The following is a 144,179-nucleotide window of genomic DNA, read 5'->3' as shown; positions in this document are numbered from 1 at the left end:
GGCATATGTGTGGCACTGTAGGGGCATATCTGTGGCACTGTGGGGGCATATTTGGCACTGTGTGGGGCATATATGGCACTGTAGGGGCATATGTGTGGCACTGTGAAGGCATATCTGTGGCACTGTGTGGGGGCATATTTGGCACTGTGGGGGCATATTTGGCACTGTGGGGGCATATTTTGCACTGTGGGGGCATATATGTGGGGGCATATCTGTGGCACTGTAGGGGCATATCTGTGGCACTGTGGGGGCATATTTGGCACTGTGTGGGGCATATGTGTGGCACTGTGAAGGCATATCTGTGGCACTGTAGGGACATATTTTGCACTGTGGGGGCATATATGTGGCACTGTGGGGGCATATCTGGCACTGTAGGGGCATATGGCAGCGGCGCGGGACTGGAGGGGGAGACCCAGGGCCAGAGACAGTGAGTTGTGCTGCTTGTGGCACTGTGGGGGCATATGTGTGGCACTGTGGGGGCATATATGTATGGCACTGTGGGGGCATATCTGGCACTGTGGGGGCATATTAGTAAACGGTATCAGTTGTACGGCAGCGGCGCCTGGGGCATAATGTGTAATAGGCATTCGTGTGGGGAGTATTGTGTAATTGCCATCACAGTGTGGGTGTAATGGGCATCACAGTGTGGGGTCTAATGGGCATCATGGTGTGCGACATAATGTGTAATTGTCATCATGGTGTGCGACATAATGTGTCATTGTCATCATGGTGTGCGGCGTAATATGTAATTGTCATCACGTAACGTAATGCGGCGTAATGTGTAATTGGCATCACGGATAAAAAGTGTATAATGATTTAAGTAGCCTGTCATTGTTTGGCCTTGATCTGTGAGGCGTACTAGGTCACTGTGTGGGCCTTTATATTTTTATGTCACTGTGTGGCCTTCAGCCGGCCAACTTAAATGCGGGAGGACAATGACAATTCTTGCGGTAACCAATGTCTGGACATGCAGGTTGCAAAAGTGAGATGTAAGGTACTTGTTTTCCTGCTAGACCACGCCCTTATATTAAGCCACACCCCCTATAAAATAAACCACGCCCCTATTTCGCAGCGCGCGCCGAAGGCGCGCGCAATTTCTTATGTGTATTTGGGGGGGTGGGGGCGCATTTTTTATTTCTTTGCCCTGGGAGCTAAATTGTCTAGAAACGGCCCTGAGCACATATATTCTATATAATCCATCCTGTGACACCTGAGCGTCACACCATCAGCACATTTATGCTATATAACCATCATGTGACACCTGAGTGTCACACCAACAGCACATTTATGCTACTGTATATAATCCATCTTGTGACACCTGAGCATCACACCATCGGCACATTTATGCTATATAACCATCTTGTGACACCTGAGCGTCACACCATCAATTTGCATGTGCACTGCACTCGTACTGCGAATGTCAGTGATGGAGAATGGGCAATAGTGTTGTTGGCACCCATTAAGTATTGCCTATTTCAAGCACAAATTCCTTGAGTTTAGCCATGTAAACCTGATAAATTTATGAATACTGCTGGGCTTTGAGTACATTACTTCTGACCACCTGAGACCCCCTGGCCACATCCTGAATTTATTATGGACAATATTTTGATTGGCAATATGCATACTGTGATTACAGAAAATGTGAGAGGATCAATATAATGCAAAAAATGCGTCCGGAAATGAAACGTTAAAGTTGGGCTCCTGCAACTTCCCTATGTATACTGGACAATATTATATGGCCAACAATGGTGGTTATTAGCATTGCACATGTAAATAAACTTGCACATATGAAACAGACCTTTGACACTTATCTGTGATCAATATAATCAACTTTGCCGTCCACGTCCCTGACCTGCTCGAAGCCCTCTGGCAGGGGTAACTCTCCGGAGCGGGTTATATCCCCCATAAAGTCCCCCAGAGGCAGCGCTGAGGAGTCCGTGTGGCCTGCGGAGAGGGGGCAGATGAGCCGGGACCGCCCTACACGCTGCACTCGGGTGCATCAACAAGTGTGCGGCGGCGGGGGAGCGGGAGGGCTGCATATCCCAGGGTGCCCAGCTGTCCATCACCGGCCCCGGGGGCCAAGCACTGCCTCCAGCCAGCAGGTGTCACCACCGGCAGGCTTCTGGGCCGATGCCTTCAAGGGGACGCACTGTCACGCACAGAGCAGCCTCTGCCCCGTGATCTCCTGGTGCTCACTGTCCCCCCCCCTCCACTGCTGCGACATGTCAGGGCTGAGGGGGGAGTGTCCACACGCTGCCGCGCTAGCAGCTTACACTGTCAGCGGGAGGAGACTTCTAGCGCGGCAGCGGCTATTAACTATGCAGGGCGGGCAGAAACAGGCAGGGCGCAGCGCCCCGTGAAATAAGCCTAGCGGGAACACTACTACCCTGTATAGCACCGACTTGCTGACACATTACATGTATCTATAGCAGCCTACCCTGTATAGCACGTCTTACTGACACATAGGGCGGGATGTACTAACGTGTATCGCCGCGGCTGACGAATTTAACCTCCGCGCTTCTGTGTTCTCATATGCTCAGAAGTTGCGGTTTTTTTTTTTTCTTCCCACACTAGCCCGTCGGGAAGTATCGCGGGACTCCCGCGACGAGACTTCCTGGCCATTGAGTGCTGAGGAGAATTAGCGCGGCTGAGATGTTCTAACAGCCTCGCCGCTTTCTCAAAGTATTTTCAGTAGTGTTTATTGCCGCTGCTGATACCTGGCGAATAAGTGAATTTTGTAATTCTGTTTTACTGTATTCTTGTGTCTTCTTATTTTTAAAGGTAAATATAATGTACTAGTCAAAGTTCATTACCCATTGTTTCTTATGTTCTATATTGTATATATTTGTGTTGTTTTTTTTAATGCTTTGAATAAATTTATTTGCTAAGTATATTTTTTTTAATTAATGGCAATTTTTTGTTATAAAGCATTTTAAAAAATATGTGTGTATATCTATCTATATATATATATATATATTTTTTTTTTTTTCTTACTATCTCTAAATATATATTTATATATATTTATATATATATATATATATATATATATCTATTGAATATTGGGTGCCTGTATAAATATATGTATATATGCTATGTATATATATATATATATATATATATATATATATATATATATATATATATATATAAATATTTACAAACAAAATATGTCCATTCGGAACTCGAAGTAAGTAATTGAAATGTAATGGCCAGGTGCCCTGTCGTCCACATTTCAGCAATGTACAGCAGTAGTCTGGTCCGGCAAGCATGGGACTTTGCAATTTGATAATGATAGACAGGGTGGTCTACACAGTGATGTTTTGTATTGTCCAACCATTTTCAAGTGCTTTGAAATGACTGTTAAAACTGCATCGTTGCTTTGTTTGCTATTATCTAATTTCAAAGTCCCATGACTGCCAGACCAGACTGTTTTTAAATATATAAATATATATATATCTAGTGGCACCGGAACAGAGGGGGGGGGGGGGGCAATGGGCAGCTTGCCCCCCCCAAAATTCCAGAGGCGCTCCGGACCTCGAGTCAGGGAAGCCAGGGGAAGGAGACGTGACGTCTCCTTCCCCTGACTAGTGAGTGTCCTATCGTGGCTCACGTGGGCGGGGGCTGACGATGCGGCCAGCGCGCGCCCAGCCCGTCTGCCCTCTTGCCCGGCCCAGCCCGGCCGTCCTCCCTGTTGCCCGGCCGCCCTCCCTTCCGCCCGGCGCTGCCCTCCTTCCCGTCCCGCGCTGCCCGGCCGCCCTCCCTCCCACAGAATCAAGGAGTCGCCCAATCACCCACCAAAGAGGTGAGCCAAATTAAGGATCTATGCAGCCTTCTTTGGCCCTGTATTAACAGCATTGTCCCTGTATTCATTCCAGGGACAATGCTGCCAACTCAGGGACAATGCTGGCAGTACAGGGACAATGCTGGCCTGTATTGTGAGCATTGACCCTGAATTGGCAGCATTGTCCCTGTATTGTCAGCATTGTCCCTGTATTGCCTGCAGTGTCCCCGTATTGCCAGCATTGTGCCCGTTTTGTCAGCATTGTGCCTGTATTGCCCGTATTGCCAGTCTGTCCTGTTGTCTCTGGCCACATGTATATGCCGCTGTCCGGTGTGTAATGTCCATGTATATATGCCGCTGCCCCGTGTATAATGCCCATGCGTAAATGCCGCTGCCTTGTGTATAATGCCCACGCATATATGCCGCTGCCTTGTGTATAATGCCTACGCATATATGCCGCTGCCCTGTGTATAATGCCCATGCATTTATGCCGCTGCCCTGTGTATAATGCCCACGTGTATATGCCGATGTCAGTGTGTATAGTGCCCGGGTGTAACATATATCAATTTAGGGGGCGTCAAAATGAGATTATATCTGGCCCCCCCCCCCAACCTAAAAACGCTCCAGCGCCCCTATATAAATATATATGTATATATATATATATATATATATATATATTTATCTATATTTATCTATATTTATTTATATATTTAAATATATATCATTATTGTGTATTTATTTATTAACAGTTTCTGATATATCGCACACAGATTCCACATGGCTTTGCAGAATATAGTTCAACATTCACATCATTCCTTGCTCCAGTGGAGCTTAAAATCTATATTCCCTACCACATGTACACGCACACACAGACATACATCCGAGCGTTAATTTGGTAGTAGCAACTACCGGTATATTCTTGGATTGTTGTCGGAAACCGGAGTAAACACACACAAGGCAGGGGAGTATATACAAACTCCGCACATTTAGAGCCATGGTGGAAATCGAAACCATGGCCTTAGTGCTGTAAGGCAGTAAAGCTAACCATTACACCATACGTACTGCCCAATTATGTGTGTATATATATATATATATACACACACAAAACAAAAGTACCCAAAGAACCGCGCCTAATCAAGAGTAGCAGCAACTCTGAGAGTCCCCCGTTAGCTGAGACCCAAAACAAATAGAAATACAAGACAGGAACAGAGTGCGCTCAAGGGTGCAAGTACACAACTTTTTACACAATATAAAAATTTAATAAAAGCCAACAGCACGGCTCGTAAAAAAATACAGTGATGATACAGTCATATATTGGAATCAATTTTGACAGAATGTGTGTTAATTCAGTATAACAGCAGGCCCAACGCGTTTCGTCACCCACGTGACTTCCTCAGGGGCAATCGATGACTTGATTATCAAGGCTGTAATTGTTCTAAAAATAACAATATAGTGTATCAGAAACAACACACACAGAAAAAGATATGTATATCTCATTTAAGCTGGAGAAAAGTTTGAAAGGAAGAGGAGGACAAATGGAGAAGAAAGAAATTGAAAACCAATATAGCAATACTGCCTAAAAGAATATATATATATCATCATCAATGCCATATTACATTAGCATCATAGGGAATGTATCACCCTTTTTCATAAAAAATTCTACATAATTAATTCATAGGGTCAATTTAAATTTATAATAATATTCAATTTGCACCCAATAAAAAAGAGAATACTGCATCAAAACATAAAATTGACATCCGGACAGAATGAAATTTCACTTACAGCCAAAACAACAAAAAACAATACCTTATTGCCGTATCTCAAATTGATTGTACACAGATAATTAAAGTGGATAATGATCTAAATGAAGAAATGCATACAGTCGAAAAATTAGATTTAATTCTCCTTCTCGATTACTGTAACCTTCACCAGCACCATATATATGTGGGTCAAGTGTCAAATGAAAAAGATTAACACTTACAATATACCAAAATGACAGAGCTCTTGTCAATAATTGTGGTGCACTTTTCCAATATCTCACTCTATTATGGATGCCAGCAGCACAATTCTTTCAAAAATCCACTTAAAAGGCAAATATAAGTGTCCAGTCAGAAGTAAATACATACACAAACACTATATAGGGCAATGACTATGAGCAGGAGCTTTCTAAAATAAACCATTCCAAAAGAAAATACTCACATATAACAGGGTCACCGGAAACAAGCTACACTGTATCCAACTGCCGAATGACAGCTTGTACTAACAGGCAGCTTTATATAGGACTAGGCTAATTACGTCACTTCCTGTCTATGAAAAAAGTGGAGGATGCCCAAAACGGGGACATAGCCACCTCCTAAGTTATAACTAATCAAAGTTTGCAGTGTACATGCCTTTACATAACCTCCTTAGTGAAACAAATACCCAGACAAGTCTTTTTTATCCTTGGAACGGGCGGAAGAACCGCCGTGCGTTCCAAACGGGCGCCATTTTACCCAGGTGGAACGCATATGCGTCGCCTAGGCACTAGTATTAAACGTCATAGGGAACTTGCTTGAAGTCGGACGTACGCGCTGGCGCCGTGCGTTCCATGTCTGCGCCATCTTTTCTCAAGGTGGAACGCATATGCGTCGCCTTGGCGCTACTATAAAACATCACTATGTTCTTTCTTAGAGTCGGACGGACGGCGCTAAGCGCCGTGCGTTCCACATCAGCGCCATTTTAGCTAGGGTGACACGCATAAAAAAACCCGTGGCTTTTAATTCATTAACCCTCTGGTGTGATCTACTAATATTATATATTATTCACCCCCGTTTTCACTGGCACTTTTTTGAGTTTTTTATGTGACATGTATAAGTGCTACCTCTGAGATTTAATATAGTAATCTGATGGTAAATCTACTAATATTTTAATTCATCTCCTACAATCTTACAAAATAACAATATTAATAAAAATTTATAAAGAATAATATTAAATTAAAAGGAAAACTACATATTTTATTATTTTATTATATTAATAAACAAAAATCTAATGTGTTCCTTAACTATCCCATATCAGGGGATCTTGGTGCGCATATATCAGAAGTGAAATGCGATATACTAATTAAATTTATGTGCCTTGAAATATTACATCAGGTACTGTGCTACTATAAAAAGGGGACTGTGTTTATTATCAATGAGTGTGATATACTAATTAAATTTATGTGCCTTAAAGTATTACATCAGGCACTGTGCTACTATAGAAAGGGGACTGTGTTTATTAATAGTGCAATTAGACTTAAGATGGACCTCTATGAGTCCATTGAAATGATATGAACAAATTTGGAATGACCTATGGTTTATTTAAACACCCATAATTTATTTGCTTAATATTTTGACATGTGTATAACAATTAATTGTCTAACTTTTACTCTTAAATGTAAATATTATATTATATAGAAAAATAATAACCTAATATTGATACTCTAAATTTTATATCACACCATAACGTTTTTCATAGTGGATCTAAACGTTTTTTTAAAACTAAATTAACTAAAATAAATGAAAAAAATAAAAATATATAAGAATGGGGAGGGGCCTACCAAAATGAAAAAAAAAAAAAAAAAAAAACATATATATATCGCTCCTGCCCATATATCACCGTCCTATTTCCATCGAAATTGTTACAACCTACTTTCATATAACATAGTTACAACAATGTATTCATGTATATATAAATAAAAAAAAAGGGGAAAAGAGGTTGGACAGAGAAACACAAAGAAAAAAGAGTAGAGAACTACAAGAAGGCCACTATATCCACGCCCTCATTGAGTCCCTTGGGGGTTAACGAATTTAAAGAATAAATCCAGAAACTCTCTTTTCTGATTAATTCTCGGCCCCTGTCTCCACCTCTGGGATTTAATGGGACGTGTTCTAGAACAGTAAATTTAAAATTCTCTTTTGAAACCAAAGAATTGTGTTTCTCCAGGAAATGCCTGGGTAAGCTGTGTACTTTGACTTTGTTCCTGATGTTGCGCATATGTTCTTGTATTCTCAGCTTGACCTGTCTTATGGTCTTCCCGACATAAGTCAAATTGCAGCTACAGGTGATTTTGTAGACGACATGATCAGAGTTGCAAGTTACCGCATCTTTGATTTTATACTCCTTGCCATTTTCCATAGTGTGGTGAAAGGGGGCTTTCTCCAGAAACGGGCAACAAATGCATTTGTTGCAAGGCAACATCCCAGGTTTTTTATTTAAAAAATGAACCGCTTTTGGAGTGGGGGGAAGTAGTGGTTTCATTCTACTTGGCGCCAGAATTGATTTTAAATTTTTCGCCCGTCGATAAACCAAATTAGGTCTCACGGGTAAATGTGGACCAAGTACCGGATCACGTAGGAGGATAGACCAGTGCTTTTCCAGCGCCCTTTTAATTTGGTGATTCTCGCAATTGAATTGCGTCACGAAAGGTCTACTTGCAAATTCTTTTTGAGGTTTACTGGTTTTAGATAGTAACTCATCTCTCTGATGAGTAAAAGCTTTTGTTCTCGCCTCTTCAATGAACTCCACTTTATACCCTCTTTCTACAAAACGGTCAAAAAGTAATTGTGATTGTGACAAAAGCTCACTGTCATCATTACAGTTACGCCTGATCCTCAGAAACTGTGCGTATGGCACACTATTCTTCCAGGCTGGGAAATGGCAACTAGTTGCAGGAATGAAACTATTGGCATCGACAGATTTAAAATGTGTGCGGGTGGAAATTTCCTTGCCAGGTACTCCTTCCAATTCCAAATCAAGATATTCAATTTTCGTTGGATTTGTTTTGAACGTAAATTTGAGGTTGAAGTCGTTGTTGTGTATATGTGACATAAAATCCTCAATACTAGACTCATCTCCATGCCAGATCAGCAATAGATCGTCTATGTATCTTTTGTACAAGATTATATTCGCTTCAAAACGTGATCCATAGACGAACTGTTCTTCCCAGGCCCGCATATGGAGATTCGCATACGCCGGAGCGAACTTCGTCCCCATAGCTGTGCCTTGCTGTTGAATATAATATTCATTATTAAACTCAAACAGATTGTGGGTTAAGATGAACTTCATGCTGTTGACTAGAAAAGATATTTCCGAATCTGTATTTTTTGGGTCACTTCTTAAGATTTTTTCAACGGACTCCACACCTTTGTTGTGAGGAATTGATGAGTAGAGGCCTTGCACATCTATGGTAAGCCAACAATAGTCCATTGACCAAATCTTTCCTTTAAGCAACTGTAAAACAGAAGAGCTATCTTTCAGATGAGAAATGTTCTGCATCACATACGGTTGTAATTTCAAGTCGAGAAAGTGAGACAGGTTCGCAGTTAGCGAATTTACCCCAGCTATTATGGGGCGTCCAGGAGGCCGATCTTTATCTTTATGGACCTTGGGGATATGATAGAAAATAGGGAGTACTGGAAATTTTACATTGATATAATCAAATTCCTCCTTACATAGAACCCCTTTTTGTAGGCCTGAAAAAAGGAGTGTCTCCAATTCTCCCTGGAAAACCATAGACGGATTATCAGGTATTTTCTTGTAGGTGGATTCGTCGCTTAAGATTTTTTCGGCCTCAGTGAGATAATCGGATCTATCCTAAAGAACGACGGCTCCACCTTTATCCGCACTCTTAATGACTGTATTTTCATCACTCTTCAATGTTTTCAAAGCCTTACTTTCTTGAGGATTAAGATTTTTAGGCAGATGTTTATTCGGTTTAATGGTCCTGAATTCTTCACTGACAGCTTCGTAGAAGATATTCAGATGACTCCCTCGAGACTCCACCGGATAGAAATGGGAAGTAGGGGCAACTAAGGGTTTGTCTTCAGTGGTTTTGTTGGCTTTGATAACATTGGATTGATTCTTTAAAAAGTGACGTTGAACTGTGAGGTTTCTGATATATTTGTTCAGATCAATAAACAAGTTAAAATGATTGACATGGCCATCTGGCGCAAATTTGAGGCCTTTATTTAGTAGCGTGCTCTCTTCAACAGATAGTTCTTTCGTTGAGTTATTGATGACTCCGGTCCTGGCGGTGGTACAACTGGACCTCTTTTCTTCTTTGGGGAGCCGCTTACCCCCTCTGCACCCTCTGGGTCTCCATTTAATCTGCGCTTGAGGCCATGTGGGGATTCTAGACGGGTATATAATTCTTCCCTCACGGTACGGTGGGGAGGGCCCGAATCTTGTTCTACATCTAAAAAATGTTTCTGATTCCGGTGAGGTGAGGGGGATCTAAACCTATCATTTCGCTGTTGTTGATAGGAATCCTGATAGGATGGTATTCTATCCCTAAACCTCCTTCTTTGATGATAATCATCCCTCTGATCACGATACTCGTGTCTTCTGGGTCTTTCATTGAACTTTTCGGTCTGTCTCTGACCTTGATAGTTGTTATAATAATGATTTGAAGGTCGATGCATGTTTTCTTCTCTATCCCAGAATGGACCCCGTCTGGGTCTCTCCCAATTAGAATTATTCACAGGTCGAAATCTTCTAGATGGGATATCAGGGACCCTATTTTCATTAGGCCAAATATGTATATGGCCATTAATGTAGTCCCTTTTATCCCTTAAGTACTTTTTCTGTTTCCGCTGGATAATTTCTTTTTCCAGGGTATCAAGTTTCGACTGTAGATCTGATATATCCCTTTTAAATTCCTCACTTGAGTCAAATTTTTCCAAAAGGCCTTCAATTCTGCCCATCTCACTTTCCAATGTTACTAACTCGACTTTTCTTTCATTAATCAAAGCTGTCATTAGTTTCGCTGAACACTCATCTAAAATGGCATTCCAGGATTTGAGGAAAGTTGGGTTATCAATGCCATACGTAGGTGTTTTCTGAAGTCGCAAGCCTCTCGGGATTCTATTCACCTCGAGGTACTTTTCCAGTGTTGCAATATCATACCACCCTTTGAGTTCTTTAATGGCTAACTTCTCCAGGGCATTTAAATGCCCGAAATAGTCCTCTCCTTCGTCCTCCATATCCAACTCAAACTCCTCTTCATCAAAAATGCTCTTCATATTATAACTCCTTTTAGTTCTATCCTTGAACAGTGGCATATTGTCACGGCAGCGGTTTTGGGTGGCTAACAGAAGATAGACACACACAAAACAAAAGTACCCAAAGAACCGCGCCTAATCAAGAGTAGCAGCAACTCTGAGAGTCCCCCGTTAGCTGAGACCCAAAACAAATAGAAATACAAGACAGGAACAGAGTGCGCTCAAGGGTGCAAGTACACAACTTTTTACACAATATAAAAATGTAATAAAAGCCAACAGCACGGCTCGTAAAAAAATACAGTGATGATACAGTCATATATTGGAATCAATTTTGACAGAATGTGTGGTAATTCAGTATAACAGCAGGCCCAACGCGTTTCGTCACCCACGTGACTTCCTCAGGGGCAATCGATGACTTGATTATCAAGGCTGTAATTGTTCTTTTAATTAGTTACTTTGTGAGTAACTACTGACATATTGTGTGTAAGTTTAGCAGCTCACCCTGTAATTAGAGATGTGCGGCGGCCACTTTTCGGGTTTTGGTTTTGGATCTGGATCTCCCTTCGGGTTTTGGATCTGGATTGGTTTTGGCAAAACCACCCTTGTGGGTTTTGGATATGGATTTTTATGAAAAAATGCCCCTAAAGTATTATTAACCTCAATAACATTAGTTTCCACTCATTTCTAGTCAATTTTGATCACTTCACAGCTTACAAAATTGTTTTCATTTACTGTAGTTGGGCCAAAAGGGTATACCGAGGTAGCTGGATGACTAAGCTAAGCGACAGCAGTCGGCATCACATACATGTGGACCTTACACTTCCAACCTGGCAGAGTGGCACTACAGGGGCAGACAGGGTGGCAGTTTAATAAACTATCCCAAAAAAAGAGAAATGCTCCAAAGAGCAAATACAACAAGGTATCGGCCTTGTCATGACTGGTGGTAGCAGCTTCAGCACTTCTATCAGGTTGCTGATCTCCCACTATTTCCTCCTCCATCATCCTCCAAAAATGTGTTTTTATTTTATTTATTACTTTTATTTATTTTTCTTACTTTACACTGGACACAGCCTGTCACACTGGACACAACCCCTTGGACACTGGACACTGCCCCTGGACACAGCCCCTGGACACTGCCCCTGGACACAGCCCATCACCCTGGACACAGCCCCTGGACAATGGACACAGCCCCTGGACACTGCCCCTGGACACAGCCCGTCACACTGGACACAGCCCCTGGACAATGGACACAGCCGTCACACTGGACACAGCCTCTGGACACCGCCCCGGGACACAGCTCCTGTACACTGGACACAGCCGTCATACTGGACACTGCCCCTGGACACAGCTCCTGGACACAGCTCCTGTATACTGGACATAACCCCTGTACACTGGACACAACCCCTGTACACAGCCCCTGTACACTGGACACAGCCCCTGTACACTGGACACAGCCCCTGTCACACTGGACACTGGATATATATAGTCACACTGGACAATGGATATATGTCACACTGGACTCTGGATATATGTCGTCACACTGGACAATGGATATATGTCACACTGGACACAGGATATATGCCGTCACACAATGGTTACATGTCACAGTGGACACAGGATATATGTCGTCACACTGGACAATGGATATATGTCACACTGGACACAGGATATATGTCGTCAGACTGGACAATGGATATATGTCACGCTGGACACTGGATATATGCCGTCACACAATGGTTACATGTCACACTGAACACTGGATATATGTTGTCACACTGGACAATGGATATATGTCACACTGGACACTGCATATATGTCGTCACACTGGACACAGGATATATGTCACACTGGACACAGGATATATGTCACACTGGACACTGGATATATGTCATCACACTGGACACTGGATATATGTCGTCACACTAGACACTGGATATATGTAGTCACACTGGATACAGGATATATGTCGTCACACTGGACACAGGATATATGTCACACTGGACACTGGATATATGTTGTCACACTGGACACTGGATATATGTAGTCACACTGGACACTGGATATATATAGTCACACTGGACACAGGATATATGTCGTCACACTGGACAATGGATATATGTCACACTGGACACTGGATATATGTCGTCACACTGGACAATGGATATATGTCACGCTGGACACAGGATATATGTCGTCACACTGGACAATGGATATATATCACGCTGGACACTGGATATATGACGTCACACAATGGTTAGATGTCACACTGGGCACTGGATATATGTCGTCACACTGGACACAGGATATATGTCACACTGGACACTGGATATATGTCATCACACTGGACACTGGATATATGTCGTCACACTGGACACTGGATATATGTAGTCACACTGGATACAGGATATATGTCGTCACACTGGACACAGGATATATGTCACACTGGACACTGGATTTATGTCGTCACACTGGACACTGGATATATGTAGTCACACTGGACACTGGATATATATAGTCACACTGGACACAGGATATATGTCGTCACACTGGACAATGGATATATGTCACACTGGACACTGGATATATGTCGTCACACTGGACAATGGATATATGTCATGCTGGACACAGGATATATGTCGTCACACTGGACAATGGATATATATCACGCTGGACACTGGATATATGCCGTCACACAATGGTTAGATGTCACACTGGACACCGGATATTTGTCGTCACACTGGACACAGGATATATGTCGTCACACTGGACAATGGATATATCTGTCACACTGGACACTGGATATATGTCGTCACACTGGACACAGGATGTATGTCGTCACACTGGACACAGGATATATGTCGTCACACTGGACACAGGATATATGTCGTGACTCGTGACACTGGACAATGGATATAGGCCGTCACACTGGACACAGCCCCTTGTATTACTGCAGCCCCTGTACTCAGTGTACTACTCAGCAGCACTGCAGCCCCTGCGTGTGAGCACTGCAGCACTGAGTTAGTTAGTTAAATCACACAACACAGGACTCAGGGCTAAATAAATCACAACACAGGGCTTAGGGCTAAATAAATCACAACAGGGCACGGGCCACAGGACAGCCCCTGGACAGTGGACACTGCAGCCCCTGCGTGTGAGCACTGCAGCACCTAGTTATTTAAATCACACTACAGGGCTCAGGGCAGTGACGGCACAGGGCAGGTCATGTAGCACAGCACAGCATGGCACGGAGAACAGCACAGGGTCCGGAATTGAGGCGGGAACTCCCGAGCCGCCTCGGAGCCCGACCCGGATCCCGAGATTCGGATCTGACGGATCTCGGGGATCCTGACCCGCTCATCTCTACCTGGAATAGCACTAGCTTACTGACACATTGCGTGTAACTATAGTAGCCTACTCTATAGTATGAAAGTAATATAAAGGTGTTCAAATCGTGCTTAGAATGCATCTTGGTGGATGAAGACACAGGGATGGTGTCCCCACACCTTATAAACACATGAAAGAAAAAGACATATGCAAGACCATATGAAATCGTGTCTCGTTCATCAGCGCTATCAATAGATAATACATCCCTATGAAGGTATATTAGTCTCCTCTTCTCCGCCTCAAACTGGTTTATACAGTAGAGATGACCGCAGTATTGAAAGGGATTCTTGTTATATATGGATACCCATCACCGAAGATGCCTGCCTGAGTGGGGAGAAAATACCATACATCCCTATATTATTAATTTATTTCTTAGCAGTTTCTTATATAGCGCACACAGATTCCGCTGCACTTTACAGAGAATATTTGAACATTCACATCAGTCCCTGCCCCAGTGGAGCGTACAATCCATATTTCCTACCACATGTGGATTGGGCGTCTCCTCTTCTCCGTTTGTATGAAATAAAGTGTGGCCAAAATCGATAATCATCTGACTATACCACTCTCCAGTGGTGTGTACATAAGGAGAGAGATAAGTGTGTCACGTGTGCTGTTCATCAAGGCTTGTCGGTCTTTTTGTATGCTGTACACTGTATTGTCAGGACATAATTACCCATTTCCTTGTCTGCACCAAATAAGCGCTGGACTTGAAGTGTTCGGAAGAAGCCTGCTGTGTCTGTAAGGAGGATATTTATCAAAGATTGGAGAGAGCTAAGGTACCAACCAATCAGCTCTTAGCTGACATTTTTGAAACACAGGCCGTAACATGGTAGTTAGAAGCTGGTTGGCTGTTTTTATCTCTTTCCAACCTTTTTCACTTGGATAACTTGTTATAATTTATTATCCACGTGGCCTACAATTGGTAATGGTAAAGTATGGCGAGGGAGGCACCATACGAGGGTACTTGGTACACTAATTGAGGGTCTATGTCGACTGTTGTTGACCTAGGCACTAAAAATCTTAAAGAGTCATGTCGACCTTTTGCTTGACTCAAATTTTAGTCCATGTCAACCATAGTGCATGTAGACCTTTTCACTGTCGACCAATAGTGGTTGACCTAATGACCGTTGACCTAGTTATCGTCGACCTACTAATACACTTTTTGACAGACAGCAATGCTAATATTGCATTGTGTGTATTATTTTAGCACAAACTTGTTAGGAAGATGCAAAATATCAGTCACTGTGAACGAGGGGCCTCACTGCAGCGCTTTGTGAAGTGGCCATTTTGTTTCCTGAGGTAACATTTTGAATGTGCCGCAACCTACTGTATGAACTCCCCAGGCATTTGTAACATTACTGAAATTACAGGATTGTAATGGCTGTTTTAAATACTGCAAGGACCAAAGCAAGGAACCCTCTGAGATGTGTGTAAACAGGAGAATGATGGGGTCTCCTCCTAGACCAAGGGGTCTCCTCCTAGACCAAGGAACCCTCTGAGATGTCCTGTATGTAGACACAATAATGATGAGGTAATGGCTGCATCTCCTCATAGACCAAGGAACCCATCTGAGTTGTGTGTAGACAGGAGAATGATGGGGTAATGGCTATGTCTCCTCACAGATCAAGAAACCCTTTGAGATGTCTGTAGATAGGAGAAAGGAACCAAGGAACCCTCTGAGATGTATGTAGATAGAAGAATCATGGGTAATGGCTATGTCTCCTCATAGACCAAGGAACCCTCTGAGATGTGTGTAGACAGGAGAATGATGGGTAATGGCTAGGTCCTTCTCATAGACCAAGGAGCCCTCTGAGATGTGTGCAGACAGAATTATCGGGTAATGGCTAGGTCTTCTCATAGACCAAGGAACCCTCTGAGATGTGTGTAGACATATTTAAAAAAGTAAATGTACACATGTTTTATTTGACATATTCTGACACTGTAGCCGCCAAGCATGGAGACGCTCCAAATGAGGAAATAACCACAGATATACAGTATTATTCACCACTCATTTTATTACCCAAATTGTTGTTGGAAATAACACATGATGGGGTATAAGATGGGAATTCAGTTGAAGATGGGATGTTGCCCATAACAACCAATCAGATTCTATCTAGTATCTCCTAGACAATACTAAATAAATAATGTGTCTATTATCTAGACTACTCATTTATTTAGTATCGTATAGGAGATAATAGATACAGTCTGATTGGTTGTTATGTGCAATATTCCATATTTAACAGAAGTTGAAATGTAGTGGGACGCCTCTACATTGGGAGTGCATGCCACTCCGTGATGGTGACAGGGGTGCATACCACTCCTTGGATGGTATAGGGGGTGCATGCCACTCCAGTGACAGGGACGCTTGCCACTCCGTAAATGGTGACGGGGGCGCATGCCACTCCGTGGATGGCGGCGGGGGTGCATACCACTCCGTGGATGGTGACGGGGGCGTATACCACTCTGTGGGTGGTGACGGGGGGCCACTCCATAGATGTTTCCTGGGTCTCTTGCCGCTCCGTGTAGGTTTCCTGGGACTCTTGCCACACCATGGATGCTTCCTGGGACTCTTGCCACACCGTGGATGCTTCCTGGGACTCTTGCCACTCCGTGGATGCTTCCTGAGACTCTTGCCACTCCGTGGATGTTTCCGGGATCTCGGAATACCAGTCCATTGAGAATGGGTTCTCATGCCACTCCGTGGATTGGAACGGGGGCTCTTGCCTCTCCATGGATGGTGATGGGGGCGCATACCATTCTGTTGATCGTGACGGTGGCTCTTGCCACACCGTGGATATTGACGGGGGCGAATTCCTCAATGGTGAGGAAGCCTGTCTCTCCCTTGGTGCCGATGGAGCCTGTCTCTCCCTTGGTGCCGGTGGGGCCTGTCTCTCCCTTGGTGTCGGTGGGGCCTGTCTCTCCCTCGGTGCCGGTGGGGCCTGTCTCTCCCTCGGTACCGGTGGGGCCTTTCTCTCGCAGGGAGGCGGTGGGGCCTTTCTCTCGCAGGGAGGCGGTGGGGCCTTTCTCTCGCGGGGAGGCGGTGGTGCCTTTCTCTCACGGGGAGGCGGTGGTGCCTTTTTCTCGCGGGGAGGCGGTGGGGCCTGTCTTACCCGCGGTGCCGGGGGCATCTGCCTCTCCCGGGGTTCTTGTTTGGTTTGGCTCTCTGATGGCAATTGGGCCATTTCCCCTCTTGTAGCAAGTTTGACTCACTGCGTCACCTTAATTAAAGATAAAATAGAAATATTAAATAACAAATAAGCTATACACAAATATCCCTTCTAGTCATAATGGACGGAAACACAACGAACAGAGGAAAAATCATTCGATGCGGGTGCTTACGCGTGAATGTGTAAGCGTACGCGTTGCAGCATAGTGCGGGTATTTGTGTGGCGGGGTGGGCGTGCCTTTGGCGGGATGGAGTTTACCTGCTTGATAGGCAGCGGAAATAGGCAGCCAAGCGAGCCCTTTACGCTACTCTACGCGACCTCTCTGGGCGCCATGAAAAGCAAAAAGTGAATATGGTCCCTGATCTCCTGTCACAATGTTATAATTCATTTCATATTCATACGATTATAATCCGGAATCACAATGCTCCACTAGTAGGATCAGTATAAATATGTGTTACACAACTGACCACAGATATGCAGGTATCAGCGAATACAATACCATAATGGAGTAATGGAGTAATGGGGGAAATAAAGGGCTTTATTATTTTAAGCCCATTTATCAGCAACCTCATTTGCAGTGAAATGTGGGCATAATATCGGTGCCCATTGTAACATGCAAATTGTGATTATTTAACCACCAACAAAAAGAAAGGGTTTAAACCAAAATAAAAAAGTGTTTGTGTGTGGGACACACACAAACCCACTGGAATCGAATAACCATTTTAGCTCATATTGAACGCCAAAAATATTAAGGGTCATTGGGAACCGGCAGTGATATAAATAATAAATAACCCCTCAGGTTTGGGCAAAGACCCCCTGAAACACCCACTAAATTGGGACATAACCGCCTTCTATGCTATGACACGCCCACTTTCAGGTGAGCCTCGCCCCTTAAGAAATCCATGAAGAACCCCAATTGCTCAAACAAAAAAGAATGAATAGAAATAAGAGCGCACTTACCTTGCTACTATAGAACGGGACGCAGCGCAGGGCTGCTCCCGTTTGTCTCCTCCTTCCTCCTCTCTCTCCTCTCTCTCCTTGCTCCTCTCCAAACACAATATATGAACTGAAAATGCTGAATAATCAGACACGTTCAAAAGCTCTGACTGCACAAGTCGGGACCAGGCAACAGAATGAATCCTAGTGTTCCGTCCTGGCTCACCAGGCATTGTGACATCATAGAATCACTGTTATGTCATCACAGGGCCATTGTGATGTCATCACACAGGTATTAGCAGCAGCCATACAGGCAAATATATGTATACAAATAAAGTGGGGCCCATACACTATAAGATTTATCTTCAGATCTGGCTGGTTGGAACAAAAACATGGTTATGGATGAGTGACAGTTTGTCTGTTTTCCAACATTTCCAAGCAAATGGTCAACTGTCATTTGCTCTCATCCATAACCATTTTTTTGTTTCAAGCAGCCAGATCTAAAGATAAATCTGCGTGTGTATGGCCACCTTTAGACTATGTGTATGTATAAGCAAGGGCAGAATAGCATATCTCCTACCTGCCTCAATTTACAACCCTGAAAGGGGCAAATATATTACCAAAGTGGGAGGCGCTTTGCAGATTGGGGCAGGGTTTTTTATACCAATATAACATGTCTTAATGCTGTCAAGTGTATCAGGCCTTGCCAAGTACCATACTAAAGTTTGGGTAGGGGTCTGTCAGTGCTGCTTCAGCCTCTGTGCTCTCAGAAGGTCTGTTCTGGCACCGCTACTGGTCATGTGTAACCCTGATAAAGCCATTAAAGTGAAATGCGCATTGGCGGAACACCTGTGTTGTTATGGTAACAGTGATAGGTTACTGTGTGTGGCCTAGACAGAAGGGCTCAATAGTGGAGTTACCTGTAAGCCATAGGATAGATAGCTGCGGAAGGCTGATTGGATATACTGAATCACCTCTATGCAATATTGTTAGCAAACGAGATATTGATAAAGATATTGCTTCACCTGGTGGGTGAACGATCTAGGTCTTAAACACTGAATGATACCATTAACGATTTATAAACGGAATGTTAGGAGTGAATCACTGCTCAGTGTGACATCTACCTACCCTGTATATCACTGGCTTACTGACACATTGTGTAACTATACACGCCTACCCTGTACAGTATATCACGTTTTACTGACAAATTGTGTGTAACTATAGTAGCCTACTGTACCTAGTGTTCACTCTAGAAATTTTTTAGGGCAGGGTGCTGATCATGGGAACGGCACATTTTTCAATCGCGAGGGCACATTTTTCAATCGCGAGGGCACATTTTTCATTCGCGAGGGCACATTTTTCATTTAAAAGGTCAAAATGGTGACACCTGATCTTCAAACCATCAGCACGTTATTGCTAAAGTATATAATCCACCTTGTGACACCCGAGCGTCACACCATCAGCACATTTATGCTATATAACCGTCTTGTGACACCGGAGCGTCACACCATCAGCACATACAGGGCCGTTTCTAGAGGCGGACAAGCCGTGCAGCAGCCCGGGACGCCGCACGGCTTGTCAGCCTCTGTAAACAGCCAGGGCGCGCGGCAGCTCCCCCCCCCCAACCCCGACGCACACGCTGCCGCCGCCTGCCGCACTTCCTTTCCCCTCTCCCCGGCCGCCACAGCACAGCCCCAGGATGATTTCCCTGGGGAGGGGAGGAGAGCGGAGCGCATCGCCCGTCTCTCCTTCCCCTCGGTCACTGGGCTGTCAGCCAATCAGAGCTCGCCTCGCGGGCCGGCAGCCAATCAGGAGCCAGCCCGCGAGGTATGAATGGCTGACTGCTCAGGTTGTGAGTGGTACACACAGTGAAGGGGAAGGGAAGGAGAGACGCTCCGCTCCCCTCCCCTCCCCAGGAAAGAAGAAGAAGCAGCAGCAGCACCACCAGCAGCAGCGATGGCAGGGGACTTGAGGGGGAGACCCATGGCCACAGTGAGTTGTGCTGCTTCTGGCACTTTGGGGGCATATGTGTGGCACTTTGGGGGCATATGTGTGGCACTGTAGGGGCATATCTGTGGCACTGTGGGGGCATATCTGTGGCACTGTGTGGGGCATATGTGTGGCACTGTAGGGGCATATCTGTGGCACTGTGGGGGCATATTTGGCACTGTGTGGGGCATATATGGCACTGTAGGGGCATATGTGTGGCACTGTGAAGGCATATCTGTGGCACTGTGTGGGGGCATATTTGGCACTGTGGGGGCATATTTGGCACTGTGGGGGCATATTTTGCACTGTGGGGGCATATATGTGGGGGCATATCTGTGGCACTGTAGGGGCATATCTGTGGCACTGTGGGGGCATATTTGGCACTGTGTGGGGCATATGTGTGGCACTGTGAAGGCATATCTGTGGCACTGTAGGGACATATTTTGCACTGTGGGGGCATATATGTGGCACTGTGGGGGCATATCTGGCACTGTAGGGGCATATGGCAGCGGCGCGGGACTGGAGGGGGAGACCCAGGGCCAGAGACAGTGAGTTGTGCTGCTTGTGGCACTGTGGGGGCATATGTGTGGCACTGTGGGGGCATATATGTATGGCACTGTGGGGGCATATCTGGCACTGTGGGGGCATATTAGTAAACGGTATCAGTTGTACGGCAGCGGCGCCTGGGGCATAATGTGTAATAGGCATTCGTGTGGGGAGTATTGTGTAATTGCCATCACAGTGTGGGTGTAATGGGCATCACAGTGTGGGGTCTAATGGGCATCATGGTGTGCGACATAATGTGTAATTGTCATCATGGTGTGCAACATAATGTGTCATTGTCATCATGGTGTGCGGCGTAATATGTAATTGTCATCACGTAACGTAATGCGGCGTAATGTGTAATTGGCATCACGGATAAAAAGTGTATAATGATTTAAGTAGCCTGTCATTGTTTGGCCTTGATCTGTGAGGCGTACTAGGTCACTGTGTGGGCCTTTATATTTTTATGTCACTGTGTGGCCTTCAGCCGGCCAACTTAAATGCGGGAGGACAATGACAATTCTTGCGGTAACCAATGTCTGGACATGCAGGTTGCAAAAGTGAGATGTAAGGTACTTGTTTTCCTGCTAGACCACGCCCTTATATTAAGCCACACCCCCTATAAAAATAAACCACGCCCCTATTTCGCAGCGCGCGCCGAAGGCGCGCGCAATTTCTTATGTGTATTTGGGGTGGTGGGGGCGCATTTTTTATTTCTTTGCCCTGGGAGCTAAATTGTCTAGAAACGGCCCTGAGCACATATATTCTATATAATCCATCCTGTGACACCTGAGCGTCACACCATCAGCACATTTATGCTATATAACCATCTTGTGACACCTGAGTGTCACACCAACAGCACATTTATGCTACTGTATATAATCCATCTTGTGACACCTGAGCATCACACCATCGGCACATTTATGCTATATAACCATCTTGTGACACCTGAGCGTCACACCATCAATTTGCATGTGCACTGCACTCGTACTGCGAATGTCAGTGATGGAGAATGGGCAATAGTGTTGTTGGCACCCATTAAGTATTGCCTATTTCAAGCACAAATTCCTTGAGTTTAGCCATGTAAACCTGATAAATTTATGAATACTGCTGGGCTTTGAGTACATTACTTCTGACCACCTGAGACCCCCTGGCCACATCCTGAATTTATTATGGACAATATTTTGATTGGCAATATGCATACTGTGATTACAGAAAATGTGAGAGGATCAATATAATGCAAAAAATGCGTCCGGAAATGAAACGTTAAAGTTGGGCTCCTGCAACTTCCCTATGTATACTGGACAATATTATATGGCCAACAATGGTGGTTATTAGCATTGCACATGTAAATAAACTTGCACATATGAAACAGACCTTTGACACTTATCTGTGATCAATATAATCAACTTTGCCATCCACGTCCCTGACCTGCTCGAAGCCCTCTGGCAGGGGTAACTCTCCGGAGCGGGTTATATCCCCCATAAAGTCCCCCAGAGGCAGCGCTGAGGAGTCCGTGTGGCCTGCGGAGAGGGGGCAGATGAGCCGGGACCGCCCTACACGCTGCACTCGGGTGCATCAACAAGTGTGCGGCGGCGGGGGAGCGGGAGGGCTGCATATCCCAGGGTGCCCAGCTGTCCATCACCGGCCCCGGTAGCCAAGCACTGCCTCCAGCCAGCAGGTGTCACCACCGGCAGGCTTCTGGGCCGATGCCTTCAAGGGGACGCACTGTCACGCACAGAGCAGCCTCTGCCCCGTGATCTCCTGGTGCTCACTGTCCCCCCCCCTCCGCTGCTGCGACATGTCAGGGCTGAGGGGGGAGTGTCCACACGCTGCCGCGCTAGCAGCTTACACTGTCAGCGGGAGGAGACTTCTAGCGCGGCAGCGGCTATTAACTATGCAGGGCGGGCAGAAACAGGCAGGGCGCAGCGCCCCGTGAAATAAGCCTAGCGGGAACACTACTACCCTGTATAGCACCGACTTGCTGACACATTACATGTATCTATATGTGATAGTCACCAGCATGGGATGAATGTGCCCCATAGTGTAGCAATGTATATATGCATATGTTATTGGCAGACATAGAATGTGGTACTGTTTATGCCTCATGGAGGCTACTGAATAAGTTATATATGGGCAATCCCCATAGGGGACATCGAAGATTGTTCAATAAATGTATAAATGCCTCCACAGAAGGCATAGAGAACTCCCATAGAGAGCGAGGCAGGTACTATTTCATTTATACATGGAGCCCCCTCCCGGAGGGAAAATGGACTGACCCACCCAGGGAAAGGAGCCAGGGTGCCAATTCAAATACCCTATCCAGAGGGGTTAACGTACTTTCATGAACAAACTGGTTAATAAAGTTTGAGGGCACGAGAGCAGAGCGGGAAAACTGTGCCCAGCGCGAGAGAAAGCTTATAAAACAGACAGCCGGTAACGGCTGTGGCGCAGTCTCCCTGAGAAGTGAATAGTTAATGCAGAGCAGCGCAGCATAGCTGTGACAGACAGCGGTGCTGGAAAAGGAATAATGGATACCTGAGGCTCCGGTGCTCCCCTCGGGTCTCTCCTCCACCAACGCTGGACGTGATCGACAGGCGGCTGCAGCTCCGGTGGTCTGAAGTGTTCGGAGTCCGGCGGCAAGTGACAGGAGATGGACGGCGCCATTGGGAGGCGGTGTTGAAGTGACGCGACGGCTGAGAGAGATCCCGGGCGGTGACTGACAGCCAGGGAAGGCCGCATCATAGCTGCGTCAGTGAGGAGGCGGCATCAGAGGGAGTGTTCTGGGCGGCAGCTAAGGGAGCAAGGACCAGACAAGGGGAGTGGTGAGTGCTCAATCCCGCCCCAGTCCAGCCGGAGATTGCCCAAGCCAGCCCCTATGGGATATTACCTCGCCTCAGTACCTCCCATTACCATATACAGAGACACTAGTTCCTAAGCACTGAGACTACAGGGGCAGCATTAACCTTACTGTCTGGAGCCAGCCAACCTGCGGTTAGGGTTCACTGTGATCCACATGAAAAAACATTTGTGCGGAAGTTTGAGCTTCCTGACCCCGCACACACTAAAGGCTTAGTGGACAGCCCGTTATCTTTAGTTAAATTGAAAAGACCGGGGAATACAGCCAGCTGCAGAGGAGGGTACTGAGTGAATAAACCCTAGAGAAGCACTTACATTGTACTCCGTCTGTTACTAAAACACAAGTGGTAACTAACCAAAGTCTATGCATAGTGAAAGCAATTAGCAAGTGAAGGGAAACAGAGTATTGCAGGAACATTTCCGAAGAATTGTAATAAATCAGTTATAGCAATATTGTGACAGGAGAATTACAGTCATAGTGTGCAGAATATTAAACTACTCGTTTTCCTAATTCCCAGGAGCCAATAAGTCATATAGCTGTTACTAGGGGAGACTTCACGTTTCATTGAAATTGTCCAACATCTCCCCTACTTTGTAAAACATTTCTCCAGTTGAGGACTACTTCTATAAGTTTAGGACAGAGACTTGGGAAAGGTATTTAACCTATATAAACTAGAGACAGTGCAATTGCCTACTGAAGGGTTTTAATCCACACTGCAGTTAGGATAATACTTAATGCATTAAGTAACCTCAGGTGATTGTTGAGGTCGTTACTATAAATTGTTGATTTGTATCTGTGCTGTGATTGTTCTGTTGCATTCATTGAATTCTTTACATGCAAATAACCTTTATTCTCTATAGAAGAAAAGAAGCAGTGTTCCTGCAAAATAAAATATCTGTTATTTATTTATTGTGTGAATTACTGTCTTAAACTGTAAATGTCATTGTGAGTTGAAGTAGCTGGAAAGGAAAAGAACCGAGGAAGAAATACTTACCGGTAGGTCACACAAGATTTGGCGTCCCACGAACAGGATAAGAACAAGAAAAGAAAGATGTCAAGCGAGGATACAGCATCATCATCAGGAACGGGTGTATCAACATCCACACCCGCACCCGCACAACCGGCTATGGCAGGCAACCCCATAACACTACCATATTACTTCGGAGTACCATGGATTCCGATGTACTCTGGAGAAGGCGGGAAAGACTCCAGTTCATTAAAGACATTCAAGAAAAAATTGGAATCAATATATAAACTGTATCCAGTGACCATTCAGCAGCAAGTAGAGATACTGTTAGGCCAATTGAAAGGCTCTGCTTTGCGCGAGGTGTATTCCTGGCCAGAGACCGAGAGAGAAACAGCAGACCACATATTCAAGCGGTTGGCCGCTACCTTTGACGTTGATACACTGTCCGAACTCAAGTCACGTTTTTATGCTCGAAAGCAAGGCTCTGAGGAGACGCTAAGAGACTTTGCGATAAGCCTTCAGGAAATGTACAAGGACATACAAGAGTTAGACCCGGAAGAACACGACGTAGACGAGATGAATCAAACCTTGGTTAATCGGTTGATCGAGGGGGTCTACAACGACAGCATAAAGACACAACTCAAACTCCTCAGATTACAAAAGGCGAAGGATTCTTTCCTCGACTTTAAAGACATCGCAATTAAAATAATCGGGCCCAAACGGACTCCAGAAGTAAAGTTCCCCGAGTATCCAGGATACCAAGATAACATGGTAACGGACTCAGAGGGCCAGTCAGAGGCGACAAAGGAGGTGAAGACGCAACAAATGGCTGCCCAAGGAGCCCAATCGTCCTCGCAAGATTTGTCATATGTGTTAAAGGGACAGATTGAAGACCTGGTATCCAGCATGGCCAATATGCAGAGAGAGATCCAACGCCTGGCTAGTCGCCAATCGCACGAGCAGAGTGAACCAAACTGGAGGTCCAGAAATCGCTATCCTCGTGCTGAATGGAGGGGCAATAGTCAAAGGAGGGGCCAGAGACCCACAGATGAGTTCGACAGTCAGGGGCGCCCTATCTGTCGAAGATGTGGACGCAGCGGTCATGTGGAGCGTGCTTGCCGAGAAGGAGATACAAGTCCTTTAAACGTCAAGACCCCGGGGACAGAGGGCGATCCCCGGGGGAGTTACCAAGAATAAGTCCTACCCCTGAAGAGTGGTGCCCGCGGTACGTTGGAGAATGCCCTGTACTGCCGGTGCACATAGATGACGTTTCCGTGTTGGCCACTTTAGATACTGGCTCCCAAGTGACTACCATTGACTATAAAATTTTCCGTCAACTGTGGGATCAGAAGAATCCTATTCCTCCCCCGCCTACCTGGCTGAGGCTGCTGGCCAGCAACGGTCTAGATATTTCCTGTGAAGGCTACTGTGAATTCGATATTAAGATCGGGAAGGCCCTGTTGAGACAGCAAGGATGCATTATCACCCACACAGAAGCTGATACCATTCCATCCATCATAATTGGGATGAACATCCTACGAAACTGCCCTGAAGAACTCTTGACAGCCTTGACGTATGAGTTTCCTGGAGTGTCGCAAAATTGCCAGAAGGCATTAGGCAAAGTGGCCCGAGTACTCCAAACCCAGCAGCGATTCGTAACTGAAACCGGAGAAGTTGGGAAAGTTAAATTCGTAGACCGAAAAGCTGTAGTATTACGCCCTAACACAGAGACCATCCTGTGGTGCAAGGCCAGATGTGGCCCATCAGGAATGCCCTATGATGCCATCCTCGAACCCTGTAGGGTGCCCTCCCGAACTGACTTTGTTGTCGCCCGAACGTTAGTCACAGTGAAGAATGGACGGGTCCCGGTACGAGTATGTAACCCACATGACTATTCCATCCGGTTGACTAAGAATCATGTCTTGGGCAAGTTGACGTGGGTCACCTTCGAGGATGTATACACGACGGTGGATGTAAACGTGAATAGTACTACACAAGAGGAGAACCCGACTGAGGGATGCCCGTGGTGGATGGAGGTTCACGTAGGGGAGCCGGACACTCCTGAAGAATTGAGGGACGGAATCTTAAAAGTCGTTCAAGAGAATGAAAAGTCCTTTAGCAAACATCCAGCTGACTTCGGCAAAGCTGAGAAGATCCGACATTACATCTCCACTGGAAATGCCCCTCCAATTAAGGAAAAATACCGACCCCTTGCCCCAGCTTTGTACCAACCTGTAAAAAAAATGCTGGAAGAGATGAAAGCGAGTGGAGTTATCCATGAAAGTTTCAGCCCCTGGGCTGCCCCTATAGTAATCGTAAAAAAAAAAGATGGCAGCTTACGTTTCTGCATTGATTATAGGAAGCTCAATCAGATCACCCATCGAGATGCCTATCCTCTGCCCAGGATCGAGGAATCTCTGGCCGCGTTAAAGTCAGCTTCCTATTTCTCCACCCTTGACTTAACGAGTGGTTACTGGCAAATTCAGATGTCTGACGAAGATCGCGAGAAGACTGCATTCACCACGCCTATGGGATTATATGAATTTGATCGAATGCCTTTCGGCTTGTGTAATGCCCCTGGAACATTTCAAAGACTAATGGAGCACTGCTTGGGGTATAGAAATTTTGAAATTGTCTTATTATACTTAGATGACATTATCATTTATTCTGAAACATACCACGACCATGTTCAACACCTCCACGAAGTCTTCAAAAGATTGGCCGAATATGGACTCAAACTTAAGCCCTCCAAGTGTTTCCTGTTGAAAAGTAGTGTGGCCTATTTGGGACACATTGTCAGTGCTCAGGGAGTCACTCCAGACCCGGACAAAATCTCTGCCGTAAAAGACTGGCCCGTTCCGAGAACTGTCCGAGATGTAAGGAGCTTTCTCGGCTTCATTGGATACTACCGGAGATTCATAAAAGATTTCGCGCAGGTTGCTAGCCCCTTACATGAGCTGTTGAGAGGGATAAATCGGAGTCAACAGAACAAACGTATGTTCGTGAAGTGGGAGGAACCCCAACAAGCTGCGTTTGATCACTTAAAGCAACTCCTGACGGAAGCCCCCATCTTAGCGTACCCCGACTACACTCGCCCTTTTAATCTGTATACTGATGCCAGTTTCAGAGGCTTAGGGGCCGTACTCTCCCAAGAACAGAACGGGAAAGAGAGAGTCATTGCTTTCGCCAGCAGAAACTTAAAAAAGACTGAAAGGAACGACGCTAACTATAGTGCGTTTAAGTTAGAACTGTTGGCCCTGGTATGTGCAGTCACAGAAAAATTTCGGAATTATCTGTTCTCAACCCCCTTCACCGCCTTTACGGACAATAATCCATTGGCTCATCTCAATACGGCTCAACTTGGAGCCCTGGAACAGAGGTGGTATTCGAGACTGTCCAATTTCACCTTCACTGTCAAATATCGGGCTGGCAAGAGTAATACCAATGCAGATGCCCTGTCACGTATCCCTCAGGAACAGTTTGCAGCTGACCCAGGAGATGAATGGGAAGAGGTGGAGATGCCCGCATTCTATGGCATGCTCACGCTGCAAAAGTCTGTATCTACCAGGGTGCAGTCTGCGAATAAGGTCCAGCATCCGCCAGAGATACCCGCTGTGGAGTCACCCAATGAATGGTCACAAATCCAGAACGCCAGCCCAGCATTGTCCAAAGTGAAAGCTCTGCTCCTGTCCAAGGAAACATTACGCAAAGAAGAAGTCCAGTCTGAGGGCAAAGAGTTCCTACAGCTATGGAGGCAGAGAGATCGACTTCGAGTTCAGAAAGATCTGATTGTCCGTAGGAGTGTCAACCCGAAGACACATGAACAAGTGACGCAAATCCTTGTGCCCAGACAGCAAATCAGCAGAATATTACATGCATATCACGACCAGTCAGGCCACCTTGGAATCGAGAAGTTAGAAACTACTATCCGACAGCGTTTCTTCTGGATCAACCTGAGAAAGGATGTAGAGGCATGGTGCCAGAACTGTAGTAATTGTGCCTTAAAGAAAAGACCCACCTCCACACAAAAGGCACCGCTACACCCAATCCGCAGTCATCATCCTCTGGAGTTGCTCCTGATAGATCACGTAAAGTTAGAAACAAGCAAAAGTGGCCACCAGTACGCCATAACGATGGTTGATCATTACTCAAAATTTGCTGTCATTCTTCCAGTAAGGGATATCACCGCACGCACCACTGCTGAAATTCTTTGGAGAGCGTTCATCAGACCCTATGGGTATCCTGACAAAATTCTGACCGACCAGGGATCTGCGTTCGAGTCAAGGTTATTCCACGAACTCTGTGCCTTGTACAAATGTAAAAAAGTCCACACCACTGCCTATCACCCCCAATGCAATGGGGCATGTGAGAGATTAAATCAGACTCTAATTAACATCCTAAAAGCCCTACCCGAAGAAGAGAGAAAGGATTGGCCAGTTCGGCTGCCCGAGATAACCTTCGTGTATAACAACACCGAGCATGCTACTACCGGTTTCACCCCCTACTTCCTTTTGTTTGGAAGGAATGGAAAGTTACCCGCTGACATACAATTGGATGTACCCTCCGACCTGGATCCAGATATCGACATTAGCACAGAGTGGGTTCAAGCACATCGAGACAGATTAAAAGACGCTTACCAACTTGTTGAGCAGAGAAGAGACCAGTGTCAGCAAATACAGAAAGATAACTATGATGAAAAAGCCATGGCCGAACCCTTACAAGTTGGTGACGTGGTGTGGAAGCAACGGCATAACCGCCACAGCAAACTTGATCCACATTGGGAAAACGTACCTTACGTGATTCGAAGCATACCTAAACCTGGCCAAGATGTTTATCAAATCGCCAAAGTCGGAAAAGATGTTACGATGGTAGTGCACCGGAACCAGTTAAAAAAATGCCATAGTCCACCGCCAGAATTGACTGTACCGGTTACACATGGGATAAGAGACTCTGATTCAATGGAAGGTACAGATCCCAATGCCACCTTCCAAGACATGTTGAGAATGTTCTGGCCGGGAGTGAATACTTGCATGTATCCTTGCACTGTGATTGCCGGTGGACCATCCAATGTAGATGAGGTTCATGATCCATTGTTATTGCCATTTGACTGTAATGATGCTCTTGGATTGTCGGATGACCTAACCTGTAGTACCTCAGAGTTAAGACGCTCCAGCAGGAGTACCAAAGGCGTCTTACCTCTCAGGTACCGAATTTAAAAATAGAAGTTTGTAAGTATTATTGACTAAGTCATATATAATACTGTTTATTTATTTCTCCTCATGGAGCTTCTTTATAAGAATAAGAATGCTTATTTTCTTTGAGTTATTGCATGGGGACATGCAAATTTCAGTGGGGAAGTGTGTGATAGTCACCAGCATGGGATGAATGTGCCCCATAGTGTAGCAATGTATATATGCATATGTTATTGGCAGACATAGAATGTGGTACTGTTTATGCCTCATGGAGGCTACTGAATAAGTTATATATGGGCAATCCCCATAGGGGACATCGAAGATTGTTCAATAAATGTATAAATGCCTCCACAGAAGGCATAGAGGACTCCCATAGAGAGCGAGGCAGGTACTATTTCATTTATACATGGAGCCCCCTCCCGGAGGGAAAATGGACTGACCCACCCAGGGAAAGGAGCCAGGGTGCCAATTCAAATACCCTATCCAGAGGGGTTAACGTACTTTCATGAACAAACTGGTTAATAAAGTTTGAGGGCACGAGAGCAGAGCGGGAAAACTGTGCCCAGCGCGAGAGAAAGCTTATAAAACAGACAGCCGGTAACGGCTGTGGCGCAGTCTCCCTGAGAAGTGAATAGTTAATGCAGAGCAGCGCAGCATAGCTGTGACAGACAGCGGTGCTGGAAAAGGAATAATGGATACCTGAGGCTCCGGTGCTCCCCTCGGGTCTCTCCTCCACCAACGCTGGACGTGATCGACAGGCGGCTGCAGCTCCGGTGGTCTGAAGTGTTCGGAGTCCGGCGGCAAGTGACAGGAGATGGACGGCGCCATTGGGAGGCGGTGTTGAAGTGACGCGACGGCTGAGAGAGATCCCGGGCGGTGACTGACAGCCAGGGAAGGCCGCATCATAGCTGCGTCAGTGAGGAGGCGGCATCAGAGGGAGTGTTCTGGGCGGCAGCTAAGGGAGCAAGGACCAGACAAGGGGAGTGGTGAGTGCTCAATCCCGCCCCAGTCCAGCCGGAGATTGCCCAAGCCAGCCCCTATGGGATATTACCTCGCCTCAGTACCTCCCATTACCATATACAGAGACACTAGTTCCTAAGCACTGAGACTACAGGGGCAGCATTACCCTTACTGTCTGGAGCCAGCCAACCTGCGGTTAGGGTTCACTGTGATCCACATGAAAAAACATTTGTGCGGAAGTTTGAGCTTCCTGACCCCGCACACACTAAAGGCTTAGTGGACAGCCCGTTATCTTTAGTTAAATTGAAAAGACCAAGGAATACAGCCAGCTGCAGAGGAGGGTACTGAGTGAATAAACCCTAGAGAAGCACTTACATTGTACTCCGTCTGTTACTAAAACACAAGTGGTAACTAACCAAAGTCTATGCATAGTGAAAGCAATTAGCAAGTGAAGGGAAACAGAGTATTGCAGGAACATTTCCGAAGAATTGTAATAAATCAGTTATAGCAATATTGTGACAGGAGAATTACAGTCATAGTGTGCAGAATATTAAACTACTCGTTTTCCTAATTCCCAGGAGCCAATAAGTCATATAGCTGTTACTAGGGGAGACTTCACGTTTCATTGAAATTGTCCAACATCTCCCCTACTTTGTAAAACATTTCTCCAGTTGAGGACTACTTCTATAAGTTTAGGACAGAGACTTGGGAAAGGTATTTAACCTATATAAACTAGAGACAGTGCAATTGCCTACTGAAGGGTTTTAATCCACACTGCAGTTAGGATAATACTTAATGCATTAAGTAACCTCAGGTGATTGTTGAGGTCGTTACTATAAATTGTTGATTTGTATCTGTGCTGTGATTGTTCTGTTGCATTCATTGAATTCTTTACATGCAAATAACCTTTATTCTCTATAGAAGAAAAGAAGCAGTGTTCCTGCAAAATAAAATATCTGTTATTTATTTATTGTGTGAATTACTGTCTTAAACTGTAAATGTCATTGGCCCTTATTCAGATTCGAGCGGTACGGCCCGCGTGCGGCCGTACCGCCGATGTTTTCCGTCTGCACATGCGCAGAGGTCAATCTGCGCATGTGCAGGCGAATTCGCCGCACATAAATTTACTACGCCGCAAAGGGGGCGTATAGGGGAGTGAGGGGCTTCATGCCCTCATTTCCCTATGTATACGCCCCGCGTTTCATGGGCGTTCCCATGCAAACGCGGGGCGTACGCATGCTAATGAGGGCATGACGCAACTCATGGGGGCGGAAAGCTGACGTCGCCGGATGTCAGCTTTCAGCCCCCATACAAGCTACCACACGGACGATTGTCCGTGTGGTCTCAGCTTGCGGGAGCTGCCGCGGCGTGCGGACCTGCCTTCGATGGTCGACGACCATCGAATGCAGGGGGCAGCTCCCACCATGGTGGAGGCGTAGCCTCCACCATTTTTATGCGGATCGCCAGCCGTCCGTGTACGGACGGCCGTGGCGATCCGTAGGGTGGGCGGGGATTCGTCTGGTGCGGTCGGAGCCGCATATGCGGCTCGACCGCACCAACCAGAATAAGGGCCATTGTGAGTTGAAGTAGCTGGAAAGGAAAAGAACCGAGGAAGAAATACTTACCGGTAGGTCACATATAGCAGCCTACCCTGTATAGCACGTCTTACTGACACATAGTGTGTATCTACTGGGTCACCTAAGTGTCCATCTCCGTGCTTTGCTCCACCCCTCTGGAAACCCCCTTCTGAAAATCCTGCGTTTCCCACTGCTATGGCAGTTCACCCTGTATAGCACTGGCTTGCTGACGCATTGTGTGTAACTGTAGTAGCCTACTCTGTATAGCACTGGTTTACTGACACATTTAATGTAAATTTAGCAGCTCACCCTGTAATAACACTGACTTACTGACACATCGTGTGTATCTATGGCAGCCTATCTGTATGGCACTGGCTTACTGACTCTTTGTGAGTAACTACTGACATATTGTGTGTAAGTTTAGCAGCTCACCCTGTAATTAGAGATGTGCGGCGGCCACTTTTCGGGTTTTGGTTTTGGATCTGGATCTCCCTTCGTGTTTTGGATCTGGATTGGTTTTGGCAAAACCACCCTTGTGGGTTTTGGATATGGATTTTTATGAAAAAATGCCCCTAAAGTATTATTAACCTCAATAACATTAGTTTCCACTCATTTCTAGTCAATTTTGATCACTTCACAGCTTACAAAATTGTTTTCATTTACTGTAGTTGGGCCAAAAGGGTATACCGAGGTAGCTGGATGACTAAGCTAAGCGACAGCAGTCGGCATCACATACATGTGGACCTTACACTTCCAACCTGGCAGAGTGGCACTACAGGGGCAGACAGGGTGGCAGTTTAATAAACTATCCCAAAAAAAGAGAAATGCTCCAAAGAGCAAATACAACAAGGTATCGGCCTTGTCATGACTGGTGGTAGCAGCTTCAGCACTTCTATCAGGTTGCTGATCTCCCACTATTTCCTCCTCCATCATCCTACAAAAATGTGTTTTTATTTTATTTATTACTTTTATTTATTTTTCTTACTTTACACTGGACACAGCCTGTCACACTGGACACAACCCTTTGGACACTGGACACTGCCCCTGGACACAGCCCCTGGACACTGCCCCTGGACACAGCCCATCACCCTGGACACAGCCCCTGGACAATGGACACAGCCCCTGGACACTGCCCCTGGACACAGCCCGTCACACTGGACACAGCCCCTGGACAATGGACACAGCCGTCACACTGGACACAGCCTCTGGACACCGCCCCTGGACACAGCTCCTGTACACTGGAAATAGCCTTCACACTGGACACTGCCCCTGGACACTGGACACAGCCCGTCACCCTGGACACAGCCCCTGGACAATGGACACAGCCCGTCACACTGGACACAGCCCCTGGACAATGGACACAGCCATCACACTGGACACAGCCTCTGGACACAGCCCCTGGACACAGTTCCTGTACACTGGACACAGCCTTCACACTGGACACTGCCCCTGGACACTGGACACAGCCCGTCACCCTGGACACAGCCCCTGGACAATGGACACAGCCCGTTACCCTGGACACAGCCCCTGGACAATGGACACAGCTTCTGGACACCGCCCCGGGACACAGCTCCTGTACACTGGACACAGCCGTCATACTGGACACTGCCCCTGGACACAGCTCCTGGACACAGCTCCTGTATACTGGACACAACCCCTGTACACTGGACACAACCCCTGTACACAGCCCCTGTACACTGGACACAGCCCCTGTACACTGGACACAGCCCCTGTCACACTGGACACTGGATATATATAGTCACACTGGACAATGGATATATGTCACACTGGACTCTGGATATATGTCGTCACACTGGACAATGGATATATGTCACACTGGACACAGGATATATGCCGTCACACAATGGTTACATGTCACAGTGGACACAGGATATATGTCGTCACACTGGACAATGGATATATGTCACACTGGACACAGGATATATGTCGTCAGACTGGACAATGGATATATGTCACGCTGGACACTGGATATATGCCGTCACACAATGGTTACATGTCACACTGAACACTGGATATATGTTGTCACACTGGACAATGGATATATGTCACACTGGACACTGCATATATGTCGTCACACTGGACACAGGATATATGTCACACTGGACACTGGATATATGTCGTCACACTGGACACTGGATATATGTCGTCACACTGGACACTGGATATATGTAGTCACACTGGATACAGGATATATGTCGTCACACTGGACACAGGATATATGTCACACTGGACACTGGATATATGTTGTCACACTGGACACTGGATATATGTAGTCACACTGGACACTGGATATAAATAGTCACACTGGACACAGGATATATGTCGTCACACTGGACAATGGATATATGTCACACTGGACACTGGATATATGTCGTCACACTGGGCAATGGATATATGTCACGCTGGACACAGGATATATGTCGTCACACTGGACAATGGATATATATCACGCTGGACACTGGATATATGACGTCACACAATGGTTAGATGTCACACTGGGCACTGGATATATGTCGTCACACTGGACACAGGATATATGTCACACTGGACACTGGATATATGTCATCACACTGGACACTGGATATATGTCGTCACACTGGACACTGGATATATGTAGTCACACTGGATACAGGATATATGTCGTCACACTGGACACAGGATATATGTCACACTGGACACTGGATATATGTCGTCACACTGGACACTGGATATATGTAGTCACACTGGACACTGGATATATATAGTCACACTGGACACAGGATATATGTCGTCACACTGGACAATGGATATATGTCACACTGGACACGTGCCCCGTGATCTCCTGGTGCTCACTGTCCCCCCCCCCTCCGCTGCTGCGACATGTCAGGGCTGAGGGGGGAGTGTCCACACGCTGCCGCGCTAGCAGCTTACACTGTCAGCGGGAGGAGACTTCTAGCGCGGCAGCGGCTATTAACTATGCAGGGCGGGCAGAAACAGGCAGGGCGCAGCGCCCCGTGAAATAAGCCTAGCGGGAACACTACTACCCTGTATAGCACCGACTTGCTGACACATTACATGTATCTATAGCAGCCTACCCTGTATAGCACGTCTTACTGACACATAGTGTGTATCTACTGGGTCACCTAAGTGTCCATCTCCGTGCTTTGCTCCACCCCTCTGGAAACCCCCTTCTGAAAATCCTGCGTTTCCCACTGCTATGGCAGTTCACCCTGTATAGCACTGGCTTGCTGACGCATTGTGTGTAACTGTAGTAGCCTACTCTGTATAGCACTGGTTTACTGACACATTTAATGTAAATTTAGCAGCTCACCCTGTAATAACACTGACTTACTGACACATCGTGTGTATCTATGGCAGCCTATCTGTATGGCACTGGCTTACTGACTCTTTGTGAGTAACTACTGACATATTGGTCCTTATTCTGATCGGAGCGGCCAAACGTGCGTACGTTCACAATTACCGCACGCTAGCCGTACGCGGCCGTTAGGGTTAAGTCCGCCCACAAATCGGCCGCTTGCGTACGGGCAGAAATAACGTAGAAGGGGAGTGGTGTACAAATGAGCGTACGGCAACGTACGCGGCCGGCCCAGCCCTTACACTCCGTCGACTAGCGTACGACTGAGCGTACGGCGCCGTCTACGGCCGTCTTTCCTCCGTCTCCCCACCGCCTTCTTGCGGCGATCTGAGCGTACGCCAGCTTGCACGGACGGGTCCCTATTGTTTTCAATGGAAAACTCAGCTTATGTCACCGCTCGTGAGAGTGAGCGTACGTCCGTGCACGCTGGCATACCCTTCACATATATGGACCTGCAAATCTTGCCTCTCAACTACTAATCTGACAATTGATTAATTAATCTATTTGTTATTCACTTATTGTTTTCTATTAACTCAATTGTCTACCTTAATAAAGACCTAATAAAACTACATTTTAAACCACATTACATGTATATTTGTTATGTTCTAATGTGGCATTTTAATCACTATCTATGTGTCCCCATATTGCTGTTACTTTTAAATCAAGTTATGTTGGTGTTTCTGTATATGTACTAAATTATGTCCATAATTAGTTTGTCCAAAATGTGTAACATGTATACCTACCCTGATGTTATGTGTGATGTTTTAATCGAAAAACATTAAACATTCATGCATTTTCACTATGTGTTATTTTACTCCAAAACACACACATTTACACATCAATCATTACCCCTCACCTCAAATTACTAATATAACTTACATTACACATCTGTATGTACCTACCCTTACAAGCCCTCTAACATATTTATTATTAAAAACACAGGCAATTTATAATACAATATCAACTTTTATTTATTACAAACATAATAAGGGGGGGGGGATAAAAAAAAATTAAATGCGGGCCTCCAGTAGGCCAAAAAGAAGTTGAAAATAAAAAAGGGTCAGGAAGATCTCCCGAATAAGGGCTGCCACCTCCTCCTGCTGCTGTTCAGTGTCTGTAGTGAAGGGATAAAAAAAAAAATTAATATATAACATAAACAAATGTTTGTTGTATTTGTACATAATAAAAAGTTGTGAGTTATGTGTGAAGGGCACATACATTTTTAAACTACATTGAAGATGGGTCTGCTGTAAACACAGTACTAAAAAAAAATATGTTAACACACACATACTGTACATAGTAAATAACATTAATTCAATTACTCCTTCATAAATGAATGTATGCTGTATCCCAAATGGTACTTTGTTTTTGGGGGACTGTCCTCTAACCTCACAATTAGCCTGTGCTATTTAAGGGTTATGACATTGTTGTGGCTTAAGCACTCCTTACTATTTTAAATTTAGGACATTGCTGTACAAATTATAGGCCTAAAGCTATGTTTGTAAAGCATGCATCCGCATGGCCTCACACACTATTACCAAAACAATCTCGACATTTAAGTTGCACCAGTGGCAGATTAAGCCTTTGGGGGGCCCGGGGTACTTTAGAGCGGGGGGCCCCCTTGCACTTGTCATTACTGGCCGCACACTGCATGGCCGAATATTATACTGTCAAAACATAGAGTAAAGGCAGAATAAACTTGGTCAATGGTTACCTGCAGGGGATATATATATATATATATATATATATATATATATATATATATATATATATATATATATATATATATATATATATATATATATATATATATAGAGACAGGGGGTTGGCGGCACTCGGAATAATAATAGACACCATATATATATATATACACACACCACATGAAAAGCCTGTGTTTGTCCCTCTGCCCCTTACTCTGGAGGAGACCTCACAGTCCTAGTGCTGCCTCTGATTAAAAACCCTCCTATGACTAAGCTGCTGCTGCTGTTCTCCATGGACCTGAGAAGTATGTAATGAGCTCCACCAATCAGAGCTCAGCACAAACTTCTCAGCCTCTGTCCTCTGGTGCAAAGTGTCATGGGACTTAGTCAACTCCCAGAAAAGCACTGCACACTTGTGCAATCAGTGTGCCTTGCCTCCCGATGTTCAGCACCATAAATCATTGTCACATTGGCAGATAGGTGAAGCTGCAGCACTACCCCACCCATGCACAAAACATTTAGCAAAAAAAAAAAAACATAACTTAAACATTGTCTTTTAAAAAAAAAAAATGACAACCACAGGGGGCCCATAGCTAGAGGGGGTCCCAGGGGCACTGACCCCTTGCGCCTCCATTATAATCTGGCCCTGTGTTGCACATCATGCTGGGAACTGGAGTTACCCAACACCTGGAGCCACATAACTACCACACCACTAATGTCGGATATCTCATTGGATGTACTGTTATGTCAATTATTCAAGGGGTGAGGCATGGCCACACTCAAAAAAACCACCAAGGGGACCCTTGTTCCTGGAGAAGGACAGGACACACCTCATGGTCGCCCTGCAGTGATATGTTGCAACTAATGTTGATGTTGGATACACATATGTGGTTGTTGTGATTGTTTATGTGTAGAAATGTGTAGGTCAACATTAGACACATTATTTACTTACGGCTACTTGAGCCATCCTGGGCGCCGCTGGTTGGCTGTGGAGTGGTTGGGGAAGGCAGGAGCAAGGAGGATGGTCCTGGTCTTTGGCCCGAGGTACTGGGTGTTACTGGGGAGTGGAGAGGTTTGGGGGTGGGTGGTGGAGAGGTGTAGGGGGGTTGGAAATGGGGTGGGGAGGGGGGGGGGTGTGGGTTGTGGAGGGGGTGTGGGTTGTGGAGGGGGGGGGGGGTTGTGGAGGGGGGGGGGGGGGGGGGGTTGTGGAGGGGGTGGGGGTTGTGGAGGGGGTGGGGGATGGGGAAATTGTGTGGGTGAAAACTGCACCCTGGGTCTCCTCTTCTTCCTCCTCCTCTTCTTCCTCCTCCTCCTCTTCCTCCTCCTCTTTCTTCTCCTCCTCCTCCTCCTCCTCCTCCTCTTCCTCTTCTTCCTCCTCCTCTTCCTCCTCCTCCTCTTCCTCCTCCTCCTCCTCGGCTGCCTGGTCCCGGGCTGCCTGGTCCCGGGCTGCAATGCGTGCCCTTGCCCGTGCTGAAATGTTCATGTTGATGGCATAGAAATCGAAGATTGGGTTTCATAAAAAAGGGGGAAAGAAAAATTCACATTAGTCATGCTCATAACCTTCAAAATTATCATTGCTGTGAAATTTCAGACATTTATCATGCAAACTATTTGATATCCTACACCCAAAAACTGATCAACTACTTAACCCCCCCTATACACCCCCATATACACCCATATACACCCCCTATACACCCATATACACCCCCATATACACCCCCTATACACCCATATACACCCCCATATACACCCATATACACCCCCTATACACCCATATACACCCATATACACCCCCTATACACCCATATACACCCCCATATACACCCATATACACCCCCATATACACCCATATACACCCCCATATACACCCATATACACCCCCTATACACCCATATACACCCCCATATACACCCATATACACCCCCTATACACCCATATACACCCCATATACACCCCCTATACACCCATATACACCCCCATATACACCCATATACACCCCCTATACACCCATATACACCCCCATATACACCCATATACACCCCCTATACACCCATATACACCCCCATATACACCCCCTATACACCCATATACACCCCCATATACACCCATATACACCCCCTATACACCCATATACACCCCCATATACACCCATATACACCCCCTATACACCCATATACACCCCCATATACACCCCCTATACACCCATATACACCCCCATATACACCCATATACACCCCCATATACACCCATATACACCCCATATACACCCCCATACTCAGGAACATATTTATAAAAAGTACACCAAACATTGCTAAAAAACGCTGACATACTAGTAATCAAAACTTACATCGGGCAATATGGCGGCGAAGGCTGCTGAGTAGAACCGGCTGCCGCCGGCGCAGGTCGGACCAGCGCCGCTCAACCTGGCCCAGGCTTCTGCGGACGCCGGTTGTTGAAAATATCAGGCGGCGGGCAGCATTATACGCCCGCCGCTTGTCCGCATTAGATACATATGGGCCCCTGGGCCCCAGGTGACGATCCATCACTTCCACCAGGGCCAAAAGCTCACATGTAGAAAAGGGCCTGGCTCTTGTAGAAGTCATATTGGCAATGGCGCAGTTATTAATTGCAGGTACATATATCACTTTTGGTGCTTGCTGATTGGTCGAAAAAATTGTTTGTTTGGTATTAACTTTATTAATCCCTCTTATATTAACAAACTGGATGCGAATAGAAACTTACGCGGACCGTTCCGATATACACACCACAACCAACAGCATGCATTCAATGAAGAGAGAAGTACTGTATTTACAGTGTGCGGAAAATAATACACGCACCCCGTCTACTTATAACTACGCTGCTTAAAGGGGGCACGATACAGCGATATGCATGGGGAGGAGTACTGTATATACAGTAGGCGGAAAATGATACACGCAACACTCTACTTATAACTACGCTGCCTAAAGGGCCACAATGCAACATGTTGCTGTATGACAATTTCATACACATTACATATGTAAGGAAAGCATTATAACGTGATGTTTTGAAATGTGACTCACAAAGCATACACGAACTCCAACAGATACCAGCTGACAACACTCATCATTGGAATGACAGGTGCACACATTTCACGATGTAGCCCACAATGCTCCACAACCTGTGTAGATACATATACGGGTGATTGATCAGGTGCATTGAGACCTGCGTAATTTAAGCGGCAATTATCGGCGGGAAATATCGGCGTAAATTTGCATCTACCTTGCGGGGAAAAATATACGCCCCCTTGTTCGTGGCGGGAGATTAACATATAAATATTCAGTCAGATGCAGGCCACAATTGCTGCAAACATGTCTGACTCTGACGATTCAGCAGCAGAGGACGCTCTGCAGAGAGCACAAGCCGAATCCATGCTTCAAGCATTACAGAAGAGGGAAGAGGAGCGGAGAAGGAGGGCCCAAGAGAGGAGTCGCCTGCAAGATCAAGCGGGCCCCTCAGTAACAGGCCCTGGTGAACCTCCACCAGCTCCACAAGGGCCAAGCAGCCAGCCAGAACAAGAGGTTGCATCTCTCCAAACAGGTGTGACCCAGCAGGTGCATGGTGAGAGAGCTGGGGCCACCAGAAAACGTGCTGCAACATCTAGGGTGATGACTGAGCAGGATACCACCACCAGAAGGAGAAACCCTGCATTTGTAGAGGCCGAAATGCGAATTCTCGTGCCCAGGGCACGCGAATGGATTGAATTGGCAACCAGGAAGCCAGGTGCCAGTGCAAGGAGAAACCTTTGGGACAAGATCACAGAGGAAGTGAACCAGGTGTCACCAGTGGTCAGAACTTGGGACGCGGTGAAGAAAAGGTTAGTGTGTTTGTCAGGGCAATTTGTTCAGCAGTCTCCAGCAGGAACTGAGGCCCTTATTCTAGTTCACTCTTTCTGGCCAAATATTTCTTAGATGGACAAAACCATGTGCACTGCAGGTGAGGCAGGTGTTACTTGTGCAGAGATAATCAGATTTGGGTGGGGTTTTACACCTGCCTCACCTGCAGTGCACATGGTTTGGTCCATCAAAGAAATATTTGGCCACACATGGCACAAAAGATCACCCACACTAGGAAATGTCACGTAGCTAGGGGTACCACCTAGTCCCTTTAATTCCGGACACATATTAAATACACAGGTTCTGTGGCTGGCTGACTTCAAGACTCCACTTCACCTAATTTTAAACTGCCACAGAACCTGTGTAAGTAACATGTGTCCAGAATTAAAGGGACTAGGTGGTAACCCTACACGTAGCACAGTGGTGCACATATCTCATGGTGATATTTGTATTTTTAAACTTGTAGGTGGACTGACTTCAAAAGTGCCCTGAAGAGGAAGATGACTGACCGGTACAACCACAGCATGTCCACCGGGAGCGGTCCTATGCCTGACCATTTGGAGTTTACCCCCCTGGAGCTGGACTCCTGTGACGTGATCGATGTGGGGGAGATCAGGGGGATCTCCAATATGGACAGTGAGCTCCCGGTGGAGGTCTTTGCTGCTGCTTTTGATGGTAAGTCACAGTAATGCATTGTATTTAGAAAGATATTTTTTATTGCGTATGTGATGGTGACATTGTTTTCAATTCTTATCCTAGCAGAAGCAGAAAGTCAGGATGTACCGGCAGCATCGGCCTCTGCAGAGCCACAGGTGGAGCAGGTGGTCCAGCCTCCAGCAAGACGTCGCCCCCAGCCCCAGCCACAGGAGACATTGAGTGAGAGCCTGTTGGTGACGCTGGACAGGATCGAGCAGCAAGGGGTGGATGCTGCGATCCGTCAGCAGCAGGTGGCGGATTTTCTGGCGGAGTGGAAGGCCACAAACCAGCTGCAGGTTGAGGCGTTGAACCGCATTAATGAAACTCTGGCGGCTGGCATGCTAAGCATTGGCCAACACCTCAGCCGCCAGAATGAACTTATTGCGGAGCAGCTGTCCACCGCCAGGTCCCTAAGGGACAATCCCCCATCTGCTGCCCCACCCCAAGCTGCTCCCCAACCTTCCACCGCGGCTGACCCTCCTGTGGCGACTAGGGGAAGACGCCGAAAGCCAGCTGACCCAAAGGCCCCTGTCCCCAAGGCCCCATCTAAAAGGGGCAAAAAAGGGCCCAAATGAGACCTGGGTCACTTCCTCTGTGGTTGGAGGCCAAAGGTTTAAATTGCACTGGACATCCGCTTCCTGAGTTGCCCATCGTATTTTGACCTCTACAAATGCAGGTTTTTTTTTTTGGTGGTGTGTATCTTGCTTAGTAGTCACCCTGGTTGTTGCAGTACGTATTCTGGTGTCCCCATTTCTTTCACCATTGCATTTGCAGGGTAACACATGTTTGGAGATATGCAACCTCTTGTTCTGGCTGTTTTATTATTTGTGTGTATATTTTTTTTTTTTTTTTTTTATTTCTCACATTAAAGTGTCAAGCTGTGATGCTGAACAGCAAATAAATTAATTTTACAAATTAAATCTAAATGGTGGTATGTGTCATTTCTTGTGTGAAACAAATACTAGATTTATGTGTACTTACTGACCAGGGTATTTTTGAACATTTGTTGAAGTGTGGTGGAAGTTTCCCATGTGTAACCCTCTCCATGGCCATTCCCATGTTCCTATCCAACTTTTCCCTGCTAATTAGTTTGTGTCAGCACATGTGCAGAGCAACTTAATAGGTGAGAAAGCAGTTTGTGTGCAGGTGAGGTAGCTCCTACAGTAGTAGGTAAAAGCAGGTCCAGAACAATGCTTTCCTCATGGAGTGGGTGAGGCAGACAAACAAGGGTGAAAAGGTACATTTGTGTAGGAATTCATATGTGTCCTCCCTAAAAAAAGATGTGTGAATGGGCCAAACATGATAAATTAGCTTGTGAACAAACATGCATAACTTTTAAAATATATATGATTTGACAGTGTCATAAGCAGATGTAGGAATCCTTTGTTAGAGAGATGAGAGTGCAATAATGTGATTGGTGGCATCTTACATCCAGAGTGTAGTGAAATCCAAATCATAGCAGATGAGATAGTGGTACAGGTCATAATTTGGGGTACTATACAAAGATTGTGTTGAAAATAGTGGTCATGTGCTTCAAACATTGCAGAAACATCGTTTGTAGGTGTTAGATGTGGTTTATGTTATTGTATCCTAAATACAAAACCTATGTTAGTATTAGAGTGAACACATTGACACATGTCGACTTGTGTAGATTGAGTGTGCTACTGCGTAAAGTCTATGAAAGCAGGTAGTGAATGTGTCTGTTTATCAAATACCTACCTTAGCGTATAAAAAGATTCTTACCTTAAATTAAACAAACCTTTAAATGTGGAGAAGTATAGAAACATAAGCTTCCAATGTGTTTGCGTGCTGCATGTGTGGCTTGCAGGCAGTGAAATCATGGTTTGGAGTTAATAGACTGCAGCATTGCTTATTACATTCAGGTGTATGTGTTTGAGTACTAATCAGCGTTAATTAGCCAACTCAGGCGCACGCTGGCAAGCGGTATCTGTAGGAGTGGTTTTAGCTGTCGGTTGGCGGCCGCCTGTTTGGTGTCCGAAACGAACGGTGCCTTAGTCGATCGTGCGGTAGTAGCACCGCTCATTTCTGGTGCACACCCCCGTGTACGCCCATATTTACGCCCATTTTCCCTCATTATTTCGGCCGCTCCCATCAACACGCCCCTATGCCGCCCCATTACCCGTACGCTCGCGTACAGGTTTTTTCGCACGTTGAGACACCGGCCGTAAGCGTTGTGGAGTGCTCGCGCCGGCGCATTAGCGTATCTGCACATGCGCAGATCGTAAAAAAACCCGGGACGTACGCGTACGGCCCGGACGCTCCAACCAGAATAAGGCCCATTGTGTGTAAGTTTAGCAGCTCACCCTGTAATTAGAGATGTGCGGCGGCCACTTTTCGGGTTTTGGTTTTGGATCTGGATCTCCCTTCGTGTTTTGGATCTGGATTGGTTTTGGCAAAACCACCCTTGTGGGTTTTGGATATGGATTTTTATGAAAAAATGCCCCTAAAGTATTATTAACCTCAATAACATTAGTTTCCACTCATTTTTAGTCAATTTTGATCACTTCACAGCTTACAAAATTGTTTTCATTTACTGTAGTTGGGCCAAAAGGGTATACCGAGGTAGCTGGATGACTAAGCTAAGCGACAGCAGTCGGCATCACATACATGTGGACCTTACACTTCCAACCTGGCAGAGTGGCACTACAGGGGCAGACAGGGTGGCAGTTTAATAAACTATCCCAAAAAAAGAGAAATGCTCCAAAGAGCAAATACAACAAGGTATCGGCCTTGTCATGACTGGTGGTAGCAGCTTCAGCACTTCTATCAGGTTGCTGATCTCCCACTATTTCCTCCTCCATCATCCTACAAAAATGTGTTTTTATTTTATTTATTACTTTTATTTATTTTTCTTACTTTACACTGGACACAGCCTGTCACACTGGACACAACCCTTTGGACACTGGACACTGCCCCTGGACACAGCCCCTGGACACTGCCCCTGGACACAGCCCATCACCCTGGACACAGCCCCTGGACAATGGACACAGCCCCTGGACACTGCCCCTGGACACAGCCCGTCACACTGGACACAGCCCCTGGACAATGGACACAGCCGTCACACTGGACACAGCCTCTGGACACCGCCCCTGGACACAGCTCCTGTACACTGGAAATAGCCTTCACACTGGACACTGCCCCTGGACACTGGACACAGCCCGTCACCCTGGACACAGCCCCTGGACAATGGACACAGCCCGTCACACTGGACACAGCCCCTGGACAATGGACACAGCGGTCACACTGGACACAGCCTCTGGACACAGCCCCTGGACACAGTTCCTGTACACTGGACACAGCCTTCACACTGGACACTGCCCCTGGACACTGGACACAGCCAGTCACCCTGGACACAGCCCCTGGACAATGGACACAGCCCGTTACCCTGGACACAGCCCCTGGACAATGGACACAGCTTCTGAACACCGCCCCGGGACACAGCTCCTGTACACTGGACACAGCCGTCATACTGGACACTGCCCCTGGACACAGCTCCTGGACACAGCTCCTGTATACTGGACACAACCCCTGTACACTGGACACAACCCCTGTACACAGCCCCTGTACACTGGACACAGCCCCTGTACACTGGACACAGCCCCTGTCACACTGGACACTGGATATATATAGTCACACTGGACAATGGATATATGTCACACTGGACTCTGGATATATGTCGTCACACTGGACAATGGATATATGTCACACTGGACACAGGATATATGCCGTCACACAATGGTTACATGTCACAGTGGACACAGGATATATGTCGTCACACTGGACAATGGATATATGTCACACTGGACACAGGATATATGTCGTCAGACTGGACAATGGATATATGTCACGCTGGACACTGGATATATGCCGTCACACAATGGTTACATGTCACACTGAACACTGGATATATGTTGTCACACTGGACAATGGATATATGTCACACTGGACACTGCATATATGTCGTCACACTGGACACAGGATATATGTCACACTGGACACTGGATATATGTCGTCACACTGGACACTGGATATATGTCGTCACACTGGACACTGGATATATGTAGTCACACTGGATACAGGATATATGTCGTCACACTGGACACAGGATATATGTCACACTGGACACTGGATATATGTTGTCACACTGGACACTGGATATATGTAGTCACACTGGACACTGGATATATATAGTCACACTGGACACAGGATATATGTCGTCACACTGGACAATGGATATATGTCACACTGGACACTGGATATATGTCGTCACACTGGGCAATGGATATATGTCACGCTGGACACAGGATATATGTCGTCACACTGGACAATGGATATATATCACGCTGGACACTGGATATATGACGTCACACAATGGTTAGATGTCACACTGGGCACTGGATATATGTCGTCACACTGGACACAGGATATATGTCACACTGGACACTGGATATATGTCATCACACTGGACACTGGATATATGTCGTCACACTGGACACTGGATATATGTAGTCACACTGGATACAGGATATATGTCGTCACACTGGACACAGGATATATGTCGTCACACTGGACAATGGATATATGTCACACTGGACACGTGCCCCGTGATCTCCTGGTGCTCACTGTCCCCCCCCCTCCGCTGCTGCGACATGTCAGGGCTGAGGGGGGAGTGTCCACACGCTGCCGCGCTAGCAGCTTACACTGTCAGCGGGAGGAGACTTCTAGCGCGGCAGCGGCTATTAACTATGCAGGGCGGGCAGAAACAGGCAGGGCGCAGCGCCCCGTGAAATAAGCCTAGCGGGAACACTACTACCCTGTATAGCACCGACTTGCTGACACATTACATGTATCTATAGCAGCCTACCCTGTATAGCACGTCTTACTGACACATAGTGTGTATCTACTGGGTCACCTAAGTGTCCATCTCCGTGCTTTGCTCCACCCCTCTGGAAACCCCCTTCTGAAAATCCTGCGTTTCCCACTGCTATGGCAGTTCACCCTGTATAGCACTGGCTTGCTGACGCATTGTGTGTAACTGTAGTAGCCTACTCTGTATAGCACTGGTTTACTGACACATTTAATGTAAATTTAGCAGCTCACCCTGTAATAACACTGACTTACTGACACATCGTGTGTATCTATGGCAGCCTATCTGTATGGCACTGGCTTACTGACTCTTTGTGAGTAACTACTGACATATTGTGTGTAAGTTTAGCAGCTCACCCTGTAATTAGAGATGTGCGGCGGCCACTTTTCGGGTTTTGGTTTTGGATCTGGATCTCCCTTCGTGTTTTGGATCTGGATTGGTTTTGGCAAAACCACCCTTGTGGGTTTTGGATATGGATTTTTATGAAAAAATGCCCCTAAAGTATTATTAACCTCAATAACATTAGTTTCCACTCATTTCTAGTCAATTTTGATCACTTCACAGCTTACAAAATTGTTTTCATTTACTGTAGTTGGGCCAAAAGGGTATACCGAGGTAGCTGGATGACTAAGCTAAGCGACAGCAGTCGGCATCACATACATGTGTACCTTACACTTCCAACCTGGCAGAGTGGCACTACAGGGGCAGACAGGGTGGCAGTTTAATAAACTATCCCAAAAAAAGAGAAATGCTCCAAAGAGCAAATACAACAAGGTATCGGCCTTGTCATGACTGGTGGTAGCAGCTTCAGCACTTCTATCAGGTTGCTGATCTCCCACTATTTCCTCCTCCATCATCCTACAAAAATGTGTTTTTATTTTATTTATTACTTTTATTTATTTTTCTTACTTTACACTGGACACAGCCTGTCACACTGGACACAACCCTTTGGACACTGGACACTGCCCCTGGACACAGCCCCTGGACACTGCCCCTGGACACAGCCCATCACCCTGGACACAGCCCCTGGACAATGGACACAGCCCCTGGACACTGCCCCTGGACACAGCCCGTCACACTGGACACAGCCCCTGGACAATGGACACAGCCGTCACACTGGACACAGCCTCTGGACACCGCCCCTGGACACAGCTCCTGTACACTGGAAATAGCCTTCACACTGGACACTGCCCCTGGACACTGGACACAGCCCGTCACCCTGGACACAGCCCCTGGACAATGGACACAGCCCGTCACACTGGACACAGCCCCTGGACAATGGACACAGCCCGTTACCCTGGACACAGCCCCTGGACAATGGACACAGCTTCTGGACACCGCCCCGGGACACAGCTCCTGTACACTGGACACAGCCGTCATACTGGACACTGCCCCTGGACACAGCTCCTGGACACAGCTCCTGTATACTGGACACAACCCCTGTACACTGGACACAACCCCTGTACACAGCCCCTGTACACTGGACACAGCCCCTGTACACTGGACACAGCCCCTGTCACACTGGACACTGGATATATATAGTCACACTGGACAATGGATATATGTCACACTGGACTCTGGATATATGTCGTCACACTGGACAATGGATATATGTCACACTGGACACAGGATATATGCCGTCACACAATGGTTACATGTCACAGTGGACACAGGATATATGTCGTCACACTGGACAATGGATATATGTCACACTGGACACAGGATATATGTCGTCAGACTGGACAATGGATATATGTCACGCTGGACACTGGATATATGCCGTCACACAATGGTTACATGTCACACTGAACACTGGATATTTGTTGTCACACTGGACAATGGATATATGTCACACTGGACACTGCATATATGTCGTCACACTGGACACAGGATATATGTCACACTGGACACTGGATATATGTCGTCACACTGGACACTGGATATATGTCGTCACACTGGACACTGGATATATGTAGTCACACTGGATACAGGATATATGTCGTCACACTGGACACAGGATATATGTCACACTGGACACTGGATATATGTTGTCACACTGGACACTGGATATATGTAGTCACACTGGACACTGGATATATATAGTCACACTGGACACAGGATATATGTCGTCACACTGGACAATGGATATATGTCACACTGGACACTGGATATATGTCGTCACACTGGGCAATGGATAAATGTCACGCTGGACACAGGATATATGTCGTCACACTGGACAATGGATATATATCACGCTGGACACTGGATATATGACGTCACACAATGGTTAGATGTCACACTGGGCACTGGATATATGTCGTCACACTGGACACAGGATATATGTCACACTGGACACTGGATATATGTCATCACACTGGACACTGGATATATGTCGTCACACTGGACACTGGATATATGTAGTCACACTGGATACAGGATATATGTCGTCACACTGGACACAGGATATATGTCACACTGGACACTGGATATATGTCGTCACACTGGACACTGGATATATGTAGTCACACTGGACACTGGATATATATAGTCACACTGGACACAGGATATATGTCGTCACACTGGACAATGGATATATGTCACACTGGACACTGGATATATGTCGTCACACTGGACAATGGATATATGTCATGCTGGACACAGGATATATGTCGTCACACTGGACAATGGATATATATCACGCTGGACACTGGATATATGCCGTCACACAATGGTTAGATGTCACACTGGACACCGGATATTTGTCGTCACACTGGACACAGGATATATGTCGTCACACTGGACAATGGATATATCTGTCACACTGGACACTGGATATATGTCGTCACACTGGACACAGGATGTATGTCGTCACACTGGACACAGGATATATGTCGTCACACTGGACACAGGATATATGTCGTGACTCGTGACACTGGACAATGGATATAGGCCGTCACACTGGACACAGCCCCTTGTATTACTGCAGCCCCTGTACTCAGTGTACTACTCAGCAGCACTGCAGCCCCTGCGTGTGAGCACTGCAGCACTGAGTTAGTTAGTTAAATCACACAACACAGGGCTCAGGGCTAAATAAATCACAACACAGGGCTTAGGGCTAAATAAATCACAACAGGGCACGGGCCACAGGACAGCCCCTGGACAGTGGACACTGCAGCCCCTGCGTGTGAGCACTGCAGCACCTAGTTATTTAAATCACACTACAGGGCTCAGGGCAGTGAGGGCACAGGGCAGGTCACAGCATGGCACGGAGAACAGCACAGGGTCCGGAATTGAGGCGGGAACTCCCGAGCCGCCTCGGAGCCCGACCCGGATCCCGAGATTCGGATCTGACGGATCTCGGGGATCCTGACCCGCTCATCTCTACCTGGAATAGCACTAGCTTACTGACACATTGCGTGTAACTATAGTAGCCTACTCTATAGTATGAAAGTAATATAAAGGTGTTCAAATCGTGCTTAGAATGCATCTTGGTGGATGAAGACACAGGGATGGTGTCCCCACACCTTATAAACACATGAAAGAAAAAGACATATGCAAGACCATATGAAATCGTGTCTCGTTCATCAGCGCTATCAATAGATAATACATCCCTATGAAGGTATATTAGTCTCCTCTTCTCCGCCTCAAACTGGTTTATACAGTAGAGATGACCGCAGTATTGAAAGGGATTCTTGTTATATATGGATACCCATCACCGAAGATGCCTGCCTGAGTGGGGAGAAAATACCATACATCCCTATATTATTAATTTATTTCTTAGCAGTTTCTTATATAGCGCACACAGATTCCGCTGCACTTTACAGAGAATATTTGAACATTCACATCAGTCCCTGCCCCAGTGGAGCGTACAATCCATATTTCCTACCACATGTGGATTGGGCGTCTCCTCTTCTCCGTTTGTATGAAATAAAGTGTGGCCAAAATCGATAATCATCTGACTATACCACTCTCCAGTGGTGTGTACATAAGGAGAGAGATAAGTGTGTCACGTGTGCTGTTCATCAAGGCTTGTCGGTCTTTTTGTATGCTGTACACTGTATTGTCAGGACATAATTACCCATTTCCTTGTCTGCACCAAATAAGCGCTGGACTTGAAGTGTTCGGAAGAAGCCTGCTGTGTCTGTAAGGAGGATATTTATCAAAGATTGGAGAGAGCTAAGGTACCAACCAATCAGCTCTTAGCTGACATTTTTGAAACACAGGCCGTAACATGGCAGTTAGAAGCTGGTTGGCTGTTTTTATCTCTTTCCAACCTTTTTCACTTGGATAACTTGTTATAATTTATTATCCACGTGGCCTACAATTGGTAATGGTAAAGTATGGCGAGGGAGGCACCATACGAGGGTACTTGGTACACTATTTGAGGGTCTATGTCGACTGTTGTTGACCTAGGCACTAAAAATCTTAAAGAGTCATGTCGACCTTTTGCTTGACTCAAATTTTAGTCCATGTCAACCATAGTGCATGTAGACCTTTTCACTGTCGACCAATAGTGGTTGACCTAATGACCGTTGACCTAGTTATCGTCGACCTACTAATACACTTTTTGACAGACAGCAATGCTAATATTGCATTGTGTGTGTTATTTTAGCACAAACTTGTTAGGAAGATGCAAAATATCAGTCACTGTGAACGAGGGGCCTCACTGCAGCGCTTTGTGAAGTGGCCATTTTGTTTCCTGAGGTAACATTTTGAATGTGCCGCAACCTACTGTATGAACTCCCCAGGCATTTGTAACATTACTGAAATTACAGGATTGTAATGGCTGTTTTAAATACTGCAAGGACCAAAGCAAGGAACCCTCTGAGATGTGTGTAAACAGGAGAATGATGGGGTCTCCTCCTAGACCAAGGGGTCTCCTCCTAGACCAAGGAACCCTCTGAGATGTCCTGTATGTAGACACAATAATGATGAGGTAATGGCTGCATCTCCTCATAGACCAAGGAACCCATCTGAGTTGTGTGTAGACAGGAGAATGATGGGGTAATGGCTATGTCTCCTCACAGATCAAGAAACCCTTTGAGATGTCTGTAGATAGGAGAAAGGAACCAAGGAACCCTCTGAGATGTATGTAGATAGAAGAATCATGGGTAATGGCTATGTCTCCTCATAGACCAAGGAACCCTCTGAGATGTGTGTAGACAGGAGAATGATGGGTAATGGCTAGGTCCTTCTCATAGACCAAGGAGCCCTCTGAGATGTGTGCAGACAGAATTATCGGGTAATGGCTAGGTCTTCTCATAGACCAAGGAACCCTCTGAGATGTGTGTAGACATATTTAAAAAAGTAAATGTACACATGTTTTATTTGACATATTCTGACACTGTAGCCGCCAAGCATGGAGACGCTCCAAATGAGGAAATAACCACAGATATACAGTATTATTCACCACTCATTTTATTACCCAAATTGTTGTTGGAAATAACACATGATGGGGTATAAGATGGGAATTCAGTTGAAGATGGGATGTTGCCCATAACAACCAATCAGATTCTATCTAGTATCTCCTAGACAATACTAAATAAATAATGTGTCTATTATCTAGACTACTCATTTATTTAGTATCGTATAGGAGATAATAGATACAGTCTGATTGGTTGTTATGTGCAATATTCCATATTTAACAGAAGTTGAAATGTAGTGGGACGCCTCTACATTGGGAGTGCATGCCACTCCGTGATGGTGACAGGGGTGCATACCACTCCTTGGATGGTATAGGGGGTGCATGCCACTCCAGTGACAGGGACGCTTGCCACTCCGTAAATGGTGACGGGGGCGCATGCCACTCCGTGGATGGCGGCGGGGGTGCATACCACTCCGTGGATGGTGACGGGGGCGTATACCACTCTGTGGGTGGTGACGGGGGGCCACTCCATAGATGTTTCCTGGGTCTCTTGCCGCTCCGTGTAGGTTTCCTGGGACTCTTGCCACACCATGGATGCTTCCTGGGACTCTTGCCACACCGTGGATGCTTCCTGGGACTCTTGCCACTCCGTGGATGCTTCCTGAGACTCTTGCCACTCCGTGGATGTTTCCGGGATCTCGGAATACCAGTCCATTGAGAATGGGTTCTCATGCCACTCCGTGGATTGGAACGGGGGCTCTTGCCTCTCCATGGATGGTGATGGGGGCGCATACCATTCTGTTGATCGTGACGGTGGCTCTTGCCACACCGTGGATATTGACGGGGGCAAATTCCTCAATGGTGAGGAAGCCTGTCTCTCCCTTGGTGCCGGTGGGGCCTGTCTCTCCCTTGGTGCCGGTGGGGCCTGTCTCTCCCTTGGTGCCGGTGGGGCCTGTCTCTCCCTTGGTGCCGATGGAGCCTGTCTCTCCCTTGGTGCCGGTGGGGCCTGTCTCTCCCTTGGTGTCGGTGGGGCCTGTCTCTCCCTCGGTGCCGGTGGGGCCTGTCTCTCCCTCGGTACCGGTGGGGCCTTTCTCTCGCAGGGAGGCGGTGGGGCCTTTCTCTCGCAGGGAGGCGGTGGGGCCTTTCTCTCGCGGGGAGGCGGTGGTGCCTTTCTCTCGCGGGGAGGCGGTGGTGCCTTTTTCTCGCGGGGAGGCGGTGGGGCCTGTCTTACCCGCGGTGCCGGGGGCATCTGCCTCTCCCGGGGTTCTTGTTTGGTTTGGCTCTCTGATGGCAATTGGGCCATTTCCCCTCTTGTAGCAAGTTTGACTCACTGCGTCACCTTAATTAAAGATAAAATAGAAATATTAAATAACAAATAAGCTATACACAAATATCCCTTCTAGTCATAATGGACGGAAACACAACGAACAGAGGAAAAATCATTCGATGCGGGTGCTTACGCGTGAATGTGTAAGCGTACGCGTTGCAGCATAGTGCGGGTATTTGTGTGGCGGGGTGGGCGTGCCTTTGGCGGGATGGAGTTTACCTGCTTGATAGGCAGCGGAAATAGGCAGCCAAGCGAGCCCTTTACGCTACTCTACGCGACCTCTCTGGGCGCCATGAAAAGCAAAAAGTGAATATGGTCCCCGATCTCCTGTCACAATGTTATAATTCATTTCATATTCATACGATTATAATCCGGAATCACAATGCTCCACTAGTAGGATCAGTATAAATATGTGTTACACAACTGACCACAGATATGCAGGTATCAGCGAATACAATACCATAATGGAGTAATGGAGTAATGGGGGAAATAAAGGGCTTTATTATTTTAAGCCCATTTATCAGCAACCTCATTTGCAGTGAAATGTGGGCATAATATCGGTGCCCATTGTAACATGCAAATTGTGATTATTTAACCACCAACAAAAAGAAAGGGTTTAAACCAAAATAAAAAAGTGTTTGTGTGTGGGACACACACAAACCCACTGGAATCGAATAACCATTTTAGCTCATATTGAACGCCAAAAATATTAAGGGTCATTGGGAACCGGCAGTGATATAAATAATAAATAACCCCTCAGGTTTGGGCAAAGACCCCCTGAAACACCCACTAAATTGGGACATAACCGCCTTCTATGCTATGACACGCCCACTTTCAGGTGAGCCTCGCCCCTTAAGAAATCCATGAAGAACCCCAATTGCTCAAACAAAAAAGAATGAATAGAAATAAGAGCGCACTTACCTTGCTACTATAGAACGGGACGCAGCGCAGGGCTGCTCCCGTTTGTCTCCTCCTTCCTCCTCTCTCTCCTCTCTCTCCTTGCTCCTCTCCAAACACAATATATGAACTGAAAATGCTGAATAATCAGACACGTTCAAAAGCTCTGACTGCACAAGTCGGGACCAGGCAACAGAATGAATCCTAGTGTTCCGTCCTGGCTCACCAGGCATTGTGACATCATAGAATCACTGTTATGTCATCACAGGGCCATTGTGATGTCATCACACAGGTATTAGCAGCAGCCATACAGGCAAATATATGTATACAAATAAAGTGGGGCCCATACACTATAAGATTTATCTTCAGATCTGGCTGGTTGGAACAAAAACATGGCTATGGATGAGTGACAGTTTGTCTGTTTTCCAACATTTCCAAGCAAATGGTCAACTGTCATTTGCTCTCATCCATAACCATTTTTTTGTTTCAAGCAGCCAGATCTAAAGATAAATCTGCGTGTGTATGGCCACCTTTAGACTATGTGTATGTATAAGCAAGGGCAGAATAGCATATCTCCTACCTGCCTCAATTTACAACCCTGAAAGGGGCAAATATATTACCAAAGTGGGAGGCGCTTTGCAGATTGGGGCAGGGTTTTTTATACCAATATAACATGTCTTAATGCTGTCAAGTGTATCAGGCCTTGCCAAGTACCATACTAAAGTTTGGGTAGGGGTCTGTCAGTGCTGCTTCAGCCTCTGTGCTCTCAGAAGGTCTGTTCTGGCACCGCTACTGGTCATGTGTAACCCTGATAAAGCCATTAAAGTGAAATGCGCATTGGCGGAACACCTGTGTTGTTATGGTAACAGTGATAGGTTACTGTGTGTGGCCTAGACAGAAGGGCTCAATAGTGGAGTTACCTGTAAGCCATAGGATAGATAGCTGCGGAAGGCTGATTGGATATACTGAATCACCTCTATGCAATATTGGGGCAGATGTATTAAGCCTTAAAAAGAGATAAATGCAAGGGTGATGAAGAGAGATTAACGTCCAGCCAATCACCTGCCAACTGCCATGTTACAGCCTGTGTTTGAAAAAAGTCAGGAAGGAGCTGATTGGCTGGACGTTTATCTCTCCTTATCACCCTTGCATTTATCTCTTGTTAAGGCTTAATACATCTGCCCCATTGTTAGCAAACGAGATATTGATAAAGATATTGCTTCACCTGGTGGGTGAACGATCTAGGTCTTAAACACTGAATGATACCATTAACGATTTATAAACGGAATGTTAGGAGTGAATCACTGCTCAGTGGCCCTTATTCTGATCGGTGCGGATATTCCCGAATTCTTTCGGTGCGGCCCGCACGCATCGCTGTGCGGCAGCGTGCGGCCATCGTCCGTAGAAACGCCCACGTGTCCTCCGCATTCGGACGGACTCACTCTGTAAGAACAGGGCGTGTGTACGGACGACATATAAACCATGCGTGTGCGGGGGAAACACTCAGATTCTACACGGTCTGTCCGCGTATGCACGGCCTTCCCGCGTCAGAACGGACGCGAACCGGCCACTACGCACACATGCGGTGTACATCCGCATACAACAAGACTACTGTTATCAAAGTTCCCACATAGATCACATGACACACTTATGCAATTAGCAAACCACTTTGAGAACAGATTGTTGCTCCTGGTCATCTGTTATTTAGCTAATTGATCCTTAAACACTTACAAGCACTATACATTAACCCTAACATTCCCTATGGGGATAAAAATGTGATCTACCCTTTTGCTGTGTACATATCTAAACATCCACATGTTTGTGTGTTAAAAGCTTTTTATACTTTTAATGTTAAAGACTAAAATAACACACAGACAACTTCTTAAACAAGTGCAAACTTTTATTCAAAAATGCAAATTATTAAATAAAACAAAAAAAAAAGGACCCCTATCACTGGTCCAGCAGCAGGACACAGAGGTCCTCCACATGGGCCGTCATGCGCCTCAGGTCCTCTCTCAACCTCATGAGAGCCCCTCTCACTCCCTGGGGTGGCTCCTGGTAATCTGTGTGCATGAGAAAGGGGGTACAGCATTAATTATGCTACTCACGTACACCTTGTACAGTCAATCCTAAGTACCTACACCACAGGTCTTCAACCTGTGGCCCTCCAGATGTTGTGGAACTACATGTCCCAGCATGCCCTGAGGTTTTTTGACATGCTCTTATAGGAACAAATGTGGCAATGCATGTTGGAACATGTAGTTTCACAACATCTGGAGGGCCAAAGGTTGAAGACCCATGACCTACACCATGGGTCCTCAAACTGCGGCCCTCCAGATGTGGTGAAACTACAATTCCCAGCATGCCTTGCCACAGTTTTCCTATAAGGGAGTGTTAAAACTGTGGCAAGGCATGCTGGGAATTGTAGTTTCACCACATCTGGAGGGCCGCAGTTTGAGGACCCATGACCTACACCATGCAAAATCATACATACAAAAAAAACCTTATCCACTCTTGTATGTTATGTCATGAAATATATGATCATGATGCTGCCACCACACCCACACACTTGTGTGACATATACATTTCACAATCTCTATATCAGAAACACAACCACACTTGAGGATCACTCACACTTGTCCTGGCCAAAGACTCCTCACTCAACTCAAAACATACACCCGCTACAACATGCCACATTGACCCATACATATATACCTGCATGTTACTGCTTAATAGCTAAACTGCATGATAGCTAGATAGATAGCTAGATAGAATAGATAGAATAGATAGAATAGATAGAATAGATACCACGGGAAAATGCTCGGCTACTTCCTCTGCCCATTACTTCATGATTCCTTGTCACATTTGACACATAGGTGAAAGGGCAGAACTAATCCGCTTCCATCCAACTATCAATTTCTAAGCTCAATACATCATACATAATACCTTACAAAAATACATGACAACAACACGGGCACACTGTCTAGAGGGGGGCCCATGCAAACTGTCCACATGGGACTCCAGTATAAATCAGGCCTGCCCATATTCCATAGAAGTGTTTTTGTTGCTTCTATACAAAGAGCATCCATAAATTAACACTCATCACCTACATGAGCATCCAGATTGCACGTTAGCAGCATGGGCCTATAACACCAAAGTGTGTCTGTTGTTTTCCATTTTTTGGGACTACTCTTTACTATATTATAGGAAAATTGAATCAGCTGTGCGACATAACAACCTGTACCTAACTCACTAATGAAGCATTATGTCTACTTACCCCTGGCAGGCAGCTCGACCAGGTCATCCTCCTCCACATTGGGAGGTGGTGGAACATCCTCCAGGGGTAGGGGCACCTCCTCCTCCTCCACTTCCACCTCCTGCCCGACCTCCTGTGCCTCCTCTGTGTCCTCCTCTGTGACATAGCTCAGGTCCTGTGACTCGTCGTCAATGGCCCGCGCTTGTCTGGCCTCCTCAATGGCCATCTCCTCATTGGCCACCTCCTCTGTGGCCTCCGCACTGGCCACCTCCTCTGTGGCCTCCGCACTGGCCACCTCCTGGGCCTCCTGACGGGCCTGTCTTGCTCTCTCCCGTGCTGTGGGTTAAACATACAAAATGGGTGAGTGTCATTTCACATTGAAATAACTCTAACAAGTACATCTCATAACCACAATATATATGTGTTATATATCACACATATAGTATATGGCTTTTCTATGTCATAAACTCCCAATTGACATCATGTAATATTAATATTTAATAATGTTAAAATGCAAACACTCAATGGCCTAGATGCACTAGCCTTCAAAAGTGATACAATGTAGAGTGATAAACACGCAGCCAATCAGATCCTTCCTGTCATGTCACAGACTGTAGTTGTAAAAGGCAAGGTAGGAGCTGATTGGCTGCCTGTTTGTTACTCTCCATTTTAAAAATTGTGAACCAGACCGAATCCTGCCCTCTGTCAATTATATGTATTTGCCCAAAATACTTACAGCGTTGCAGACGCCGCCTCAGAGCCTGCAGACGCTCCGGCTCCCGCCTCCGCAGGTCGGACCATCGCCTCTCCAGTTGGGCGATGGTCCTCCGCACATGTGTGCGGGCGAATATGCGGCGCCGGGCCGCAACATATGCCCGGCGCTTGTCCCTATTAGTTATGAAGGGGCCTGCCTGCCCCAGTCTCCTCTCCATCACTCCTACCAGCGCCAGTAGCTCCGCAGTGGAGAAGGGTTCTGCACGCTGGTAGGAAGCCATTTTAGGAGTGGCACTAATCAAACTATCATGTGCTGTCATTGGTTGGTTAGAGTGATATTTGGTATTAACTTTATTGTTCATTTTTACACTAACAGCGTGTATGCGCCCGAACATACGGCTAACCCATTGCATCGCACCCCCATCCTAAACACACAGTCTAAACTAAGATGTAAACACATTATATATAATCTATAACATTCCCCAAACATGGGTATAAGCACCAGGTGAAATAGTCTGCATCACTAGACACTAACACCTTGAGACAAGGTAGTAAACAGGTATTTTATAATGAAAGCTATGCAACAGAAACATAGCAAATAGTGGCCGACCTTTTCTAAAAATTTGCCCATGCTGCCATGTGTACACTTACCTTCTACTGGCCCCTAATACAGAGGTGGAATGAAAAGTAGCTAGCATACAGCCTGAATTTGGAGTGCTTTCACATGTGATTTGGATGCTAGCACTGATTACTTGTGGCTAAGTGGTGGACTGGATTGACATATGGAATGGGTAGTGTCAGTTGTACTACATAGCAAACAAGTGCACAGTACAGAAGTACATTCAAATATACATGTCATGTCTGACCTCAGTTGTATTTGGTCATTGGTGTTGGAATCTGCATTTAGCAAATAAATCAGACTTACTGAGTTTGCCAGGTTTTTTGGGAATAATTTTCCACACCAAGAGGCGGCCCGTATGCGCCGCACGGTTGACGCTGGCGTACGGGACGCGGCCGTACGGAACGCAGCTTGCAGCTGATTAACGCCAATTACAGAAATAGTATTTAAAGTGGTCCTAGAAAGGCAAACACTTGTTGCAAACATGGCAGGGTCAGACTCAGAGGAAGAGCAGGTGGTGCATAATCTGTTGGCCCGCATGGAGGCCAACACCACCTATGTACCCCTCAACCCAGAGGACCGAGCTGGCCCGTCAACAGCAGGCCAATCAGCAGCTGGGCCATCCTCAGCAGAATCATTGGGAACACAGCAGGTGGCTTCCCAACAGAGTAGCCAGCCCAGCACTTCAGGTACAGCAACCGGTGGGCGTGGCCGTGGCAGTGGCAGTGCCCGTGCCAGTGCCCGTGGCCGCAGTGGGGCAACACGGGAACCCACAACAAGAAACATGGCATATGAACCGCGGGAGCTTGACATCCTGGTGACCCGGGCACGTGATTTAATTGAGTGTCCAGCGGTGAAGTTGACACACACAAGGAGATGGAAGATCTGGGAGGAGATAACGGCGGAGATTAATGCAGTGGCTCCACAAGTTCGACAGGCAGAGCATGTTAAGAAGAGGCAAGTACATGTGTGTTACATTACAGTAGTACAAGTCCAGTAATGTTTACATTCAATATTAGATCTAGTTGGGCAATGGGTGTTCACGTTGCTTGGACGCACAGACATGTAGGCCATGACATTGAATTGATAGTTATTGGAGGGTGACTGTTTTTGTATCTTCTAAGGATTGGTTTGAAAAAAGAATATAATGTAAGTTTGGTGTCAGTAGCCACATGTTGTATTATGTTTCAGATTGCAATGGGTGCTACAGCAAACATGAGGAGTTACATGTATTAATATGTACACTTTGATTGCAGGTGGCACGACTTCAAAGGCAACCTCAAGAAGAAATTGACCGACCGGTGGCAACACAGCCAGACCTCTGGGGCTGGCCCCATGCCATCCAAGCTGAAGCTCACCCCCCTGGAAGAGATGGCCCAGTGCTGTATAGCAGTGGAGGAGGTCCGGGGGGTGAGCACTATAGACAGCGAGTCCCCAGCGGAAGTGATGGCTTCTACTCTAGAAGGTAATTATTTGCAAGGCCATAAGTAGATGTTTAACATTTTGCATGGAATGTGTGGTAATTTCAATTTTCTTGTTCAACAGCATCGCCACCGCTTGGTCAAGATTCTCTTGAGGAGGTTGTGGAGTCTGTGCCACCTGGCCCCAGTAGCAGGCCCGTGCAGCAGCTGCCAGGATTGTCTGCGGCTGAATTGTCCATGTGGGGCCGTGTGCTGGATAGTATTGTGCAGCAGGGAGAGTCGGCATTCGAGCGGGTGCGTAGGGCCGAGGAGGTGCTGCAGGGTTTGACCACCAGCCAGCAGAGTATTGCTGAGAGCCTGCAGGCTATGAGTGCCAGCCAGCAAGCTATGGCTGGCAGCCAACAAGCTATTGCTGGTAGCCTGCAGGTGCTGGCTGATCAAGCCCTGCGGCAAAACGACCTCCTCCTCCGCCATAATGAACTTATGGTGGAGCTAGTTACCAGCAATAGGGCCCTAATGTCACCCGCTTCGGGTGCATTACCATCCTCATCACTCCCTGCTGCCAGAGGGGGAAGAAGATCCACCCCCTCACCAGCATGCGCTCCACATGAGCCACCATCAGCCTCTGGCCGTGGACGAGGCACAAGAGCTGCTGCACGTGGCAAGGAGCCTGCCAGGGCCAAACGTGCTCGCAAATGAACTTGTGTCCCCATTAATCTCCACCGTTATGTCTTCCCAAATCTTCCATTGAGCTGTGTGTGTCAGCAGCCTGTGTCCAAATCCGTGCCCAGGGTCACCACTTTTGCCCGCGGTTCAAATGTCATGTTTGGTTCCTCTGTTGCCCTGTTTCAGTGTGCTGTACTTGAAGTGTTGGTGCTGTACTTTTGTTGTGAAGCCACCTGATGTGTTCCCAATGATTCTGCTGTGGCTATTTATTCTTTATTATTTTATTTGGTCCTGGTATGGTACCATTTGTTTTGTTATGTATTTTAATTTAATAAATGTTATTTTGGCCCCACAAATGTCTGTATTAATTTAGACATGCAGAAGTGGCATGTGTATTAGTATTAATATTATTAAGTTGTGTGCATTATTTGCAATGTTAAAGTGTGTGACAAGTGCAGCATGTAATGTTCCCTTTAAGCTGCAATGCTTCCAATTGTAGCAGTGAGAAGCGTGTAATTAACAAGTAATGGGTAAAGTATGTGATTGTATTGGGTTCAGGTGACATTGGTTGAGGTGCGTCCGTCCTGATTAGGCGTTCCGATTGCCTAGCGCATGACCGAGTGGTGTCCGCAAAGCAAGAGTAACCTTTTGGACACCGCACATTTCTTCCCTTTTTGTTCGCGTGCATTCGGCGTGCTGTCCGAATGCACGCCTACCAATATATGTGTACTCCCCCGTGTCCGCCCATGTTTCCGCCCAGTTTAGCCCACTTTGAAACTACGCCCCTGTGTCATTCCGCATGACGCCCATAACACACCCCTATTGGCCGAATGTATGCGGTGCACAGTTCTGTACGGGATTAGTGAGAACAAGTACGGAGACCATGCGTGGCACATGCGCGTCGCGTTCTCCACGCATGCGCAGACGGCTAAAAAACGCCATCCGAAAGAATGCGGAAAAGTCCGCACCGATCAGAATAAGGGCCAGTGTGACATCTACCTACCCTGTATATCACTGGCTTACTGACACATTGTGTAACTATACACGCCTACCCTGTACAGTATATCACGTTTTACTGACAAATTGTGTGTAACTATAGTAGCCTACTGTACCTAGTGTTCACTCTAGAAATTTTTTAGGGCAGGGTGCTGATCATGGGAACGGCACATTTTTCAATCGCGAGGGCACATTTTTCAATCGCGAGGGCACATTTTTCATTCGCGAGGGCACATTTTTCATTCGCGAGGGCACATTTTCATTTAAAAGGTCAAAATGGTGACACCTGATCTTCAAACCATCAGCACGTTATTGCTAAAGTATATAATCCACCTTGTGACACCCGAGCGTCACACCATCAGCACATTTATGCTATATAACCGTCTTGTGACACCGGAGCGTCACACCATCAGCACATACAGGGCCGTTTCTAGAGGCGGACAAGCCGTGCAGCAGCCCGGGGCGCCGCACGGCTTGTCAGCCTCTGTAAACAGCCAGGGCGCGCGGCAGCTCCCCCCCCCAACCCCGACGCACACGCTGCCGCCGCCTGCCGCACTTCCTTTCCCCTCTCCCCGGCCGCCACAGCACAGCCCCAGGATGATTTCCCTGGGGAGGGGAGGAGAGCGGAGCGCATCGCCCGTCTCTCCTTCCCCTCGGTCACTGGGCTGTCAGCCAATCAGAGCTCGCCTCGCGGGCCGGCAGCCAATCAGGAGCCAGCCCGCGAGGTATGAATGGCTGACTGCTCAGGTTGTGAGTGGTACACACAGTGAAGGGGAAGGGAAGGAGAGACGCTCCGCTCCCCTCCCCTCCCCAGGAAAGAAGAAGAAGCAGCAGCAGCACCACCAGCAGCAGCGATGGCAGGGGACTTGAGGGGGAGACCCATGGCCACAGTGAGTTGTGCTGCTTCTGGCACTTTGGGGGCATATGTGTGGCACTTTGGGGGCATATGTGTGGCACTGTAGGGGCATATCTGTGGCACTGTGGGGGCATATCTGTGGCACTGTGTGGGGCATATGTGTGGCACTGTAGGGGCATATCTGTGGCACTGTGGGGGCATATTTGGCACTGTGTGGGGCATATATGGCACTGTAGGGGCATATGTGTGGCACTGTGAAGGCATATCTGTGGCACTGTGTGGGGGCATATTTGGCACTGTGGGGGCATATTTGGCACTGTGGGGGCATATTTTGCACTGTGGGGGCATATATGTGGGGGCATATCTGTGGCACTGTAGGGGCATATCTGTGGCACTGTGGGGGCATATTTGGCACTGTGTGGGGCATATGTGTGGCACTGTGAAGGCATATCTGTGGCACTGTAGGGACATATTTTGCACTGTGGGGGCATATATGTGGCACTGTGGGGGCATATCTGGCACTGTAGGGGCATATGGCAGCGGCGCGGGACTGGAGGGGGAGACCCAGGGCCAGAGACAGTGAGTTGTGCTGCTTGTGGCACTGTGGGGGCATATGTGTGGCACTGTGGGGGCATATATGTATGGCACTGTGGGGGCATATCTGGCACTGTGGGGGCATATTAGTAAACGGTATCAGTTGTACGGCAGCGGCGCCTGGGGCATAATGTGTAATAGGCATTCGTGTGGGGAGTATTGTGTAATTGCCATCACAGTGTGGGTGTAATGGGCATCACAGTGTGGGGTCTAATGGGCATCATGGTGTGCGACATAATGTGTAATTGTCATCATGGTGTGCGACATAATGTGTCATTGTCATCATGGTGTGCGGCGTAATATGTAATTGTCATCACGTAACGTAATGCGGCGTAATGTGTAATTGGCATCACGGATAAAAAGTGTATAATGATTTAAGTAGCCTGTCATTGTTTGGCCTTGATCTGTGAGGCGTACTAGGTCACTGTGTGGGCCTTTATATTTTTATGTCACTGTGTGGCCTTCAGCCGGCCAACTTAAATGCGGGAGGACAATGACAATTCTTGCGGTAACCGATGTCTGGACATGCAGGTTGCAAAAGTGAGATGTAAGGTACTTGTTTTCCTGCTAGACCACGCCCTTATATTAAGCCACACCCCCTATAAAAATAAACCACGCCACTATTTCGCAGCGGCGCGCGCAATTTCTTATGTGTATTTGGGGGGGTGGGGGCGCATTTTTTATTTCTTTGCCCTGGGAGCTAAATTGTCTAGAAACGGCCCTGAGCACATATATGCTATATAATCCATCCTGTGACACCTGAGCGTCACACCATCAGCACATTTATGCTATATAACCATCTTGTGACACCTGAGTGTCACACCAACAGCACATTTATGCTACTGTATATAATCCATCTTGTGACACCTGAGCATCACACCATCGGCACATTTATGCTATATAACCATCTTGTGACACCTGAGCGTCACACTATCAATTTGCATGTGCACTGCACTCGTACTGCGAATGTCAGTGATGGAGAATGGGCAATAGTGTTGTTGGCACCCATTAAGTATTGCCTATTTCAAGCACAAATTCCTTGAGTTTAGCCATGTAAACCTGATAAATTTATGAATACTGCTGGGCTTTGAGTACATTACTTCTGACCACCTGAGACCCCCTGGCCACATCCTGAATTTATTATGGACAATATTTTGATTGGCAATATGCATACTGTGATTACAGAAAATGTGAGAGGATCAATATAATGCAAAAAATGCGTCCGGAAATGAAACGTTAAAGTTGGGCTCCTGCAACTTCCCTATGTATACTGGACAATATTATATGGCCAACAATGGTGGTTATTAGCATTGCACATGTAAATAAACTTGCACATATGAAACAGACCTTTGACACTTATCTGTGATCAATATAATCAACTTTGCCGTCCACGTCCCTGACCTGCTCGAAGCCCTCTGGCAGGGGTAACTCTCCGGAGCGGGTTATATCCCCCATAAAGTCCCCCAGAGGCTGCGCTGAGGAGTCCGTGTGGCCTGCGGAGAGGGGGCAGATGAGCCGGGACCGCCCTACACGCTGCACTCGGGTGCATCAACAAGTGTGCGGCGGCGGGGGAGCGGGAGGGCTGCATATCCCAGGGTGCCCAGCTGTCCATCACCGGCCCCGGTAGCCAAGCACTGCCTCCAGCCAGCAGGTGTCACCACCGGCAGGCTTCTGGGCCGATGCCTTCAAGGGGACGCACTGTCACGCACAGAGCAGCCTCTGCCCCGTGATCTCCTGGTGCTCACTGTCCCCCCCCCTCCGCTGCTGCGACATGTCAGGGCTGAGGGGGGAGTGTCCACACGCTGCCGCGCTAGCAGCTTACACTGTCAGCGGGAGGAGACTTCTAGCGCGGCAGTGGCTATTAACTATGCAGGGCGGGCAGAAACAGGCAGGGCGCAGCGCCCCGTGAAATAAGCCTAGCGGGAACACTACTACCCTGTATAGCACCGACTTGCTGACACATTACATGTATCTATAGCAGCCTACCCTGTATAGCACGTCTTACTGTTACATAGTGTGTATCTACTGGGTCACCTAAGTGTCCATCTCCGTGCTTTGCTCCACCCCTCTGGAAACCCCCTTCTGAAAATCCTGCGTTTCCCACTGCTATGGCAGTTCACCCTGTATAGCACTGGCTTGCTGACGCATTGTGTGTAACTGTAGTAGCCTACTCTGTATAGCACTGGTTTACTGACACATTTAATGTAAATTTAGCAGCTCACCCTGTAATAGCACTGACTTACTGACACATCGTGTGTATCTATGGCAGCCTATCTGTATGGCACTGGCTTACTGACTCTTTGTGAGTAACTACTGACATATTAGGGGAAATTTACCAATATGAAAAACCTAGTTTTTCGTATTGGTATTTTCCCTACGACTGCATACGACTGTTTAAGTCGTATGCAAAGTCGTGTTCCGGAGGGGGATTTACAAAGCAGTCATATACGACTGCTTTGTAACCCACCGATGTCGTAGGAATTCGTATTAGCGGCCGTATATACGGCCGCTAATACGAATTATTTCTAGCAGTCTGCACGGATCAGTCAGATCCGTGCAGGCTGCAATGTGTAAAAAAAAATAGAAAAATAAATAAATAAAAAAAAAACCGGCGTGGGGTCCCCCCCACAGCCGAAACCAGCACCAGGCTGACAGAGCCTGGAGCCGGTAATTAAAAATCAGGGAACCCGACAAATAGGGGTTCCCTGATTTTTAACAACCAGCCCCAGGCTCCTGCTCTGGGGCTGGTTCCCAAAATACGGGGGACAAAATGAGTAGGGGTCCCCCGTATTTTAAGAACCAGCCCCAGGCAAAACCAGCCAGCAGGCTAATGCCACAGCCGGGGGGAGACTTTTTATGCAAGTCCCCCCGGCCAAAGCATTAACACTACCGACCAGTCAGCCTGGCCAGGGGCCCTGGGGGAGTGGGGACCCCCCCAATAAAGGGGTCCCCCCCCTCCAGGACTTACCTGACCAGGCTGAAGCCTGGTGCTGTCCTCGATGCCCCTGGGCGGTGGGCATCGAGCTGATAGTTGTGTAAAAAATAGAAGAAACTATTGTTTTTTACTGTGGCACTACAAGTGCCAGCAAGCCTCCCCAGCAAGCTGGGACTTGGAGAACCACAAGTCCCAGCCTGCTGGGCATTAAAGGGCCCGCTGGGTCTTGTAGTGCCACAGTAAAAAAAATAGTTAAATAAAACACACTGACACACATTTTAAATAAAAGTTTAATACATACAAAACACACATACTGATACTTACCTAGCTTGATCCCGTTGGTAGGTCGCTGGCTCCGGTGTCGGCGGCTCCGTGTCGGCGGCTCCGTTGTCGGCGGCTCCGTGTCGGCGGCTCCGGGGTCGTCGGCGTCCTGTCCGAAGATAATCCATGTTGGACCTGTGGAAGGAAATCCTACTCACCCAGGTCCTGCATGGATGGTCTTCGTTCTTCATCCGTCGACATCCCGGTCTTCTGACAGCTGCTGGCGACTTCCAGCAGCTGTCGGCATCTTCCGCGACGCTCCCCGGCTTTCAGAGCCGGAGAGAGAACCTTCCTGGTCGGCGTCTGGGCTCAGAATGAATTCTGGCCAATCAGGAGCCGCCTAGCCGCCTAGCGGCCAATCAGGAAAGACCTTTCCTGATTGGCCGCTAGGCGGCTAGGCGGCTCCTGATTGGCCAGAATTCATTCTGAGCCCAGACGCCGACCAGGAAGGTTCTCTCTCCGGCTCTGAAAGCCGGGGAGCGTCGCGGAAGATGCCGACAGCTGCTGGAAGTCGCCAGCAGCTGTCAGAAGACCGGGATGTCGACGGATGAAGAACGAAGACCATCCATGCAGGACCTGGGTGAGTAGGATTTCCTTCCACAGGTCCAACATGGATTATCTTCGGACAGGACGCCGACGACCCCGGAGCCGCCGACACGGAGCCGCCGACAACGGAGCCGCCGACACGGAGCCGCCGACACCGGAGCCAGCGACCTACCAACGGGATCAAGCTAGGTAAGTATCAGTATGTGTGTTTTGTATGTATTAAACTTTTATTTAAAATGTGTGTCAGTGTGTTTTATTTAACTATTTTTTTTACTGTGGCACTACAAGACCCAGCGGGCCCTTTAATGCCCAGCAGGCTGGGACTTGTGGTTCTCCAAGTCCCAGCTTGCTGGGGAGGCTTGCTGGCACTTGTAGTGCCACAGTAAAAAACAATAGTTTCTTCTATTTTTTACACAACTATCAGCTCGATGCCCACCGCCCAGGGGCATCGAGGACAGCACCAGGCTTCAGCCTGGTCAGGTAAGTCCTGGAGGGGGGGGACCCCTTTATTGGGGGGGTCCCCACTCCCCCAGGGCCCCTGGCCAGGCTGACTGGTCGGTAGTGTTAATGCTTTGGCCGGGGGGACTTGCATAAAAAGTCTCCCCCCGGCTGTGGCATTAGCCTGCTGGCTGGTTTTGCCTGGGGCTGGTTCTTAAAATACGGGGGACCCCTACTCATTTTGTCCCCCGTATTTTGGGAACCAGCCCCAGAGCAGGAGCCTGGGGCTGGTTGTTAAAAATCAGGGAACCCCTATTTGTCGGGTTCCCTGATTTTTAATTACCGGCTCCAGGCTCTGTCAGCCTGGTGCTGGTTTCGGCTGTGGGGGGGACCCCACGCCGGTTTTTTTTTTATTTATTTATTTTTTCTATTTTTTTACACTGAAGCCTGCACGGATCTGACTGATCCGTGCAGGCTAAAACGCAAATACGACATGAAAATGGTGTTCTATTTTCCTGTCGTATTTGCGTGGGTGTTTTACACCACTAAGCAGCCGTATTATCAGTACGGCTGCTTAGTAAATCAGAAACCACCATTCTTTTGAATGGTGATTTCTGTCGTATTCTATCGATGGTGTAGACATTCGTATTTGTAAATACAAATACGAATGTTCCATCTTTAGGACTACGAATTTTTGTATTTTTGGGATTGTAAATCCCGAAAATACAAATTCGTAAAAAAAAGGTGTATTTCTCCCTACGAATACACCTTTTTTCTACGAATCCATTTTGGTAAATGTCCCCCATTGTGTGTAAGTTTAGCAGCTCACCCTGTAATTAGAGATGTGCGGCGGCCACTTTTCGGGTTTTGGTTTTGGATCTGGATCTCCCTTCGTGTTTTGGATCTGGATTGGTTTTGGCAAAACCACCCTTGTGGGTTTTGGATATGGATTTTTATGAAAAAATGCCCCTAAAGTATTATTAACCTCAATAACATTAGTTTCCACTCATTTCTAGTCAATTTTGATCACTTCACAGCTTACAAAATTGTTTTCATTTACTGTAGTTGGGCCAAAAGGGTATATCGAGGTAGCTGGATGACTAAGCTAAGCGACAGCAGTCGGCATCACATACATGTGGACCTTACACTTCCAACCTGGCAGAGTGGCACTATAGGGACAGACAGGGTGGCAGTTTAATAAACTATCCCAAAAAAAGAGAAATGCTCCAAAGAGCAAATACAACAAGGTATCGGCCTTGTCATGACTGGTGGTAGCAGCTTCAGCACTTCTATCAGGTTGCTGATCTCCCACTATTTCCTCCTCCATCATCCTCCAAAAATGTGTTTTTATTTTATTTATTACTTTTATTTATTTTTCTTACTTTACACTGGACACAGCCTGTCACACTGGACACAACCCTTTGGACACTGGACACTGCCCCTGGACACAGCCCCTGGACACTGCCCCTGGACACAGCCCATCACCCTGGACACAGCCCCTGGATAATGGACACAGCCCCTGGACACTGCCCCTGGACACAGCCCGTCACACTGGACACAGCCCCTGGACAATGGACACAGCCGTCACACTGGACACAGCCTCTGGACACCGCCCCTGGACACAGCTCCTGTACACTGGAAATAGCCTTCACACTGGACACTACCCCTGGACACTGGACACAGCCCGTCACCCTGGACACAGCCCCTGGACAATGGACACAGCCCGTCACACTGGACACAGCCCCTGGACAATGGACACAGCCGTCACACTGGACACAGCCTCTGGACACCGCCCCTGGACACAGCTCCTGTACACTGGACACAGCCTTCACACTGGACACAGCCCCTGGACAATGGACACAGCCCGTTACCCTGGACACAGCCCCTGGACAATGGACACAGCTTCTGGACACCGCCCCGGGACACAGCTCCTGTACACTGGACACAGCCGTCATACTGGACACTGCCCCTGGACACAGCTCCTGGACACAGCTCCTGTATACTGGACACAACCCCTGTACACTGGACACAACCCCTGTACACAGCCCCTGTACACTGGACACAGCCCCTGTACACTGGACACAGCCCCTGTCACACTGGACACTGGATATATATAGTCACACTGGACAATGGATATATGTCACACTGGACTCTGGATATATGTCGTCACACTGGACAATGGATATATGTCACACTGGACACAGGATATATGCCGTCACACAATGGTTACATGTCACAGTGGACACAGGATATATGTCGTCACACTGGACAATGGATATATGTCACACTGGACACAGGATATATGTCGTCAGACTGGACAATGGATATATGTCACGCTGGACACTGGATATATGCCGTCACACAATGGTTACATGTCACACTGAACACTGGATATATGTTGTCACACTGGACAATGGATATATGTCACACTGGACACTGCATATATGTCGTCACACTGGACACAGGATATATGTCACACTGGACACTGGATATATGTCGTCACACTGGACACTGGATATATGTCGTCACACTGGACACTGGATATATGTAGTCACACTGGATACAGGATATATGTCGTCACACTGGACACAGGATATATGTCACACTGGACACTGGATATATGTTGTCACACTGGACACTGGATATATGTAGTCACACTGGACACTGGATATATATAGTCACACTGGACACAGGATATATGTTGTCACACTGGACAATGGATATATGTCACACTGGACACTGGATATATGTCGTCACACTGGGCAATGGATATATGTCACGCTGGACACAGGATATATGTCGTCACACTGGACAATGGATATATATCACGCTGGACACTGGATATATGACGTCACACAATGGTTAGATGTCACACTGGGCACTGGATATATGTCGTCACACTGGACACAGGATATATGTCACACTGGACACTGGATATATGTCATCACACTGGACACTGGATATATGTCGTCACACTGGACACTGGATATATGTAGTCACACTGGATACAGGATATATGTCACACTGGACACAGGATATATGTCACACTGGACACTGGATATATGTCGTCACACTGGACACTGGATATATGTAGTCACACTGGACACTGGATATATATAGTCACACTGGACACAGGATATATGTCGTCACACTGGACAATGGATATATGTCACACTGGACACTGGATATATGTCGTCACACTGGACAATGGATATATGTCATGCTGGACACAGGATATATGTCGTCACACTGGACAATGGATATATATCACGCTGGACACTGGATATATGCCGTCACACAATGGTTAGATGTCACACTGGACACCGGATATTTGTCGTCACACTGGACACAGGATATATGTCGTCACACTGGACAATGGATATATCTGTCACACTGGACACTGGATATATGTCGTCACACTGGACACAGGATGTATGTCGTCACACTGGACACAGGATATATGTCGTCACACTGGACACAGGATATATGTCGTGACTCGTGACACTGGACAATGGATATAGGCCGTCACACTGGACACAGCCCCTTGTATTACTGCAGCCCCTGTACTCAGTGTACTACTCAGCAGCACTGCAGCCCCTGCGTGTGAGCACTGCAGCACTGAGTTAGTTAGTTAAATCACACAACACAGGGCTCAGGGCTAAATAAATCACAACACAGGGCTTAGGGCTAAATAAATCACAACAGGGCACGGGCCACAGGACAGCCCCTGAACAGTGGACACTGCAGCCCCTGCGTGTGAGCACTGCAGCACCTAGATATTTAAATCACACTACAGGGCTCAGGGCAGTGAGGGCACAGGGCAGGTCATGTAGCACAGCACAGCATGGCACGGAGAACAGCACAGGGTCCGGAATTGAGGCGGGAACTCCCGAGCCGCCTCGGAGCCCGACCCGGATCCCGAGATTTGGATCTGACGGATCTCGGGATCCTGACCCGCTCATCTCTACCTGGAATAGCACTAGCTTACTGACACATTGCGTGTAACTATAGTAGCCTACTCTATAGTATGAAAGTAATATAAAGGTGTTCAAATCGTGCTTAGAATGCATCTTGGTGGATGAAGACACAGGGATGGTGTCCCCACACCTTATAAACACATGAAAGAAAAAGACATATGCAAGACCATATGAAATCGTGTCTCGTTCATCAGCGCTATCAATAGATAATACATCCCTATGAAGGTATATTAGTCTCCTCTTCTCCGCCTCAAACTGGTTTATACAGTAGAGATGACCGCAGTATTGAAAGGGATTCTTGTTATATATGGATACCCATCACCGAAGATGCCTGCCTGAGTGGGGAGAAAATACCATACATCCCTATATTATTAATTTATTTCTTAGCAGTTTCTTATATAGCGCACACAGATTCCGCTGCACTTTACAGAGAATATTTGAACATTCACATCAGTCCCTGCCCCAGTGGAGCGTACAATCCATATTTCCTACCACATGTGGATTGGGCGTCTCCTCTTCTCCGTTTGTATGAAATAAAGTGTGGCCAAAATCGATAATCATCTGACTATACCACTCTCCAGTGGTGTGTACATAAGGAGAGAGATAAGTGTGTCACGTGTGCTGTTCATCAAGGCTTGTCGGTCTTTTTGTATGCTGTACACTGTATTGTCAGGACATAATTACCCATTTCCTTGTCTGCACCAAATAAGCGCTGGACTTGAAGTGTTCGGAAGAAGCCTGCTGTGTCTGTAAGGAGGATATTTATCAAAGATTGGAGAGAGCTAAGGTACCAACCAATCAGCTCTTAGCTGACATTTTTGAAACACAGGCCGTAACATGGCAGTTAGAAGCTGGTTGGCTGTTTTTATCTCTTTCCAACCTTTTTCACTTGGATAACTTGTTATAATTTATTATCCACATGGCCTACAATTGGTAATGGTAAAGTATGGCGAGGGAGGCACCATACGAGGGTACTTGGTACACTAATTGAGGGTCTATGTCGACTGTTGTTGACCTAGGCACTAAAAATCTTAAAGAGTCATGTCGACCTTTTGCTTGACTCAAATTTTAGTCCATGTCAACCATAGTGCATGTAGACCTTTTCACTGTCGACCAATAGTGGTTGACCTAATGACCGTTGACCTAGTTATCGTCGACCTACTAATACACTTTTTGACAGACAGCAATGCTAATATTGCATTGTGTGTATTATTTTAGCACAAACTTGTTAGGAAGATGCAAAATATCAGTCACTGTGAACGAGGGGCCTCACTGCAGCGCTTTGTGAAGTGGCCATTTTGTTTCCTGAGGTAACATTTTGAATGTGCCGCAACCTACTGTATGAACTCCCCAGGCATTTGTAACATTACTGAAATTACAGGATTGTAATGGCTGTTTTAAATACTGCAAGGACCAAAGCAAGGAACCCTCTGAGATGTGTGTAAACAGGAGAATGATGGGGTCTCCTCCTAGACCAAGGGGTCTCCTCCTAGACCAAGGAACCCTCTGAGATGTCCTGTATGTAGACACAATAATGATGAGGTAATGGCTGCATCTCCTCATAAACCAAGGAACCCATCTGAGTTGTGTGTAGACAGGAGAATGATGGGGTAATAGCTATGTCCCCTCACAGATCAAGAAACCCTTTGAGATGTCTGTAGATAGGAGAAAGGAACCAAGGAACCCTCTGAGATGTATGTAGATAGAAGAATCATGGGTAATGGCTATGTCTCCTCATAGACCAAGGAACCCTCTGAGATGTGTGTAGACAGGAGAATGATGGGTAATGGCTAGGTCCTTCTCATAGACCAAGGAGCCCTCTGAGATGTGTGCAGACAGAATTATCGGGTAATGGCTAGGTCTTCTCATAGACCAAGGAACCCTCTGAGATGTGTGTAGACATATTTAAAAAAGTAAATGTACACATGTTTTATTTGACATATTCTGACACTGTAGCCGCCAAGCATGGAGACGCTCCAAATGAGGAAATAACCACAGATATACAGTATTATTCACCACTCATTTTATTACCCAAATTGTTGTTGGAAATAACACATGATGGGGTATAAGATGGGAATTCAGTTGAAGATGGGATGTTGCCCATAACAACCAATCAGATTCTATCTAGTATCTCCTAGACAATACTAAATAAATAATGTGTCTATTATCTAGACTACTCATTTATTTAGTATCGTATAGGAGATAATAGATACAGTCTGATTGGTTGTTATGTGCAATATTCCATATTTAACAGAAGTTGAAATGTAGTGGGACGCCTCTACATTGGGAGTGCATGCCACTCCGTGATGGTGACAGGGGTGCATACCACTCCTTGGATGGTATAGGGGGTGCATGCCACTCCAGTGACAGGGACGCTTGCCACTCCGTAAATGGTGACGGGGGCGCATGCCACTCCGTGGATGGCGGCGGGGGTGCATACCACTCCGTGGATGGTGACGGGGGCGTATACCACTCTGTGGGTGGTGACGGGGGGCCACTCCATAGATGTTTCCTGGTTCTCTTGCCGCTCCGTGTAGGTTTCCTGGGACTCTTGCCACACCATGGATGCTTCCTGGGACTCTTGCCACACCGTGGATGCTTCCTGGGACTCTTGCCACTCCGTGGATGCTTCCTGAGACTCTTGCCACTCCGTGGATGTTTCAGGGATCTCGGAATACCAGTCCATTGAGAATGGGTTCTCATGCCACTCCGTGGATTGGAACGGGGGCTCTTGCCTCTCCATGGATGGTGATGGGGGCGCATACCATTCTGTTGATCGTGACGGTGGCTCTTGCCACACCGTGGATATTGACGGGGGCGAATTCCTCAATGGTGAGGAAGCCTGTCTCTCCCTTGGTGCCGGTGGGGCCTGTCTCTCCCTTGGTGCCGGTGGGGCCTGTCTCTCCCTTGGTGCCGATGGAGCCTGTCTCTCCCTTGGTGCCGGTGGGGCCTGTCTCTCCCTTGGTGTCGGTGGGGCCTGTCTCTCCCTCGGTGCCGGTGGGGCCTGTCTCTCCCTCGGTACCGGTGGGGCCTTTCTCTCGCAGGGAGGCGGTGGGGCCTTTCTCCCGCAGGGAGGCGGTGGGGCCTTTCTCTCGCGGGGAGGCGGTGGTGCCTTTCTCTCGCGGGGAGGCGGTGGTGCCTTTTTCTCGCGGGGAGGCGGTGGGGCCTGTCTTACCCGCGGTGCCGGGGGCATCTGCCTCTCCCGGGGTTCTTGTTTGGTTTGGCTCTCTGATGGCAATTGGGCCATTTCCCCTCTTGTAGCAAGTTTGACTCACTGCGTCACCTTAATTAAAGATAAAATAGAAATATTAAATAACAAATAAGCTATACACAAATATCCCTTCTAGTCATAATGGACGGAAACACAACGAACAGAGGAAAAATCATTCGATGCGGGTGCTTACGCGTGAATGTGTAAGCGTACGCGTTGCAGCATAGTGCGGGTATTTGTGTGGCGGGGTGGGCGTGCCTTTGGCGGGATGGAGTTTACCTGCTTGATAGGCAGCGGAAATAGGCAGCCAAGCGAGCCCTTTACGCTACTCTACGCGACCTCTCTGGGCGCCATGAAAAGCAAAAAGTGAATATGGTCCCCGATCTCCTGTCACAATGTTATAATTCATTTCATATTCATACGATTATAATCCGGAATCACAATGCTCCACTAGTAGGATCAGTATAAATATGTGTTACACAACTGACCACAGATATGCAGGTATCAGCGAATACAATACCATAATGGAGTAATGGAGTAATGGGGGAAATAAAGGGCTTTATTATTTTAAGCCCATTTATCAGCAACCTCATTTGCAGTGAAATGTGGGCATAATATCGGTGCCCATTGTAACATGCAAATTGTGATTATTTAACCACCAACAAAAAGAAAGGGTTTAAACCAAAATAAAAAAGTGTTTGTGTGTGGGACACACACAAACCCACTGGAATCGAATAACCATTTTAGCTCATATTGAACGCCAAAAATATTAAGGGTCATTGGGAACCGGCAGTGATATAAATAATAAATAACCCCTCAGGTTTGGGCAAAGACCCCCTGAAACACCCACTAAATTGGGACATAACCGCCTTCTATGCTATGACACGCCCACTTTCAGGTGAGCCTCGCCCCTTAAGAAATCCATGAAGAACCCCAATTGCTCAAACAAAAAAGAATGAATAGAAATAAGAGCGCACTTACCTTGCTACTATAGAACGGGACGCAGCGCAGGGCTGCTCCCGTTTGTCTCCTCCTTCCTCCTCTCTCTCCTCTCTCTCCTTGCTCCTCTCCAAACACAATATATGAACTGAAAATGCTGAATAATCAGACACGTTCAAAAGCTCTGACTGCACAAGTCGGGACCAGGCAACAGAATGAATCCTAGTGTTCCGTCCTGGCTCACCAGGCATTGTGACATCATAGAATCACTGTTATGTCATCACAGGGCCATTGTGATGTCATCACACAGGTATTAGCAGCAGCCATACAGGCAAATATATGTATACAAATAAAGTGGGGCCCATACACTATAAGATTTATCTTCAGATCTGGCTGGTTGGAACAAAAACATGGTTATGGATGAGTGACAGTTTGTCTGTTTTCCAACATTTCCAAGCAAATGGTCAACTGTCATTTGCTCTCATCCATAACCATTTTTTTGTTTCAAGCAGCCAGATCTAAAGATAAATCTGCGTGTGTATGGCCACCTTTAGACTATGTGTATGTATAAGCAAGGGCAGAATAGCATATCTCCTACCTGCCTCAATTTACAACCCTGAAAGGGGCAAATATATTACCAAAGTGGGAGGCGCTTTGCAGATTGGGGCAGGGTTTTTTATACCAATATAACATGTCTTAATGCTGTCAAGTGTATCAGGCCTTGCCAAGTACCATACTAAAGTTTGGGTAGGGGTCTGTCAGTGCTGCTTCAGCCTCTGTGCTCTCAGAAGGTCTGTTCTGGCACCGCTACTGGTCATGTGTAACCCTGATAAAGCCATTAAAGTGAAATGCGCATTGGCGGAACACCTGTGTTGTTATGGTAACAGTGATAGGTTACTGTGTGTGGCCTAGACAGAAGGGCTCAATAGTGGAGTTACCTGTAAGCCATAGGATAGATAGCTGCGGAAGGCTGATTGGATATACTGAATCACCTCTATGCAATATTGTTAGCAAACGAGATATTGATAAAGATATTGCTTCACCTGGTGGGTGAACGATCTAGGTCTTAAACACTGAATGATACCATTAACGATTTATAAACGGAATGTTAGGAGTGAATCACTGCTCAGTGTGACATCTACCTACCCTGTATATCACTGGCTTACTGACACATTGTGTAACTATACACGCCTACCCTGTACAGTATATCACGTTTTACTGACAAATTGTGTGTAACTATAGTAGCCTACTGTACCTAGTGTTCACTCTAGAAATTTTTTAGGGCAGGGTGCTGATCATGGGAACGGCACATTTTTCAATCGCGAGGGCACATTTTTCAATCGCGAGGGCACATTTTTCATTCGCGAGGGCACATTTTTCATTCGCGAGGGCACATTTTCATTTAAAAGGTCAAAATGGTGACACCTGATCTTCAAACCATCAGCACGTTATTGCTAAAGTATATAATCCACCTTGTGACACCCGAGCGTCACACCATCAGCACATTTATGCTATATAACCGTCTTGTGACACCGGAGCGTCACACCATCAGCACATACAGGGCCGTTTCTAGAGGCGGACAAGCCGTGCAGCAGCCCGGGGCGCCGCACGGCTTGTCAGCCTCTGTAAACAGCCAGGGCGCGCGGCAGCCCCCCCCCCCCCCAACCCCGACGCACACGCTGCCGCCGCCTGCCGCACTTCCTTTCCCCTCTTCCCGGCCGCCACAGCACAGCCCCAGGATGATTTCCCTGGGGAGGGGAGGAGAGCGGAGCGCATCGCCCGTCTCTCCTTCCCCTTGGTCACTGGGCTGTCAGCCAATCAGAGCTCGCCTCGCGGGCCGGCAGCCAATCAGGAGCCAGCCCGCGAGGTATGAATGGCTGACTGCTCAGGTTGTGAGTGGTACACACAGTGAAGGGGAAGGGAAGGAGAGATGCTCCGCTCCCCTCCCCTCCCCAGGAAAGAAGAAGAAGCAGCAGCAGCACCACCAGCAGCAGCGATGGCAGGGGACTTGAGGGGGAGACCCATGGCCACAGTGAGTTGTGCTGCTTCTGGCACTTTGGGGGCATATGTGTGGCACTTTGGGGGCATATGTGTGGCACTGTAGGGGCATATCTGTGGCACTGTGTGGGGCATATGTGTGGCACTGTAGGGGCATATCTGTGGCACTGTGGGGGCATATTTGGCACTGTGTGGGGCATATATGGCACTGTAGGGGCATATGTGTGGCACTGTGAAGGCATATCTGTGGCACTGTGTGGGGGCATATTTGGCACTGTGGGGGCATATTTGGCACTGTGGGGGCATATTTTGCACTGTGGGGGCATATATGTGGGGGCATATCTGTGGCACTGTAGGGGCATATCTGTGGCACTGTGGGGGCATATTTGGCACTGTGTGGGGCATATGTGTGGCACTGTGAAGGCATATCTGTGGCACTGTAGGGACATATTTTGCACTGTGGGGGCATATATGTGGCACTGTGGGGGCATATCTGGCACTGTAGGGGCATATGGCAGCGGCGCGGGACTGGAGGGGGAGACCCAGGGCCAGAGACAGTGAGTTGTGCTGCTTGTGGCACTGTGGGGGCATATGTGTGGCACTGTGGGGGCATATATGTATGGCACTGTGGGGGCATATCTGGCACTGTGGGGGCATATTAGTAAACGGTATCAGTTGTACGGCAGCGGCGCCTGGGGCATAATGTGTAATAGGCATTCGTGTGGGGAGTATTGTGTAATTGCCATCACAGTGTGGGTGTAATGGGCATCACAGTGTGGGGTCTAATGGGCATCATGGTGTGCGACATAATGTGTAATTGTCATCATGGTGTGCGACATAATGTGTCATTGTCATCATGGTGTGCGGCGTAATATGTAATTGTCATCACGTAACGTAATGCGGCGTAATGTGTAATTGGCATCACGGATAAAAAGTGTATAATGATTTAAGTAGCCTGTCATTGTTTGGCCTTGATCTGTGAGGCGTACTAGGTCACTGTGTGGGCCTTTATATTTTTATGTCACTGTGTGGCCTTCAGCCGGCCAACTTAAATGCGGGAGGACAATGACAATTCTTGCGGTAACCAATGTCTGGACATGCAGGTTGCAAAAGTGAGATGTAAGGTACTTGTTTTCCTGCTAGACCACGCCCTTATATTAAGCCACACCCCCTATAAAAATAAACCACGCCCCTATTTCGCAGCGCGCGCCAAAGGCGCGCGCAATTTCTTATGTGTATTTGGGGGGGTGGGGGCGCATTTTTTATTTCTTTGCCCTGGGAGCTAAATTGTCTAGAAACGGCCCTGAGCACATATATTCTATATAATCCATCCTGTGACACCTGAGCGTCACACCATCAGCACATTTATGCTATATAACCATCTTGTGACACCTGAGTGTCACACCAACAGCACATTTATGCTACTGTATATAATCCATCTTGTGACACCTGAGCATCACACCATCGGCACATTTATGCTATATAACCATCTTGTGACACCTGAGCGTCACACCATCAATTTGCATGTGCACTGCACTCGTACTGCGAATGTCAGTGATGGAGAATGGGCAATAGTGTTGTTGGCACCCATTAAGTATTGCCTATTTCAAGCACAAATTCCTTGAGTTTAGCCATGTAAACCTGATAAATTTATGAATACTGCTGGGCTTTGAGTACATTACTTCTGACCACCTGAGACCCCCTGGCCACATCCTGAATTTATTATGGACAATATTTTGATTGGCAATATGCATACTGTGATTACAGAAAATGTGAGAGGATCAATATAATGCAAAAAATGCGTCCGGAAATGAAACGTTAAAGTTGGGCTCCTGCAACTTCCCTATGTATACTGGACAATATTATATGGCCAACAATGGTGGTTATTAGCATTGCACATGTAAATAAACTTGCACATATGAAACAGACCTTTGACACTTATCTGTGATCAATATAATCAACTTTGCCGTCCACGTCCCTGACCTGCTCGAAGCCCTCTGGCAGGGGTAACTCTCCGGAGCGGGTTATATCCCCCATAAAGTCCCCCAGAGGCAGCGCTGAGGAGTCCGTGTGGCCTGCGGAGAGGGGGCAGATGAGCCGGGACCACCCTACACGCTGCACTCGGGTGCATCAACAAGTGTGCGGCGGCGGGGGAGCGGGAGGGCTGCATATCCCAGGGTGCCCAGCTGTCCATCACCGGCCCCGGGGGCCAAGCACTGCCTCCAGCCAGCAGGTGTCACCACCGGCAGGCTTCTGGGCCGATGCCTTCAAGGGGACGCACTGTCACGCACAGAGCAGCCTCTGCCCCGTGATCTCCTGGTGCTCACTGTCCCCCCCCCTCCGCTGCTGCGACATGTCAGGGCTGAGGGGGGAGTGTCCACACGCTGCCGCGCTAGCAGCTTACACTGTCAGCGGGAGGAGACTTCTAGCGCGGCAGCGGCTATTAACTATGCAGGGCGGGCAGAAACAGGCAGGGCGCAGCGCCCCGTGAAATAAGCCTAGCGGGAACACTACTACCCTGTATAGCACCGACTTGCTGACACATTACATGTATCTATAGCAGCCTACCCTGTATAGCACGTCTTACTGACACATAGTGTGTATCTACTGGGTCACCTAAGTGTCCATCTCCGTGCTTTGCTCCACCCCTCTGGAAACCCCCTTCTGAAAATCCTGCGTTTCCCACTGCTATGGCAGTTCACCCTGTATAGCACTTGCTTGCTGACGCATTGGGCCTTATTCTGGTTGGAGCGTCCGGGCCGTACGCGTACGTCCCGGGTTTTTTTACGATCTGCGCATGTGCAGATACGCTAATGCGCCGGCGCGAGCACTCCACAACGCTTACGGCCGGTGTCTCAACGTGCGAAAAAACCTGTACGCGAGCGTACGGGTAATGGGGCGGCATAGGGGCGTGTTGATGGGAGCGGCCGAAATAATGAGGGAAAATGGGCGTAAATATGGGCGTACACGGGGGTGTGCACCAGAAATGAGCGGTGCTACTACCGCACGATCGACTAAGGCACCGTTCGTTTCGGACACCAAACAGGCGGCCGCCAACCGACAGCTAAAACCACTCCTACAGATACCGCTTGCCAGCGTGCGCCTGAGTTGGCTAATTAACGCTGATTAGTACTCAAACACATACACCTGAATGTAATAAGCAATGCTGCAGTCTATTAACTCCAAACCATGATTTCACTGCCTGCAAGCCACACATGCAGCACGCAAACACATTGGAAGCTTATGTTTCTATACTTCTCCACATTTAAAGGTTTGTTTAATTTAAGGTAAGAATCTTTTTATACGCTAAGGTAGGTATTTGATAAACAGACACATTCACTACCTGCTTTCATAGACTTTACGCAGTAGCACACTCAATCTACACAAGTCGACATGTGTCAACGTGTTCACTCTAATACTAACATAGGTTTTGTATTTAGGATACAATAACATAAACCACATCTAACACCTACAAACGATGTTTCTGCAATGTTTGAAGCACATGACCACTATTTTCAACACAATCTTTGTATAGTACCCCAAATTATGACCTGTACCACTATCTCATCTGCTATGATTTGGATTTCACTACACTCTGGATGTAAGATGCCACCAATCACATTTGCAGGTCCATATATGTGAAGGGTATGCCAGCGTGCACGGACGTACGCTCACTCTCACGAGCGGTGACATAAGCTGAGTTTTCCATTGAAAACAATAGGGACCCGTCCGTGCAAGCTGGCGTACGCTCAGATCGCCGCAAGAAGGCGGTGGGGAGACGGAGGAAAGACGGCCGTAGACGGCGCCGTACGCTCAGTCGTACGCTAGTCGACGGAGTGTAAGGGCTGGGCCGACCGCGTATGTTGCCGTACGCTCATTTGTACACCACTCCCCTTCTACGTTATTTCTGCCCGTACGCAAGCGTCCGATTTGTGGGTGGACTTAACCCTAACGGCCGCGTACGGCTAGCGTGCGGTAATTGTGAACGTACGCACGTTTGGCCGCTCCGATCAGAATAAGGCCCATTGTGTGTAACTGTAGTAGCCTACTCTGTATAGCACTGGTTTACTGACACATTTAATGTAAATTTAGCAGCTCACCCTGTAATAGCACTGACTTACTGACACATCGTGTGTATCTATGGCAGCCTATCTGTATGGCACTGGCTTACTGACTCTTTGTGAGTAACTACTGACATATTGTGTGTAAGTTTAGCAGCTCACCCTGTAATTAGAGATGTGCGGCGGCCACTTTTCGGGTTTTGGATCTGGATCTCCCTTCGTGTTTTGGATCTGGATTGGTTTTGGCAAAACCACCCTTGTGGGTTTTGGATATGGATTTTTATGAAAAAATGCCCCTAAAGTATTATTAACCTCAATAACATTAGTTTCCACTCATTTCTAGTCAATTTCACAGCTTACAAAATTGTTTTCATTTACTGTAGTTGGGCCAAAAGGGTATACCGAGGTAGCTGGATGACTAAGCTAAGCGACAGCAGTCGGCATCACATACATGTGGACCTTACACTTCCAACCTGGCAGAGTGGCACTACAGGGGCAGACAGGGTGGCAGTTTAATAAACTATCCCAAAAAAAGAGAAATGCTCCAAAGAGCAAATACAACAAGGTATCGGCCTTGTCATGACTGGTGGTAGCAGCTTCAGCACTTCTATCAGGTTGCTGATCTCCCACTATTTCCTCCTCCATCATCCTCCAAAAATGTGTTTTTATTTTATTTATTACTTTTATTTATTTTTCTTACTTTACACTGGACACAGCCTGTCACACTGGACACAACCCCTTGGACACTGGACACTGCCCCTGGACACAGCCCCTGGACACTGCCCCTGGACACAGCCCATCACCCTGGACACAGCCCCTGGACAATGGACACAGCCCCTGGACACTGCCCCTGGACACAGCCCGTCACACTGGACACAGCCCCTGGACAATGGACACAGCCGTCACACTGGACACAGCCTCTGGACACCGCCCCTGGACACAGCTCCTGTACACTGGAAATAGCCTTCACACTGGACACTGCCCCTGGACACTGGACACAGCCCGTCACCCTGGACACAGCCCCTGGACAATGGACACAGCCGTCACACTGGACACAGCCTCTGGACACCGCCCCTGGACACAGCTCCTGTACACTGGACACAGCCTTCACACTGGACTCTGCCCCTGGACACTGGACACAGCCCGTCACCCTGGACACAGCCCCTGGACAATGGACACAGCCCGTCACACTGGACACAGCCCCTGGACAATGGACACAGCCGTCACACTGGACACAGCCTCTGGACACCGCCCCTGGACACAGCTCCTGTACACTGGACACAGCCTTCACACTGGACACTGCCCCTGGACACTGGACACAGCCCGTCACCCTGGACACAGCCCCTGGACAATGGACACAGCCCGTTACCCTGGACACAGCCCCTGGACAATGGACACAGCTTCTGGACACCGCCCCGGGACACAGCTCCTGTACACTGGACACAGCCGTCATACTGGACACTGCCCCTGGACACAGCTCCTGGACACAGCTCCTGTATACTGGACACAACCCCTGTACACTGGACACAACCCCTGTACACAGCCCCTGTACACTGGACACAGCCCCTGTACACTGGACACAGCCCCTGTCACACTGGACACTGGATATATATAGTCACACTGGACAATGGATATATGTCACACTGGACTCTGGATATATGTCGTCACACTGGACAATGGATATATGTCACACTGGACACAGGATATATGCCGTCACACAATGGTTACATGTCACAGTGGACACAGGATATATGTCGTCACACTGGACAATGGATATATGTCACACTGGACACAGGATATATGTCGTCAGACTGGACAATGGATATATGTCACGCTGGACACTGGATATATGCCGTCACACAATGGTTACATGTCACACTGAACACTGGATATATGTTGTCACACTGGACAATGGATATATGTCACACTGGACACTGCATATATGTCGTCACACTGGACACAGGATATATGTCACACTGGACACTGGATATATGTCGTCACACTGGACACTGGATATATGTCGTCACACTGGACACTGGATATATGTAGTCACACTGGATACAGGATATATGTCGTCACACTGGACACAGGATATATGTCACACTGGACACTGGATATATGTTGTCACACTGGACACTGGATATATGTAGTCACACTGGACACTGGATATATATAGTCACACTGGACACAGGATATATGTCGTCACACTGGACAATGGATATATGTCACACTGGACACTGGATATATGTCGTCACACTGGGCAATGGATATATGTCACGCTGGACACAGGATATATGTCGTCACACTGGACAATGGATATATATCACGCTGGACACTGGATATATGACGTCACACAATGGTTAGATGTCACACTGGGCACTGGATATATGTCGTCACACTGGACACAGGATATATGTCACACTGGACACTGGATATATGTCATCACACTGGACACTGGATATATGTCGTCACACTGGACACTGGATATATGTAGTCACACTGGATACAGGATATATGTCGTCACACTGGACACAGGATATATGTCACACTGGACACTGGATATATGTCGTCACACTGGATATATGTAGTCACACTGGACACTGGATATATATAGTCACACTGGACACAGGATATATGTCGTCACACTGGACAATGGATATATGTCACACTGGACACTGGATATATGTCGTCACACTGGACAATGGATATATGTCATGCTGGACACAGGATATATGTCGTCACACTGGACAATGGATATATATCACGCTGGACACTGGATATACAGTATGCCGTCACACAATGGTTAGATGTCACACTGGACACCGGATATATGTCGTCACACTGGACACAGGATATATGTCGTCACACTGGACAATGGATATGTCTGTCACACTGGACACTGGATATATGTCGTCACACTGGACACAGGATGTATGTCGTCACACTGGACACAGGATATATGTCGTCACACTGGACACAGGATATATGTCGTGACTCGTGACACTGGACAATGGATATAGGCCGTCACACTGGACACAGCCCCTTGTATTACTGCAGCCCCTGTACTCAGTGTACTACTCAGCAGCACTGCAGCCCCTGCGTGTGAGCACTGCAGCACTGAGTTAGTTAGTTAAATCACACAACACAGGGCTCAGGGCTAAATAAATCACAACACAGGGCTTAGGGCTAAATAAATCACAACAGGGCACGGGCCACAGGACAGCCCCTGGACAGTGGACACTGCAGCCCCTGCGTGTGAGCACTGCAGCACCTAGTTATTTAAATCACACTACAGGGCTCAGGGCAGTGAGGGCACAGGGCAGGTCATGTAGCACAGCACAGCATGGCACGGAGAACAGCACAGGGTCCGGAATTGAGGCGGGAACTCCCGAGCCGCCTCGGAGCCCGACCCGGATCCCGACATTCGGATCTGACGGATCTCGGGGATCCTGACCCGCTCATCTCTACCTGGAATAGCACTAGCTTACTGACACATTGCGTGTAACTATAGTAGCCTACTCTATAGTATGAAAGTAATATAAAGGTGTTCAAATCGTGCTTAGAATGCATCTTGGTGGATGAAGACACAGGGATGGTGTCCCCACACCTTATAAACACATGAAAGAAAAAGACATATGCAAGACCATATGAAATCGTGTCTCGTTCATCAGCGCTATCAATAGATAATACATCCCTATGAAGGTATATTAGTCTCCTCTTCTCCGCCTCAAACTGGTTTATACAGTAGAGATGACCGCAGTATTGAAAGGGATTCTTGTTATATATGGATACCCATCACCGAAGATGCCTGCCTGAGTGGGGAGAAAATACCATACATCCCTATATTATTAATTTATTTCTTAGCAGTTTCTTATATAGCGCACACAGATTCCGCTGCACTTTACAGAGAATATTTGAACATTCACATCAGTCCCTGCCCCAGTGGAGCGTACAATCCATATTTCCTACCACATGTGGATTGGGCGTCTCCTCTTCTCCGTTTGTATGAAATAAAGTGTGGCCAAAATCGAAAATCATCTGACTATACCACTCTCCAGTGGTGTGTACATAAGGAGAGAGATAAGTGTGTCACGTGTGTTGTTCATCAAGGCTTGTCGGTCTTTTTGTATGCTGTACACTGTATTGTCAGGACATAATTACCCATTTCCTTGTCTGCACCAAATAAGCGCTGGACTTGAAGTGTTCGGAAGAAGCCTGCTGTGTCTGTAAGGAGGATATTTATCAAAGATTGGAGAGAGCTAAGGTACCAACCAATCAGCTCTTAGCTGACATTTTTGAAACACAGGCCGTAACATGGCAGTTAGAAGCTGGTTGGCTGTTTTTATCTCTTTCCAACCTTTTTCACTTGGATAACTTGTTATAATTTATTATCCACGTGGCCTACAATTGGTAATGGTAAAGTATGGCGAGGGAGGCACCATACGAGGGTACTTGGTACACTAATTGAGGGTCTATGTCGACTGTTGTTGACCTAGGCACTAAAAATCTTAAAGAGTCATGTCGACCTTTTGCTTGACTCAAATTTTAGTCCATGTCAACCATAGTGCATGTAGACCTTTTCACTGTCGACCAATAGTGGTTGACCTAATGACCGTTGACCTAGTTATCGTCGACCTACTAATACACTTTTTGACAGACAGCAATGCTAATATTGCATTGTGTGTATTATTTTAGCACAAACTTGTTAGGAAGATGCAAAATATCAGTCACTGTGAACGAGGGGCCTCACTGCAGCGCTTTGTGAAGTGGCCATTTTGTTTCCTGAGGTAACATTTTGAATGTGCCGCAACCTACTGTATGAACTCCCCAGGCATTTGTAACATTACTGAAATTACAGGATTGTAATGGCTGTTTTAAATACTGCAAGGACCAAAGCAAGGAACCCTCTGAGATGTGTGTAAACAGGAGAATGATGGGGTCTCCTCCTAGACCAAGGGGTCTCCTCCTAGACCAAGGAACCCTCTGAGATGTCCTGTATGTAGACACAATAATGATGAGGTAATGGCTGCATCTCCTCATAGACCAAGGAACCCATCTGAGTTGTGTGTAGACAGGAGAATGATGGGGTAATGGCTATGTCTCCTCACAGATCAAGAAACCCTTTGAGATGTCTGTAGATAGGAGAAAGGAACCAAGGAACCCTCTGAGATGTATGTAGATAGAAGAATCATGGGTAATGGCTATGTCTCCTCATAGACCAAGGAACCCTCTGAGATGTGTGTAGACAGGAGAATGATGGGTAATGGCTAGGTCCTTCTCATAGACCAAGGAGCCCTCTGAGATGTGTGCAGACAGAATTATCGGGTAATGGCTAGGTCTTCTCATAGACCAAGGAACCCTCTGAGATGTGTGTAGACATATTTAAAAAAGTAAATGTACACATGTTTTATTTGACATATTCTGACACTGTAGCCGCCAAGCATGGAGACGCTCCAAATGAGGAAATAACCACAGATATACAGTATTATTCACCACTCATTTTATTACCCAAATTGTTGTTGGAAATAACACATGATGGGGTATAAGATGGGAATTCAGTTGAAGATGGGATGTTGCCCATAACAACCAATCAGATTCTATCTAGTATCTCCTAGACAATACTAAATAAATAATGTGTCTATTATCTAGATTACTCATTTATTTAGTATCGTATAGGAGATAATAGATACAGTCTGATTGGTTGTTATGTGCAATATTCCATATTTAACAGAAGTTGAAATGTAGTGGGACGCCTCTACATTGGGAGTGCATGCCACTCCGTGATGGTGACAGGGGTGCATACCACTCCTTGGATGGTATAGGGGGTGCATGCCACTCCAGTGACAGGGACGCTTGCCACTCCGTAAATGGTGATGGGGGCGCATGCCACTCCGTGGATGGCGGCGGGGGTGCATACCACTCCGTGGATGGTGACGGGGGCGTATACCACTCTGTGGGTGGTGACGGGGGGCCACTCCATAGATGTTTCCTGGGTCTCTTGCCGCTCCGTGTAGGTTTCCTGGGACTCTTGCCACACCATGGATGCTTCCTGGGACTCTTGCCACACCGTGGATGCTTCCTGGGACTCTTGCCACTCCGTGGATGCTTCCTGAGACTCTTGCCACTCCGTGGATGTTTCCGGGATCTCGGAATACCAGTCCATTGAGAATGGGTTCTCATGCCACTCCGTGGATTGGAACGGGGGCTCTTGCCTCTCCATGGATGGTGATGGGGGCGCATACCATTCTGTTGATCGTGACGGTGGCTCTTGCCACACCGTGGATATTGACGGGGGCGAATTCCTCAATGGTGAGGAAGCCTGTCTCTCCCTTGGTGCCGGTGGGGCCTGTCTCTCCCTTGGTGCCGGTGGGGCCTGTCTCTCCCTTGGTGCCGATGGAGCCTGTCTCTCCCTTGGTGCCGGTGGGGCCTGTCTCTCCCTTGGTGTCGGTGGGGCCTGTCTCTTCCTCGGTGCCGGTGGGGCCTGTCTCTTCCTCGGTACCGGTGGGGCCTTTCTCTCGCAGGGAGGCGGTGGAGCCTTTCTCTCGCAGGGAGGCGGTGAAGCCTTTCTCTCGCGGGGAGGCGGTGGTGCCTTTCTCTCGCGAGGAGGCGGTGGTGCCTTTTTCTCGCGGGGAGGCGGTGGGGCCTGTCTTACCCGCGGTGCCGGGGGCATCTGCCTCTCCCGGGGTTCTTGTTTGGTTTGGCTCTCTGATGGCAATTGGGCCATTTCCCCTCTTGTAGCAAGTTTGACTCACTGCGTCACCTTAATTAAAGATAAAATAGAAATATTAAATAACAAATAAGCTATACACAAATATCCCTTCTAGTCATAATGGACGGAAACACAACGAACAGAGGAAAAATCATTCGATGCGGGTGCTTACGCGTGAATGTGTAAGCGTACGCGTTGCAGCATAGTGCGGGTATTTGTGTGGCGGGGTGGGCGTGCCTTTGGCGGGATGGAGTTTACCTGCTTGATAGGCAGCGGAAATAGGCAGCCAAGCGAGCCCTTTACGCTACTCTACGCGACCTCTCTGGGCGCCATGAAAAGCAAAAAGTGAATATGGTCCCCGATCTCCTGTCACAATGTTATAATTCATTTCATATTCATACGATTATAATCCGGAATCACAATGCTCCACTAGTAGGATCAGTATAAATATGTGTTACACAACTGACCACAGATATGCAGGTATCAGCGAATACAATACCATAATGGAGTAATGGAGTAATGGGGGAAATAAAGGGCTTTATTATTTTAAGCCCATTTATCAGCAACCTCATTTGCAGTGAAATGTGGGCATAATATCGGTGCCCATTGTAACATGCAAATTGTGATTATTTAACCACCAACAAAAAGAAAGGGTTTAAACCAAAATAAAAAAGTGTTTGTGTGTGGGACACACACAAACCCACTGGAATCGAATAACCATTTTAGCTCATATTGAACGCCAAAAATATTAAGGGTCATTGGGAACCGGCAGTGATATAAATAATAAATAACCCCTCAGGTTTGGGCAAAGACCCCCTGAAACACCCACTAAATTGGGACATAACCGCCTTCTATGCTATGACACGCCCACTTTCAGGTGAGCCTCGCCCCTTAAGAAATCCATGAAGAACCCCAATTGCTCAAACAAAAAAGAATGAATAGAAATAAGAGCGCACTTACCTTGCTACTATAGAACGGGACGCAGCGCAGGGCTGCTCCCGTTTGTCTCCTCCTTCCTCCTCTCTCTCCTCTCTCTCCTTGCTCCTCTCCAAACACAATATATGAACTGAAAATGCTGAATAATCAGACACGTTCAAAAGCTCTGACTGCACAAGTCGGGACCAGGCAACAGAATGAATCCTAGTGTTCCGTCCTGGCTCACCAGGCATTGTGACATCATAGAATCACTGTTATGTCATCACAGGGCCATTGTGATGTCATCACACAGGTATTAGCAGCAGCCATACAGGCAAATATATGTATACAAATAAAGTGGGGCCCATACACTATAAGATTTATCTTCAGATCTGGCTGGTTGGAACAAAAACATGGTTATGGATGAGTGACAGTTTGTCTGTTTTCCAACATTTCCAAGCAAATGGTCAACTGTCATTTGCTCTCATCCATAACCATTTTTTTGTTTCAAGCAGCCAGATCTAAAGATAAATCTGCGTGTGTATGGCCACCTTTAGACTATGTGTATGTATAAGCAAGGGCAGAATAGCATATCTCCTACCTGCCTCAATTTACAACCCTGAAAGGGGCAAATATATTACCAAAGTGGGAGGCGCTTTGCAGATTGGGGCAGGGTTTTTTATACCAATATAACATGTCTTAATGCTGTCAAGTGTATCAGGCCTTGCCAAGTACCATACTAAAGTTTGGGTAGGGGTCTGTCAGTGCTGCTTCAGCCTCTGTGCTCTCAGAAGGTCTGTTCTGGCACCGCTACTGGTCATGTGTAACCCTGATAAAGCCATTAAAGTGAAATGCGCATTGGCGGAACACCTGTGTTGTTATGGTAACAGTGATAGGTTACTGTGTGTGGCCTAGACAGAAGGGCTCAATAGTGGAGTTACCTGTAAGCCATAGGATAGATAGCTGCGGAAGGCTGATTGGATATACTGAATCACCTCTATGCAATATTGTTAGCAAACGAGATATTGATAAAGATATTGCTTCACCTGGTGGGTGAACGATCTAGGTCTTAAACACTGAATGATACCATTAACGATTTATAAACGGAATGTTAGGAGTGAATCACTGCTCAGTGTGACATCTACCTACCCTGTATATCACTGGCTTACTGACACATTGTGTAACTATACACGCCTACCCTGTACAGTATATCACGTTTTACTGACAAATTGTGTGTAACTATAGTAGCCTACTGTACCTAGTGTTCACTCTAGAAATTTTTTAGGGCAGGGTGCTGATCATGGGAACGGCACATTTTTCAATCGCGAGGGCACATTTTTCAATCGCGAGGGCACATTTTTCATTCGCGAGGGCACATTTTTCATTCGCGAGGGCACATTTTCATTTAAAAGGTCAAAATGGTGACACCTGATCTTCAAACCATCAGCACGTTATTGCTAAAGTATATAATCCACCTTGTGACACCCGAGCGTCACACCATCAGCACATTTATACTATATAACCGTCTTGTGACACCTGGAGCGTCACACCATCAGCACATACAGGGCCGTTTCTAGAGGCGGACAAGCCGTGCAGCAGCCCGGGGCGCCGCACGGCTTGTCAGCCTCTGTAAACAGCCAGGGCGCGCGGCAGCTCCCCCCCCCCCAACCCCGACGCACACGCTGCCGCCGCCTGCCGCAATTCCTTTCCCCTCTCCCCGGCCGCCACAGCACAGCCCCAGGATGATTTCCCTGGGGAGGGGAGGAGAGCGGAGCGCATCGCCCGTCTCTCCTTCCCCTCGGTCACTGGGCTGTCAGCCAATCAGAGCTCGCCTCGCGGGCCGGCAGCCAATCAGGAGCCAGCCCGCGAGGTATGAATGGCTGACTGCTCAGGTTGTGAGTGGTACACACAGTGAAGGGGAAGGGAAGGAGAGACGCTCCGCTCCCCTCCCCTCCCCAGGAAAGAAGAAGAAGCAGCAGCAGCACCACCAGCAGCAGCGATGGCAGGGGACTTGAGGGGGAGACCCATGGCCACAGTGAGTTGTGCTGCTTCTGGCACTTTGGGGGCATATGTGTGGCACTTTGGGGGCATATGTGTGGCACTGTAGGGGCATATCTGTGGCACTGTGGGGGCATATCTGTGGCACTGTGTGGGGCATATGTGTGGCACTGTAGGGGCATATCTGTGGCACTGTGGGGGCATATTTGGCACTGTGTGGGGCATATATGGCACTGTAGGGGCATATGTGTGGCACTGTGAAGGCATATCTGTGGCACTGTGTGGGGGCATATTTGGCACTGTGGGGGCATATTTTGCACTGTGGGGGCATATATGTGGGGGCATATCTGTGGCACTGTAGGGGCATATCTGTGGCACTGTGGGGGCATATTTGGCACTGTGTGGGGCATATGTGTGGCACTGTGAAGGCATATCTGTGGCACTGTAGGGACATATTTTGCACTGTGGGGGCATATATGTGGCACTGTGGGGGCATATCTGGCACTGTAGGGGCATATGGCAGCGGCGCGGGACTGGAGGGGGAGACCCAGGGCCAGAGACAGTGAGTTGTGCTGCTTGTGGCACTGTGGGGGCATATGTGTGGCACTGTGGGGGCATATATGTATGGCACTGTGGGGGCATATCTGGCACTGTGGGGGCATATTAGTAAACGGTATCAGTTGTACGGCAGCGGCGCCTGGGGCATAATGTGTAATAGGCATTCGTGTGGGGAGTATTGTGTAATTGCCATCACAGTGTGGGTGTAATGGGCATCACAGTGTGGGGTCTAATGGGCATCATGGTGTGCGACATAATGTGTAATTGTCATCATGGTGTGCGACATAATGTGTCATTGTCATCATGGTGTGCGGCGTAATATGTAATTGTCATCACGTAACGTAATGCGGCGTAATGTGTAATTGGCATCACGGATAAAAAGTGTATAATGATTTAAGTAGCCTGTCATTGTTTGGCCTTGATCTGTGAGGCGTACTAGGTCACTGTGTGGGCCTTTATATTTTTATGTCACTGTGTGGCCTTCAGCTGGCCAACTTAAATGCGGGAGGACAATGACAATTCTTGCGGTAACCAATGTCTGGACATGCAGGTTGCAAAAGTGAGATGTAAGGTACTTGTTTTCATGCTAGACCACGCCCTTATATTAAGCTACACCCCCTATAAAAATAAACCACGCCCCTATTTCGCAGCGCGCGCCGAAGGCGCGCGCAATTTCTTATGTGTATTTGGGGGGGTGGGGGCGCATTTTTTATTTCTTTGCCCTGGGAGCTAAATTGTCTAGAAACGGCCCTGAGCACATATATGCTATATAATCCATCCTGTGACACCTGAGCGTCACACCATCAGCACATTTATGCTATATAACCATCTTGTGACACCTGAGTATCACACCAACAGCACATTTATGCTACTGTATATAATCCATCTTGTGACACCTGAGCATCACACCATCGGCACATTTATGCTATATAACCATCTTGTGACACCTGAGCGTCACACCATCAATTTGCATGTGCACTGCACTCGTACTGCGAATGTCAGTGATGGAGAATGGGCAATAGTGTTGTTGGCACCCATTAAGTATTGCCTATTTCAAGCACAAATTCCTTGAGTTTAGCCATGTAAACCTGATAAATTTATGAATACTGCTGGGCTTTGAGTACATTACTTCTGACCACCTGAGACCCCCTGGCCACATCCTGAATTTATTATGGACAATATTTTGATTGGCAATATGCATACTGTGATTACAGAAAATGTGAGAGGATCAATATAATGCAAAAAATGCGTCCGGAAATGAAACGTTAAAGTTGGGCTCCTGCAACTTCCCTATGTATACTGGACAATATTATATGGCCAACAATGGTGGTTATTAGCATTGCACATGTAAATAAACTTGCACATATGAAACAGACCTTTGACACTTATCTGTGATCAATATAATCAACTTTGCCGTCCACGTCCCTGACCTGCTCGAAGCCCTCTGGCAGGGGTAACTCTCCGGAGCGGGTTATATCCCCCATAAAGTCCCCCAGAGGCAGCGCTGAGGAGTCCGTGTGGCCTGCGGAGAGGGGGCAGATGAGCCGGGACCGCCCTACACGCTGCACTCGGGTGCATCAACAAGTGTGCGGCGGCGGGGGAGCGGGAGGGCTGCATATCCCAGGGTGCCCAGCTGTCCATCACCGGCCCCGGGGGCCAAGCACTGCCTCCAGCCAGCAGGTGTCACCACCGGCAGGCTTCTGGGCCGATGCCTTCAAGGGGACGCACTGTCACGCACAGAGCAGCCTCTGCCCCGTGATCTCCTGGTGCTCACTGTCCCCCCCCACTCCGCTGCTGCGACATGTCAGGGCTGAGGGGGGAGTGTCCACACGCTGCCGCGCTAGCAGCGTACACTGTCAGCGGGAGGAGACTTCTAGCGCGGCAGCGGCTATTAACTATGCAGGGCGGGCAGAAACAGGCAGGGCGCAGCGCCCCGTGAAATAAGCCTAGCGGGAACACTACTACCCTGTATAGCACCGACTTGCTGACACATTACATGTATCTATAGCAGCCTACCCTGTATAGCACGTCTTACTGACACATAGTGTGTATCTACTGGGTCACCTAAGTGTCCATCTCCGTGCTTTGCTCCACCCCTCTGGAAACCCCCTTCTGAAAATCCTTCGTTTCCCACTGCTATGGCAGTTCACCCTGTATAGCACTGGCTTGCTGACTCATTGTGTGTAACTGTAGTAGCCTACTCTGTATAGCACTGGTTTACTGACACATTTAATGTAAATTTAGCAGCTCACCCTGTAATAGCACTGACTTACTGACACATCGTGTGTATCTATGGCAGCCTATCTGTATGGCACTGGCTTACTGACTCTTTGTGAGTAACTACTGACATATTGTGTGTAAGTTTAGCAGCTCACCCTGTAATTAGAGATGTGCGGCGGCCACTTTTCGGGTTTTGGTTTTGGATCTGGATCTCCCTTCGTGTTTTGGATCTGGATTGGTTTTGGCAAAACCACCCTTGTGGGTTTTGGATATGGATTTTTATGAAAAAATGCCCCTAAAGTATTATTAACCTCAATAACATTAGTTTCCACTCATTTCTAGTCAATTTTGATCACTTCACAGCTTACAAAATTGTTTTCATTTACTGTAGTTGGGCCAAAAGGGTATACCGAGGTAGCTGGATGACTAAACTAAGCGACAGCAGTCGGCATCACATACATGTGGACCTTACACTTCCAACCTGGCAGAGTGGCACTACAGGGGCAGACAGGGTGGCAGTTTAATAAACTATCCCAAAAAAAGAGAAATGCTCCAAAGAGCAAATACAACAAGGTATCGGCCTTGTCATGACTGGTGGTAGCAGCTTCAGCACTTCTATCAGGTTGCTGATCTCCCACTATTTCCTCCTCCATCATCCTCCAAAAATGTGTTTTTATTTTATTTATTACTTTTATTTATTTTTCTTACTTTACACTGGACACAGCCTGTCACACTGGACACAACCCCTTGGACACTGGACACTGCCCCTGGACACAGCCCCTGGACACTGCCCCTGGACACAGCCCATCACCCTGGACACAGCCCCTGGACAATGGACACAGCCCCTGGACACTGCCCCTGGACACAGCCCGTCACACTGGACACAGCCCCTGGACAATGGACACAGCCGTCACACTGGACACAGCCTCTGGACACCGCCCCTGGACACAGCTCCTGTACACTGGAAATAGCCTTCACACTGGACACTGCCCCTGGACACTGGACACAGCCCATCACCCTGGACACAGCCCCTGGACAATGGACACAGCCCGTCACACTGGACACAGCCCCTGGACAATGGACACAGCCGTCACACTGGACACAGCCTCTGGACACCGCCCCTGGACACAGCTCCTGTACACTGGACACAGCCTTCACACTGGACACTGCCCCTGGACACTGGACACAGCCCGTCACCCTGGACACAGCCCCTGGACAATGGACACAGCCCGTTACCCTGGACACAGCCCCTGGACAATGGACACAGCTTCTGGACACCGCCCCGGGACACAGCTCCTGTACACTGGACACAGCCGTCATACTGGACACTGCCCCTGGACACAGCTCCTGGACACAGCTCCTGTATACTGGACACAACCCCTGTACACTGGACACAACCCCTGTACACAGCCCCTGTACACTGGACACAGCCCCTGTACACTGGACACAGCCCCTGTCACACTGGACACTGGATATATATAGTCACACTGGACAATGGATATATGTCACACTGGACTCTGGATATATGTCGTCACACTGGACAATGGATATATGTCACACTGGACACAGGATATATGCCGTCACACAATGGTTACATGTCACAGTGGACACAGTATATATGTCGTCACACTGGACAATGGATATATGTCACACTGGACACAGGATATATGTCGTCAGACTGGACAATGGATATATGTCACGCTGGACACTGGATATATGCCGTCACACAATGGTTACATGTCACACTGAACACTGGATATATGTTGTCACACTGGACAATGGATATATGTCACACTGGACACTGCATATATGTCGTCACACTGGACACAGGATATATGTCACACTGGACACTGGATATATGTCGTCACACTGGACACTGGATATATGTCGTCACACTGGACACTGGATATATGTAGTCACACTGGATACAGGATATATGTCGTCACACTGGACACAGGATATATGTCACACTGGACACTGGATATATGTTGTCACACTGGACACTGGATATATGTAGTCACACTGGACACTGGATATATATAGTCACACTGGACACAGGATATATGTCGTCACACTGGACAATGGATATATGTCACACTGGACACTGGATATATTTCGTCACACTGGGCAATGGATATATGTCACGCTGGACACAGGATATATGTCGTCACACTGGACAATGGATATATATCACGCTGGACACTGGATATATGACGTCACACAATGGTTAGATGTCACACTGGGCACTGGATATATGTCAACACACTGGACACAGGATATATGTCACACTGGACACTGGATATATGTCATCACACTGGACACTGGATATATGTCGTCACACTGGACACTGGATATATGTAGTCACACTGGATACAGGATATACTGTATGTCGTCACACTGGACACAGGATATATGTCACACTGGACACTGGATATATGTCGTCACACTGGACACTGGATATATGTAGTCACACTGGACACTGGATATATATAGTCACACTGGACACAGGATATATGTCGTCACACTGGACAATGGATATATGTCACACTGGACACTGGATATATGTCGTCACACTGGACAATGGATATATGTCATGCTGGACACAGGATATATGTCGTCACACTGGACAATGGATATATATCACGCTGGACACTGGATATATGCCGTCACACAATGGTTAGATGTCACACTGGACACCGGATATTTGTCGTCACACTGGACACAGGATATATGTCGTCACACTGGACAATGGATATATCTGTCACACTGGACACTGGATATATGTCGTCACACTGGACACAGGATGTATGTCGTGACACTGGACACAGGATATATGTCGTCACACTGGACACAGGATATATGTCGTGACTCGTGACACTGGACAATGGATATAGGCCGTCACACTGGACACAGCCCCTTGTATTACTGCAGCCCCTGTACTCAGTGTACTACTTAGCAGCACTGCAGCCCCTGCGTGTGAGCACTGCAGCACTGAGTTAGTTAGTTAAATCACACAACACAGGGCTCAGGGCTAAATAAATCACAACACAGGGCTTAGGGCTAAATAAATCACAACAGGGCACGGGCCACAGGACAGCCCCTGGACAGTGGACACTGCAGCCCCTGCGTGTGAGCACTGCAGCACCTAGTTATTTAAATCACACTACAGGGCTCAGGGCAGTGAGGGCACAGGGCAGGTCATGTAGCACAGCACAGCATGGCACGGAGAACAGCACAGGGTCCGGAATTGAGGCGGGAACTCCCGAGCCGCCTCGGAGCCCGACCCGGATCCCGAGATTCGGATCTGACGGATCTCGGGGATCCTGACCCGCTCATCTCTACCTGGAATAGCACTAGCTTACTGACACATTGCGTGTAACTATAGTAGCCTACTCTATAGTATGAAAGTAATATAAAGGTGTTCAAATCGTGCTTAGAATGCATCTTGGTGGATGAAGACACAGGGATGGTGTCCCCACACCTTATAAACACATGAAAGAAAAAGACATATGCAAGACCATATGAAATCGTGTCTCGTTCATCAGCGCTATCAATAGATAATACATCCCTATGAAGGTATATTAGTCTCCTCTTCTCCGCCTCAAACTGGTTTATACAGTAGAGATGACCGCAGTATTGAAAGGGATTCTTGTTATATATGGATACCCATCACCGAAGATGCCTGCCTGAGTGGGGAGAAAATACCATACATCCCTATATTATTAATTTATTTCTTAGCAGTTTCTTATATAGCGCACACAGATTCCGCTGCACTTTACAGAGAATATTTGAACATTCACATCAGTCCCTGCCCCAGTGGAGCGTACAATCCATATTTCCTACCACATGTGGATTGGGCGTCTCCTCTTCTCCGTTTGTATGAAATAAAGTGTGGCCAAAATCGATAATCATCTGACTATACCACTCTCCAGTGGTGTGTACATAAGGAGAGAGATAAGTGTGTCACGTGTGCTGTTCATCAAGGCTTGTCGGTCTTTTTGTATGCTGTACACTGTATTGTCAGGACATAATTACCCATTTCCTTGTCTGCACCAAATAAGCGCTGGACTTGAAGTGTTCGGAAGAAGCCTGCTGTGTCTGTAAGGAGGATATTTATCAAAGATTGGAGAGAGCTAAGGTACCAACCAATCAGCTCTTAGCTGACATTTTTGAAACACAGGCCGTAACATGGCAGTTAGAAGCTGGTTGGCTGTTTTTATCTCTTTCCAACCTTTTTCACTTGGATAACTTGTTATAATTTATTATCCACGTGGCCTACAATTGGTAATGGTAAAGTATGGCGAGGGAGGCACCATACGAGGGTACTTGGTACACTAATTGAGGGTCTATGTCGACTGTTGTTGACCTAGGCACTAAAAATCTTAAAGAGTCATGTCGACCTTTTGCTTGACTCAAATTTTAGTCCATGTCAACCATAGTGCATGTAGACCTTTTCACTGTCGACCAATAGTGGTTGACCTAATGACCGTTGACCTAGTTATCGTCGACCTACTAATACACTTTTTGACAGACAGCAATGCTAATATTGCATTGTGTGTATTATTTTAGCACAAACTTGTTAGGAAGATGCAAAATATCAGTCACTGTGAACGAGGGGCCTCACTGCAGCGCTTTGTGAAGTGGCCATTTTGTTTCCTGAGGTAACATTTTGAATGTGCCGCAACCTACTGTATGAACTCCCCAGGCATTTGTAACATTACTGAAATTACAGGATTGTAATGGCTGTTTTAAATACTGCAAGGACCAAAGCAAGGAACCCTCTGAGATGTGTGTAAACAGGAGAATGATGGGGTCTCCTCCTAGACCAAGGGGTCTCCTCCTAGACCAAGGAACCCTCTGAGATGTCCTGTATGTAGACACAATAATGATGAGGTAATGGCTGCATCTCCTCATAGACCAAGGAACCCATCTGAGTTGTGTGTAGACAGGAGAATGATGGGGTAATGGCTATGTCTCCTCACAGATCAAGAAACCCTTTGAGATGTCTGTAGATAGGAGAAAGGAACCAAGGAACCCTCTGAGATGTATGTAGATAGAAGAATCATGGGTAATGGCTATGTCTCCTCATAGACCAAGGAACCCTCTGAGATGTGTGTAGACAGGAGAATGATGGGTAATGGCTAGGTCCTTCTTATAGACCAAGGAACCCTCTGAGATGTGTGTAGACATATTTAAAAAAGTAAATGTACACATGTTTTATTTGACATATTCTGACACTGTAGCCGCCAAGCATGGAGACGCTCCAAATGAGGAAATAACCACAGATATACAGTATTATTCACCACTCATTTTATTACCCAAATTGTTGTTGGAAATAACACATGATGGGGTATAAGATGGGAATTCAGTTGAAGATGGGATGTTGCCCATAACAACCAATCAGATTCTATCTAGTATCTCCTAGACAATACTAAATAAATAATGTGTCTATTATCTAGACTACTCATTTATTTAGTATCGTATAGGAGATAATAGATACAGTCTGATTGGTTGTTATGTGCAATATTCCATATTTAACAGAAGTTGAAATGTAGTGGGACGCCTCTACATTGGGAGTGCATGCCACTCCGTGATGGTGACAGGGGTGCATACCACTCCTTGGATGGTATAGGGGGTGCATGCCACTCCAGTGACAGGGACGCTTGCCACTCCGTAAATGGTGACGGGGGCGCATGCCACTCCGTGGATGGCGGCGGGGGTGCATACCACTCCGTGGATGGTGACGGGGGCGTATACCACTCTGTGGGTGGTGACGGGGGGCCACTCCATAGATGTTTCCTGGGTCTCTTGCCGCTCCGTGTAGGTTTCCTGGGACTCTTGCCACACCATGGATGCTTCCTGGGACTCTTGCCACACCGTGGATGCTTCCTGGGACTCTTGCCACTCCGTGGATGCTTCCTGAGACTCTTGCCACTCCGTGGATGTTTCCGGGATCTCGGAATACCAGTCCATTGAGAATGGGTTCTCATGCCACTCCGTGGATTGGAACGGGGGCTCTTGCCTCTCCATGGATGGTGATGGGGGCGCATACCATTCTGTTGATCGTGACGGTGGCTCTTGCCACACCGTGGATATTGACGGGGGCGAATTCCTCAATGGTGAGGAAGCCTGTCTCTCCCTTGGTGCCGGTGGGGCCTGTCTCTCCCTTGGTGCCGGTGGGGCCTGTCTCTCCCTTGGTGCCGATGGAGCTTGTCTCTCCCTTGGTGCCGGTGGGGCCTGTCTCTCCCTTGGTGTCGGTGGGGCCTGTCTCTCCCTCGGTGCCGGTGGGGCCTGTCTCTCCCTCGGTACCGGTGGGGCCTTTCTCTCGCAGGGAGGCGGTGGGGCCTTTCTCTCGCAGGGAGGCGGTGGGGCCTTTCTCTCGCGGGGAGGCGGTGGTGCCTTTCTCTCGCGGGGAGGCGGTGGTGCCTTTTTCTCGCGGGGAGGCGGTGGGGCCTGTCTTACCCGCGGTGCCGGGGGCATCTGCCTCTCCCGGGGTTCTTGTTTGGTTTGGCTCTCTGATGGCAATTGGGCCATTTCCCCTCTTGTAGCAAGTTTGACTCACTGCGTCACCTTAATTAAAGATAAAATAGAAATATTAAATAACAAATAAGCTATACACAAATATCCCTTCTAGTCATAATGGACGGAAACACAACGAACAGAGGAAAAATCATTCGATGCGGGTGCTTACGCGTGAATGTGTAAGCGTACGCGTTGCAGCATAGTGCGGGTATTTGTGTGGCGGGGTGGGCGTGCCTTTGGCGGGATGGAGTTTACCTGCTTGATAGGCAGCGGAAATAGGCAGCCAAGCGAGCCCTTTACGCTACTCTACGCGACCTCTCTGGGCGCCATGAAAAGCAAAAAGTGAATATGGTCCCCGATCTCCTGTCACAATGTTATAATTCATTTCATATTCATACGATTATAATCCGGAATCACAATGCTCCACTAGTTGGATCAGTTTAAATACTGTATGTGTTACACAACTGACCACAGATATGCAGGTATCAGCGAATACAATACCATAATGGAGTAATGGAGTAATGGGGGAAATAAAGGGCTTTATTATTTTAAGCCCATTTATCAGCAACCTCATTTGCAGTGAAATGTGGGCATAATATCGGTGCCCATTGTAACATGCAAATTGTGATTATTTAACCACCAACAAAAAGAAAGGGTTTAAACCAAAATAAAAAAAGTGTTTGTGTGTGGGACACACACAAACCCACTGGAATCGAATAACCATTTTAGCTCATATTGAACGCCAAAAATATTAAGGGTCATTGGGAACCGGCAGTGATATAAATAATAAATAACCCCTCAGGTTTGGGCAAAGACCCCCTGAAACACCCACTAAATTGGGACATAACCGCCTTCTATGCTATGACACGCCCACTTTCAGGCGAGCCTCGCCCCTTAAGAAATCCATGAAGAACCCCAATTGCTCAAACAAAAAAGAATGAATAGAAATAAGAGCGCACTTACCTTGCTACTATAGAACGGGACGCAGCGCAGGGCTGCTCCCGTTTGTCTCCTCCTTCCTCCTCTCTCTCCTCTCTCTCCTTGCTCCTCTCCAAACACAATATATGAACTGAAAATGCTGAATAATCAGACACGTTCAAAAGCTCTGACTGCACAAGTCGGGACCAGGCAACAGAATGAATCCTAGTGTTCCGTCCTTGCTCACCAGGCATTGTGACATCATAGAATCACTGTTATGTCATCACAGGGCCATTGTGATGTCATAACACAGGTATTAGCAGCAGCCATACAGGCAAATATATGTATACAAATAAAGTGGGGCCCATACACTATAAGATTTATCTTCAGATCTGGCTGGGAGGCGCGCGCAATTTCTTATGTGTATTTGGGGGGGGTGGGGGCGCATTTTTTATTTCTTTGCCCTGGGAGCTAAATTGTCTAGAAACGGCCCTGAGCACATATATTCTATATAATCCATCCTGTGACACCTGAGCGTCACACCATCAGCACATTTATGCTATATAACCATCTTGTGACACCTGAGTGTCACACCAACAGCACATTTATGCTACTGTATATAATCCATCTTGTGACACCTGAGCATCACACCATCGGCACATTTATGCTATATAACCATCTTGTGACACCTGAGCGTCACACCATCAATTTGCATGTGCACTGCACTCGTACTGCGAATGTCAGTGATGGAGAATGGGCAATAGTGTTGTTGGCACCCATTAAGTATTGCCTATTTCAAGCACAAATTCCTTGAGTTTAGCCATGTAAACCTGATAAATTTATGAATACTGCTGGGCTTTGAGTACATTACTTCTGACCACCTGAGACCCCCTGGCCACATCCTGAATTTATTATGGACAATATTTTGATTGGCAATATGCATACTGTGATTACAGAAAATGTGAGAGGATCAATATAATGCAAAAAATGCGTCCGGAAATGAAACGTTAAAGTTGGGCTCCTGCAACTTCCCTATGTATACTGGACAATATTATATGGCCAACAATGGTGGTTATTAGCATTGCACATGTAAATAAACTTGCACATATGAAACAGACCTTTGACACTTATCTGTGATCAATATAATCAACTTTGCCGTCCACGTCCCTGACCTGCTCGAAGCCCTCTGGCAGGGGTAACTCTCCGGAGCGGGTTATATCCCCCATAAAGTCCCCCAGAGGCAGCGCTGAGGAGTCCGTGTGGCCTGCGGAGAGGGGGCAGATGAGCCGGGACCGCCCTACACGCTGCACTCGGGTGCATCAACAAGTGTGCGGCGGCGGGGGAGCGGGAGGGCTGCATATCCCAGGGTGCCCAGCTGTCCATCACCGGCCCCGGGGGCCAAGCACTGCCTCCAGCCAGCAGGTGTCACCACCGGCAGGCTTCTGGGTCGATGCCTTCAAGGGGACGCACTGTCACGCACAGAGCAGCCTCTGCCCCGTGATCTCCTGGTGCTCACTGTCCCCCCCCCTCCGCTGCTGCGACATGTCAGGGCTGAGGGGGGAGTGTCCACACGCTGCCGCGCTAGCAGCTTACACTGTCAGCGGGAGGAGACTTCTAGCGCGGCAGCGGCTATTAACTATGCAGGGCGGGCAGAAACAGGCAGGGTGCAGCGCCCCGTGAAATAAGCCTAGCGGGAACACTACTACCCTGTATAGCACCGACTTGCTGACACATTACATGTATCTATAGCAGCCTACCCTGTATAGCACGTCTTACTGACACATTGTGTGTATCTACTGGGTCACCTAAGTGTCCATCTCCGTGCTTTGCTCCACCCCTCTGGAAACCCCCTTCTGAAAATCCTGCGTTTCCCACTGCTATGGCAGTTCACCCTGTATAGCACTGGCTTGCTGACGCATTGTGTGTAACTGTAGTAGCCTACTCTGTATAGCACTGGTTTACTGACACATTTAATGTAAATTTAGCAGCTCACCCTGTAATAGCACTGACTTACTGACACATTGTGTGTATCTATGGCAGCCTATCTGTATGGCACTGGCTTACTGACTCTTTGTGAGTAACTACTGACATATTGTGTGTAAGTTTAGCAGCTCACCCTGTAATTAGAGATGTGCGGCGGCCACTTTTCGGGTTTTGGTTTTGGATCTGGATCTCCCTTCGTGTTTTGGATCTGGATTGGTTTTGGCAAAACCACCCTTGTGGGTTTTGGATATGGATTTTTATGAAAAAATGCCCCTAAAGTATTATTAACCTCAATAACATTAGTTTCCACTCATTTCTAGTCAATTTTGATCACTTCACAGCTTACAAAATTGTTTTCATTTACTGTTATTGGGCCATAAGGGTATACCGAGGTAGCTGGATGACTAAGCTAAGCGACAGCAGTCGGCATCACATACATGTGGACCTTACACTTCCAACCTGGCAGAGTGGCACTACAGGGGCAGACAGGGTGGCAGTTTAATAAACTATCCCAAAAAAAGAGAAATGCTCCAAAGAGCAAATACAACAAGGTATCGGCCTTGTCATGACTGGTGGTAGCAGCTTCAGCACTTCTATCAGGTTGCTGATCTCCCACTATTTCCTCCTCCATCATCCTCCAAAAATGTGTTTTTATTTTATTTATTACTTTTATTTATTTTTCTTACTTTACACTGGACACAGCCTGTCACATTGGACACAACCCCTTGGACACTGGACACTGCCCCTGGACACAGCCCCTGGACACTGCCCCTGGACACAGCCCATCACCCTGGACACAGCCCCTGGACAATGGACACAGCCCCTGGACACTGCCCCTGGACACAGCCCGTCACACTGGACACAGCCCCTGGACAATGGACACAGCCGTCACACTGGACACAGCCTCTGGACACCGCCCCTGGACACAGCTCCTGTACACTGGAAATAGCCTTCACACTGGACACTGCCCCTGGACACTGGACACAGCCCGTCACCCTGGACACAGCCCCTGGACAATGGACACAGCCCGTCACACTGGACACAGCCCCTGGACAATGGACACAGCCGTCACACTGGACACAGCCTCTGGACACCGCCCCTGGACACAGCTCATGTACACTGGACACAGCCTTCACACTGGACACTGCCCCTGGACACTGGACACAGCCCGTCACCCTGGACACAGCCCCTGGACAATGGACACAGCCCGTTACCCTGGACACAGCCCCTGGACAATGGACACAGCTTCTGGACACCGCCCCGGGACACAGCTCCTGTACACTGGACACAGCCGTCATACTGGACACTGCCCCTGGACACAGCTCCTGGACACAGCTCCTGTATACTGGACACAACCCCTGTACACTGGACACAACCCCTGTACACAGCCCCTGTACACTGGACACAGCCCCTGTACACTGGACACAGCCCCTGTCACACTGGACACTGGATATATATATATAGTCACACTGGACAATGGATATATGTCACACTGGACTCTGGATATATGTCGTCACACTGGACAATGGATATATGTCACACTGGACACAGGATATATGCCGTCACACAATGGTTACATGTCACAGTGGACACAGGATATATGCCGTCACACTGGACAATGGATATATGTCACACTGGACACAGGATATATGTCGTCAGACTGGACAATGGATATATGTCACGCTGGACACTGGATATATGCCGTCACACAATGGTTACATGTCACACTGAACACTGGATATATGTTGTCACACTGGACAATGGATATATGTCACACTGGACACTGCATATATGTCGTCACACTGGACACAGGATATATGTCACACTGGACACTGGATATATGTCGTCACACTGGTCACTGGATATATGTCGTCACACTGGACACTGGATATATGTAGTCACACTGGATACAGGATATATGTCGTCACACTGGACACAGGATATATGTCACACTGGACACTGGATATATATTGTCACACTGGACACTGGATATATGTAGTCACACTGGACACTGGATATATATAGTCACACTGGACACTGGATATACAGATAGCGCCGGCCTTATTATTGCTGGCGGAGCGCCAGGACCGTGTCCCTGGCGATCCGCCAGCAATCTGGCGCTCTGGCTGAATGAGACGCTCGTGCGTTTCCCACGCACGAGCGTCTCAATAGCCGGGCGGCGAGGCGGCGCGGCGGGTGCAGTCCTGCCCGTCTCCAGCTTCAGGGAGACGGGCAGGGCTGCGGGGGGCTGCGGGGGGGCGGTGTGGACCGGCGGGGACCCGGGGAAGCCGGCGGGGACCCGGGGAAAAGCACCGTCGGAACGGGACGCGCGTGCACCTCGTGCTCGCGCGTCCCCTTCCGACATACAGATGGCGCGGGGCGGGGGATGGCGGGTGGGATGGCGGGTGGCGAGTCCTCCGCCATCCCTAGCAAAGACAAGCCCGGCGCCATCTGTATGTCGTCACACTGGACAATGGATATATGTCACACTGGACACTGGATATATGTCGTCACACTGGGCAATGGATATATGTCACGCTGGACACAGGATATATGTCGTCACACTGGACAATGGATATATATCACGCTGGACACTGGATATATGACGTCACACAATGGTTAGATGTCACACTGGGCACTGGATATATGTCGTCACACTGGACACAGGATATATGTCACACTGGACACTGGATATATGTCATCACACTGGACACTGGATATATGTCGTCACACTGGACACTGGATATATGTAGTCACACTGGATACAGGATATATGTCGTCACACTGGACACAGGATATATGTCACACTGGACACTGGATATATGTCGTCACACTGGACACTGGATATATGTAGTCACACTGGACACTGGATATATATAGTCACACTGGACACAGGATATATGTCGTCACACTGGACAATGGATATATGTCACACTGGACACTGGATATATGTCGTCACACTGGACAATGGATATATGTCATGCTGGACACAGGATATATGTCGTCACACTGGACAATGGATATATATCACGCTGGACACTGGATATATGCCGTCACACAAAGGTTAGATGTCACACTGGACACTGGATATATGTCGTCACACTGGACACAGGATATATGTCGTCACACTGGACAATGGATATATCTGTCACACTGGACACTGGATATATGTCGTCACACTGGACACAGGATGTATGTCGTCACACTGGACACAGGATATATGTCGTCACACTGGACACAGGATATATGTCGTGACTCGTGACACTGGACAATGGATATAGGCCGTCACACTGGACACAGCCCCTTGTATTACTGCAGCCCCTGTACTCAGTGTACTACTCAGCAGCACTGCAGCCCCTGCGTGTGAGCACTGCAGCACTGAGTTAGTTAGTTAAATCACACAACACAGGGCTCAGGGCTAAATAAATCACAACACAGGGCTTAGGGCTAAATAAATCACAACAGGGCACGGGCCACAGGACAGCCCCTGGACAGTGGACACTGCAGCCCCTGCGTGTGAGCACTGCAGCACCTAGTTATTTAAATCACACTACAGGGCTCAGGGCAGTGAGGGCACAGGGCAGGTCATGTAGCACAGCACAGCATGGCACGGAGAACAGCACAGGGTCCGGAATTGAGGCGGGAACTCCCGAGCCGCCTCGGAGCCCGACCCGGATCCCGAGATTCGGATCTGATGGATCTCGGGGATCCTGACCCGCTCATCTCTACCTGGAATAGCACTAGCTTACTGACAGTAACACCGATGGCTGATTAGGCAGGAGGTGACATAAATCACCGAAGGGCTATCATGCTGCAGGCTAGGAAACAGTTAATGAAGGGACAGTGTGCTGCGTCTGGCAGCCAATGGGTGCAAGGGGAGGAGTAGAGGGTTAGAAGGGTCTTGTGACCAGGGAGTTTCAGCCTCTCTTGGAGAATTTTGGGACTGGTAGGTCGCATACTGCTGGCTCTGGGATTTTTAGGCTTTTAGGGCTATATTTAATTTAACCTCTTTCTCTTTTTTCTCTACCTATTTCTGTCCCTCTTTCGCTATTAGCTTTCCCTATCTCTTACCTTGCGGTAGCTCAGCGGCGTCCAGGGCAGGATTTCAGCAATGCCCCGTCCAGCGCGTGTATCTCGCCCCCCCGCCCGATTGGCGGATGCTGGGGGCGCCATTAGTGCCTCACCCGCCGCCGGAGCTTCTCCAGGCTCCCGGCGGGGTGGTCGGAGGCGTCCGGCAGGCGCTGGGAGAGCGGGGAGACCAGCCGCTGCTGCTGCACGTGGGCGCGCGTCCCCCGCTGATGACGCCGCCAGGGGTTCCGTTGCTAGCGGCGCAGGCGGGCTCCCGGCAGCGGCGTCCAGGCGGGGACAGGGCGCAAGGGGGGTTCGCAGCAGTGCTGCGCGAGGCAGAAATAACGCGAATAGCGCGGGGGGTCGTGCAGCTGCGGGCGCTAGGCCCGTGGCTGGACAAACTACAGGCGTCCAGGCTGTCAGTAGGGGGCGGGCCAGCAGGGGCATGGCACGTGGGGGGGGCCTCTGGCATTCCCCTGCTGGCAAAACGTTTAGCTGGGGATTCACAAAGCACAAGGAGCACTGCCCCACCTGCTGGCCGTGCTGCAGGTAGTGGGCCTAGGGTTAGGAGCAACACAAGGGTTAGTGGGGAGGCGGTGCACCCCCCCCCCACCCCCTACTACCGCGTGGGCTAGGGCCCACTTGCAGGCAGCCAGGAGACAGCGGCTGAGGAGGGCCAGGCTACTGCCTAGGCTCGGGGGAGGGGCAGGTCCCACAGGCATTGCGGGGGCAGGGGTGCCGGCTATGCCGGCACAGCCATCGGCTGAGGCGATGCAGGCAGATGATAGGTGGAGGCAATTGGTCTCCGTATTAGTCCCTCTGCTAAGTCAGCCTTCACAGCGCTCCCCGCCAGCGGTTAGCTCCACGGCGCTGCTCCCCGGTGTGTCGTTCCAGCAAGGTGTGGCTCCTGCGCTGTCAGCGGCAGTGCCGGTAGTCCCAACGGTCGAAGAGGCATCGACGTCCGGTCTGCAGGTCGGTTCCGGAGGCACGTCCAGTCCATTGGCCCAGACGTTGGCGGTCGCTGTAGCAGGAACATCAGGTAGGTCTGCACGTAAGGCTAAGCGTCACAGGCGTAGGTCACACACATCCTCTTCTTCCGGGTCCAATTCAGTGACGTCGGGGGAGGAAGGGGGTCGTAGGTCGCGGCGTAGGCATAGACATTCTAGGCGGCGACGCCGATACTCGCGATCGACCAGCGGGAGCTCTGGCTCCCCGCTTTACCCCAAAGGTAATGTGGTGCGCTGCGATTATACAGCTGTGTGCAGGGGTCTGCGGCAGAGTGTGCGGGATCGGATCATTGAGGGTAAATACGTGAGTTTTTTCACAATGACAGCTCAGGCGGAGAAAGACTATCGCGCGGCGAAAAGAAAAGGGGGTATAGGGGAGGCGGCTTATTGCACTTATCAGCGTTGGCAGTCAGGGCTGTTCATGTTTGCTGCCTGCTATCTTGAAACCAGGCCGCAAGAGCACATGAACATGGTGCGCTATATGCACATGATACACGAAATGTTCATGTCAGATGGCGGCACAGCATGGAAGTCCTATGATGAGGATTTCCGTCATAAACAGTCGGGGTCCGCCATCATAGACTTCGGGTGTAAAGATGTGGAATTGTGGGTGGGGAAAAGGCCCGTGTCCTCCGCCCCAACACCCCCCCCCCCTCCTGCACCTACGCCTCCGCCGCCAGCGGCTGGCGTGGTGGCTAGACGGGCTACTCCCCCCTTTCGAGGAGGCGCGGGTGGAGCACCCGCGGGTAGATGCTTTGGTTTCAACGGGGTCGGCTGTAACTTGGGGATGCGCTGCAGATTTAAACATGCCTGCGCCCGCTGTTGGGGTCCTCACCCCGTCAAGGATTGCAACCGCGGTAGGCAGGGAGGGGCTCCCCCCAGGCCTGGTGCCGGGGCCGCTCCTCAGTAAGGCCCCCTCCCCAGTTCGGGTGGATCGCATGACCGGATGGTTGAGCGAGTACCCGGATAGACCCAGCGCAATTTTCCTGGAGGAGGGTTTCCGTTTTGGCTTCCGCCTCCCTATTAGAGGCTTGGTGAACATGGCGTCCCCCAGGAATTTAAAGTCAGCTATGGAAATGCCCCTGGTAGTGCTCGAGAAAGTGTCCAAGGAAGTAGGTTTGGGGAGGATGGTGGGACCTTTCGCGGCTCCCCCTGTCGGGGAGCTTGTGCTCTCCCCGGTGGGGGTGGTCCCGAAAAAGGAGGCGGGTAAGTTTCGGCTTATCCAGCACTTATCCCACCCTCCGGGCTCATCGGTGAACGACGCAATTCCTGAGGAGTTGTGCCGGGTCACTTATCAGTCATTCGAGCAGGCTTTGGCCATTGTGCGAAGTTTCGGCGCAGGGGCGTTGCTGGCGAAGATTGATATAGAATCGGCATTTAGGCTGATGCCGTTGCACCCGGACTCGTTCCGTTTCATGGGCTTTCGGCTACCCACGGGTTATTACGTGGATAGGTGCTTGCCCATGGGATGTTCGATATCCTGCGCTTATTTCGAACAATTTAGCACTTTCTTGCACTGGTGCGCGCAGAGGGAGTCGGGTGAGCGGGGTTTGGCGCATTATCTGGACGATTTTTTGTGCGTGGGACCGGCTGGTTCTCCGCGTTGCGCAGCGCTACTTGGGGTGTTACAGAGGCTGTTTGGTTTTTTCGAGGTGCCCATAGCCACCGAAAAGACCGAAGGACCGGTTACTTGTCTTTCATTTCTGGGCATAGAGATCGACACGATATGCGGCTGCTGCAGGCTCCCCCTTGATAAGCTCGAACGGCTGCAAGGGGCTGTCTCGGTGGCTTTGTGCGCAGGCAAGCTTAGATTGCGCCAGCTGCAGTCGCTGCTCGGATTACTACACTTTGCTTGCAGGGTGATCCCAATGGGACGAGTTTTCTGCAGAAAGCTCGAGCGCGCTATGGCCGGGATCCGACATCCGTTGCATTTTGTGCGATTATCTGCGGAATTAAAAAGGGATCTCCGGATTTTGAGCTCTTTTTTGGAACACTTCAATGGGGTACTGATATGGCCGTCTCCTCGGCGTAGCAGTGCTCAATTGGAACTGTTCACGGACGCTGCTGGCGGAGCGGGTTTTGGAGCATACCTCCACGGGTCATGGTGCGCCGCCCCATGGCCCGTGGACTGGGCGTCTGAAGGCCTTACGAAAAACCTGCTACTGCTGGAGTTATTCCCCATAGTGGTAGCTCTTGAACTGTGGGGGGATAGCCTGAAGGATTCTTGCATAGTTTTCTGGTGTGACAATCTAGGGGTGGTACAGGCGATAAATCGTCAGGGCTCGTCCTCTATCCCAGTGCTGCGTTTGCTTTCGCGTTTAGTTTTGCGTTGCTTGCTGCTGAACATCCAGTTTGTTGCGAAGCATGTACCTGGGGTTGAGAATTCCATTGCTGATGCGCTCTCTAGGGGGGATTGGGCCCGGTTTCGTACCTTGGCCCCTAATGCGAGTGTGATTGGTGAACCCTGTCCCCCTTATGTTTGGCAGATGATCAGGCCGGCATGGAGGGTTTAGCCATGCGGGCCATCGCGCCCAGCAGGGGCGGATCCAGGATAAAATGACAGGGGGGGCACCATGATAAAAAAGGGTTTGGGTGGGGGAGGGGCTGTGTTAGTGGTGCCAGTTTACATGCTAAGAGAGCATTAGGAGAGGGTGGGAATGGAATTAAAAATAGGCCCTGGCATTTAAAGTACGCAGGCCCACCATGGCGACAAAAGTGAAGGATGTAGTTGTGCGCGCGCCGAAGGCGCGCTCCGGAAAAGGGTGTGTGGCCACTCAACAGGGGGCGTGTCAACACCATATACAACTTCTACACATTATGCAACAAAATACTAGACCCCATTATACTTGCCCCTTACACATGATGCCAAATGGAATGAGCCAAAATTCAAATAATGCCACATGGATTGTGTCAAAATTCACATAATGCCACACGGATTGAGCCAAATGCATAAAATGCCATACGGATTGAGCCAAAATTTACATAATAACACACACGGATTGAGCCAAAATTCACATAATGCCAAATGGATTGTGTCAAAATTCACATAATGCCACACGGATTGAGCCAAATGCATAAAATGCCATACGGATTGAGCCAAAATTCACATAATGCCACATGGATTGAGCCAAAATTCACATAATGCCACACGGATTGGGAAAAAATTCACATAATGCAACACTGATTGAACCAAAAATTCCGATAATGCCACATGGATTGAGCCAAAATTCACATAATGCCACACGGATTGAGACAAAATTCACATAATGCCACACGGATTGAGCCAGAATTCACATAATGCCACACAGATTAAGCCAAAATTCACAATACACTTAATAAACAGGGACATTGTCCACCAAAGGCTCGCATTAAACATTTACACCATAATGTCCATTACACGTTAAATTACACGCCATTACGTATGTCCATTATGTGTAATGCCAAACACCATAATGCCTATTAAAAATTATGCTACATAAGTGCTGCTTCTCTACATGCTCATTGCCAAGGGTTCCATGCTCATTGCCAGAGGTTCCATGCTCATTGCCAGAGGTTCCATGCTCGTTGCCATGTGGGATTACATGCTCATTGCCAAGGGGGAATACATGCTTGTGGTAAATGGGGGACAGCAGAAGTGATAGCCACTGACAGTGGCAGAGCCTGGCTGTATTCAGAGCACTACAAGTCCCGGCTATTTGAAATAATACCCCTTTCACACCAGAAAATGCATTCCCAGGTTGGATCCTTTTACACCAGCCTAGTCCCTGCATTTTCTGGTGTGAGGGGGAGAGAAAAGCACCCCTCCCCCCTTTAACCAGTTATCTCATTTAACCGCCTTTATCTTCGGAACCAACTGACCCATTTACATGAGATAAGTATCATATTGAAGAACTTTTGAGTGGGCTTTGAATGATTTTGGTCCCGTGAAACTGGAACGTTTGGTTCCAGAGTAATCTGCCCTCAAAGAACATGAACAGCCATGAAATTACATTTCAAAAATAAAAAAATCGGTTTACACGCAATATCTCTGGAACCGATTGACCGATTTGGACCAGCCTAGTATCATATTGAAGGCCCAGCGATTTGGAACTGAATGAAATCAACCACAAGCTTCTGTGATGCCAGGGCGGGAACTGGCAGCCATCGGAACCAGGTGGGGGTCGGAATTGACGGGTCCCATATTATCCTACGGGGAAAAAACGTTACAGGTTTGCCAGGCGATATCTCCGGTTCCCGGGGGGCTAGAGACACGGGGCTGGGCTCGTTGGAAAGCCCTGGTCCTCAGCTACAAAATAAATGACAGGGGGGGCACGTGCCCAGGTGCCCCCCCCCTGAATCCGCCACTGGCGCCCAGGACTCTGCGATGCTACCAAGCAGGGTGGCATGAGTGGGAGGAATTCAGGTTATCCTCCGAGCAGGCAGGTAAGACGCCTGGGGCGGCTATGTTGGCCTTTGTCTGGCACATGTATTCACTTAATTTTTCTGTTGCCGCGGTTAGGCGGATATTGTCTGGGGTCTCGTTCTTTTCTTCGCTGTATGGTCGTGCTGACCCGTCTAAGTCATTTTTGGTTTCTAGGGCATTGAGGGGCTGGCAGCGAGCCACTCCGGCAGTATCTGACCGAAGGCGTCCGATCGATATCGCACTGCTCCCACCGCTGCTGGGTGCCCTCCGGGAAATATGCTACCCTCGTTACGAGGTGCTGCTGTTCCGGTTGGCATACACAATGGCATATCACGGGGCCTTTAGGATCGGAGAGCTGGTGGCACCGTCCAGGTCTGCCCCGTCGCCTTTGGATGTGACCGATGTGGTGGTCCAAGGGGATGCTGTGTTGTGTCATATGCGACGGTCCAAGACCGATCAGGCTGGTAGGGGGCGGTGGCTGTCGCTGCTCCCATGTGCAGTGGAAGGGGCGTGCCCGGTGGATTTGGCCCTGGCCTTCCAACCGGTGCGCCCCGACCGCCCGGGCGCATGGTAGATGCACGAAGACGGGTCCCCGCTTACTAGATACCAGTTCTGTCATGTCCTGGGCCGGGCGCTGGGGGCCTTGGGCCTCGATCCAAAGGAGTTTGGGTCTCATTCCTTTCGGATGGGGGCTGCTACGTCTGCAGCTGCGGGGGGCCGCTCCGACGCAGAGATTCAGTCTCTGGGCCGATGGCGCTCCGCAGTCTTTCGCAGGTACATTCGGCCAACTCTTGCTGTCACTTTACCGGATCATGGTTCACTGGAAGCATAAGCACTCGCCAACCTACTATGGGGGTCTTGAGGTGTGTTCACATTTCCCCCGGGGGCACAATTCGGCTGATCTCTAATTTGTCATGGCGTACTTGATAGATTACTCCGGGGGTTTGTGTGTTTTGTGCCTCAAGATCTGGTGCCATGGTCCAAACAACTTTTTCTTTTCCCTTGTATGATTGTTTGAGTTGTATTTGTTGGTATTGGTCGTGATCATTGTAACCTGTTGCAGGTCGGCAGGATGTCAGGAGCGTGTGGGTCTTGGGGCATTCGTTCGTCCATTGGGCCTCGATGTCACCCTTGGCCTCAGATGTATGCATGTACCCGGAAGCAAGGACGGTGCGGTGGCTAGGTGTGAGAGGGATGCGTTGGTGTGCATTGCGGGAGCAACTGTCGGGGGCAATGCGGAGATTCGGCACCCCCAGAGTGCTGATAGTACATTTAGGTGGCAATGATGTCGGACAGTCTTCGACACTGGAGTTGCGGTCCCTTATCATCCGGGATCTGTATATTGTGGCGCAGGCCTGGCCATTTTGTAAACTAGTCTGGTCCGCCATGATTCCCAGGCGTGTATGGAGGTCAGCGCGATCTTGCCCACGGGTCGATAGCTCCCGCAAGAAGGTGAATGCAGCCGTGGAAAGATATATGTTGGAAAATGGGGGTGGTGTCATACGCCATGATGGCATCATTTTCCGGAGGGAAGAGCTTTACAGGGAAGACGGTGTGCATTTAAGCCCGGAAGGGGTGGCAATGTTTTTGGCCGATATATTTTTATGGTTAAGGTGCTGGTGCTAAGATTTTTCTGGTTGGTGGCGGTGCTGCGGCTTAGGGCCTAGCTTGGCGGTAAAGAACGGTCAATTGTGTAGATGGAATGTGTGTAGGTTAGTGGGTGAGCTCTCCAGGCATCGATTGTCACGAGCCATACTTCTATGCACGGAAGATGGCTGCCACCACCGACCCGGGTGGTTGGCTGGGAGAGTTGGTCACCAGCGGTGTGTGAATGGTATGGTGATCCTACCCCACCCCCTTTTTCTTTAATCTGACCGTTCTTTAGTGCCGCCACCAATATTTATAGTCATTAGTCAGTTGTCGAAATAAATTTGACATTCGTTATTTGAAACGCCAGCACTTGTGTCCGTGTCGTTATTTGCAGATAAGTTATAGTTAAGTGTTAAGGGTTTAAGCATGAGAGTACCGATGGTGAATTTAAGTAACACCGATGGCTGATTAGGCAGGAGGTGACATAAATCACCGAAGGGCTATCATGCTGCAGGCTAGGAAACAGTTAATGAAGGGACAGTGTGCTGCGTCTGGCAGCCAATGGGTGCAAGGGGAGGAGTAGAGGGTTAGAAGGGTCTTGTGACCAGGGAGTTTCAGCCTCTCTTGGAGAATTTTCCCACCCTCCCATCCCTACTCTTCTGTCTCTATTTTTCTTCTTAGGCGGCGGTAAAGAACGGTCAATTGTGTAGATGGAATGTGTGTAGGTTAGTGGGTGAGCTCTCCAGGCATCGATTGTCACGAGCCATACTTCTATGCATGGAAGATGGCTGCCACCACCGACCCGGGTGGTTGGCTGGGAGAGTTGGTCACCAGCGGTGTGTGAATGGTATGGTGATCCTACCCCACCCCCTTTTTCTTTAATCTGACCGTTCTTTAGTGCCGCCACCAATATTTATAGTCATTAGTCAGTTGTCGAAATAAATTTGACATTCGTTATTTGAAACGCCAGCACTTGTGTCCGTGTCGTTATTTGTAGATAAGTTATAGTTAAGTGTTAAGGGTTTAAGCATGAGAGTACCGATGGTGAATTTAACATTGGGTGTAACTATAGTAGCCTACTCTATAGTATGAAAGTAATATAAAGGTGTTCAAATCGTGCTTAGAATGCATCTTGGTGGATGAAGACACAGGGATGGTGTCCCCACACCTTATAAACACATGAAAGAAAAAGACATATGCAAGACCATATGAAATCGTGTCTCGTTCATCAGCGCTATCAATAGATAATACATCCCTATGAAGGTATATTAGTCTCCTCTTCTCCGCCTCAAACTGGTTTATACAGTAGAGATGACCGCAGTATTGAAAGGGATTCTTGTTATATATGGATACCCATCACCGAAGATGCCTGCCTGAGTAAGGAGAAAATACCATACATCCCTATATTATTAATTTATTTCTTAGCAGTTTCTTATATAGCGCACACAGAATCCGCTGCACTTTACAGAGAATATTTGAACATTCACATCAGTCCCTGCCCCAGTGGAGCGTACAATCCATATTTCCTACCACATGTGGATTGGGCGTCTCCTCTTCTCCGTTTGTATGAAATAAAGTGTGGCCAAAATCGATAATCATCTGACTATACCACTCTCCAGTGGTGTGTACATAAGGAGAGAGATAAGTGTGTCACGTGTGCTGTTCATCAAGGCTTGTCGGTCTTTTTGTATGCTGTACACTGTATTGTCAGGACATAATTACCCATTTCCTTGTCTGCACCAAATAAGCGCTGGACTTGAAGTGTTCGGAAGAAGCCTGCTGTGTCTGTAAGGAGGATATTTATCAAAGATTGGAGAGAGCTAAGGTACCAACCAATCAGCTCTTAGCTGACATTTTTGAAACACAGGCCGTAACATGGCAGTTAGAAGCTGGTTGGCTGTTTTTATCTCTTTCCAACCTTTTTCACTTGGATAACTTGTTATAATTTATTATCCACGTGGCCTACAATTGGTAATGGTAAAGTATGGCGAGGGAGGCACCATACGAGGGTACTTGGTACACTAATTGAGGGTCTATGTCGACTGTTGTTGACCTAGGCACTAAAAATCTTAAAGAGTCATGTCGACCTTTTGCTTGACTCAAATTTTAGTCCATGTCAACCATAGTGCATGTAGACCTTTTCACTGTCGACCAATAGTGGTTGACCTAATGACCGTTGACCTAGTTATCGTCGACCTACTAATACACTTTTTGACAGACAGCAATGCTAATATTGCATTGTGTGTATTATTTTAGCACAAACTTGTTAGGAAGATGCAAAATATCAGTCACTGTGAACGAGGGGCCTCACTGCAGCGCTTTGTGAAGTGGCCATTTTGTTTCCTGAGGTAACATTTTGAATGTGCCGCAACCTACTGTATGAACTCCCCAGGCATTTGTAACATTACTGAAATTACAGGATTGTAATGGCTGTTTTAAATACTGCAAGGACCAAAGCAAGGAACCTTCTGAGATGTGTGTAAACAGGAGAATGATGGGGTCTCCTCCTAGACCAAGGGGTCTCCTCCTAGACCAAGGAACCCTCTGAGATGTCCTGTATGTAGACACAATAATGATGAGGTAATGGCTGCATCTCCTCATAGACCAAGGAACCCATCTGAGTTGTGTGTAGACAGGAGAATGATGGGGTAATGGCTATGTCTCCTCACAGATCAAGAAACCCTTTGAGATGTCTGTAGATAGGAGAAAGGAACCAAGGAACCCTCTGAGATGTATGTAGATAGAAGAATCATGGGTAATGGCTATGTCTCCTCATAGACCAAGGAACCCTCTGAGATGTGTGTAGACAGGAGAATGATGGGTAATGGCTAGGTCCTTCTCATAGACCAAGGAGCCCTCTGAGATGTGTGCAGACAGAATTATCGGGTAATGGCTAGGTCTTCTCATAGACCAAGGAACCCTCTGAGATGTGTGTAGACATATTTAAAAAAGTAAATGTACACATGTTTTATTTGACATATTCTGACACTGTAGCCGCCAAGCATGGAGACGCTCCAAATGAGGAAATAAGCACAGATATACAGTATTATTCACCACTCATTTTATTACCCAAATTGTTGTTGGAAATAACACATGATGGGGTATAAGATGGGAATTCAGTTGAAGATGGGATGTTGCCCATAACAACCAATCAGATTCTATCTAGTATCTCCTAGACAATACTAAATAAATAATGTGTCTATTATCTAGACTACTCATTTATTTAGTATCGTATAGGAGATAATAGATACAGTCTGATTGGTTGTTATGTGCAATATTCCATATTTAACAGAAGTTGAAATGTAGTGGGACGCCTCTACATTGGGAGTGCATGCCACTCCGTGATGGTGACAGGGGTGCATACCACTCCTTGGATGGTATAGGGGGTGCATGCCACTCCAGTGACAGGGACGCTTGCCACTCCGTAAATGGTGACGGGGGCGCATGCCACTCCGTGGATGGCGGCGGGGGTGCATACCACTCCGTGGATGGTGACGGGGGCGTATACCACTCTGTGGGTGGTGACGGGTGGCCACTCCATAGATGTTTCCTGGGTCTCTTGCCGCTCCGTGTAGGTTTCCTGGGACTCTTGCCACACCATGGATGCTTCCTGGGACTCTTGCCACACCGTGGATGCTTCCTGGGACTCTTGCCACTCCGTGGATGCTTCCTGAGACTCTTGCCACTCCGTGGATGTTTCCGGGATCTCGGAATACCAGTCCATTGAGAATGGGTTCTCATGCCACTCCGTGGATTGGAACGGGGGCTCTTGCCTCTCCATGGATGGTGATGGGGGCGCATACCATTCTGTTGATCGTGACGGTGGCTCTTGCCACACCGTGGATATTGACGGGGGCGAATTCCTCAATGGTGAGGAAGCCTGTCTCTCCCTTGGTGCCGGTGGGGCCTGTCTCTCCCTTGGTGCCGGTGGGGCCTGTCTCTCCCTTGGTGCCGATGGAGCCTGTCTCTCCCTTGGTGCCGGTGGGGCCTGTCTCTCCCTTGGTGTCGGTGGGGCCTGTCTCTCCCTCGGTGCCGGTGGGGCCTGTCTCTCCCTCGGTACCGGTGGGGCCTTTCTCTCGCAGGGAGGCGGTGGGGCCTTTCTCTCGCAGGGAGGCGGTGGGGTCTTTCTCTCGCGGGGAGGCGGTGGTGCCTTTCTCTCGCGGGGAGGCGGTGGTGCCTTTTTCTCGCGGGGAGGCGGTGGGGCCTGTCTTACCCGCGGTGCCGGGGGCATCTGCCTCTCCCGGGGTTCTTGTTTGGTTTGGCTCTCTGATAGCAATTGGGCCATTTCCCCTCTTGTAGCAAGTTTGACTCACTGCGTCACCTTAATTAAAGATAAAATAGAAATATTAAATAACAAATAAGCTATACACAAATATCCCTTCTAGTCATAATGGACGGAAACACAACGAACAGAGGAAAAATCATTCGATGCGGGTGCTTACGCGTGAATGTGTAAGCGTACGCGTTGCAGCATAGTGCGGGTATTTGTGTGGCGGGGTGGGCGTGCCTTTGGCGGGATGGAGTTTACCTGCTTGATAGGCAGCGGAAATAGGCAGCCAAGCGAGCCCTTTACGCTACTCTACGCGACCTCTCTGGGCGCCATGAAAAGCAAAAAGTGAATATGGTCCCCGATCTCCTGTCACAATGTTATAATTCATTTCATATTCATACGATTATAATCCGGAATCACAATGCTCCACTAGTAGGATCAGTATAAATATGTGTTACACAACTGACCACAGATATGCAGGTATCAGCGAATACAATACCATAATGGAGTAATGGAGTAATGGGGGAAATAAAGGGCTTTATTATTTTAAGCCCATTTATCAGCAACCTCATTTGCAGTGAAATGTGGGCATAATATCGGTGCCCATTGTAACATGCAAATTGTGATTATTTAACCACCAACAAGATAAAGCGAGGGCTGCCTAAGCCAGAGCGTACTTAAGAGGATTACATTTTTTGGGTTGGCAGGAAAGAGTTAATGACTGCTAGTTGCCTAAAGTTAGTTTCAGTTTTGTGGTTAGACTATGGGAGAGCTTAGGGGCGTGAGCTTAGGAGAGGGGTATATAGGCAGGTCCTTACAGGAAATACTTCCTCTTGGAAAAGTTCTTCAGCCAGCAGCATGCATGCAGACACAGCCCAGCAGCATGCAGTCACAGCCCAGCAGCATGCAGTCACAGCCCAGCAGCATGCAGTCATGCCCAGCAGCATGCAGTCAGATCCCAGCAGCATGCAGTCACAGCCCAGCAGCTTCTCCTCAAAGCTAAGTGCCTGCCTGTGCAGCTGATATTTATCCCCCGTGGCCATGCAGTCAGAGCCCAGCAGCAGGCAGTCAGAGCCCAGCAGCATGCAGTCAGAGCCCAGCAGCATGCAGTCAGAGCCCAGCAGCAATCAGTCACAGCCCAGCAGCATGCAGTCACAGCCCAGCAGCTTCTCCTCAAAGCTAAGTGCCTGCCTGTGCAGCTGATATTTATCCCCGTGGCCAAGCAGTGCTGTTATCCAGCGTGTCCCATCCCCAGCACTCAGGCCCCCCTCCCTGCCTGTTTTCTGGATACCACCTTCCCTTCCAGGGATAGTGTGCCTCCTCCCCCCCCCCCCCCACCTCATTACTGCATGTCCCGTCTCCCCCCAAATCCGCACCCTTTCCCTAGCCCACAGCATGCTGTCCCCCCCCCCCCCTGCCGGATACTACCAGGGCCCGATCCGGGCACCCGGATCCGGCACAGCCACTGCTGCCTCCCGTCGGCGCCATCCCCCCACCCCTTCCCTTGTGCCTCTCGCGGGCCCTCTCTTACCGCCCGCCACTTTCCTCGGTCCCCCTACCTCGTCCCCGCCTGGCGCCGGCATCCACGTGTGGCTGGCGCCCCTGTACAGCCAGTCAGCACTGGGCTATGACGCGACGGGCGGCATTTCCGCCCGCGCATCTATGCCCGACCCCGGCACCCCCGTGCGGGCGATCCAACCCCATCCCACCGCACTCCGCACATCTCCCACCCGGTGCCAGGTCAGGGGGGGCGCAGCGTTTAACGCCGCCACGCAAGATGGCGGCTCCCGGGTGCACGGTCACCCGCAGGTACCCCCGTTCCAGGCCCGCCCCCACCCCCATCTGCCGCCATAAAATAAGGGGCCTCATTCAGCCCTGGTTGGGGCCGTGCCGGGTCAGCCATCCAGCACCCCCTTTCACCCCAGCAGCGAATTCCCTGTGGTACAGGCCCCACCCGTCCTTCCCACAAAGGGGACCGCTTATCTCACCGGTGCCTGCGAGCACCGGTGACCGCTCCACCACTGCCCGCGGGGTCCAGGGGGTGGCGGACTTTGCGGCCCCCTACCTCGCGCCCTGGCCCCCTGCCGGGCAACCGTGGTGCCAGCCCCCACTCTACGCCAGGCCCCAGCGGGCTTGGCGCGGGATACCTCTGGCTCCCGGATTGCTCAGGCTGGTGTCCGCCCAGTCCCAGTGCTTGCCAATTTTGCCACACCCCTGGGCCATACCCGGCCCAGGGATACGGGCAGGGGGACTGGTCCCAATCCAGCCCTTCCTCCTGGCGGCCCTACCCCTCCCAGCAGCATACGCTCCCGGTGGCCAGGACACCTATTTCGCCCGTCCAATTTCCCGCGCTTCCCCACTCCCACCCCCTCCCCCTCCCCAGCCCACATGAACATTCAATTCCCACCTGTGACCATGCTATAAAAGGGCAGGGTAGGCCACCGTCGCCCTTGCCACCATTGGGGAAATGGCAACCGACCATCGATGGTGGATGACAGCCGATGGGTGTTACATATCGATGGTCGGCCATTGCCACGTAGACGGAATGCAGTGCGGGCTTCACAGGTGCCTGCTCGGAGCTTCCCTCCGCAGCCAAGGCAAAGGCCGGTACAAAAACTATTTTATGCTTGACATCGATGGGGGGGAAGCCATCTGGCTCTTCCACATCGTGTCCAAACTAGTTGACATCGGCCATAAACCATCTATGTTTTTCCAAACTTCAAAGACCATCCATGTGGGGCCCCACCAGGCCTTGGCAACGCCCAAAATATTGGTGACAGCCCCATCGGCCGGCCTATACCTCTCTCCTGGAAATAGCTCAGATCGAGGGCGCGTTAGCTTAGCATGAGGGGGTAGCGGGGCCGGCGCTTGCATTTTCAATATTGGTATGGGTTGGTCCTCATGGCCAGGGGGTTCCTCCCCTCGTTGTCAGTGTATAGTGTTGTTGGCCAGCTGTGCCACGCATACATTACTGTGGCAACACCCCCCCCCCTTCATTAGTCGCGCGCATCCCCCGTTTGTGGGAACCTTGTTCGTTACTTTAGCAGGGTTTAACATTTTCTTTTGTTTACTCCGAGGTGTTACCCAGGATCCGGTGGAGTCTTCTGGATCCCTGCCGTCAGCCGGGTTGGATGCAGTCCCGACGCCCCCCCACCACGTGCTGTCAAGAGAGAAACTGGTTTCCGTGCAGGCTTCACTCACGCATCGGCCAGGGGGAAGCGGAATTCCTCCTCTAGGTATTCAGACAGTGCCAGCTCTTCAAAAAATGCCCTGGATATTATCCTGGGTTTTTGGTGCTGATCCACTTTTGGCGTCGCTGCCGCAAGCATTGCGGCGGCTGCAATATTTAGTGCTGAAATTGCCTGTGCGGGCAGCTACCTGCGCAGCGGCCAGCAGGCTTCCTGACTCTTCCGTTCAGGCAATGGGGACGATGGAAGTCCGCTGCAATTAGGATTTATTTAAGGTAGATAAGATTTGGATGTAGTGCGCCTGTGGCGCTGACCCAAAAACGCTGTTTACCCGCTGGTTTTGGAACAGCTAGTGTTCCGGAATCAGGGGTGTGAAGGACTTTCTTGCATTTTTTACCTCCGTGGGTCCTTATTAATTTCAATTCGGCCCACCTCCCCCTTCCGGGACACACGAGAGGTTTTTATCAAGTTTTCGACTTCACTTGGGTCCATTGTACTAACTTACCTTGTCATACTAATCAATGCAATGTATATTTCTAACGGTTAGGAACTTTTTCTTTCAGGCTCCCCTTCAATAAGGATAGGGGGTTTTGTTGAGGTATAGTTCAGTTTTAGTTTAGGATAACGGACACTTAGGTAGGTCTTCGTGGGTGGCATGCGGCGGCTCGTAGAGCTCATCTAGTTAATCTCTTAAGAGCCTGGCGGTGGCGGTAGGGCGTCACGGTCCAGCGGTCACTTGTGGCATGAGAGGGCGCTGGGAGGCACTACCCCCGGAAAAGACGGCGGGGTGTCCTGCCTTTGCGGGGGGGCGCTGTGGGCACTTCGTCAGCGGAGTGTCCACACCAGCCAGAGAAGGGGTGGTGAGACTTCCCAGCGTTAGGTTGTGCCTTAGTCGGATGGGGCCGTCTCAGTCGTCCCCATGTTAATATCAGTCAGTTGGGGCGTTTAAGTCGCCGCCATTTTTGATGTGACTAGAGCTGGGCGCCGTGACGCCTTATTGCCAGCCCTTTACGAAGAAGGGTCATACCACATAATAAATATACTATGCCCTTTAAATCTAATTGCTTTGGTGTCCGTGTCATTATTGTGTCAGAGTCAGTTATTCTTTAGTTAAGCTAGCTTAAAGTGTATGCTAAGGTTCAAGCCAAATAAATGTATAGACGCCTTAGATAAAGCGAGGGCTGCCTAAGCCAGAGCGTACTTAAGAGGATTACATTTTTTGGGTTGGCAGGAAAGAGTTAATGACTGCTAGTTGCCTAAAGTTAGTTTCAGTTTTGTGGTTAGACTATGGGAGAGCTTAGGGGCGTGAGCTTAGGAGAGGGGTATATAGGCAGGTCCTTACAGGAAATACTTCCTCTTGGAAAAGTTCTTCAGCCCCACCCACCCTCCCTTGCCTTTGGCATTTCAAATTTATAGTCAATTCATTGGTACATTTACCATTATCAGAACTGGGGCGGTAGGGCGTCACGGTCCAGCGGTCACTTGTGGCATGAGAGGGCGCTGGGAGGCACTACCCCCGGAAAAGACGGCGGGGTGTCCTGCCTTTGCGGGGGGGCGCTGTGGGCACTTCGTCAGCGGAGTGTCCACACCAGCCAGAGAAGGGGTGGTGAGACTTCCCAGCGTTAGGTTGTGCCTTAGTCGGATGGGGCCGTCTCAGTCGTCCCCATGTTAATATCAGTCAGTTGGGGCGTTTAAGTCGCCGCCATTTTTGATGTGACTAGAGCTGGGCGCCGTGACGCCTTATTGCCAGCCCTTTACGAAGAAGGGTCATACCACATAATAAATATACTATGCCCTTTAAATCTAATTGCTTTGGTGTCCGTGTCATTATTGTGTCAGAGTCAGTTATTCTTTAGTTAAGCTAGCTTAAAGTGTATGCTAAGGTTCAAGCCAAATAAATGTATAGACGCCTTAAAAGAAAGGGTTTAAACCAAAATAAAAAAGTGTTTGTGTGTGGGACACACACAAACCCACTGGAATCGAATAACCATTTTAGCTCATATTGAACGCCAAAAATATTAAGGGTCATTGGGAACCGGCAGTGATATAAATAATAAATAACCCCTCAGGTTTGGGCAAAGACCCCCTGAAACACCCACTAAATTGGGACATAACCGCCTTCTATGCTATGACACGCCCACTTTCAGGTGAGCCTCGCCCCTTAAGAAATCCATGAAGAACCCCAATTGCTCAAACAAAAAAGAACGAATAGAAATAAGAGCGCACTTACCTTGCTACTATAGAACGGGACGCAGCGCAGGGCTGCTCCCGTTTGTCTCCTCCTTCCTCCTCTCTCTCCTCTCTCTCCTTGCTCCTCTCCAAACACAATATATGAACTGAAAATGCTGAATAATCAGACACGTTCAAAAGCTCTGACTGCACAAGTCGGGACCAGGCAACAGAATGAATCCTAGTGTTCCGTCCTGGCTCACCAGGCATTGTGACATCATAGAATCACTGTTATGTCATCACAGGGCCATTGTGATGTCATCACACAGGTATTAGCAGCAGCCATACAGGCAAATATATGTATACAAATAAAGTGGGGCCCATACACTATAAGATTTATCTTCAGATCTGGCTGGTTGGAACAAAAACATGGTTATGGATGAGTGACAGTTTGTCTGTTTTCCAACATTTCCAAGCAAATGGTCAACTGTCATTTGCTCTCATCCATAACCATTTTTTTGTTTCAAGCAGCCAGATCTAAAGATAAATCTGCGTGTGTATGGCCACCTTTAGACTATGTGTATGTATAAGCAAGGGCAGAATAGCATATCTCCTACCTGCCTCAATTTACAACCCTGAAAGGGGCAAATATATTACCAAAGTGGGAGGCGCTTTGCAGATTGGGGCAGGGTTTTTTATACCAATATAACATGTCTTAATGCTGTCAAGGGTATCAGGCCTTGCCAAGTACCATACTAAAGTTTGGGTAGGGGTCTGTCAGTGCTGCTTCAGCCTCTGTGCTCTCAGAAGGTCTGTTCTGGCACCGCTACTGGTCATGTGTAACCCTGATAAAGCCATTAAAGTGAAATGCGCATTGGCGGAACACCTGTGTTGTTATGGTAACAGTGATAGGTTACTGTGTGTGGCCTAGACAGAAGGGCTCAATAGTGGCGTTACCTGTAAGCCATAGGATAGATAGCTGCGGAAGGCTGATTGGATATACTGAATCACCTCTATGCAATATTGTTAGCAAACGAGATATTGATAAAGATATTGCTTCACCTGGTGGGTGAACGATCTAGGTCTTAAACACTGAATGATACCATTAACGATTTATAAACGGAATGTTAGGAGTGAATCACTGCTCAGTGTGACATCTACCTACCCTGTATATCACTGGCTTACTGACACATTGTGTAACTATACACGCCTACCCTGTACAGTATATCACGTTTTACTGACAAATTGTGTGTAACTACAGATGGGTCTGTTCCCATCCTTGCAGGGGATGGCGCTGGCGTCGCCAGCCGCCATCCCCCGCCAGCGCCATGGCGATCGTGAGAAGGGGGCGCGCGCGCACGAGAGGTGCGCGCGCCCCCTTCCGACGGCGCTTCCAAACGTTTCCCCGGGTCCCCGCCGGCTTGCCGGCGGTAACCCGGGGTCCCCGCCGCCTGCCCGCATCCCCCCTAACCCCCCCCTAACCCCGTCCGTCTCCCTGAGACGGACAGGGTTTCCGCCACGCTAGCGACGGAGACTGAGACGCGCGTGCGCGTGAGACTCCTCGCTGGCGAGGCTGCTGGCGGGTCGCCAGCGCGTACGTTCTGGCGACCCGCCAGCAAGGATGTGCATAGGCACATACTGTATAGTAGCCTACTGTACCTAGTGTTCACTCTAGAAATTTTTTAGGGCAGGGTGCTGATCATGGGAACGGCACATTTTTCAATCGCGAGGGCACATTTTTCAATCGCGAGGGCACATTTTTCATTCGCGAGGGCACATTTTTCATTCGCGAGGGCACATTTTCATTTAAAAGGTCAAAATGGTGACACCTGATCTTCAAACCATCAGCACGTTATTGCTAAAGTATATAATCCACCTTGTGACACCCGAGCGTCACACCATCAGCACATTTATGCTATATAACCGTCTTGTGACACCGGAGCGTCACACCATCAGCACATACAGGGCCGTTTCTAGAGGCGGACAAGCCGTGCAGCAGCCCGGGGCGCCGCACGGCTTGTCAGCCTCTGTAAACAGCCAGGGCGCGCGGCAGCTCCCCCCCCCAACCCCGACGCACACGCTGCCGCCGCCTGCCGCACTTCCTTTCCCCTCTCCTCGGCCGCCACAGCACAGCCCCAGGATGATTTCCCTGGGGAGGGGAGGAGAGCGGAGCGCATCGCCCGTCTCTCCTTCCCCTCGGTCACTGGGCTGTCAGCCAATCAGAGCTCGCCTCGCGGGCCGGCAGCCAATCAGGAGCCAGCCCGCGAGGTATGAATGGCTGACTGCTCAGGTTGTGAGTGGTACACACAGTGAAGGGGAAGGGAAGGAGAGACGCTCCGCTCCCCTCCCCTCCCCAGGAAAGAAGAAGAAGCAGCAGCAGCACCACCAGCAGCAGCGATGGCAGGGGACTTGAGGGGGAGACCCATGGCCACAGTGAGTTGTGCTGCTTCTGCCACTTTGGGGGCATATGTGTGGCACTTTGGGGGCATATGTGTGGCACTGTAGGGGCATATCTGTGGCACTGTGGGGGCATATCTGTGGCACTGTGTGGGGCATATGTGTGGCACTGTAGGGGCATATCTGTGGCACTGTGGGGGCATATTTGGCACTGTGTGGGGCATATATGGCACTGTAGGGGCATATGTGTGGCACTGTGAAGGCATATCTGTGGCACTGTGTGGGGGCATATTTGGCACTGTGGGGGCATATTTGGCACTGTGGGGGCATATTTTGCACTGTGGGGGCATATATGTGGGGGCATATCTGTGGCACTGTAGGGGCATATCTGTGGCACTGTGGGGGCATATTTGGCACTGTGTGGGGCATATGTGTGGCACTGTGAAGGCATATCTGTGGCACTGTAGGGACATATTTTGCACTGTGGGGGCATATATGTGGCACTGTGGGGGCATATCTGGCACTGTAGGGGCATATGGCAGCGGCGCGGGACTGGAGGGGGAGACCCAGGGCCAGAGACAGTGAGTTGTGCTGCTTGTGGCACTGTGGGGGCATATGTGTGGCACTGTGGGGGCATATATGTATGGCACTGTGGGGGCATATCTGGGGCATAATGTGTAATAGGCATTCGTGTGGGGAGTATTGTGTAATTGCCATCACAGTGTGGGTGTAATGGGCATCACAGTGTGGGGTCTAATGGGCATCATGGTGTGCGACAAAATGTGTAATTGTCATCATGGTGTGCGACATAATGTGTCATTGTCATCATGGTGTGCGGCGTAATATGTAATTGTCATCACGTAACGTAATGCGGCGTAATGTGTAATTGGCATCACGGATAAAAAGTGCATAATGATTTAAGTAGCCTGTCATTGTTTGGCCTTGATCTGTGAGGCGTACTAGGTCACTGTGTGGGCCTTTATATTTTTATGTCACTGTGTGGCCTTCAGCCGGCCAACTTAAATGCGGGAGGACAATGACAATTCTTGCGGTAACCAATGTCTGGACATGCAGGTTGCAAAAGTGAGATGTAAGGTACTTGTTTTCCTGCTAGACCACGCCCTTATATTAAGCCACACCCCCTATAAAAATAAACCACGCCCCTATTTTGCAGCGCGCGCCAAAGGCGCGCGCAATTTCTTATGTGTATTTGGGGGGGTGGGGGCGCATTTTTTATTTCTTTGCCCTGGGAGCTAAATTGTCTAGAAACGGCCCTGAGCACATATATTCTATATAATCCATCCTGTGACACCTGAGCGTCACACCATCAGCACATTTATGCTATATAACCATCTTGTGACACCTGAGTGTCACACCAACAGCACATTTATGCTACTGTATATAATCCATCTTGTGACACCTGAGCATCACACCATCGGCACATTTATGCTATATAACCATCTTGTGACACCTGAGCGTCACACCATCAATTTGCATGTGCACTGCACTCGTACTGCGAATGTCAGTGATGGAGAATGGGCAATAGTGTTGTTGGCACCCATTAAGTATTGCCTATTTCAAGCACAAATTCCTTGAGTTTAGCCATGTAAACCTGATAAATTTATGAATACTGCTGGGCTTTGAGTACATTACTTCTGACCACCTGAGACCCCCTGGCCACATCCTGAATTTATTATGGACAATATTTTGATTGGCAATATGCATACTGTGATTACAGAAAATGTGAGAGGATCAATATAATGCAAAAAATGCGTCCGGAAATGAAACGTTAAAGTTGGGCTCCTGCAACTTCCCTATGTATACTGGACAATATTATATGGCCAACAATGGTGGTTATTAGCATTGCACATGTAAATAAACTTGCACATATGAAACAGACCTTTGACACTTATCTGTGATCAATATAATCAACTTTGCCGTCCACGTCCCTGACCTGCTCGAAGCCCTCTGGCAGGGGTAACTCTCCGGAGCGGGTTATATCCCCCATAAAGTCCCCCAGAGGCAGCGCTGAGGAGTCCGTGTGGCCTGCGGAGAGGGGGCAGATGAGCCGGGACCGCCCTACACGCTGCACTCGGGTGCATCAACAAGTGTGCGGCGGCGGGGGAGCGGGAGGGCTGCATATCCCAGGGTGCCCAGCTGTCCATCACCGGCCCCGGGGGCCAAGCACTGCCTCCAGCCAGCAGGTGTCACCACCGGCAGGCTTCTGGGCCGATGCCTTCAAGGGGACGCACTGTCACGCACAGAGCAGCCTCTGCCCCGTGATCTCCTGGTGCTCACTGTCCCCCCCCCTCCACTGCTGCGACATGTCAGGGCTGAGGGGGGAGTGTCCACACGCTGCCGCGCTAGCAGCTTACACTGTCAGCGGGAGGAGACTTCTAGCGCGGCAGCGGCTATTAACTATGCAGGGCGGGCAGAAACAGGCAGGGCGCAGCGCCCCGTGAAATAAGCCTAGCGGGAACACTACTACCCTGTATAGCACCGACTTGCTGACACATTACATGTATCTATAGCAGCCTACCCTGTATAGCACGTCTTACTGACACATAGTGTGTATCTACTGGGTCACCTAAGTCTCCGTGCTTTGCTCCACCCCTCTGGAAACCCCCTTCTGAAAATCCTGCGTTTGCCACTGCTATGGCAGTTCACCCTGTATAGCACTGGCTTGCTGACGCATTGTGTGTAACTGTAGTAGCCTACTCTGTATAGCACTGGTTTACTGACACATTTAATGTAAATTTAGCAGCTCACCCTGTAATAGCACTGACTTACTGACACATCGTGTGTATCTATGGCAGCCTATCTGTATGGCACTGGCTTACTGACTCTTTGTGAGTAACTACTGACATATTGTGTGTAAGTTTAGCAGCTCACCCTGTAATTAGAGATGTGCGGCGGCCACTTTTCGGGTTTTGGTTTTGGATCTGGATCTCCCTTCGTGTTTTGGATCTGGATTGGTTTTGGCAAAACCACCCTTGTGGGTTTTGGATATGGATTTTTATGAAAAAATGCCCCTAAAGTATTATTAACCTCAATAACATTAGTTTCCACTCATTTCTAGTCAATTTTGATCACTTCACAGCTTACAAAATTGTTTTCATTTACTGTAGTTGGGCCAAAAGGGTATACCGAGGTAGCTGGATGACTAAGCTAAGCGACAGCAGTCGGCATCACATACATGTGGACCTTACACTTCCAACCTGGCAGAGTGGCACTACAGGGGCAGACAGGGTGGCAGTTTAATAAACTATCCCCAAAAAAGAGAAATGCTCCAAAGAGCAAATACAACAAGGTATCGGCCTTGTCATGACTGGTGGTAGCAGCTTCAGCACTTCTATCAGGTTGCTGATCTCCCACTATTTCCTCCTCCATCATCCTCCAAAAATGTGTTTTTATTTTATTTATTACTTTTATTTATTTTTCTTACTTTACACTGGACACAGCCTGTCACACTGGACACAACCCCTTGGACACTGGACACTGCCCTGGACACAGCCCCTGGACACTGCCCCTGGACACAGCCCATCACCCTGGACACAGCCCCTGGACAATGGACACAGCCCCTGGACACTGCCCCTGGACACAGCCCGTCACACTGGACACAGCCCCTGGACAATGGACACAGCCGTCACACTGGACACAGCCTCTGGACACCGCCCCTGGACACAGCTCCTGTACACTGGAAATAGCCTTCACACTGGACACTGCCCCTGGACACTGGACACAGCCCGTCACCCTGGACACAGCCCCTGGACAATGGACACAGCCCGTCACACTGGACACAGCCCCTGGACAATGGACACAGCCGTCACACTGGACACAGCCTCTGGACACCGCCCCTGGACACAGCTCCTGTACACTGGACACAGCCTTCACACTGGACACTGCCCCTGGACACTGGACACAGCCCGTCACCCTGGACACAGCCCCTGGACAATGGACACAGCCCGTTACCCTGGACACAGCCCCTGGACAATGGACACAGCTTCTGGACACCGCCCCGGGACACAGCTCCTGTACACTGGACACAGCCGTCATACTGGACACTGCCCCTGGACACAGCTCCTGGACACAGCTCCTGTATACTGGACACAACCCCTGTACACTGGACACAACCCCTGTACACAGCCCCTGTACACTGGACACAGCCCCTGTACACTGGACACAGCCCCTGTCACACTGGACACTGGATATATATAGTCACACTGGACAATGGATATATGTCACACTGGACTCTGGATATATGTCGTCACACTGGACAATGGATATATGTCACACTGGACACAGGATATATGCTGTCACACAATGGTTACATGTCACAGTGGACACAGGATATATGTCGTCACACTGGACAATGGATATATGTCACACTGGACACAGGATATATGTCGTCAGACTGGACAATGGATATATGTCACGCTGGACACTGGATATATGCCGTCACACAATGGTTACATGTCACACTGAACACTGGATATATGTTGTCACACTGGACAATGGATATATGTCACACTGGACACTGCATATATGTCGTCACACTGGACACAGGATATATGTCACACTGGACACTGGATATATGTCGTCACACTGGACACTGGATATATGTCGTCACACTGGACACTGGATATATGTAGTCACACTGGATACAGGATATATGTCGTCACACTGGACACAGGATATATGTCACACTGGACACTGGATATATGTTGTCACACTGGACACTGGATATATGTAGTCACACTGGACACTGGATATATATAGTCACACTGGACACAGGATATATGTCGTCACACTGGACAATGGATATATGTCACACTGGACACTGGATATATGTCGTCACACTGGGCAATGGATATATGTCACGCTGGACACAGGATATATGTCGTCACACTGGACAATGGATATATATCACGCTGGACACTGGATATATGACGTCACACAATGGTTAGATGTCACACTGGGCACTGGATATATGTCGTCACACTGGACACAGGATATATGTCACACTGGACACTGGATATATGTCATCACACTGGACACTGGATATATGTCGTCACACTGGACACTGGATATATGTAGTCACACTGGATACAGGATATATGTCGTCACACTGGACACAGGATATATGTCACACTGGACACTGGATATATGTCGTCACACTGGACACTGGATATATGTAGTCACACTGGACACTGGATATATATAGTCACACTGGACACAGGATATATGTCGTCACACTGGACAATGGATATATGTCACACTGGACACTGGATATATGTCGTCACACTGGACAATGGATATATGTCATGCTGGACACAGGATATATGTCGTCACACTGGACAATGGATATATATCACGCTGGACACTGGATATATGCCGTCACACAATGGTTAGATGTCACACTGGACACCGGATATATGTCGTCACACTGGACACAGGATATATGTCGTCACACTGGACAATGGATATATCTGTCACACTGGACACTGGATATATGTCGTCACACTGGACACAGGATGTATGTCGTCACACTGGACACAGGATATATGTCGTCACACTGGACACAGGATATATGTCGTGACTCGTGACACTGGACAATGGATATAGGCCGTCACACTGGACACAGCCCCTTGTATTACTGCAGCCCCTGTACTCAGTGTACTACTCAGCAGCACTGCAGCCCCTGCGTGTGAGCACTGCAGCACTGAGTTAGTTAGTTAAATCACACAACACAGGGCTCAGGGCTAAATAAATCACAACACAGGGCTTAGGGCTAAATAAATCACAACAGGGCACGGGCCACAGGACAGCCCCTGGACAGTGGACACTGCAGCCCCTGCGTGTGAGCACTGCAGCACCTAGTTATTTAAATCACACTACAGGGCTCAGGGCAGTGAGGGCACAGGGCAGGTCATGTAGCACAGCATGGCACGGAGAACAGCACAGGGTCCGGAATTGAGGCGGGAACTCCCGAGCCGCCTCGGAGCCCGACCCGGATCCCGAGATTCGGATCTGACGGATCTCGGGGATCCTGACCCGCTCATCTCTACCTGGAATAGCACTAGCTTACTGACACATTGCGTGTAACTATAGTAGCCTACTCTATAGTATGAAAGTAATATAAAGGTGTTCAAATCGTGCTTAGAATGCATCTTGGTGGATGAAGACACAGGGATGGTGTCCCCACACCTTATAAACACATGAAAGAAAAAGACATATGCAAGACCATATGAAATCGTGTCTCGTTCATCAGCGCTATCAATAGATAATACATCCCTATGAAGGTATATTAGTCTCCTCTTCTCCGCCTCAAACTGGTTTATACAGTAGAGATGACCGCAGTATTGAAAGGGATTCTTGTTATATATGGATACCCATCACCGAAGATGCCTGCCTGAGTGGGGAGAAAATACCATACATCCCTATATTATTAATTTATTTCTTAGCAGTTTCTTATATAGCGCACACAGATTCCGCTGCACTTTACAGAGAATATTTGAACATTCACATCAGTCCCTGCCCCAGTGGAGCGTACAATCCATATTTCCTACCACATGTGGATTGGGCGTCTCCTCTTCTCCGTTTGTATGAAATAAAGTGTGGCCAAAATCGATAATCATCTGACTATACCACTCTCCAGTGGTGTGTACATAAGGAGAGAGATAAGTGTGTCACGTGCAGGGGCGGGCTGGGCCGGGGGGCAGGGTGCCATATGCCCCCCGGGCCAGTACATATATGCGGCACTAGGGCCGCTTGTGCTGCGCATACCTGACAGCCGGGAAGGATCTTCTGCCTGCCTCCCCGGCTGTCAGTGTCAGGAGGATGCGGCCGCTGCTCAGCTCACTGCTGTGTGCACTGTGCAGATGCTTAGGAGGCGGAGGGCTCTGTGAGGGGGCGGGGCTTAGCTGGGCTCCGTGAAGGGGGCGGGGCTTCACGGAGCTCCGTGGAGGGGGCGGGGCTTATCGGGCTGAGCTGGGGGAGACGCTGACAAAATGGCCACTTGCTAGCTGAGGTGACTGCACTGCTGGGTGCAGACAAGCTAGCAGCCTTTCTGATTGTGCGGCTCACACCTTCCTTCCCTCCCTCAGTAGCCACAGGATTTATACAGCTGCTGCAGCCCTGGAAAGAGGGATCTTTTAGCGGCAAGGGGTGTATGCAGCTGTACCCCATGCAGTAAGTAAGCTACTGTTTTTTGATTTTTTTTTTTCAATTAAAAATTTTAAATCTTAAACTGCCTACACATTACACAATGCTGGGCTGGGGCTGTGCTGAGCTCTGGGCTGGGCCATGTGCTGGTCTGGGCTGTGCTGAGCTCTGGGCTTCCTGGGGCTGTGCTGAGCTTTGGGCTCCCTGGGGCTGTGCTGAGCTCTGGGCTGGGGCTGTGCTGAGCTTTGGGCTGGGCTGGGGCTGTGCTGAGCTCTGGGCTGGGCCCTGTGCTGGTCTGGGCTCTCTGGGCTGTGCTGAGCTCTGGGCTCGCTGGGCTGGGGCTGTGCTGAGCTCTGGGCTGGGCTCTGTGCTGGTCTGGGCTGTGCTGAGCTCTGGGCTGGGTTCTGCTGAGCTCTGGACTGGGCTGGGGCTGGGCTGAGCTCTGGCTGCATCTATGGCTGCACCTATGACAGCCACCCCAGCCCCTGCAAGAACCAGGTGCACACATGGCTCCGCCCCCTCTCTATTATATGTTCCTCCCCATCTACCTTCCCTAGGGATGTGTCAGAATCACAGCACACCTGCCCTGGGACAAGCAGTCCCCTTGCTCTCTTTAATGAGTGGGGCAGTACCCAGCTTCCTTATGTCCTTGTCCTGTGCCAACCTACTCCTGCTGGCCCCAGCTCCCAGCTATTCCGTCCTGGCTCTCCTCTAATACGCAGCACTCCTCCTAATACAGTACCCATTTCTCCTTTCCCCGGCTTCCACTGCAACCTGCATCTTTCTGCCCTCTCTAGCGCCCTACGCCTCTCTAGCGCCCTGCATCTTTCTGCCCTCCATAGTGCCCTATGTCTCTCTCTATCCCTTCCTAGTGCCTGTGTCTCTCTATCCCACCCTACATCTCTCTATCCCTCCCTATTGATCTGTCTCTCCCTGCCGTCACTGTCTCTGCGTCTCTCTCTGCCGTCACTGTCCCTGCATCCCCGCCGACAATATCCCTGCATTGTGGCCCACTTCCATGTGACATAATGTGAATTTTGGCTCCTACTATGCGGCAGAATGTGAATTTTGGACCATTCCGTGTGACATATTGTGAATTTTGGCTCAATTCAGGTGGCATAACGTAAATTTTGACTCCTTCTTTGTGAATTATGGTTTATTGTGTGTGGCATTATGCAAATTTTGGCTTATTCTGTGTAACATTACATAATGTGAATTTTTACTCAATCTCTGTGAAATTTGGCTTATTCCATATGGTATAAAGTGTAAGGGACAAGTACAGTATAAGGGGGTCTACTATTGTGTTGCATAATTTGCGTAAGAGGTATATGGTGGGGTACACTACACTCAAGGACATGCCCCCTTTTGAGCGGCCACACATCTTTCCCTGCAGCGTGCACGCTGAACCATCACTTTGCCATACCCCCACTTAAAAATATCTACTTCAATCACTATATATATATTAAAAAAAAATTAAATATATTATATTTTATTTAGTCATTTACTAATGGGCCGGTGCTCTGTACTTGCCCCCCAGGCTAAAAGTTGCCAGCCAGCCCCTGGTCACGTGTGCTGTTCATCAAGGCTTGTCGGTCTTTTTGTATGCTGTACACTGTATTGTCAGGACATAATTACCCATTTCCTTGTCTGCACCAAATAAGCGCTGGACTTGAAGTGTTCGGAAGAAGCCTGCTGTGTCTGTAAGGAGGATATTTATCAAAGATTGGAGAGAGCTAAGGTACCAACCAATCAGCTCTTAGCTGACATTTTTGAAACACAGGCCGTAACATGGCAGTTAGAAGCTGGTTGGCTGTTTTTATCTCTTTCCAACCTTTTTCACTTGGATAACTTGTTATAATTTATTATCCACGTGGCCTACAATTGGTAATGGTAAAGTATGGCGAGGGAGGCACCATACGAGGGTACTTGGTACACTAATTGAGGGTCTATGTCGACTGTTGTTGACCTAGGCACTAAAAATCTTAAAGAGTCATGTCGACCTTTTGCTTGACTCAAATTTTAGTCCATGTCAACCATAGTGCATGTAGACCTTTTCACTGTCGACCAATAGTGGTTGACCTAATGACCGTTGACCTAGTTATCGTCGACCTACTAATACACTTTTTGACAGACAGCAATGCTAATATTGCATTGTGTGTATTATTTTAGCACAAACTTGTTAGGAAGATGCAAAATATCAGTCACTGTGAACGAGGGGCCTCACTGCAGCGCTTTGTGAAGTGGCCATTTTGTTTCCTGAGGTAACATTTTGAATGTGCCGCAACCTACTGTATGAACTCCCCAGGCATTTGTAACATTACTGAAATTACAGGATTGTAATGGCTGTTTTAAATACTGCAAGGACCAAAGCAAGGAACCCTCTGAGATGTGTGTAAACAGGAGAATGATGGGGTCTCCTCCTAGACCAAGGGGTCTCCTCCTAGACCAAGGAACCCTCTGAGATGTCCTGTATGTAGACACAATAATGATGAGGTAATGGCTGCATCTCCTCATAGACCAAGGAACCCATCTGAGTTGTGTGTAGACAGGAGAATGATGGGGTAATGGCTATGTCTCCTCACAGATCAAGAAACCCTTTGAGATGTCTGTAGATAGGAGAAAGGAACCAAGGAACCCTCTGAGATGTATGTAGATAGAAGAATCATGGGTAATGGCTATGTCTCCTCATAGACCAAGGAACCCTCTGAGATGTGTGTAGACAGGAGAATGATGGGTAATGGCTAGGTCCTTCTCATAGACCAAGGAGCCCTCTGAGATGTGTGCAGACAGAATTATCGGGTAATGGCTAGGTCTTCTCATAGACCAAGGAACCCTCTGAGATGTGTGTAGACATATTTAAAAAAGTAAATGTACACATGTTTTATTTGACATATTCTGACACTGTAGCCGCCAAGCATGGAGACGCTCCAAATGAGGAAATAACCACAGATATACAGTATTATTCACCACTCATTTTATTACCCAAATTGTTGTTGGAAATAACACATGATGGGGTTATTAGATGGGAATTCAGTTGAAGATGGGATGTTGCCCATAACAACCAATCAGATTCTATCTAGTATCTCCTAGACAATACTAAATAAATAATGTGTCTATTATCTAGACTACTCATTTATTTAGTATCGTATAGGAGATAATAGATACAGTCTGATTGGTTGTTATGTGCAATATTCCATATTTAACAGAAGTTGAAATGTAGTGGGACGCCTCTACATTGGGAGTGCATGCCACTCCGTGATGGTGACAGGGGTGCATACCACTCCTTGGATGGTATAGGGGGTGCATGCCACTCCAGTGACAGGGACGCTTGCCACTCCGTAAATGGTGACGGGGGCGCATGCCACTCCGTGGATGGCGGCGGGGGTGCATACCACTCCGTGGATGGTGACGGGGGCGTATACCACTCTGTGGGTGGTGACGGGGGGCCACTCCATAGATGTTTCCTGGGTCTCTTGCCGCTCCGTGTAGGTTTCCTGGGACTCTTGCCACACCATGGATGCTTCCTGGGACTCTTGCCACACCGTGGATGCTTCCTGGGACTCTTGCCACTCCGTGGATGCTTCCTGAGACTCTTGCCACTCCGTGGATGTTTCCGGGATCTCGGAATACCAGTCCATTGAGAATGGGTTCTCATGCCACTCCGTGGATTGGAACGGGGGCTCTTGCCTCTCCATGGATGGTGATGGGGGCGCATACCATTCTGTTGATCGTGACGGTGGCTCTTGCCACACCGTGGATATTGACGGGGGCGAATTCCTCAATGGTGAGGAAGCCTGTCTCTCCCTTGGTGCCGGTGGGGCCTGTCTCTCCCTTGGTGCCGGTGGGGCCTGTCTCACCCTTGGTGCCGATGGAGCCTGTCTCTCCCTTGGTGCCGGTGGGGCCTGTCTCTCCCTTGGTGTCGGTGGGGCCTGTCTCTCCCTCGGTGCCGGTGGGGCCTGTCTCTCCCTCGGTACCGGTGGGGCCTTTCTCTCGCAGGGAGGCGGTGGGGCCTTTCTCTCGCAGGGAGGCGGTGGGGCCTTTCTCTCGCGGGGAGGCGGTGGTGCCTTTCTCTCGCGGGGAGGCGGTGGTGCCTTTTTCTCGCGGGGAGGCGGTGGGGCCTGTCTTACCCGCGGTGCCGGGGGCATCTGCCTCTCCCGGGGTTCTTGTTTGGTTTGGCTCTCTGATGGCAATTGGGCCATTTCCCCTCTTGTAGCAAGTTTGACTCACTGCGTCACCTTAATTAAAGATAAAATAGAAATATTAAATAACAAATAAGCTATACACAAATATCCCTTCTAGTCATAATGGACGGAAACACAACGAACAGAGGAAAAATCATTCGATGCGGGTGCTTACGCGTGAATGTGTAAGCGTACGCGTTGCAGCATAGTGCGGGTATTTGTGTGGCGGGGTGGGCGTGCCTTTGGCGGGATGGAGTTTACCTGCTTGATAGGCAGCGGAAATAGGCAGCCAAGCGAGCCCTTTACGCTACTCTACGCGACCTCTCTGGGCGCCATGAAAAGCAAAAAGTGAATATGGTCCCCGATCTCCTGTCACAATGTTATAATTCATTTCATATTCATACGATTATAATCCGGAATCACAATGCTCCACTAGTAGGATCAGTATAAATATGTGTTACACAACTGACCACAGATATGCAGGTATCAGCGAATACAATACCATAATGGAGTAATGGAGTAATGGGGGAAATAAAGGGCTTTATTATTTTAAGCCCATTTATCAGCAACCTCATTTGCAGTGAAATGTGGGCATAATATCGGTGCCCATTGTAACATGCAAATTGTGATTATTTAACCACCAACAAAAAGAAAGGGTTTAAACCAAAATAAAAAAGTGTTTGTGTGTGGGACACACACAAACCCACTGGAATCGAATAACCATTTTAGCTCATATTGAACGCCAAAAATATTAAGGGTCATTGGGAACCGGCAGTGATATAAATAATAAATAACCCCTCAGGTTTGGGCAAAGACCCCCTGAAACACCCACTAAATTGGGACATAACCGCCTTCTATGCTATGACACGCCCACTTTCAGGTGAGCCTCGCCCCTTAAGAAATCCATGAAGAACCCCAATTGCTCAAACAAAAAAGAATGAATAGAAATAAGAGCGCACTTACCTTGCTACTATAGAACGGGACGCAGCGCAGGGCTGCTCCCGTTTGTCTCCTCCTTCCTCCTCTCTCTCCTCTCTCTCCTTGCTCCTCTCCAAACACAATATATGAACTGAAAATGCTGAATAATCAGACACGTTCAAAAGCTCTGACTGCACAAGTCGGGACCAGGCAACAGAATGAATCCTAGTGTTCCGTCCTGGCTCACCAGGCATTGTGACATCATAGAATCACTGTTATGTCATCACAGGGCCATTGTGATGTCATCACACAGGTATTAGCAGCAGCCATACAGGCAAATATATGTATACAAATAAAGTGGGGCCCATACACTATAAGATTTATCTTCAGATCTGGCTGGTTGGAACAAAAACATGGTTATGGATGAGTGACAGTTTGTCTGTTTTCCAACATTTCCAAGCAAATGGTCAACTGTCATTTGCTCTCATCCATAACCATTTTTTTGTTTCAAGCAGCCAGATCTAAAGATAAATCTGCGTGTGTATGGCCACCTTTAGACTATGTGTATGTATAAGCCAGGGCAGAATAGCATATCTCCTACCTGCCTCAATTTACAACCCTGAAAGGGGCAAATATATTACCAAAGTGGGAGGCGCTTTGCAGATTGGGGCAGGGTTTTTTATACCAATATAACATGTCTTAATGCTGTCAAGTGTATCAGGCCTTGCCAAGTACCATACTAAAGTTTGGGTAGGGGTCTGTCAGTGCTGCTTCAGCCTCTGTGCTCTCAGAAGGTCTGTTCTGGCACCGCTACTGGTCATGTGTAACCCTGATAAAGCCATTAAAGTGAAATGCGCATTGGCGGAACACCTGTGTTGTTATGGTAACAGTGATAGGTTACTGTGTGTGGCCTAGACAGAAGGGCTCAATAGTGGAGTTACCTGTAAGCCATAGGATAGATAGCTGCGGAAGGCTGATTGGATATACTGAATCACCTCTATGCAATATTGTTAGCAAACGAGATATTGATAAAGATATTGCTTCACCTGGTGGGTGAACGATCTAGGTCTTAAACACTGAATGATACCATTAACGATTTATAAACGGAATGTTAGGAGTGAATCACTGCTCAGTGTGACATCTACCTACCCTGTATATCACTGACTTACTGACACATTGTGTAACTATACACGCCTACCCTGTACAGTATATCACGTTTTACTGACAAATTGTGTGTAACTATAGTAGCCTACTGTACCTAGTGTTCACTCTAGAAATTTTTTAGGGCAGGGTGATCATGGGAACGGCACATTTTTCAATCGCGAGGGCACATTTTTCAATCGCGAGGGCACATTTTTCATTCGCGAGGGCACATTTTTCATTCGCGAGGGCACATTTTCATTTAAAAGGTCAAAATGGTGACACCTGATCTTCAAACCATCAGCACGTTATTGCTAAAGTATATAATCCACCTTGTGACACCCGAGCGTCACACCATCAGCACATTTATGCTATATAACCGTCTTGTGACACCGGAGCGTCACACCATCAGCACATACAGGGCCGTTTCTAGAGGCGGACAAGCCGTGCAGCAGCCCGGGACGCCGCACGGCTTGTCAGCCTCTGTAAACAGCCAGGGCGCGCGGCAGCTCCCCCCCCCCCAACCCCGACGCACACGCTGCCGCCGCCTGCCGCACTTCCTTTCCCCTCTCCCCGGCCGCCACAGCACAGCCCCAGGATGATTTCCCTGGGGAGGGGAGGAGAGCGGAGCGCATCGCCCGTCTCTTCTTCCCCTCGGTCACTGGGCTGTCAGCCAATCAGAGCTCGCCTCGCGGGCCGGCAGCCAATCAGGAGCCAGCCCGCGAGGTATGAATGGCTGACTGCTCAGGTTGTGAGTGGTACACACAGTGAAGGGGAAGGGTAGGAGAGACGCTCCGCTCCCCTCCCCTCCCCAGGAAAGAAGAAGAAGCAGCAGCAGCACCACCAGCAGCAGCGATGGCAGGGGACTTGAGGGGGAGACCCATGGCCACAGTGAGTTGTGCTGCTTCTGGCACTTTGGGGGCATATGTGTGGCACTTTGGGGGCATATGTGTGGCACTGTAGGGGCATATCTGTGGCACTGTGGGGGCATATCTGTGGCACTGTGTGGGGCATATGTGTGGCACTGTAGGGGCATATCTGTGGCACTGTGGGGGCATATTTGGCACTGTGTGGGGCATATATGGCACTGTAGGGGCATATGTGTGGCACTGTGAAGGCATATCTGTGGCACTGTGTGGGGGCATATTTGGCACTGTGGGGGCATATTTGGCACTGTGGGGGCATATTTTGCACTGTGGGGGCATATATGTGGGGGCATATCTGTGGCACTGTAGGGGCATATCTGTGGCACTGTGGGGGCATATTTGGCACTGTGTGGGGCATATGTGTGGCACTGTGAAGGCATATCTGTGGCACTGTAGGGACATATTTTGCACTGTGGGGGCATATATGTGGCACTGTGGGGGCATATCTGGCACTGTAGGGGCATATGGCAGCGGCGCGGGACTGGAGGGGGAGACCCAGGGCCAGAGACAGTGAGTTGTGCTGCTTGTGGCACTGTGGGGGCATATGTGTGGCACTGTGGGGGCATATATGTATGGCACTGTGGGGGCATATCTGGCACTGTGGGGGCATATTAGTAAACGGTATCAGTTGTACGGCAGCGGCGCCTGGGGCATAATGTGTAATAGGCATTCGTGTGGGGAGTATTGTGTAATTGCCATCACAGTGTGGGTGTAATGGGCATCACAGTGTGGGGTCTAATGGGCATCATGGTGTGCGACATAATGTGTAATTGTCATCATGGTGTGCGACATAATGTGTCATTGTCATCATGGTGTGCGGCGTAATATGTAATTGTCATCACGTAACGTAATGCGGCGTAATGTGTAATTGGCATCACGGATAAAAAGTGTATAATGATTTAAGTAGCCTGTCATTGTTTGGCCTTGATCTGTGAGGCGTACTAGGTCACTGTGTGGGCCTTTATATTTTTATGTCACTGTGTGGCCTTCAGCCGGCCAACTTAAATGCGGGAGGACAATGACAATTCTTGCGGTAACCAATGTCTGGACATGCAGGTTGCAAAAGTGAGATGTTCGGCGCGCGCAATTTCTTATGTGTATTTGGGGGGGTGGGGGCGCATTTTTTATTTCTTTGCCCTGGGAGCTAAATTGTCTAGAAACGTCCCTGAGCACATATATTCTATATAATCCATCCTGTGACACCTGAGCGTCACACCATCAGCACATTTATGCTATATAACCATCTTGTGACACCTGAGTGTCACACCAACAGCACATTTATGCTACTGTATATAATCCATCTTGTGACACCTGAGCATCACACTATCGGCACATTTATGCTATATAACCATCTTGTGACACCTGAGCGTCACACCATCAATTTGCATGTGCACTGCACTCGTACTGCGAATGTCAGTGATGGAGAATGGGCAATAGTGTTGTTGGCACCCATTAAGTATTGCCTATTTCAAGCACAAATTCCTTGAGTTTAGCCATGTAAACCTGATAAATTTATGAATACTGCTGGGCTTTGAGTACATTACTTCTGACCACCTGAGACCCCCTGGCCACATCCTGAATTTATTATGGACAATATTTTGATTGGCAATATGCATACTGTGATTACAGAAAATGTGAGAGGATCAATATAATGCAAAAAATGCGTCCGGAAATGAAACGTTAAAGTTGGGCTCCTGCAACTTCCCTATGTATACTGGACAATATTATATGGCCAACAATGGTGGTTATTAGCATTGCACATGTAAATAAACTTGCACATATGAAACAGACCTTTGACACTTATCTGTGATCAATATAATCAACTTTGCCGTCCACGTCCCTGACCTGCTCGAAGCCCTCTGGCAGGGGTAACTCTCCGGAGCGGGTTATATCCCCCATAAAGTCCCCCAGAGGCAGCGCTGAGGAGTCCGTGTGGCCTGCGGAGAGGGGGCAGATGAGCCGGGACCGCCCTACACGCTGCACTCGGGTGCATCAACAAGTGTGCGGCGGCGGGGGAGCGGGAGGGCTGCATATCCCAGGGTGCCCAGCTGTCCATCACCGGCCCCGGGGGCCAAGCACTGCCTCCAGCCAGCAGGTGTCACCACCGGCAGGCTTCTGGGCCGATGCCTTCAAGGGGACGCACTGTCACGCACAGAGCAGCCTCTGCCCCGTGATCTCCTGGTGCTCACTGTCCACCCCCCTCCGCTGCTGCGACATGTCAGGGCTGAGGGGGGAGTGTCCACACGCTGCCGCGCTAGCAGCTTACACTGTCAGCGGGAGGAGACTTCTAGCGCGGCAGCGGCTATTAACTATGCAGGGCGGGCAGAAACAGGCAGGGCGCAGCGCCCCGTGAAATAAGCCTAGCGGGAACACTACTACCCTGTATAGCACCGACTTGCTGACACATTACATGTATCTATAGCAGCCTACCCTGTATAGCACGTCTTACTGACACATAGTGTGTATCTACTGGGTCACCTAAGTGTCCATCTCCGTGCTTTGCTCCACCCCTCTGGAAACCCCCTTCTGAAAATCCTGCGTTTCCCACTGCTATGGCAGTTCACCCTGTATAGCACTGGCTTGCTGACGCATTGTGTGTAACTGTAGTAGCCTACTCTGTATAGCACTGGTTTACTGACACATTTAATGTAAATTTAGCAGCTCACCCTGTAATAGCACTGACTTACTGACACATCGTGTGTATCTATGGCAGCCTATCTGTATGGCACTGGCTTACTGACTCTTTCGGCGAGATGTACTAAGCCATGAAAAGTGATAAAATGGAGAGTGAGAAACCAACAACCAATCAGCTCCTATCTCTCATTTTTCAAACACAGTCTATGACATGGCAGGTAGGAGCTGATTGGCTGATGGTTTATCACTTTCCATTTC

The sequence above is a fragment of the Crinia signifera genome, chromosome 9 (assembly GCF_055691185.1).
Source record: "Crinia signifera chromosome 9, ASM5569118v1, whole genome shotgun sequence".
NCBI classification, from domain to species: domain Eukaryota; kingdom Metazoa; phylum Chordata; class Amphibia; order Anura; family Myobatrachidae; genus Crinia; species Crinia signifera.
The sequence above is the reverse complement of the archived record's forward strand: the minus strand, read 5'-3'. Positions refer to the sequence as shown.